Source organism: Coptis chinensis, chromosome 9, assembly GCF_015680905.1.
Source record: "Coptis chinensis isolate HL-2020 chromosome 9, ASM1568090v1, whole genome shotgun sequence".
NCBI classification, from domain to species: domain Eukaryota; kingdom Viridiplantae; phylum Streptophyta; class Magnoliopsida; order Ranunculales; family Ranunculaceae; genus Coptis; species Coptis chinensis.
The window spans coordinates 42,980,312-43,092,107 of NC_141464.1; the positions used below are offsets into that span (position 1 = coordinate 42,980,312).

The 111,796-nt window shown below is 38.7% G+C and overlaps 2 protein-coding genes, 2 long non-coding RNA genes and 1 pseudogene across 21 annotated transcripts; 1 reads left to right on the forward strand and 4 right to left on the reverse strand.

Annotated features, from left to right (window-relative positions):
* Positions 1-40,930: 40,930 nt before the first annotated feature.
* Positions 40,931-45,263, forward strand: LOC147476161 (uncharacterized). 11 transcript variants are annotated; one of them, XR_015208316.1, is made up of 6 exons: positions 40,931-40,967; positions 42,542-42,634; positions 43,020-43,451; positions 43,604-43,686; positions 43,793-43,995; positions 45,078-45,263. XR_015208316.1 is itself a non-coding variant. In XM_086583452.1 (5 exons), exons 1-4 carry the CDS (start codon positions 42,077-42,079, stop codon positions 43,993-43,995), a joined length of 282 nt encoding a protein of 93 aa, XP_086439578.1. In that variant the 5' UTR covers positions 41,991-42,076; the 3' UTR covers positions 45,078-45,263. The 11 variants fall into 11 exon arrangements, 3 of the variants coding, with proteins under 3 accessions (XP_086439578.1, XP_086439577.1, XP_086439579.1); XR_015208314.1 differs by having other exon boundaries at positions 43,020-43,686; XR_015208315.1 differs by having other exon boundaries at positions 43,604-43,995.
* A 1,032-nt stretch (positions 45,264-46,295) lies between these two features.
* Positions 46,296-66,085, reverse strand: LOC147476162 (uncharacterized). Of its 3 annotated transcripts, none has more exons than XR_015208905.1 (4): positions 65,926-66,085; positions 65,746-65,854; positions 63,105-63,492; positions 46,296-46,312 (listed from the first exon to the last, which is right to left on the reverse strand). It is a non-coding gene; the product is annotated as an uncharacterized LOC147476162 (long non-coding RNA). The 3 variants fall into 3 exon arrangements; XR_015208904.1 differs by lacking the exon at positions 46,296-46,312 and adding an exon at positions 62,584-62,604; XR_015208903.1 differs by lacking the exon at positions 46,296-46,312 and having other exon boundaries at positions 62,947-63,492.
* Positions 46,981-62,181, reverse strand: LOC147476163 (glycosyl hydrolase 5 family protein pseudogene; annotated as a pseudogene). The gene is made up of 3 exons (XR_015208249.1): positions 61,843-62,181; positions 61,362-61,578; positions 46,981-47,643 (listed from the first exon to the last, which is right to left on the reverse strand). The product of XR_015208249.1 is annotated as a glycosyl hydrolase 5 family protein pseudogene (transcript).
* A 7,896-nt stretch (positions 66,086-73,981) lies between the features above and the next one.
* Positions 73,982-78,262, reverse strand: LOC147476164 (uncharacterized). Of its 5 annotated transcripts, none has more exons than XR_015209131.1 (7): positions 77,667-78,262; positions 75,242-75,421; positions 74,876-74,956; positions 74,611-74,791; positions 74,413-74,470; positions 74,261-74,320; positions 73,982-74,162 (listed from the first exon to the last, which is right to left on the reverse strand). It is a non-coding gene; the product is annotated as an uncharacterized LOC147476164 (long non-coding RNA). The 5 variants fall into 5 exon arrangements; XR_015209129.1 differs by having other exon boundaries at positions 74,261-74,323; positions 74,611-74,803; positions 77,667-78,252; XR_015209128.1 differs by having other exon boundaries at positions 74,261-74,323; positions 75,242-75,416; positions 77,667-78,249.
* LOC147476165 (polyadenylate-binding protein RBP47B'-like) lies at positions 76,740-82,024 on the reverse strand. The gene is made up of 7 exons (XM_086585645.1): positions 81,554-82,024; positions 81,221-81,252; positions 80,968-81,095; positions 80,529-80,623; positions 79,832-79,854; positions 79,317-79,484; positions 76,740-76,896 (listed from the first exon to the last, which is right to left on the reverse strand). The coding sequence occupies exons 1-7, from the start codon at positions 82,022-82,024 to the stop codon at positions 76,740-76,742; spliced, it is 1,074 nt and encodes a 357-aa protein (XP_086441771.1).
* Between the last annotated feature and the right edge of the window lie 29,772 nt (positions 82,025-111,796).

A 111,796-nucleotide genomic window follows, 5' to 3' on the forward strand; every position in this document is an offset into this window, starting at 1 on the left:
GTATGCCAGACGAGGAATCGACGGAAACCACGGCTGACGTCCTTCCAACTCCTACTTTGCAACCTATAACAGATGAAGTTGTACCTTTCAATTCTACACCCACGTCCCTAGGGAAAGACGCCACTGATCCTTATGCGCGATTCCGCCCAAAAGCTCCATTCCCTGCCCGTTTGGTAAAGAACAAACGTGACGAATATTTCGATGAGATCCGTGAAACCTTCAAAAATTTGACCATAAACTTACCTTCCCTAGATGCGCTTAAGCATTTACCCAAGCATGCCAAGTTTTTGAAGGACATGAATGTTCCTCAACAAGCGTTCCTCACTGAGCAATTTCCCTCGATTACCACTACCAATGTGCCAGTGTTAACCTACTTCCCTACTACTTATTTAAGCAGTTAGGTCTTCATGAATTAAAACCTACCAATATGACTCTGCAACTCGCGGATCGCTCCATCAAGTACCCAAAGGGCATAGTAGAGAACGTCATAGTCAAGGTCCAAGATTTTTACTACCCAGTTGATTTTGTAATTTTAGATACTGAAGTGGCCTGTGACTCCATTCCTATCATCTTGGGACGTCCTTTTTCTTGCAACAGCTAACGCTCTCATCAATTGTCGGGACGGTTCAATGACATTGTCTTTCGGGAACCTTTCTGTCGAACTCAACGTATTCAAATTAATGAAACAATTTCCCGATCCTATAATGGAGGGCGAGATTAGTTTAGTTGATAATCTAGAATATGATTATTTCACAAACTCTTTTCCCCCAGATGAGATACACCAATTTCTTTCTTTTGATAATCTTGAGTTTGATGATGACTTCATTACATAAAGGATGTCCACACATTATTAGAGTCGGTACCACTATTTGATCCTACTCTTTGCGTTAAACCCGATTCGAAGAACCGAATTAAGCTCTTTTCCATTGAAGAGATGATCCCTCACGAATCCTTGATCCCCAATCTTCCAACTCCGGATTTAAAACCTCTACCCTCTTATTTGAAGTACGTGCATCTCGATCTCGATGGTAGTCGCCCTATAATAATTTCTGCTCACTTGACTACCCATTTAAGAGGAACGCGTTTGATTCATGTCATTTCGTGAACACCGCTCCGCTATCGGATGGTCCTTAGATGATATCAAGGGAATAGACCCTAGCATATGCACGCATCACATACATCTCGATGACGACACAAAGACATCGCGAGAACCACAACGCCACCTTAATCCCGCCATGAAAGAGGTGGTGAGAGAGGAAGTTTTACATTTACTTGATGCGGGTATCATATACCCTATCTCTGATAGTGATTGGGTTAGTCATGTCCACGTTGTTCCCAAAAGGTCCGGCATTCAAGTTGTACAAAATGAAAATGGTGAGTGCATCTCCACTCGCATTCCATTAAAATGGAGAATTTGCATTGACTATCGCAAACTTAATGCCAGAACACGTAAAGATCAATTCCCTCTCCCATTCATTGACCAGATGCTAGAACGTTTAGCCGGTCATGCTTACTACTGTTTTCTTGATGGCTATTCGGATACTTCCAAATTGTCATCGATCCCGCCCGATCAAGAAAAGACAACTTTCACATGTCCCTTTGGAACCTTTGCATATAGGCGAATGCCTTTTGGTCATTGTAATGCCCGTGCACCTTCAATTTGCATGCTTCACATTTTCGATTGATATGGTGGAGCGTTATATGGAAGTCTTCATGGACGATTTTTCCATCTACGGAAATTCCTTTGGCTGGTGCCCTATCCAACCTTTCTAAAGTATTAACGTTGCAAAAGAAAAATCTGGTACTCAATTGGGAGAAGTGTCATTTCATGGTTACCAAAGGACTTGTTCTAGGTCATATTGTTTGAAAAGACGGCATAGAGGTTGATAAAGCTGAAATTGTTAAAATTGCATTTTCGCCTTTCCCGCGTCTGGGTTAAGTGATATCCGTGCCTTTTTAGGCCACGCTGGGTTTTACAGGAGATTCATTCAAGATTTTTCTAAAGTTACTCGACCTTTAACCAATCTCCTGCTTAAGGATGTAGTATTCGACTTCAATTTCAATTGCAAACAAGCTTTTGATACTCTAAAAACCGCTTTGACTACCTCTCCTATCATTCAACCCCCTGATTGGTCTCAACCATTCGAACTAATGTGTGACGCTAGCGATTTTGCTATTGGCGCCATACTAGGCCAACGACGTGATGACAAACCCGTTGTCATTTACTACGCTAGTAAAACTCTTAATGACGCTCAACGTAATTACATAACAACCGAGAAAGAGTTCTAAGCTGTTGTCTATGCCTTGGATAAGTTTAAGCCCTTACCTAGTTAGAACATCCACTATCGTATATACCGACCATCATGCCGCGCTTCGGTACTTACTCTCGAAAAAGGACGCAAAACAACGATTGTTAATTTGGATCCTTCTCTTGCAAGAATTCACCACGGAAATCAAAGACAAGAAAGGAACCGAAAATGTCATGGCCGACCATTTATCAAGGTTGGTTGGTGACATTGATAGTGATTCTGAAGTCGTGCGTGATTCTTTCCCGCACGAATATTTGTACTCTATTTTCTCATCTCCTTGCACGCATGATATCGTTAACTACCTAGTCTTGAGGAAGTTCCTTCCTCTTGGTCACGCGTCGATCATAAAAAGTTCTTATCCATCTGTAAAATATTATTTTTGGGATGACCCTACCTCTTTAAGTATTGTTCCGACCAACTCATTCGTCATTTGCATTCTCGGGAAGAACCTGGCGGCGTATTATCCTTTGCCATGAACAATCTTGCGGAGGTCATTTTAGTGGAAAGAAAACTGCGGCCAAGTATTACAATGTGGTTTTCTTTGCCTACCCTTTTAGGTGTTGCAAAGCGAACATTGCTTAGCTTGCATTCGTTATCAAGACCTAGGTCGAATTACCAAGCGAAATATGATGCCCCTAAATCCTATCTTGATTGTGGAAATTTTTTGATGTTTGGGGCATTGATTTTATGGGACCTTTCCTATTTCTCAAGGTTTTCTATACATTTTAGTGGCTGTAGACTATGTGTCCAAATGGATTGAGGCACTCGATGTTGCTCAAATGACCATAAAGCGTAAGTAAAATTTGTTAAAGAAAACATTTTTCTCGTTTTGGTGTCCCCAAAGCTATCATCAGGGGTACACATTTTTGTAATAAATTTTTTGGGTTTTTAATGAAGAAATATGGAGTTACTCACAAGGTTGCTACTCCATATCACCCACAAACAAGTGGCCAAGTGGAAGTCTCCAACAGAGAGATAAAGTCTATTCTGGAGAAAATTGTCAACCCATCACTTAAAATTTGGTCTCTCCGCTTATTGGATGCCTTGTGGGCATACCGAATAGCATTTAAGACACCTATAGGGATGTCTCCTTACCGCATTGTTTTTGGAAAACCTTGTCATCTGCCAGTTGAACTTGAGCATCGTGCCCTTTGGGCCATCAAAAGCCTCAATTACAATATCATCAGGTAGGCGGCGAAAACTACAATTAAATAAGCTTGAGGAGATTCGAGTGATGCTTATGATCTCTAAATCCTACAAAGCTAACATGAAAAGAAGAACGACAAAGGCATTTTTGCGTAAGAATTTTAAAATTGGCCAAAAGTTTTTTGTATAACTCAAATTACACATTTTTCACGGTAAATTAAAAACCACGATGGTGTGGTCCTTTCATTGTGTCAGCTGTGAAACATTATGGGGCAATCTCTTTGCTTAATCCACAAGATAATAGCGAATTTCAAGTCAATGGACAACGCCTAAAACATTACCACGAATTACGCTCACTAGATGTTGAACAGACTCTTCTTTAGGATCCAGTCTACACAGACTAGATGTTTCGTTTGGCGTACTCAATCTTGTTTCTATAGAGGGTACGCCATTTTGGTAGTCGGGCCATCTTTTATCTTATGATCTCTATAGTTCTTTGAAGTGTGTGGTTGCAAGCACCGGAACCTTAGTTCACAAAAACTCTATTTCAAAACTGAGTATAAATGTCTTCTGCAACACAAGCAAACCTGCTTTTCGGTAAACGATGGGTACCTAAAATTTCACCTCCTTCCTTCTCTTCCTTTCTACTTTCTACCTTCTGAACTTCAGCTAATCATTTGGTGTAAGTCTCACTCATCCGCGAATAGGGAATAGTGCGTAGTACTTTTGCTAAATAAGCGGCGATGCAAAAATGGGCTGGTGTATGCATTGTCAAACACCCTTCTATCTAGGCCCGACTTCTATCCGATACTAGCCGGTTTAAGGTATACTTTTGTTTGACACCAACTCTTGGCGGGATAATCTTTTGTCGCTCCGTTTCTCCCACAAGTTGGGATTAGATCTTGAGAATCTGACATTAAAGACCGACTTGTCTTGAGGATCGACATTAAAAGACCGACTTCGTCTTGAGGATCGGCGTTAAAAGACTCACCTTGTAGATATGTTTATATTGTTGCCTTTTCCCTTTGCATTAAGTTTTGCACAGATATACTCATGTAATATATTTATAGATAGATGCAAAGATTATTACCACGATTAAGCCACGCTTTCTAACAATTATTCCGATGCAACAACCTATGTAGACTTCTAGATTGTTAAAAGCAATGGAGAAATAAACAATACCAATATTCCTAAGTGTATAGCATAACTTATTTATTTATATTTTTAAATTTTTGAAAATTTTCACTAGAAAACAAAATGCATATTATATATTTATATCCTAGCAGACGGATGTTTTAATTACACGGTTTCTATGCCCCCAAAAAGCACGCTTTGTCCTCAAAGCATTTAAATAAAAGGGTAGGAAAATACCATGGAAACGCCGAATAAATCAGGAACATCTGCAAAACAAGGTTAGAACATACTAATATAAAGAAATACAAAAAAACCCAATTTGAATTCTATGAGAGTTCCACCCATTATGGGGTTAACAGTGAATGAAATTGCTTCGGGACAAAGGAGACACTAACAGAAACTAAAACTTACCTCCACTCCAGCGCACTTCGCCATCCTCTTCTATAAAGAAGTGAGGTTCCTTCGCTGCCATGCCATGATAATTTGCCATGCTTCACGCCATTTATCATATATGATTGCTAACCTATTAAAGCCACTTGGTCGGATGGGGTGTAAGGTGCAACCCGATGAGGTTGTATCCTCCACCCTGCCAAGTCATTGCACGGAAAGATCGAATAATAGAATTGGTGGGTCTCACAATGTCGAAATTCCTAACCCAACCGCGGAAAGGGGCACAAAAAAAAAGGGGAAGAAACATAGTATAATACGGGTAAACTAATATAGGCATAAGAAGATACTTATGCCTCATGCTATGGGCTCGTGCTAAACTAGACATTAAGGTCTTAGGAAGGTCATATAGCAGCGCTCCTCAAAAGCAAGGAAAACATCGCAAAGTGGCATTATTCGCAGATAAGAAAAATGTCACTCCCCAATATGTTTAGCATGATAAAGAACTTTACCTGTCCCTATCACATTAAATGGACAAGTTACCAAGTCATACATTATAGTCCCTTTGGTCCTCTACCGAAATTGTCCAACCCATAAGCCTCATGGGTTTGTAAGTGTAGACATGAATATTATCTACCCATAGCATCATGGGTTTTGTATTTCAGCGGGCATGGCAAGTCCAAGAACAAATGCTTGCAAAACCATAAGCAGTCCCGAATAGTGTGTGTGATCACCTCATGAAACCAAGCACCATAAGTAGTGCTTTGAAACAAATCTTCGAAAGATTGTTCCGTATCAATGTAGGAGATGTCATCTCAAAATTACGCCTGGAATAGCTGTGAATGATCCGAAACTACTTGTAGAAAAACTGGAATTTTTCTGGTCCACGGAGTCGGCGCGCTCGTATAGAGGCGCCGAGTCGCTCTGAAATTTTAGAATTCCGAATTTTGGCGCTGGTCTCATTGGCCTCGCTTCAGGGTCCAGATAGATGAGGGATGAGGTCGTCACCGCTCGGTGATGAAGGCGGCAGCGCTAAATTTTCAAAAATGTGAAGAGCGCGCAGCGCCTCTGATGAAATGTAGGCCTAAAGGGCTGAAACCGAGTTTAGATGTAAAAGAAAGTAAAACTTGGAGTGGATGGTGCGATGATGGTGGAATGTATTGTGGTTTGTTAGTGTAGAAGAAGGAAGTTTATATAGGTTTTGAATTGTTAAAACGAATCGGTAGGTTGCCAAAAAAAAAAAAAAAAAAAAAACTTTAAGGCAATTTCCGAAACAATAAAATTTCCTCGGCAACCAAAACGGAAACAACTTATATTCTTGATTCTATAACAACCCTAATATCTTTCATACTGGATTTAGACTAGTAACTTCTAAACTCTCTTAGATTTCATCCTACCACCACATCTAATCATAGGTATGCCAATTCACGACAATATTCTCAACCTCACTCCAAAACAAACTCTAAAATGGAGGATCTTCTACAAATCATGATATAATAAATAATACCACCCCAAATAATTCGAAGGTGGGATTAACACTAAAATCCATGCACAATTTGAAAAGAACCACATTATATTAAAATTGAAATTCAAACAACATTTAACTACCAAATTCAAAGTTAACTCACGGAATTTAACAACGTAATATCCCATCTACTAAAAAATAATAAAAGACAACATCACAACAACAAAAACAAGTAGAAATCTAGCTACTCTTCAAGGAGGCGGTGGGGTAAGAATAGGAATTTAAGTGAGCAAGAATGGAAAAACCAAACACCCACCCCAAACAAATTTTTGAAAACAGGTTTTGTAAAAATTTGTTTTAAAACGGGTCTTTTAAAGTTCAGATTCGAGGACTTGCTAGATTACTATTTTTATATATCTTTACACTTTTTTACTTTTTATGAATTAGGTTTAATATAAAGGAAAACAATAAGCGAGTAAAGACATAATTCACACCATAGAGAAACATGACTTCAAAACCCAAAACATGCAAGAGTGGAAAACGTGAATTATGTGAAACGTGGACTTAGGATCCGGTACTTACAGCCACACACCTCCATAGGGAGGGCCGGTTACCTGAATGGTGCACTCAATAATATATTGAAATGAAGGGAAGTGCACCAAACACAAAATTGAGTCGTTTATAGTCGATACTTTCGAGACTTTATCTAAATATATGTATGAATATGCAGTTTATCATATATCAACAACCGAAATAGTTGTGGATCGTTCCATAAATAAATATCACGTAAAACATATCCAAACACAATCAAGCACCAAGATTTCCTCTCGACGCCTTGAAATGAATGGCGAAGTCGAATAGACCTATAACATAACCGCATGCACCTTATGTTTCATCTTTGAACGAGAGGGGGTCCTAGTGAATAAGTGTGGAACAGTGAATGGTTGTGGAAGATATAATTGGATTGGGATAAGTTTTAGAGGGAGAGCATGGAAAAATGAGGATGTGGGTTTTAGCACAAAACTCATTCATGGTGTAGTTAGGGACCTGTCTCAAGTCCGAAAATGAAAGTGTCAAGTGGTTTATCCTTGGGGAAGTATTTGTTTACTAGGTGGATTTAAAAATCATGAAGCCGCGGGAGAAACTAAAAGGATCGAGTGTGCAAACTTCGAGGTTCCTTTGAAAAGGTGGAGGTGGGGGAATATTGGTGATGGAAGGTGAATGATTCTCAGCCTAAGCGCTCAAGTCCATATCATCGAAAATCTTGATATATGCAAGACATTCCCTCAATAGGTGGGTCAAAAGGATCACTGGGATAAAGATTGAAAATTCATCTTCCGTCATAGGATCAAGGGATGAATGGTTGTTGGCAAGGGGACTCGCGAAGTGGTAAAGAAGTGGTGCAAAAGAGTTGCGAGAATTCTTCTTCGATTTAAAATCTACTACCGTGGAGTCATTGTTAAAGTCGGAATTTCCAAGGAAAGGAATTTGTTAAAGCTGTTTCTCGAGCACATGTTTTTTGAAGTAATCTTGAGCTAAGCTCTCGATCATGCTAACCTCTCCATGTGTAGATGAATCGATATCGCGGTCCTAGTTTTAAAACATTTACCTCAACGAAAAAGATGGCCAAAGGACAAGGACATCGAACCATCAGCGGCAGTTTATGAGCGTTGTTGGCGATGTAAGAAGGGCCTTAAAATGATAGGGTGCAGTCGTTAGTGACTTCGTGTCTAGGACAACGAAGTCGGCCAAGTAGTAAAAATTTTGGACTTTAACTAGCACGTTTTCAACCACCCCCTAGGATACTTAATAGACTCGATGACTAATTGCAATATCATTTTAGTAGGTTGCATCTCCTCTAGCTCTATTTGTTTATACAAATAAAACGGAGTAAGTTAACACTAGCCCCCGTGTCTAGTAAAATTGCCGTCGCCGTGGAGTGAGAATCTCCTAAGTGCATTGTACAAGAGGGCTTACCCGTGGGTCCTTGTACTTAACAATTCCATTATTTTTCAGATAAGCGTTGAATTGTTCTTAAAAAAGTCCTTTTTGTATATTGGTCTTACGCCTAGTAGTACACAACCCTTAAGAAACTTAGCATGGTGTGGTAGCTTTTAATAGCTTCAAGAAAGGGAAGGTTTATAGTTAGATTTTTGAAAACGTTCTAATCTCCTCATAATTTGTATCCCTAGTTAACATGGCTAATTTTTGGGGAAACGGTGTTTTCTCTCTATAATTAGCATATGGATCAACGGGATGTTTAACCTTGGCTTTTTGTTTCTTAGGTTGTGGTTTAACTGGTACCTCTACAGTTGTAGGCTCTTCAGGTTCTATTTCGCATCTAGTTCGATATCCGTTGTAGGGAATCTTGATGGGGTAACTATAGGCATAGTTACTTTGTTATCAACCACTCTTCCGAATCCGAGTGGTGATGGCATTTAGCTTCACCTACGTTTGTAGTTTCATTACTAGTATTACCGTTTACCTCAAAGGCTGTGTTTGCTGTTTTAGGATTAGGTATCGCTTGACCTGGAAACACACCTTTGGGTTGGGCTTTCTCTTGGGCTAACTGTTGGTTTAAATTATTAACGGATTGTAGAATGTGTTGGTTAGATTGAGCCATGGTTTGGAAAAGTTGTTGGCTCACTTGTATGAAGGTGTCAAGACGATCCGGTTGTGTGGGTGTAATAGTCACGGGTGGTGTGACTGGAACTATGTCGCGTTGATTATTTATAGGCGGATTGTGATAGTTATTATTTACCGGAACGATACCTCTATTAGCATTATAATTATTATAACTATATTGACCTTGTGCTTGACCTTGTCGAGGTTGTGCTTGGTTGTTATAATTATTATAATTACCCTGACCCTGTCCTTGTCCTGGTGTAGCTTGGTTGTAACTGTGTGGTGGCCTAACATATTGATTATTGTACCCTGGAGGTGTGACTTGTTGGTTATTTCTCCAACCGAAGTTGGGATTTTGTCTCCAAGGGGCGTTAGGTTCACTATTAATTGAACAAGAATGTTCATAGGCTATAGGACACAGTGAGAGTCGGGATGCTCGGGACTCAACAAAACTACATGGATTTGAATTTACATTCATGACGGGGATAGGCTTTTGTTGTCTGAGAAATGGCCTCAACCTTTTAGTTAGAGATTCGATTAAATTTTTTAAGTTCTAGATCGGGTTTAACCTCAAACATACTTGGTAGCCTTAATCGTGGAAGAAGAACTAGCGAGCGGGAGTAATCGTCACTACCCCCAGTTGTTATTTAAACTTTTAGTTTGATCCTCTAAAATTTGTAAGCCTCATTGGCTCCTTTACTTAGGAAACTACCCCCATTCATTATGTCAGGACTTCTTTATGGTGGTGTAGAAGTCCTTTGAAAAGGCCTGAACTAACGTGTCTTTAGCTAAGTTGGTGTGGGACACTCTATAAGCGGATCGGTGAAAGCGATTCCAAGCCTCGAAAAATGATTCATGAGGATTTTGTCGGAAAAATGAATCTTGGAAAGCATCTCATCCGTCTTTAGGGGTGGGTAAAAATGTTCCATAAACAATTTGAACAAGTTTGGCCCACGAGTCCATTGAATTAAGGCTTTAAGCGGTTAACCAAGACGCCTTATCGGTAAGGTGAAGGGAAATACCCTCGGTTTAATCTGTTCATTACAACCGTAGGATGGTGGAATGTTGTAAGGACTTGTTCAATCCTACGATGTGTTGGTAAGGTTTTCATGGTCTAGACCATGGAAAACGGGTAACAAATTAAATATGTTTGGGGAATTCGAAAATCCCCGTTGGATCTGCTAGAGCGATGCAAGATTTAGGGCTATCGCTCAAAGCTTTATAAAAGTCGAGAGAGGAGTCTCTCTTTCTTCACCCATAATATCGGGGTGTAGTGTGTGAAATTCTAGATAGGCGTGTTGTATTTATTTCTCACGAAAAACAAGCCCGATTATACTAGAATTAAAACTCCTCGGCCAGAAGATCACGAGGAGTGGAAGAAGGAGTACCTGAATGCCTCCTTGCTACAGCGTTTGAATAAGCGTCTGTGGAAATCCGAAATTTCAGCAAAGCTGGCGCCTCTCTATTGAAGGCCGGTATTCGGTTATAAATTCGAGTTCCAAGAACTTAGCGGGTCAGCGCTCTCCTTGAAGCGGGGCGCTAGGTGTATTTTTTCGGAATTTTTCGACGGCTGAAACGAATAACCACGGTATGAATCAAACAAGGGTGGGTGGGTTTAATGGGACTTAAAAATGACTACTTCTACAAAGAAAACAATGCTAAAGTACAACTAAGATGGCAGCGGCGCCATTTGATAAATGTAAAATGAATAGTTTACCTACGAAATGAACGATGAATCCACAACGTAAGTAAACTAAACTTGAACTTTTACGGTTCTATTATCAAAGCTTCAACTCTCAATGCGAATTGCACTAAATGGAGTATGAAGTTCGTTCCACTCCTAGTTCCCTAGCATGGATTGTTTTCTAAGTCTAACTAGTCGCTCTTAAGTCAATGAGAGCTTTACGAAGGGTGTTATACTAACAAGACGCGCTAATATAAATAACAAGATATAACATAAACTAAAATTAAACTACGTTGAATTTAACTACGAATACTATGGAAATATGCTTGTTTTTGAATCTAGATAAAGGATTAGAGGGGAATTGAATCCACCTCGAATCCAACTTAATAACCTAGTATAGATTCTTGTATCTCGATTCTCACGTTCTCACGGCAAGAAATTCGAGTTCTAATCCCTAGTATTCATGGCATTTCTACCGAGTACTAACTAGCATGTGAAGTCGTCTACCCATTCTCATGGCGTGGTACGACTTTCTAGAGTGGAATAGAATCTACAAACAATTCTACACTAACAACTAAGTTTTCATCAAGGCTTCATCAACCCCTCTAATGGAGGTTTTAGCCTTGATTCATTAAACTAACATTTCCCATTGAATCTAAACTAAACATAATATAAAGATTCTAACTTTATGAAATTTAACTAATCTAAATTAAACAATAACGAAAATCTAATTAACAACTAAGCATTGAATAACAAGTAGTAAATGAAATTAGATCTAACAATTGTAATTGACAAATCGAAATTGAATCAAGAACAACTATTTTATTATCTAATTCAAGGGAGAACAATCATTCAATACTAAATTTAAAACAAGAATAAAACTAATTACTTTAATATAAAAACTAGATCTAGAACTAAGGTTTAATGGAGGCTAACTAATCTAATTTATTTTCTAACCTAACTATCTACCATTAACAATGAACTAAGCTTTTGTTCTTATACATTCAGATCCAAAAATCGTGCATGGGCTTGGAGCCATGGGTTGGGCCAGAGAATCAGGCCCAAAACCCAATTCTTTCAGTCCAAAAAGGCCTCTTCAGCTGCAGTTGGCTTCCACAAACTTTTCGTCAACTTCTGCTCCTCTGATTGGGTCAAGGCTTGGACCATTGCAAAGCTCTTTCCGAGCCGGTCGTTTTGACATAAGGTAGGCCTCAATCCGAGGTCTGAGTCCAAAGATATGGCATTCGAAGTTCTCACGACTTTTGCTCCTTTATCTCGCTAAAGTGGCACATTTCTGCATTATAATGGACTTTGAAGCCCGAAATGCATAAAACACGTAATCGGTATTAACTCTTACTTATTATTCACATAATTGGTCTAACAAAGATGATTATTAAGGGGTTAAAACTACAGTTTTTGGCTCTTATCAACGGGTCCACATATAAAAGAAGCAAAACTTCGGGTAAAATCGGATAAATCGGGTGCCGCGTTGGCTCGTGAAACTGCCGGAGCGTCGAGGCGACAAACTTTCACGCAAAGACAAAAATTGTAAAACGCCAAAATCGAGCCTCCATCGACATACTAAGTGGACCCATTTCTGCGGGCCCGTAAGGCATGGCGAAATGAAGCCGTAGGTAGGTGGCAAGTGATGGTTTTAATTTGGTGACATCTCGCCAATATAGAAGACGCGCACCAATTCAAACCAGGTGGTTTGAATTGAAATTAACTAAAGGACAAAACCTTAATAAGGTAAAAGACAAAATTAAAGCGGATAAAAACAAAACTTTGATTCTCAAAGTTTTGAATGTTCAATTAGCATAAGGCCAAAACTTCAATTAAATCATTCCGCGGGACATCGACTATATATATGAGGGGTAGCCTTCATATATTTTCCTTCAAACATTTTATGCTCTAGCTTCCAACTTAGCGGTAGTTAGTTTTAATTCAAGACTTACATTACGTCATTTTACTTTCCGGCAGAAATTAAATCTTGTAAGTCATTTTACCATTAATAAATGATCATTTCTTTTCTAGTGTAATTCCCGTCCTGCATTTATTTACTTAATGTATACAACAAGTTTTATTATTCCTTCAATGACCATGAGCTAATCCCCTACCGGGGAGGTTATCTTTACTTCGTGTGAGAATCGGATTGACTCGTTAATATTCTAGAATCGCTACTTAGGAATTAGGCATAGATTAGACATCCGGTCCTAAAATGACTGAGACTGTACAAATTTGGAGTGCTGATGCTCTAGAACAGTCTCGGGCGCGACTCTATGGTGTCAGACAGCTCTCCAATTTGTCCAGCTGATATGGAATCAAGCCAAGAGCTTAAATGATATTCCAGAGATGAAATATTAGTTCAACTCCTTATGCTAGTGTGATGCAGCTCAGAGATGTGGGAATGCGCTAGGGATCAATACTCGACGTCGTCTCCGAACACGAGACGAATTAGAGATGTAGTGATGTGGCAATATAAACTGTTAAAAATGATTCTTGCATGAGTATGATTAACTCTCTCCCTATTTCTCTATTTTTGTTTATCTACATATAATCACCGTAGTAATTTACATTATTTGCATTACCGTTAATTTAATTAAAACCAACTAAAAAACTAAAATCCTACTCACCAAAAGTTGTAATTCCGGTTGTGAACCTTTTTCCGAGCCACTAAGGTTTGGGCGATCCCTTTACTCGACCTATCCTACCAAACCCACGTGAGTAAGGTAACTTGACTAAAACGTACAACTATACGGGCGTTGGACTTTGGACTTGGGTCTTTGGACTTCGGATTTTGGACTGTGGACCTCGGACTTAAGAAAATAAGTAACTGAAAACAATAAACGTTCGAATAAATGTGTGTTTTTATCAAATGCGCCATTGCTTTGCAGAAAAGGACTCGGACTTAACGTAATAACTGGAATACATCAAACATAAACCCCTCCCCTACCTCTTCATTTTTTTTAAATTTCTATTTCTTTTACGATACTAACGTGTTATTAACTGTTTGCCTTAACTTTTTCTACTAACAAATATCTGTGAACCAAGTTTTGGTTATTTTTTATTAACGCTTTAAGTATTCCGTAGGAACTTGAAATCTTGAATCGACAAAAGAGTCTCGGACGAGACTAAATTAATAGCCTGAGAGACTAACCTAGAGTATCAACACTCGGTTTTCAGTGCATGAGGCCACTTTCCTTTTTTCGATTACTCTTTTGGACTCTCTTGTCGGTTTAGCAAGTAAGTTCACAAGCTTCGGGGAGTTAGTTCGATCGTGTACGAGGAATCGCAGGACACCAGGTTTCAAATCCTTAAACTCCTCAAACTTTGTCGAGGATATTATTTGGTTGTTACTATAACCTGTTTTACCTTGCATGTTTGTGTGTGGCATAAGAACTCTTTGCATATAAATGTGGTTCGTCATTACATATTCACGTTAACACGATCAATATGATTCGAATATATTTGGATGTATGTGCAGTTTCAAACCACCTGCTTAGAATATTTTTGTATGTGTATGTTACATCAATTCACGTACGCGGTATTCATCTATATGAGTTTGTTCTCGACATTCTCCTAGCTCACATATAACTTATATATAGTTGCATGTATAAGTAATATAGATTTGCATGTGTAGACTTTCTGGGTAAACTAGCATATGTTAATTAGTTTCTATTTTGGTATCTATCGTTTCTAATTGCATATTTCGTAATCACGTCTCCATAATACATTAATTACGTAAACTAAAAAAATATATAAAAAAATCATAGTAATTAAAAATTTCATCTAAATCATCTTAATAACACCCCGCATAATACACCATCATAAATCATCATCCTATTCCATCAGTGCCTAGGAAACTTGAAAAAAATTGAGGTTGCCTAATTAAGGAACGTGCTAGCACGAACAACTTCCCTCAATTCTCTCGGGGTGACTGGCTTTGGAATATTCACACGCTATCCTAGCTTACCTTCCAGAGTTAGCGGCAAAATTTCGGGAAGGCGTGTTTCACCTCCCTCTTTCCTTAATTCTAAAACCTCCAGTCATAACTTCGTTCCTTATGAACCTTAAATTAAAATTTATATTTGTATGAGACTATGCCGTAAACATAATAAATTAGAACTTACATATCGGCGTCGAATACAATAAACAACTGCTTATGCTATCTCCTAGACATAGTTCCTCCTCCGTAAACCAACCTCGTTAAACATCTCCGTTGCCGTCATCTCCCGTAATTATGGCCCAGGAAAATCCCACAGTCGATAAAACGGCTGAAACTTTCTGACATACATGAATCAACAGAATCAAATCCTAGCTTCTATCCAACAGTCTCTTCAGCTGTTAGCTCAAGATAAAAGTCAAAAGGGCGTGTTTCACGGCCAAGCGGTTCCAAACCCTAAGCCTACAAACACGCCTTTGAACTCAACAATGCACGGGATCTAGTAATCCAAGCCAGGTGAGGTAAATGCCATTACCACTCTTCATTCGGCGAACCATCGACAATAAAATACGTATGCCAGACGAGGAATCGACGGAAACCACGGCTGACGTCCTTCCAACTCCTACTTTGCAACCTATAACGGATGAAGTTGTACCTTCCAATTCTACACCCACGTCCCTAGGGAAAAGAAATACCACTAATCCTTATCGGCGATTCCCCAAAAGCTCCGTTCCTGCCCGTTTGGTAAAGAACAAACGTGACGAACATTTCGATGAGATCCGTGAAACCTTCAAAAATTTGACCATAAACTTACCTTTCCTAGATGCGCTTAAGCATTTACCCAAGCATGCCAAGTTTTTGAAGGACATGAATGTTCCTCAACAAGCGTTCCTCACTGAGCAATTTCCCTCGATTACCACTACCAATGTGCCAGTGTTAACCTACTTCCCTACTACTTATTTAAGCAGTTAGGTCTTCATGAATTAAAACCTACCAATATGACTCTGCAACTCGCGGATCGCTCCATCAAGTACCCAAAGGGCATAGTAGAGAACGTCATAGTCAAGGTCCAAGATTTTTACTACCCAGTTGATTTTGTAATTTTAGATACTGAAGTGGCCTGTGACTCCATTCCTATCATCTTGGGACGTCCTTTTTCTTGCAACAGCTAACGCTCTCATCAATTGTCGGGACGATTCAATGCCATTGTCTTTCGGGAACCTTTCTGTCGAACTCAACGTATTCAAATTAATGAAACAATTTCCCGATCCTATAATGGAGGGCGAGATTAGTTTAGTTGATAATCTGGAATATGATTATTTCACAAACTCTTTTCCCCCAGATGAGATACACCAATTTCTTTCTTTTGATAATCTTGAGTTTGATGATGACTCGTACATAAAGGATGTCCACACATTATTAGAGTCGGTACCACTATTTGATCCTACTACTGCGTTGCAAACTGATTCAGAAGAACCGAATTCGCTCTTTTCCATTGAAGAGATGATCCCTCATGAATCCTTGATCCCCAATCTTCCAACTCCGGATTTAAAACCTCTACCCTCTTATTTGAAGTACGTGCATCTCGATCTCGATGGTAGTCGCCCTATAATAATTTCTGCTCACTTGACTACCGACGAAGAGGAACGTTTGATTCATGTCATTCGTGAACACCGCTCCGCTATCGGATGGTCCTTAGATGATATCAAGGGAATAGACCCTAGCATATGCACGCATCACATACATCTCGATGGCGACACAAAGACATCTCGAGAACCACAACGCCACCTTAAATCCCGCCATGAAAGAGGTGGTGAGAGAGGAAGTTTTACATTTACTTGATGCGGGTATCATATACCCTATCTCTGATAGTGATTGGGTTAGTCATGTCCACGTTGTTCCCAAAAGGTCCGGCATTCAAGTTGTACAAAATGAAAATGGTGAGTGCATCTCCACTCGCATTCCATTAAAATGGAGAATTTGCATTGACTATCGCAAACTTAATGCCAGAACACGTAAAGATCAATTCCCTCTCCCATTCATTGACCAAATGCTAGAACGTTTAGCCGGTCATGCTTACTACTGTTTTCTTGATGGCTATTCCGGATACTTCCAAATTGTCATCGATCCCGCCGATCAAGAAAAGACAACTTTCACATGTCCCTTTGGAACCTTTGCATATAGACGAATGCCTTTTGGTCATTGTAATGCCCCAGGCACCTTCCAACGCTGCATGCTTCACATTTTCAGTGATATGGTGGAACGTTATATGGAAGTCTTCATGGACGATTTTTCCATCTACGGAAATTCCTTTGACGACTGCCTATCCAACCTTTCTAAAGTATTAACGCGTTGCAAAGAGAAAAATCTGGTACTCAATTGGGAGAAGTGTCATTTCATGGTTACCAAAGGACTTGTTCTAGGTCATATTGTTTCGAAAGACGGCATAGAGGTTGATAAAGCTAAAATTGTTAAAATTGCTTCGCTACCTTTCCCACGTCACATTCAGTGATATCCGTGCCTTTTTTAGGCCCGCGGGGTTTCACAGGGAGATTCATTCAAGATTTTTCTAAAGTTACTTTCGACCTTTAACCAATCTCCTGCTTAAGGATGTAGTATTCGACTTCAATTTCAATTGCAAACAAGCTTTTGATACTCTAAAAACCGCTTTGACTACCGCTCCTATCATTCAACCCCCTGATTGGTCTCAACCATTCGAACTAATGTGTGGCGCTAGCGATTTTGCTATTGGCACGTGACTAGGGCCAACGACGCGTGATGACAAACCCGTTGTCATTTTACTACGCTAGTAAAACTCTTAATGACGCTCAACGTAATTACATAACAACTGAGAAAGAGTTCCTAGCTGTTGTCTATGCCTTGGATAAGTTTCGCCCTTACCTAGTTAGAACATCCACTATCGTGATATCTTACGACCATTATGCCGCCGGTACTTACTTATCGCGAAAAGGGCGAAAAACAACGATTGTTCCGCTGGATCCTTCTCTTGCAAGAATTCACCCTGGAAATCAAAGACAAGAAAGGAACCGAAAATGTCATGGCCGACCATTTATCAAGGTTAGTTGGTGACATTGATATTGATTCTGAAGTCATCTGTGATTCTTTCCCAGACGAATATTTGTACTCTATTTTCTCATCTCCTTGCGTACGCGGATATCGTTAACTACCTGGTTCTTGAGGAAGTTCCTTCCTCTTGGTCACGCCCTGATCATAAAAGTTCTTATCCATCATAAAATATTATTTTTTTTGGATGACCCTACCTCTTTAAGTATTGTTCCGACCAACTCATTCGTCATTTGCATTCCGGTGGGACCACAAATGACGTATTATCCTTTTGCCATGAACAATCTTGCGGAGGTCATTTTAGTGGAAAGAAAACTGCGGCCAAGGTATTACAATGTGGTTTTTACTGGTCTACCCTTTTTCGTGTTGCACACGAACATTGCTTAGCTTGCATTCGTTGTCAGCACCTAGGTCGAATTACCAAACGAAATATGATGCCCCTAAATCCTATCTTGATTGTGGAAATTTTTGATGTTTGGGGCATTGATTTTATGGGACCTTTCCCTATTTCTCAAGGTTTTCTATACATTTTAGTGGCTGTAGACTATGTGTCCAAATGGATTGAGGCACTCGCATGTTGCTCAAATGACCATAAGACTGTCGTAAAATTTGTTAAAGAAAACATTTTCTCTCGTTTTGGTGTCCCCAAAGCTATCATCAGGGGTACACATTTTTGTAATAAATTTTTTGGGTTTTTAATGAAGAAATATGGAGTTACTCACAAGGTTGCTACTCCATATCACCCACAAACAAGTGGCCAAGTGGAAGTCTCCAACAGAGAGATAAAGTCTATTCTGGAGAAAATTGTCAACCCATCACGAAAGGATCGGTCTCTCGGCATCGGATGCCTTGTGGGCATACCGAATAGCATTTAAGACACCTATAGGGATGTCTCCTTACGCGTTGTTTTGGAAAACCTTGTCATCGCCCGGTTGAACTTGAGCATCGTGCCCTTTGGGCCATCAAAAGCCCCAATTACAATATCATCGAGGTAGGCGAGAAGCGAAAACTACAATTAAATAAGCTTGAGGAGATTCGGAGTGATGCTTATGATCTCTCGAAATCCTACAAAGCTAACATGAAAAGAGTCACGACAAAGCGTTTTTAGTAAGAATTTTAAAATTGGCCAAAAGTTTTCTTGTATAACTCCGTTATTACACATTTTTCCGGTAAATTGAAAACCGATGGTGCGGTCCTTTCATTGTGTCAGCTGTGAAACATTATGGGGCAATCTCTTTGCTTAATCCACAAGATAATAGCGAATTTCAAGTCAATGGACAACGCCTAAAACATTACCACAAATTACGCTCACTAGATGTTGAACAGACTCTTCTTTAGGATCCAGTCTACACAGACTAGATGTTTCGTTTGCCGTACTCAATCTTGTTTCTATAGAGGGTACGCCATTTTGGTAGTCGGGCCATCTTTTATCTTATGATCTCTATAGTTCTTTGAAGTGTGTGGTTGCAAGCACTGGAACCTTAGTCCACAAAAACTCTATTTCAGAACCGAGTATAAATGTCTTCTGCAACACAAGCAAACCTGCTTTTCGGTAAACGATGGGTACCTAAAATTTCACCTCCTTCCTTCTCTTCCCTTTTCTACTTTCTACCTTGCGAACTTCAGCTAATCATTTGGTGTAAGTCTCACTCATCACGAATAGGGAATGGTCGTAGTACTTTTGCTCGTAAACGACGTGCGCGAAAAATGGGCTGGTGTATGCATTGTCAAACACCCTTCTATCTAAGCCCTGACTTCCTATCCGATACTAGCCAGTTTGAGGTATACTTTTGTTTGACACCAGCTGCGCAGGATAATCTTTGTCGCCGCTCCGTTTCTCCCACAAGTTGGGATTCGTCTTGAGAATCTGACATTAAAATACCCGACTTGTCTTGAGGATCTGACATTAAAAGACCCGACTCGTCTTGAGGATCTGACGTTAAAAGACTCACCTTGTAGATATGTTTATATTGTTGCCTTTTCCCTTTGCATTAAGTTTTGTACATGAGATTCGTGTCCAACCTCAGATGTTGCATACTTAATTGGAACACAAACGGGCAATGGATTCCACCAGACCAACCCTAGAATTGGTTACTTTGAGTTCCCTTGGGGCGGTTTGAGGATAGTCGTATGTAATAAGGGCAATTTTATTAGACCGTAGTGCGCACGGTCTAGGATGGTATCGTCCTGCCCCTAACCCCATAATACATAGAGGTAAAGCCACAAAGGTCACGTTTGGATTGGGTTAAACTCTAGAGCCGACATGATAGTTGTCTATGATTTAAGATGGTGACTCTTCTGAACATCCAGTGTTTTTCACGTATATCTCCCTTGTATATAAATAAAACACTCTCCTTCTTTTCAAAAACTCTTGTGACCTTCAAGAATGACTTATACAATTGGATAGCATTTTTTGTGCCGATCGTTTCGATATCTCATTCGTCCAATTCGGAGTCCGAACGAGTCGTGGGTAAGCATTTGAATTTTTTAGGCTTAATCGGGCTTTAGGCTTGATTTGGGCTTGGGAAATTTTTTTGGCCCAACCAAAATATCGAATTCTCGGTCCATTTAAACACAAAAAACCTGAAAACACGCGTCACCCTTACATTCTTCTTCTTCCCAAAAAATCGGATCTTGCCCCCTCTCGTTTAAGTCTCGCACGAGATAGGCCCACACTAAATCCGTGTCTCGCGAAAGACCTGTTACAACTCGACCACAATTCCCTTCCGTCAATAAGTCCCATTTCTTCCCTCATAATTAATCCATATCCAGCCTCTCCTAAGACCAAGAATGGCGGGTAATGGCGATTTGTGTGGAGAAAAATTTTGGAAATTTATTTGAAAACGGGATGTTTGCTCCATTCTTTGATAATGAAATTCACTCTAGAGGATGGGAGTACTTGTTATATGCTAATGGAGGGCTTTATTCCAAGGATTTGGTGATGAAATTCTATGATAATGGGAGCTTTAATGGGGTCCATTTTTGGGTAAACATCGAGGATGTGCACCACGAAGTCACACCTGTTTTGCTCTCCGGGATCACGGGCATTCCTCTGGTCGACCACGTGCTGAAACAGCAGCAGTCCGTGTACCCACGGACTTATGACCTAATGCTCGACACACTAATCGAGAGAGAGTACAACATAGACGGGAAATGCACGTTTCAGTCATTTCGGTCTGTACGGAACCGGTAGGGTTGTGACTTAATGGTCGGGTAATTGAACGTCATTGGCACCTTGAAGCCCTCAGACATCAACAAGACCTTCCTCCACCTTCTCTGGATCCTCTAGGAGTGAAAGGGTAACTTCTGCATCGTTACCTTTCTTTTTGATATTATTACACATGCCACTCTTAGATCAGCCCCTCTTGCTGTTCTGGTAACACAAGTTATGATTACCTTGGGTTTTCTGTCCGCCACCCCACTACTCCCTATACCACAATATGAGAATATGCTTGTCTTCAAGAAATGCATACAGGACCCTTAGGAACCCACAACACCTAGGGCTGCCGAGCACGCTAGCGTAGGCTCCTCTCACCCACCCTACTTTGATGAGACTGCCATGAGTAAGATCACCCACCCCATAGAGGCCTTACGTCTTTGTGAGCGATTGGTCCGAGAGACATGTATACTTTCGCCGGGTATCGATGAGGCGCACCTTGGGCGAAGTTAAGGACAGATATGACCACTTTTCGCCCGAGTCGATGATGACAAACATGGGCGAATTCCAGCAGAAATGAGAGCTTCTATGACTGCATTTCGGGACAATATGCTTTTCGCCCGAACCCGTTCAAATAATGTTCATGGCGAGCCAACATCGATTTCGTGCTCGAGTGATGGATACACTGGGTGATATCCAGGAGCAGTTAGCCTCCACGGGAGCTTGTACTGCACGACGTCGCAGGACTCCTGGTTCTTCTTCTGCAGCCCCCGAGGATTCTTCTGCATCCAATGAGGATCATCAGTAGCTAGTTTATTTTTTTCAGTCTTGTATTATATCAGATATTTGATTTACGTGTTTGCATTTCCAGCTTAACAGTAGGTTATTTCCTAAAAATTTCTGCCTGGATATATTAGTTATGTCTAATATTCGATTTTATAGGTAGGAACATATATAATAATATTAGTAATAATAATAATAATAATAATAATAATATATATATATATATATATATATATATATATATATATATATATATATATATATATATATATAGGGAGGATAGAGCCACAGGTACTGTAGCCACATTATAACCACAGCCAATCCCAGCCCTCTATTCACTTAAGATCTGACGGATCCAGTTTTAACTCAGAAATAAGGGATGGCACTGTAGCTACAGTAATTTCTGAAACTTTTTTCACGGCAACCAAAACAGAAATTGAACAAAATTTAGATCAGAAACACCTTCTTCTCCACTGAAACACTCCTCTCTCCTCTCTCAAAATACACCACCACCACTCCAAAAACCTTCAAAACTAACACTTGTTTTTTTAATCTTGGTAGTGCTGTTCTAGCACACGTTTTGCTGAAGGAACGATTGCAGAAAATGGGTATTCTTGGATGTGTGGCTTGCATTGTGGGCTCAATTGTGATTGTAATTCATGCACCTCAAGAGCACACACCAAACTCCATAGAAGAAATTTGGACTTTGGCAACTCAACCTGGTATGGTGCTTACCTTCTTATAATTGTCAAAACATTGTTCTTCTGCGGCATAGTACTAATTATTTTTAAATTGTCTATAGCATTCCTATTTTATGCAGTAGCTAATTTATCTGTAGTATTAGCTCTTGTGCTGCACTTTGAACCACGCTATGGGCAGACTAACATACTGGTTTACTTGGGCATCTGTTCTTTAATGGGTTCGCTAACGGTAAATTGTCTTTCCTTAGCAAGCTTAGTATGAAACTTGAATAACATTATAGGGTCATATTGTCGTTAGGTCGTTACACCTGTTATTATTTTTGATTTGTCAAACTTCCTTGTGTTTGCATGTAGGTTGTAAGTATAAAAGCCATTGGGATTTCCATAAAGCTGACACTGGAGGGAATAATTCTACATGGGTTTTTGTTGCAGTTGCAGTTGTACTTGTCATCACACAATTGAATTACCTAAACAAGGTTGGTTGCTTGTTACTGTTTAGAAGTGTTAATCCTTGTTATACTCTATTTAAAGTCAAATTATATGGAGAAAGGAGACAATTGCAACTCCTTTTGTTCTTTTTGTGGTATAATATGTGTAGTTTGTTGTGTATATTTCCTAATTCCTTAAATCAACTAACAACGTATCACCAAATGCATTTGAAGATTAAGCTTTAAATGACTTGTATGAGACTCAAGCCTCTTCAAAGATGGATACACATTACTACCTGAGTAGCCTGAGGTGTTTTGCGGTGTGTCTTTGCCCTTCATTAGACCTGTAGACTGTTGTCCCTTTGGTGTATATGGTGTGCATTTTCTCATCATTTCTGCAAAATCAATATGAATCCACACATCCTACTTGTTCACATCCTTAAATCCCGACCGAACTCAACAAAACACAAAATAGAAATTACGAAGGGTTTCCTCTCTCTCCTCCTCTCCTATTTCTCTCTCCAGCACCGAAATCGAATTCTCCAAAATCGAATTCTCCATTGTAGCTCCTCCAAAATCGAAGGCTATGTCTCAGTTATAGCTTCTGTTGCCAAACCAGAATCCCTAAGAGACTGGGGGGCTCCTGAATTTTACCGTGTCAAGTGACATCCATTTCTATTTACGTATACAGGTCAGTGAATGGCGCATGTGAATTTATTGTGTTAAGTAGTCTAAATTACTATGTTGTTCAATAAAACTGTTAATATTTGCGCCATACAAGAAAAGAAAGAAAAAATTATACTCAATAAATTCTACAATATAATTGATATGGAAGAATTTAAGAGTAACAGAGAAGAAGGGCGGGGCAGTGGTGGAATGGGCATCAAAGAATACTAATTTGAACTTCAGTGGTTTAGCCATTAGGCGATAGCGGAATGTGTTGATTATCAAGAAACAGCTTGTTGTTTCTCACTGTGCCATAAAAATTATCAATTAGTAGTGAGCATTGTTTATTGTGTCAAGCTTATTATTATAACAGTATGAAAAGTGTCAAAATGAGATTTTTCTGATTATTAGTAGTGGGCTACTATGACTTGATAGTTATCTTTGCCATGAACTATCTTATATTTTTCTATACTGGGCCGTTTTCTATATACAATATACTTTTCTATGTTATCCCATTGTTCTTTACCCCAGTAGCTTTGTCCACATCCTGTATATATACACTATTAACACTCATTTTGTTTGTTTGTCAAGATGGAAATGAAGCAAAGACACTATAATGTCAATTTTGTCGCCGTTATGCGTGATACGTGTTTTTAACTTCAAGATTGCCGTGTCTAATATTTGAAGAAGCTATTTCTGTGGTGATTCTGGTTCCTTTTTGTATAATGAGTTGTGATTAAAACTAAGTTACATTGATTCTGGTTCCTTTTTGTATAATGAGTTGTGATTAAAACTAAGTTACATTGACACAGATAGGTGCGTCCGTATTCAACACGGATATGAAGTGTCTGACATGGCGAAATTCCAAAAATTGAGTTATATCACATACAATATGACACATAAATATGTATCCGGCACGGATTATTTTTGAAATATGGTGTGTCCATGTTATATAGGATTAAAATAGTGAGTTACTTTCATACAGCCATTCAAATAACAAAATTTAGAAAAGATCAACAGTTTTTATAGGAGACCTGTGGCTCACCCGTTGTTTTTTCTTATTCTACTTATTTGGTACAAGTGCTGATTTGTGAGAGCTTCCTTACTTCCTACTAATATATTTCTATATCTTATATTGCTTGTCTAAGTCAAACGTATGGAAAGAAAGAAGAAGGATACCATGTCCACATTGTGTGATCTGTGGAGGTAGCGGGAGAGTGGACTGCCGATATTGTCAAGGCAAAGGTCAGCTCTGTTTTTTCTGCACAATCAACAAGGCACAAAGCAGCGGCGCATCGAGGCGGCTTTGAAGATTTTAGTTTTGAAGATTGCAATTACGACGAGTTAGGCTTTGAAGATTGTAGTTTGAGACTTTGAGTTATTTGTTTACGTGTTGATGTCACCTCAGTCTTTGCAAGAGCTTTTGTACACTAAAATAGATGGTATAATATCAGCTCTTCTTGAATGTTATAGAGGCTTTTCCTTTTTGCCTTTTTTTGTGACAATAATTATGTAACGAAACTCAATGACATGTTTCTCTGTAGACTTAAACAACAATGAAAGCCGGGTAGTGTATGAGATTTTGATCAGTTTTGTGGTTAGGATGTTATTTTAAAGTTCTTTTTTTCAAGTTATTTCTTGGCGGGTTCTTACTTTAAAATTTTGGTTCTGCTGCAGTTAGGTAAAATATGCTTGGGGTATTCATTAGTGCTTTTCTGGTGCTTCATTGACATTAAGCAGCAACATCCTTTTGTTTTTTAAGCTGATGGTGAAAAAATAGTAGTTCTAACTCTACAGTGGTTCTAACTTCTGAGTAGGTAGCCAGCTCGAGACTTTGTGTAAACATAGTTGACGAGGAGATTCAATAAAAACTCTCCTTTTTCCATGGATTTGGTTAGACTGAACGAAACAGAACGCATGCTTGATGAGAGGGCTCTAGCCTCCAGTGATCCACAGCGTGCATGAACCATAAGATCAATAGAATGACATCGTTTTGTCTCCTTTTCTTGATCTTCTGCAGCACTTTTTTCTGTTTTATCCTAGAATTACATTTTCTCCTATAAAATATAATTAAGTTTTACTTATTATTATGTAATGCGTAGTGATGGCCAAGGATAATCTCGGGCGCCCGCGGAAGACCCGACTTGTCAAAGAAATATAATCATTAAATCCACGAAGTCCGGTTCATCCCCATTCTTCGACAAGTTCATTCAAAGTTGTTTTGGGTCATCACAAAATAATACATAAACTTTCAGAGACATGCTGAAATTGCAAAAACTATATTCCTTCAGTGATTACAGTCCAGTATCAAATATGCAGGCCTAGAGGTAACAAACTCTCCCCATAAATCTGAGTATATTACATTAGTCCAAAACCCTATTTGATAACTGGATTTCATCCAACTTTTTAAGCTACGAAGATGCAGACTTAATAGTATACCACACCTCCTAGAACTCAGGTTAGAACCCAACCATCGACCATATGTCTTCACCTGCGAGTCATAAATATGAAAACTATTGTGTGCTTCAGACGTGTGACGCCAAAATAGATCCCATGGTCACGAACACTAGACATAATCCCAAAGTGGAAGATGCTTTTGTTTCAGTCCAGTGAGATATGATATCAAACTAGACGAGCTCTTGACACAATCTGCAGACTTGATGATTCACTCAGATTGTCACAGGTTCCAAGTTGACCATCACTTTCAATCCAAATATGACTTTCAATCCAAAACAAGCTAGCAGAGTCTGTGCTATCGTTCATAGGACAGCTCAAGCACCTACATTTCTCATTCCATTAGAATCTTGTAGTAAAAACACATGCCACCAGATCAACAGACATCAGTGGCACGGAATTAAACCAGCAAGTGACCACAATGAAGTTTGACTGGAAATATGAAGTTATCAGTTTTCTTTGTTCCTACTCATGAGTCAGGACTATAATAACCAGATTGTTTATTTGTACCTCTTACAAAGAGCAAGTCCAAGTTATTTATTTGTACCTCTTACAAAGAGCAAGTCCAAGTCCTGCACCATCATTAATCCGATTTGGTCCACTACCAGATTGTGCAAATTTAGTAAAAAGATGTGGAATATCCTGTGGACTGATTCCGCAGCCAGAATCTTTAACCTGCAAATAAAAAACATGTGACAATGTAAATTAACGTGCAACATAAAAAGAAACGAAACGTCTCAGCAATTGCCCGTTTCACCATGTTTATGAACATTAACTCCTGTAACATGTCTATCAGAAACACTTCATAGTATATTTGAAGTTCAAATTAGTATTCTTTGATGCCCATTCCACCACCCCCTTCTTCTTCTTCTTACTCTTAAATTCTTCCATATCAATTATATTGTAGAATTTATTGAGTAGAATTTTTTCTTTCTTTTCTTGTATGACACAAGTATTAACAGTTTTATTGAACAACATAGTAATTTAGACTACTTAACACACAATAAATTCACATGCGCCATTCACTGACCTGTATACGTAAATAGAAATGGATGTCACTTGACATGGTAAAATTCAGGAGCCCCCCAGTCTCTTAGGGATTCTGGTTTGGCAACAGAAACTATAACTGAGACATAGCCTTCGATTTTGGAGGAGCTGCAATGGAGAATTCGATTTCGGTGCTGGAGAGAGAAATAGGAGAGGAGGAGAGAGAGGAAACCCTTCATAATTTCTATTTTGTGTTAGTTTTGAAGGTTTTTGGAGTGGTGGTGGTGTATTTTGAGAGAGGAGAGAGGAGTGTTTCAGTGGAGAAGAAGGTGTTTCTGATCTAAATTTTGTTCAATTTCTGTTTTGGTTGCCGTGAAAAAAGTTTCAGAAATTACTGTAGCTACAGTGCCATCCCTTATTTCTGAGTTAAAACTGGATCCGTCAGATCTTAAGTGAATAGAGGGCTGGGATTGGCTGTGTTTATAAATGTGGCTACAAAGATGCACGTGTGGCTCTATCCCTCCCATATATATATATATATATATATATATATATATATATATATATATATATATATATATATATATTTTTTTTTTTTTTTTTTTTTAATGTCACATTTAACAGCAAACTTTACCGTAAACTAACGTTTTATTAAACACTTAGAAAACAGTCATGAAAACGCACAAAAAATGGTCAGAAAACGGCAAAGTTCTTTCTAAAAATAAGTTCAACACTTCCTCCACATTCACTCATTTCATATTCTTCCCCCTACACTTCTTATTCTAAAAAATCGTTTTAGTCCGCTCAAAATTTCAAGCTTCATGGATGCACTAGAAAAGTTTGAGCAGTGGCAAATTGAATATGCTAATCAAGTCTTCATGCTTGTTTGTTTTATTATATTAATGTTGTTAATGTGGCATATAGTTTTATCTAATATTTAGGTTTGTATTTCATTTCCCGTATCATTATGTTGTGTTTCCATACCGTTGTACGTTCTTACATCTTATTGTGATAGTATATTTACATTTTCCTTGTCCTTCTTCTTACGCTAAAAAAAAAAAAAGGGCACTCCATGTCACATGCCCCATTCTTCTCATCCATACTAAATCCACTTTTGCACATATCTTAGAAGATACCGTGGTCTAACTACCACCTGTGACACCTTGATCCATTATCTTTTACAATTTGGGATTGGTGCCTATTTATAACAAGGATAGACACCTCAAAAATAACTTCCCTTTTCCAAAAATTTTTTCTTCACCACTCCATCTTTAATGGCCCTCACTTTCGAAGTTTAGGTTGCCGAGCAAAATTTTATGAAAAATTTCCAAAATGGTCTTTTTCATCCCTTTTTGGCGTAAAATATCCGTTGAGGATGGCACCCTCTTTACATCATAAGCAAGCTTTTTATTCCGGAGAATTGGTCTTGTTGTTCTATAAAAGCGGTTATTTCCAAAACGGGCAATTCTTTGTCCGTGCTAATGGATCTGGCGTGAATTGACTATGGAAATCATCTCTCGAGGTACTTCAAATTCCTATTACAAACCAAAGAGTACACCTTCCGGGATTCACCTTTTGACAATATCGGGCATCCGATGTTTGCAACTATCCTTCACGGCCCGAATACAACCGAAAAACCGTATTGTTTATCGGCGATCTTTGCAAAAGAACCAATTATCTGTGATCCAATGGGTAGCTCATAATGTGCTCGCACGCGTCTAAGACTTCGAAATAACCAAACCCTTACTCCATCTACTCACGGGTCTTCTTGAGTAACTACTGCAATGATTTTGCATTATTAAATTTCTCGAACGCTGATCGCGCGTGCGGGGAAAAAGGCAGCTCCTTTACCAACCATTGTGACATTTATCATGATACGTTGGGGTTTTTCTAGTACTTCTCCTCATACACCTCTTCGAATAGCTAACATTCTTACCATTCACTCAGTATGTAGGAACGGATTCTGGAACCCCGACGTTGCAAATAACCATGTCGGTACAGAAACCGACAAAGATTGTTCCGCTGACAACATCTTCACTGAAAATGCATTATGCAACGTATTTAATCCCATGGAAGGGATTCATTTAATGCAACAAGGACTGATGACATTATTCAAACGTCAGAACATTATCATCAACAGTTTTCTTGAATTTCAGGACCTGTGGACAATAAACGAAGAGGAACAAGCACAATTCTTGCACAGCCACAACCAGTTCTTGGCAAATCATACTCTCATAATGAAGAACCACGAGAGATTTACCGCATGACGAGAAGCGAAATGTTGCAACGGGCTGTTGCACGGATTGACGGCATAGAAAATCTTATAAATGGATCCCTCCCACAAAAGGATCCTCGCCGTTACTTGGGCCAATGAAACCATTTAAATTTTGAAATTTTATATTATTTGTCATTTTCTTTTTAGTTTTTAATTTTCCTATGGTAATTTGTTTTTACTTAATTATTCTCATCATACTCTAATATTTGTTTATCCTTGTCTAAACAGGTCACATTTTTTTTCACAATGGAAGCTCCAAAGATGATTCCAGAACAATCTTTCCATTCGTTGCTAAATTCTCCGGCATATGGACATCTTTTCAGAAACTACATCACTCAAGTTGGTTGGAACTTTCTTATTCTACACCCGAAGCAGACATACTCCCCAGGTTTGGCAACTTATTTTTATGATCACATGGAAGATCTACCAGCTGTCCAGGGTTTCCCTTTGAATGGTTTTACACTCCGTATTGGTAACACCCGACACTCTTTTTCGAGCCAACCACTGTTTGCTATGGCCCTAGACCTTCCTCCTCTTCACCCGGACCTCCCCATTCAATACATGATGATAGAATGACTTTAATGACTATTCTAGGGAAGATTTTGCTGCTAGGTATGGCGATGGCATCATACGTCGAGAACGTGTCGAAGGCGGCCGATGGCCGGACTTCACTATTCCACTAACGGTATGACCATGAATGTTGGAACCGCCATGTTATTTATTCTTCAAACATCATGGGGATTGGCATTTTTCCACCGCATCAAAGTCGGCGTGTAAGACATTCCATGCATTGGCCCGAAGAACATACCGCTTTGACATTACAAACCTAGTAATTGAGAATCTTAAGAAGGCTCGGTCTTTTTTTTGCAACACTATATCACCACGCCGATTCACGACATGCGAGGATAGTGAGGATGTACTTTCCACAGTTTGCGGCCACCTTTCAGGACTGGGTAAAGGTTGACTATATGTGTCCAACAAACAAGATAATTCGTTCTTTGCGATTTAGGACATGGCGGCATACCGCAAGGTATCTAAAAAAGTTCGTTCTTTCCCTCGATGATAATAAAATGATAGCTCATCTAGACAATGCAAAAAAGAGGAAGTGGAGTGAAGTCTGGAAAGCTATGATAGATTGGCGGGATGCAAGGGAATGACATTTCTACAGGGACTAGGAAAGGATGGACTATCCCCCTTCAAGGTTGGGGCAATGTGAGTTGATGCATGTACATATTTGTTTTACGCTTTGATGTGAAATAAATAAATAACCTTCTGATGTGCTACTCTAACGATTATGCTTCTACTTTTATGATGTATAATATATCTTTGTGTTACAATAAATTTACGTGGAAGATGTCGGCTAGATTTTTGCTCAAAGCCTCTCGGGTATACTCTTTCTTCCTCTTAACACTTTGAGGACCACAATTGTCCAATGTTTGGGGTGGTGAGAACCTTTTGCAAAAATTAGGCATGCATAGTTGTATATAATTTACTTAATGTCTAAATAAACATTTTTAGTGACAAATTCTCGTTTCCCTTCTATGATGAAAAATATTTAGAAATCTCACCCTAGCATCAGAATTAGGACTTGTTCTTAGAAACTTAATTTAATACGTATGCAATAGTTTTTACATCTTTTCATGAGCATTCATGCACTGACTATCATTAAATGTACACAACAGTAAGTTTCTGGGACCCACGGTTAGACAACTTAGTTTCCATATCCTGTAAGAATCTAACCAAAAGCCTCAAAATGTGTGATATATGAGTAATGACACAAATGAGTAGTTCTTCCGAATAGAGAAGTTCACACGTCTACTTACTTGATCACTACCCAAATCCTAGGCGAGAATTTAGGCCTTCTTTGGATCGATATAAGCAAAAAATTCACAACTGTAAAAAAAAAAAATTTACCGCTAATCGCTCCACTGAACCTTTCATTAATCCTTTCTACTTCACCAAAAAATCATTACCCATCTATTAACCACAAATAAATAAGCCTACCTAGATGATGAGTATGAAAAATAGGATGAAGTGCAGAAAAATGAAGAGAAAAACGTTGTCACAGATCAAAATCAGTTACCTGTTTCAGAAGGGAAAAAAAAAGAAAAAAAAAGAAATATGTTTCCAAAAATCAAAAGAAATATCAAGGTTAGAATTCCCCCCAAAAAATCAAATCAAAAGGGAATACAAAAGCTTGAAAAATCCAAGTATGGAAACCTATGTTAAAAGCAGGAAAGAAAATAAGGATTCTCTAGTATAAATATCTCGAAGACCTTATTCTCTCATACTTATCATTTTTGAATTTTCCATTCCATTTTCTTCTACACTACCACCTAAGCCCCATAACACCTAATAAAGACATCTAGCTCAATTAGGAATAGGATAGTGTGATAATAAGTAGTAGTTGTGACTTCTCGACCTCGGCTCCTCTGACTGTCAGTGAGTATGTGAGGAAACGTGTGCCCACTGCACACTAGAGATAGCAAAGCTTGAAGAGAGAAATTATGTTTCGACACATACCTGTGAGAACCTACTTAAGGACGCTATCCAAAGGATTCAGAAACGGCCCTGCTCGTACATTTCATTATTAGATCACTGCATGCATACTCATACGTAGATGTTTCGATTATTGTATGTATATTAACTTGAATTTCGAAAGAATAAAATCCTTGTTTCCCCACTAGTGAGATGTCTAGATACACGAGATTAATTAAGGAAACAAGCCTTTGTTCTTGAGTCGTTGTAGTATAAATGAAGTTTGTGAGTATCTTCTCGGAAAACTCTCACGAGGCTATAACTCGTCCACTAGGGAATTCCTAGTGGTTCAAGGCCTTGTTGCATATGGTCAATGCAACCGCACTCTGCAAAATGAGATTTAGCTTAGGACAACACATTTTTGACCACTTATCATTTTGATGTCTCTTCTTTGCTTGAGGACAAGCAAAATGCTGTTTGGGGGTGGTGTGATAAGCACCCAAAACTGTAATATTAAACCCCGAGAGACATAGCATTTTGATCGATTATATGTTTAATAATCATGTAATAATTATATTTTCGTACTTTTGCAGGTTTCCACATTTAAAATAAATATAATGATAAAACATGCATGAAGTACGGGAATACTAGAATATTTGAAGTTTCCCACTCAACCCCAGTGAAGCCCAACAGAGCCTGACTAGAGCCGAAGTTTCCAAAAGAACAAAACCAGTGCAGAACGGGTCCATATATAAAGAAACAACAAACTTCCGAAGCTCAAATCGGATAAATCAGGGTGGCGACGTTGGCTAGTGAATTGCCAGAGCGACCATGGCGACAAACTCTACGCAAAGACAGAAAGTTGTAAAAATGCCAAAATTGGCGCCGCCACTGGACATACTAAGTGGACCCACTCTGCGGGCCTAGAAGGCATGACGAGTCAGCATAGGCAGGTGGCAAGTGATGGTTTTAATTTGGTGCCACCTCGCAATATAGAAGACACGTACCAATTCAAACCAGGTGGTTTGAATTGAAATTAGCTAAAGGACGAAACCTTAATAAGGTAAAAGACAAAATTAAAACGGATAAAAACAAAACTTTGATTCTCAAAGTTTTGAATGTTTCAATTAGCATAAGGCCAAAACTCAATTAAATCATTCACGGGACATCAGCCTATATATATGAGGGGGTAGCCTTCATATATTTTCCTTCAGCATTTTATGCTCTAGCTTCCGCTTAGCAGTAGTTAGTTTTAATTCAGCACTTACATTCCGTCATTTACTTTCCAGCAGCTTAAATATTGTAAGTCATTTTACCCTAATAACAGTCATTTCTTTTCTAGTGTAATTCCTGTCCTGCATTTATTTACTTAATGTATACAGCAAGTTTTATTATTCCTTCAATGACCATGAGCTAATCCCCTCGTGGGAGGGTTATCTTTGCTTCGTGTGAGAATCCAGATTGACTCGTTAATATTCTAGAATCGCTACTTAGGAATTAAGCATAGATTAGACATCCGGTCCCAAAATGACTGAGACTGTACAAATTTGGAGTGCTGATGCTCGAAACGAGCCTCTAGCGACTATGGTGTCGAACAACTCTCAATTTGTCCAGCTGATGTGGAATCAAGCTAGGAGCTTAAATGATATTCCAGAGATGAAATATTAGTTCCACTCCTTATGCTAGTGTGATACGGCTCAGAGATGTGGGCATGCGCTAGGGATCAATACTCGACGTCGTCTCCGAACACGAGACGAATTAGAGATGTAGTGATGTGGTAATATAAACTGTTAAAAATGATTCTTGCATGAGTATGATTAACTCTCTCCCTGTTTCTCTATTTTTGTTTATCTACATATAATCACCGTAGTAATTTACATTATTTGCATTACCGTTAATTTAATTAAAACCAACTAAAAAACCTAAAATCCTACTCACTAAAAGTTGTAATTCCAGTTGTAAACCTTTTTCGAGCCCTAAGGTTTGGACGATCCCTTACTCGACCTATCCTACCAAACCCACGTGAGTAAGGTAACTTGACTAAAATGTACGACTATACGGACGTTGGACTTTGGACTTTGGACTTGGGTCTTTGGACTTCGGATTTTGGACTGTGGACCTCGGACTTAAGAAAATAAGTAACTGAAAACAATAAACGTTCAAATAAATGCGTGTTTATCAATGGTCGGCGGAAACATCAGAGGGCCCAGTCACCGGGACAGTAGGTTTGTCAGGGAGAAGGTGGCCCTCTTGAGTGAGCCGGTCGAGTTCCTCCTGGACCTTCTAGGCCACCCTCTTCTCAGCCAAAGCTTTGAAACGGTCGTGAAGAGCCGTCATATCCTATTGGTGCTGCTCCAGAATCTTGGCGGTTTCATCTTGGTCTGCTTGGTTAATGGCGTCCACGGCCTTTTGATGCTGTTGGGTGAGGGCATTCGAGTCAAGCAGGTGGTGTTGAAGAAGTTCTTCTCTTTGACAGTGCAGACGTTCATTGACTGAGTCCATGTACCACTGGTGGGAGGCTTCGGCCGCAGCCAGTTCATCTTGAGCTTGGACTTTGGCCAAATTGGCGGCGGCAAGGTCTAATCGAAGACTATCATAGGATGCCTGCAAGCCCGCGGGGCCGTTGAGCTCTTGCTCCAGGGTGGTCACCTTATTCGGGCATAGAGAAGGCCGCGAATCATAAAAGAAATGTCTAGACTCACCTGAGTCAGAAAGATAGAGGGGTTAAAAAAATTAAAAAAAAAAAAAAAAAAAAAAAAAAAGGGAGGAGGGGTACCCGTTCCCAGTTGGTGTATAATGAAGTGCGATGTGAATCAAAGGAAGCCCCGTCCGCATAGGCAATGTCCTTGGGCAGATGGGCATTGTAAAACAAGGAGGAGGCCACAGCAGCGTTGTCCAAGGCGGAGTCCGCGGTGTTCACCTTCCGGTTTTGCACGTTGAAAATGGGACAGAAGTCCTCAACGGGTGCAAGACTAGAGGCCGGGGCGGCGGGCTGAGCGGGCTCCTTGCCAAGTCGGCGAGTGTATGGAGAGGAGGCAGCGGGATGAGAGGGTGGAGAAGGAGGGGCTGGGCCTTCGGGCATGGGGGTCTGGTGGGTTGTAGAGATAGGCTCGTCAGAGGTGGATGGTCGCGGCCTCTTGGCTGCGGCTGATCAGCAGGCGCTTGCATGTCGGCCGGGGGAATCTCCATCACGTCGTCATCAGAGTCGTTGTCGAATAATTTCTACTTGTGGACGTCCATATCTGCAGTAGGGGAAGGGTGAGAGGTGAACTGGTCGTCCCAGTGGGAGATAGAGCGGTATGAAGGGATGTCACTAGGAGTAGAGGAAGGTTGGAATTCTTGAGGATCATGGGAAGTGGATGTATGGGAGGATGTTCGAGGATAGGGGCAGTGCGTAGTATGGGTACGAGACCTTTTCTTGGAGGAGGGAGATGCTCGGGGATTTCGTTCTTTGGGAGGGGGAGGACGGAAAAAGGGACCTGTTAAGCCACGGAAGGTGTTGAGAGCGGAAAAAGTCAGCTTGAGCATAGCCAAGGGCGCAGAGCTGGGCGAATATAGGACATATAATGTTGTCATAAATTCTGGATTTGGAATCATGTTGCCAACCTGTAAATAAGAACAGAATTGAGTTAGCAGATCAGAGGGAAAACATTTCAAAGAAAAGAAACAAAGGGAAAAACGGAGAAAGAACTACGATGCTCACCACGGAGTCAGAAGGCGAGGTGGTTAAGAGTCAGGGTAGAGGAATGTTCGCAGACAGAAAGTTGCCTGAGACGTAGAGCAGATAATGGTGCCAAACTTTGTCGAAGGTGGTAAGCTTAAGGAGGAAAGATTGCTTTTTAGGACGGACGCAGAAGGACTGATAGCCAATGCTGACATCCTTAGTATTGGTTTTGAGGTAATATTGGGAGTAGATATCGCGACTGGTGATCTTGGGTACACGGGGCTTGTTGTAGGAATTCGCGGTACATTATCCACCAGAAATTACCTATACCTTGACAAGGGGGAATGCTGAAATGATTGCAAACTTCAACATCCAGAAGAGTAAGGGGAAGCCGCAGACCGGCAACTATTTGACCTATGGTGATAACAAGAGAGCCTGGTCGGCGGGGAACCAAATGGGGGTAGTGGGTGATAGAGGTCACGTGTTCCAATACCACGTCGGCTAGAACACCGTAGGCTGCTCTAATGGCATCCAAATTAGGTTACGAGATCTAGGGGGAGGCGGCAATAAAGTAGTGGGTCGACCGGAGGTGGAGGGTATGGCAGGGGAAGCAGGAGGAGAGGGAGAGGAGGCACCTACTGAACGGGAAGAAGACGAGTCACCAGAGTCGCGGCCCGACATCGAAAAGAAGATGAACAGATTCTAGGAATCGAATTATATCAAAATGAGAAAGGAAAAGACAGTTCAATTAAAGAGAGAAAGGACCAAGAGTACTTACCGATCAATGGTGAAAAAGAGTTGGTGAAGTCGTGAGGGATAGCCGGAGGGACGAAAAGTGCAGGGGAGACTACCACTGAGAAACACGAGCGTACTGGTGAAGATTTGGGGAAGAAGAAAAATGGAGAGCTTGAGCAAAGGGAGAGAAGGAAAGTAGACAGTGGAAAAGAAAGTGAGGGAAGAAGAAGAAGTGTGAGGGGTTTAAATAGGCTGAGGGCAAAACGGTAATTTTGGGCGGTGGGGAAAACGAAGCAACAGCTGATGCGCCAGCCGAAGGATGACACGTGGTCGCACGGGTAACCAGGGGCCGCCAGAAAGAACGCGCGTGATGAGTGTCTTTCACATCACACGCTTCCCAAAACGGACATATATTAATTGAAGGGGAGACAAAACGGTGGAAGTTCTCGATCTCGACCCAATAACATGACCGCGCAGTCGAGAAGGGGCATTTGTAGTGTCCCATTTTATAACAGAGGACCGGGTCAAAGAGGGAGGGAGGCAAGATAAACGGGTAGGCTGAGGAGCAGGGGAATCGGTCCGCGGAACCCTAGGGCGGACGTGGCCAGGGTACGACTGACAGGAGGCCGTTAGATGAAGGGATAGCTGGATGGCCCAGATTGAGGGGGAAGGGGTATAAAAAGGAAAGAAGAAGAGAGAGAAAAAGGGAGGCCGCTCCGAAGAGAGAAAGAGAAAAGAAAAAGAGAAAGAGAGGGAGAGAGAGAGAAAAAAAAAATAGATGGTGTTGTAGTGTAGTGTTTTTGTTGCTTTATTCTATTAGAGTTTTTTGGTTCTTACATATTCCATAATATTTTATTCTTTTTTCTCCTGATTGTTTCATAAGCTGACTGTACCGAGAAGAGCCCATCAGACTCTGGCTTCGAAATTCTAAGATCTTATTCCCCACTAGGTTGTGGGATGTCAGTCAAATCAATTCCCAAACGACCAAACATTTTGGAGACAGCAGCAGGAAAATTCCATTTGTTATCTTCTATCACGTCAACTATTGTCGCCTTGTACCCAGACTAGTTTACTTGTGGCAAGAGTTCCATGACTGATTTTCCAGCCCAGTTGTCTTTCTAGAGGTCCACTTTGTGTCCTTGACCTATGATCCATCCTGTGTACGGTTTTATATCATGAAGAGCACCTCTAAGGGCAGGCCAAACAGATGAGGGCTTGTGATACGTAAGAACACTTCCATCTCTTTTTCAAAATTTCCTGTTCATAAATCTACTCCAGTCATCATTCCTACTTAGGATACCCCATGCAAGCTTCAGAAGGAGTGCTTTGTTTAGCTCTTCCAGCTTGTGAATGCCTAGACCCCCTTCGTCTTTAGGCTTACATACATTCTCCCACTTAAGAGTAACAAATTTTCTCTTGGTGGGATCTCTTGACCAAATGAAGTTGCAGATAGCAACCTCTCCTTCTTTGATACTTTTCTTGGATCATTTGTACACCGCCATATCATGGATTGGAATGCTTGATAAGATCGCTTGAGCCATGATTACTCTCCCCTGAAAGGACAACATTCTGCCTGCCCACCCAGAAGCTTTCCTTTTGATTCTATCCACTAGTGATTGCGTGCATCTACTGGTAACTCTTCCCTTGAAATGTGGCACCCCCAGATATTGCTCAGGTAGTTCTCCTTCTTTATATCAAATAACTCCTCCACTTTCCTTTTCTTCACAGAAGTCATGTTACCTAGAAAAATCTTACTTTTTTCTATGTTAAAAAATTGTCCTGTTGCCTTATGATAGAAGTTAAGGGCTAACTTCAGCTTTCGGAGGCCTCTGATGTTACCATTTGCAAATAGAAAGAGGTCATCTGCAATTAAAAGATGCGTAGGGCCAAGAGTACGTATCACCGAGAGTCACCATGTGTTTCACACTACCTGCTTAGAATAGGTGGTTTATTCCTCTACTTAAAATATCTTCTGCTAAATCGGAAAGAAACGCTGACAAGGGATCCCCTTGTCTTAACCCCCTTCCTGCCAAAAAGAAACCACACGGTCCTCTATTTATCATAACCGAGATTTTTGCACTGCGAAGAATTGTCTCAATCCAATCATACCATGTTTTGAAAAAGCCAAATCTCTACATCACCTGTATAAGGAACTCCCAGCTGAGAGTATCAAAAGCTTGTGCAATATCCAGCTTAAGCCCTATGTTGCCATCCTTTCTTTTGTGATCAAGTTCATTCATCATTTCTGATGCTAGATAGATGCATGTGGAGCTATTCCTGCCTTTGATGAATCCTAGCTATTCACTACTAATCAACTTGTTTGCCATTAGTTTAATCCTTACACTACAACAGAAGGGGTATTTTGCCACGCACTCTTTTGCAGCACCTAAAAGTTGTTGCTAAAAAGTGTCTTTTGCAACGCCTATAAGGTTGCAAAAACGTTTGCCGTTTTATGTGATCCAAGTCATTTGGACTTAATTATTTAGACGTCTATGGCGTGACAAATGTTCCCAATTTAATATTTTTAAAAATAAAAAATTATCAATTATGACGCCATAGTTGTTGCTACTGTTTACGTAATTTGTTGCCACGCCTTTGCCGTTGTAACAACATTTTATGAAAATAAAATTTTATTTGGCATGACCCCTGCTACAACGCTATTAGCGTGGCCTATGGGCTTTTTATAACGGGGCGGTATTTAACTATTTATTTTCACTGGAAAAGTTTTTCGCGGGCTAGTTTCAAGTTAGGTTTACGAAAATACTTTAAATTGGAAACCTAAATATTCTCCCCAAATACTTCGTCTGCCAAACCGCCGATATATTTTCCATATACTGCCATCTATCTTCCATATACTGCCATCGAAGGATTCAAAGCTTTAACCATCTATCTTCCAGTGCCATCGAAGTTAAGGTAAGCTATCGACTTCTTCTCTTTTCTCTTTTATCAAAAATCATATTAAATAGTTTAAAGCTTTGATTTTTTGATTTTTTTTTTATTCTTTGATTATTTTTTTTGGTGTTTAGGTTTATTAGTAATCCTCTAAATAGCTTCGGATTTTGGTTAGTCTCTTATTCGATCTCCTTTGGGATTTATATATTCATTCAATCAGTTTTTTTTTGTTCGCAATTGAGAAAATAGAAATCACTAAAGCTTCAAAGCGCCCTTTCTGATTAGCCTCGCCTTTACTGCTTAGCCCACTTATCACTATTGCCTGCCCATCAGCCATCGGGGTATTGCTTCAATTCGAAATTCCTTGTTTAAGATGGGAAGATCAGCAATACAGAGTTTGTTGCTTTTGTTAAGTCGATTTCAAACATATCTAAGCTGTTGGGGGGAAGTTTGTTTTAACACTTATTGATTCAGGAGTTCCATAAAGCATTGTAAATAGTTACCTTATGGCTACTAGAAAACAGGAGCACTTAGTCCACTCTCATTAAAACGATTGGGGTTTCCTTAGATGCATTTACAGGAAGCAAGGAGTGTACTGGTTAATTCAATGAATATGATCCGACATTTTGTGTGAACCAGATTAGATGCACATTCTTTTTTATTGGTAACTAAGGTTGTACCAATCTAAAACAAGGTATTTGGTATATCCTTACTGTGACGAGAATGGGTGCTTCTCTTGGGAATCTTATGGGGGGTATTTTCATTTTTTGGCGCTCGAACCAAAAACTAAAAATTTGGAAACCCTAAACACTTTCTTTTCTCCAACCACTAAAGCAACAAAATTGACCATGCCTGATTTCTCTCTCTCTTTTTGGGGTGAGTAAGTGTTTTTTCTTTTCTTTTCTTTTTTTCGCTTGAAAGCTTGAAAATGCCTGATAGGGTTGGACTTGAGGCAGTCGAGCTTTTCTATATTCAAGCTCGGATTGTTTTAAAACAAGCCGTAAAATATTTTCTCGGGCAAGCATATATTGCGAAATATTGTATAGGTAGAACTTCTACCATATAAGGTGGGCAAGGCCGACACCTAAGCTGCTAGGTTCTAGGTGCTCAAATTTTCTTTCTTCTTATATAAGTTAATCTATAGGAAATGCAGAAAGAAAGAAAAAAATGATGAGAAAAGAAATCAAGTTTTACTTCATAAAAATGTAGAAGACTTCTCCAACCAAACACTTCAAATTTTGTATCCAAGTAACATTGACTTTGGCTACCTATTTGAAGCGAGAAATGGGGACACAACTTCAATAAAAAGAAATCTGTTACTATTTTATACTTACACGCTAAGTAAGAAGAAACTATTACTATTTTTATACTTACACAACTATTGCTTGGGTTAAGACCTTACAAAGCTCATCCTTACAAATAAGTTACTATGCTAGTGGCATATCATGGAGCAATACTATGTTAATAGGTTATGCTTTTAGTTTTTATGGGTTAAAAGAAACCCTAGTTTAAGTATTGTATGCATAATAATGTCCTTGTGTCCGACGTGGATATCGTCATACATAGAACTTTTTGTGAACATGAAGTATCCATGTTACACACTTTTGTAATCTTGATCATTCTCTTTTGAAACAGTTTCTTATGTCGCTTTTTGGAAAATCCAATGAAGAGGAAAAGAACTTGACGAGGTTAGTCAAAATGATTTAATCTTTTATCAGCACCTCTTTCTTCTCTGTAGATATACCTCCTTGAAGATCTTCTTTTCTGATTAAAAGTAGCCCACTTGTCCGAAGAGTTACGTTTAGCGGTGATATGTATTCGGATCGGATGCCAAAAAGGAAAATTTATAGTTGATGATGATGAAGACTTGGGATATATGGGGCTTGATGTTGGAGATGAATCGATGAAGAAGCCGAGCTATTTGATTCCTCGTTTTGTTCTATTTGTGACAATGGTGGTGAACTACTATGGTATACTCGTGATTTTTCATTCTTTTTACTTCAACATTTTGGTCTACTTATTTTCCTTTTCGTGATTTTCTGTCTTCTTGTTTTTGTTATTACACATGTGAGTATGTGACTTGTTATGTTTGAGCCATTCATTTAATGTGAACAAATCCTGTTTTAAGAATTTCAAGTACTATATCGAGTCTTCATTGATACTGCGCATATTCGTGAGACAAAGTCTAGCCTTCTATATATATATTGCTTTTCAGATATCGGATTCGTAAGGTTCTTTTATTAACACACTACTCGATCGATATACTGTTTCATGTGTATTTCTTAACAACTTATAATTTTGAAAATGTGGTATGATTGTTGCCATATATTTTTTGATCAAATTGTCTTGGTAAAGATCTTTGAGGTTAAGTAAATGTGGCTAGTGGTTCCAAGTCTCAACATCTTTTTATTTCATGTTTAACTTATTGTGATGCATCATTAGAATCATCTCGCTTTATCGAATACAAGATGCATCCTTAAGGATGTTTTGGAATCTGAGTAAGATAAAAATGTAGACAATTCTTTTGCTTTGTAAGTAACAAAGTAACATCTCAGACGGCTGTTTGTAGAACAAATATGTGTCGATAAATTAGAACACATTTGTGTGTGTTGGGCACTTTCAAAATGGAAAAAAAAAAAAAAAGAAAATCCGTATTGTAGGGCTGTAAAATGGGTTGGCCAAGCCGTAAGCCCCATTGACTCGGATTCTATAACTTGAGAAAAAGATCTTATTTTGGAGTCCAATTAAAATCCTGATTTGTTTTAGCCAAATAGTTTGTTGGGTTAAAATCTTATTCGATCCGACAAGGGCTTGACCCAAATGTTATATGCAATAATAGTAGATCCGTAGAAAGATTAGGTGTTATATTATTTTACCAGCATATATAGACATAAATCGTTGGTGGCTTGGTGTTGACATCTCGATCGTGCTCTAGCTGATTCGGTTTCGTTTTGGTGCAAATTTACACCCCTAAAGTCCGAACAGACCTAGGTTGTTATGTGTTCTCAGATTCTACCCAGGACTGAATTCACATACTTGACGGTCAGACTGGGCCTGCATTTTTGTAGGTCTAGCTCAAATGCGGCCAATTGACGGCCTGCTAATTTTGGTTTTGGGTTTCCTTCAAAGCTCGACTTTTGGGTTGAGCTTCACAATTTTTCAGGTTGGCTTAATTATCTTTGGATCTTAATTAATTTATCAGGTTAAAAGATGAAATTAATTACTACTAGAGCAATAAAGTTTGAAGCTTTAATTTTTCAGGTTTGTATTCTTCTCATTTGTAATCATTTGATTGTAGATGGTTTTCCTTCTTTCCCAAATGGTGTTGTTTTGATGTTCCTTTGTTTCCCCCCTTTAGTAAATCATGGAAAATTTGAAGTTATTTACTTTAGTCAATTTATGTTTGAGCTGTTATGTATTATTCATCATCACTCATTGCTATGACTGTTACAAACTTGTGCTTAATTTAGAAGGAGATTGATATATTCACTTGATGTACTTCTGTACTTTGTTAAATTGAAAGTTGAATTGAAATATTTTTCAGGGAATATCCACGAACAGGATTATAGATGTTCGACGAATTTTGTCTGTTAACACAGTCACTTGCAACATAACAAACTTCTTGTTGTCTCACGAGGTAAGCAACAATCAAGCACTTGTAATAGTTCTTTTATCGTTGTTGTATAGTTCTTAATTGGTACTATTTTTTCCTTTTCCTTCATGGGTCTTTCCTCAAATTTTTTTTTTTTTTTTTAATGTTTTTGGGTATGCAGGAGAGACACTTGACCTCATTCTTACTATAAAAATAGTAATCCTTCAATCAAAATGTAGTTCTTGCTACTGCCATATAGGAGTGAAAATAACTCCCAAATGGTGTTGTCCCCCCCCCCCCCCCTGTTAGTTAGTGATAAAACACGAGTTCTTATCGAGTTATATAGACTCAAGTTAGAAGAATTTATTAGTTCATTAATTTTCTATGAATTATGATAATGAGCTTACGTGTATATATGTGGGATCTATAGGAGTTGACGTTGGTTATAGTTCTTTGGGACCGCGTGACTATAAGGAAGCATGTGAAGGTAGGAACTTACACCACTAGTCTATAGCCTACTTATTTCATGCATGTTGTATTTATTTGAATGGTTAAATGTTAGTTGATCGTTTGGTGTGCCGTGAGCCACATTGTTTGGTGTGTCGTGAGCCACCAACGTGTCTAGAAAATGCAGACTTACTAAGACTCACAACATATAAGTTTTTTGTGTGGTAATAATGTTTTTGGCGAACAGTGTATTTTTTTTTCCTGACAAGTTTCTATACGTTTCTTTTTGTTCTTTTTAGTGAGATCTGAGGCACCAGTGAATATGCTGAGGCTTTATTTGGGTTTAGCTACATTATCATTGATCATCTTTTTTATAGGCTTTCAACATTTACCTGTGATTGTAGAGCTTACTGAGGTATTATTGGCTTCCTAAGATACACTTTGTACAAATATCTCGTTTAGTTAAAATATGAGAGGCCTTATCTATTAGTTTTTTGTTTCGTACATTGAGCATTTATAGAAGAGTACTTGTAAGTTGTCAGTCAAGCTCGTGTTGCATCCATTTAGGTTTCAGTTGTTGCAGCAGTTCTATTCAGAACTTGTTAAAGAGCTCTCCCCATATATAAACTCTTGCCTTGGAAGTAAATCAGGTTCTAAAAAAAGCTTTCATTCCTTTTATTAATAGTTATTTTTCTTCTTCATGTGTTTAGCCTAACTTGGCTTCTAATTCTTATACATCACCCTTCCAATGTTTAGGTAATGAAGGAAAAATATTGGGGAGAGGTGTTCCAAAGCATTCATTACCTAAAATCCATTGAGAACAGTCTGTCACTATTTTGGTAGTTGCAGAAGTATGTAGGACCTGGTCATAGTTAATTATTGATGAGGTTTTTACTGTGTTGATTGGGCAGAAATTTCCAGCAATATTCTTGAAATATCTATCATCAATTGGTGAGTAGGTAAAAACTCTTGACTTTAGTTCTTCTTTGTGTCATTGAAAATTCAATATATACTTGGTTCTTTTTACTCTTTTGCTTAGTTTCAATGAAATCAGTTGGGATATTTGAACTTCCCAATCAAAGAATTTCTGACATGTTCCTTTATGACATTGAGTTGAAGTGAATTAGGAATCTTTATATGAGATAAGGGTTGTGGTGGTTTGTGAGTACTTGTATACACTTGATTGATGTGTAGGTAGAAATAGAGGATAATTGTGTGGATTGTGTGGTGCTGATTTTTGGTTTCTGAAAGAAGTAATATGCATACTTAGTGAACGGCGGCATGTCAAAGAAGTCAAAAATGAATGGCCCACAGTGTTTGGAAATGGCCTGTAGTGGCTAGAAATATGGCCTGCAGTGACCTGTTAGAGCCTAGAATTGGCCTAGGGCGGCCTGTAGCAACCCAACAGATGGCCTATAGCAGCCTAGAACTTGAAATTGTATGAAGTATGAAGCTTGGGTATTTTGTACCATTCTACAATTATTGTTTGGAACCATAGGAACTTTAATAGCTAGTTTCTTAGTTAGTAATCAATGCACAAGTTTATTAGCGGGATATTAGTTGGATTTGGATATGAGTAAGTCCTCGAGATACGTCTCCATGTCCTTGAGATATGAGTTGGATTTGGAGGAGTTACATTTTTCCTGCCTATTCTTTTTTGTTTGGCATGGTAATCACCGTCGTTATTTTATTTTCTTATTATATAGTCTTGGAGTTTGTGTTCTTTTAAATGTTGTTTCCACCAAGTGATAGTTATGAAATGTGACGATGAAACAAGAGATCCTGGGATTTGGAACTAAATATCAATCTAGAGGATCTTTACCTTTTTTTTTAGCCTTCCCTTCCCTATTGAGTTGGTTTGTTCCAGGAATAATCTGACTTCCTCTACGTGACACATCTTTATGTTGTTGATGGGACCATAGTTTGACCACGTAAAAATATTTCACATGCATTGCTTACTTGCATTTTTGCTTTAATCTTCTTTTAATTTGGATAAGTATACTAATGTCTCTTTTCTTTTCCAATTTGTTGTTTGTACCAGATTGGCTAATTGGTTGGCGGTATATTGAAAAGGAAAACTTGGGTGGATGTTGTCCAAATCGGCAGATTATAGGAATTTGGCAAAAATCTTATTTTTTGAAGAACTAATCTTATTTAGTTGATGGCTTTGAAGATTATGTAATTCAGTATATTGATAGAGACTAATTGTATGGATGCCCAGATAATGTTTTTGGATGATTTTAATTAATGAAATATATTTTGTTATAATTTATTGTGAATGAATACATCTGATTGGGGTTTTTAGTTTAATCATAAATTGTATTGGGCAGGTTTATGTAAATTGAAATGATTCAAAATAATCCCATTTGCCAAACTCATTGTAAAAGAATAACAATTACCAACACATTTGGAGCGGCTAAAACCACCAAGAGTGAGGCAGCTAAAGATACACATTTGGCAACGCCCTTGGTGCAGCTAATGGTTTAACCTTTTTGCGACAAAGGTGCTGCAGCTAATGCTTTGCTTCTTTTGTGACGCCAGAGGGTGTAAATAAAAGTAACCCTTTTGCAACGCTAGTAGGTGCAGCTAAAAAGAACCTTTTGCAACGCCAATTGCTGCAAATAGTTTAAATATTTTAAAAATCATTTTAGTTTGGGGAAATACTTTAGCAACGCTAATAAAGTAATAGCAACGGCACAAGGCGTTGCAATAATCTTCAAGCTTTTGCAACGCCAATTGTTGCGTCTCATTTTAGTTTTTGTGACCCAATTTTTTGCAACGCCTTTGCGACGCCCACATTGGCGTTGCCACTGATCATTGGCAGCGCTTTTTCGTACTTGTAGTGACACCAGATGGCGTTGCAATTGAGCCTTTATGTTGTAGTGTTAGAGATAGGATTTTTGTTATAATTTTGAACAAGAAATTACTAAGAGAAACAAGTCTATAGTGATTTACAACTTTAGCTTGTGTTATCTTTGGTAGGAGCACCAGTAAGTTAGAGTTCAAACCCTGCGGCAATTTATTATCCTTGAAGAAGGAGATAATAGCTCTACTAACCTCCAATCCCACAATATCCCAATATGTTTGGAAAAATATTCCTTGGAACCTATCTGGGCCTGGTGAGTTGCTGAGAGCCATATTAAACACTGCATCTTTGACCTCTTCGAAGGAAGGAATAGCTGAGATTTGGTCATTGTCTTCAGCTATCACAAGCTTGGGGATCAACTCCATTAGGTCAGCATTGGGGACGATCGACTACTTGTGGCATGTACTTAGCTTCGAAAGTAGAAACAATTGTTAGGAAATTAAATCAAGTTAGAAACGAAAACTGGAATCACGATTTGTTAGAAAATTTCTATATGTATAATTACAATTGTTAAATAAGTTTTTAAAAGAGTCGGTGCGTATGCACGGGTCTACTTTCTAGTACAACTTTATTTGTTGTCCGCTTAGTTTTGGGTGTACACTGTTACTTATTTTATGATTAGTTGACTTTTTCCCTTTTTTTGAGTCACATGTGTGGTTAACAAATGTAGAAAGTAAATATTCAAGCAACTCAATTCATTTTTTCCTTTGTTCTTTCATTGTGTTTTTCTACAAAGAAATTTTGTTATATTAAACTTCACATGAGATTAGTATGGAAACTATTCTTTGTGGCATAAGAGTTTTACGAGAATCGTTTTCGGTGGAAACTATCGTTTTTAGCAATATAGTTTTTTGTCTCCTACTTTTTCATAATTAACTATAGTGTTTATCAAAAGTTGGAGACTTCATGAAACTCTAGATGGGATTGTTTCTTTATTTATATCCTAATTTTTCGTAATTAGTAATAGAGTTTAGAAAAAATTGGAGTCTCTGTGCGTGATCCAAAAAATAAATTGGCGAGGGTATAGCTATAATATATATCTAAGGACTATGTTGCATAGAAAATCTAAGTAGTCGCATTCGAGAAAATCATAAACTAAACCAAGACGTGCAACATACAGATTCAAGATCAATACATGTATATATACATAGATCGGTCAGGCTACGTTAACATTGTACCCCTACCAAAAAATGTATTTCCATAATAACTCTATGTCTGATTTTTGGTAGATATGATCTCCCCACTATAAAATATATGATCTCCACAAAAAAGCATCTCGTTTCGACATGTAGAACCTTATTCGGACATGTAGTATGGCAGACTTTCTCTAAAACGGACATGTAGTATGGCAGGCTTTCTCTAAAACGGACATGTTCGTGGGCACATTATATATAGGCATCATCATCCATGTGTACCTATTGTCATTCACATTATGGTACCTCTCTTATCTGCACCAAATTCACTGAGGTAAACTGGATAGCCTTGTTTCAATAGAAACAAAAATTTATTCTCCACGATATTCATGAAGTGCCAGCAATAATCATTTGGGTTATTTTCCACCCATCTAGTATTATCCGAGAATCCATACCAATGCCCCTCGAATACTAGTTTTCTCATAAATGATACTTTCACTGGATGTGTTCATACGAAACTGAGGTCTTTGTCAAACTCTAATCCAGAAAGTATAACAAGAACCTTTGGGTTTGCTGCATGCACCGTTTCAGCTCCTTGTTGCATATACCTAGAGTCAGCAAAAATCATCAATGATAAGAAGCCTCAACTTGGTAGCACGTTTGTTTTGGGTACACAATGGTAGTCAGTACAGTTTAAGATATACGAGTGATGCAAAAGTTTTTCAATAATTTGTTATTAACGTGAAAATCATTCAGCTACATAAATTAATTCAAAGATAACAACATAGGCACGGTGGACTATCTACATAGGTGTTGTAAAGGGGTGTTTTGGTTTTCCTTTAGAAGTAGTGAAGAGAGAGGGGAATGGATTGAGGTTTTTGGAGAGACCAAGTTCACTGATGAGCGAGCTACCTACGTATCCTTTCTTAGTTTTTCAGGGAGAGAGGAATCAGGTCTCACGTAGTTCAAGTAGGTGGTATTTATAGGCTTGTGGAAGTGTCAATCTTAGAGACACGTGTGTCTCTTGCACACGTGTAAGGTGGAGATCGTGAATGAGTGTTGGGCTGGTTTTAGTATAAGTCGTGTGCTGATTGGGAGTTGGCGCAGTAGTCCCTATTTCCCGGTGGTGGGAAGTACAAGTAAGATTTTGGTAATTATTACCCCTGGTGGTGACTTTATCTGAGGCGTTCTGTCTCTGGCTGTTTGTCCGTACTGAGACATCTTTGTTCGTACCACCTACATGAAAGGAGCTGCTCACAGATCGGTCTTGGAGGTCGGTGTCTTGGGTTCGCCTATGCTTATCGCCGCGATGTCTTCGCAGGGAGCCGCCACGATCGGTCTTGGAGGTCGATGTTCGAAGTTCGCTTATCTTTGCTGCGCATATGCCTTCACAAGGGAGCTGCTCACAGATCGGTCTTGGAGGTCGATGTCCTAAGTTCGCTTATGCTTCACGCGTGCGTGATATTCCTTAATGAGGATATTACTCTCTACTATTACCCTCTCGAGATTGTTTATGTCCGTGGAAACGATCTGCTGAGAGAAAAACGAAAGAACGTGTGGAGCATGAGTGAGCTGTGGTGGACGATCCGACTGGGATGCCGTAAATTTTGAATCATGTGGCATGTTGATTTGGCGGAAAGGGAAGGTAGTCCGTGAATGGCACGTGATTTAATCGTGAGCGCCTGGTAAAGAGACGCGTCGCCACGCTATTCGAACTCTTGAAAAGACAGTCCTTGGAACACGCAGCGGCTAGGGCATAGGTCAGTAATCATAACTTCTTGGTAACTGAACGGGCGGTTTATACAAAATCAAATTTGGGACAATCAAAAAGGTATTTCATGTTTCCTTCTCCGCAAAAACGCAAGCTAGGGTTTCTCAGGTGAGTGCTTCTGGCCGCATTACTTTTTTCATTTTCAATTTGCTTTCCTCTCGCTCAAGTCGCGATTTGTTAAGTAGGGCAGCCGCTGTTAGGTTGTAGGGTTTAAGCTTGAATAATTGATAAAAAAGGAAACGCGTTATAATGTCCGATTCTGATGACACTCGATCGGAAGAGGTTCGTGAGGTTTCATTAAATTGTGGAGAGTATGAGGATGATAACGAAGAATCGGTGAGTGTTGGCATTCAGACTGAGTTGGATGAGGAAGTTAGGGTAGATGAGGTAACACTTTCGATCCGGGTCGGCTGTGCCGTGGCCGATACATCAGTCGAGGGAGATGTCGCCATCAAGTGAGTTGCCCCTGAAGCGGTAGATCGTCGTCTTCGCGAGCTCGTTCCCCGAACCGAGGGCGCCTTATGAGATCAACATTCCGACACGGAGATATAATGAGCCACGGTTGAGTGAAAATGTACGTACTGAAGAGTACAACCCGCCGAATGGGGGGGGGGGGGGGTAATCATCTGTGAGGGCCAACTGAGAGCGCATATGCAACTACCATTCTCGAAACTGGTGTGTGACTTCTTGGCTCATTGTTGGAAGTCTCCTTGTCAGTTCGTTGGTAACACCTGGCGATTGTTTAAGGTGTTTGACCTGTTGAATGCGAGTGGGGAATACGACATAGGGGTATCCGACATAGTTGAGTATTATGTTGTGAGGCGATCTGGTAATTTGAACTTTAGTTTACAAACGATGACGACACGTTCTGCTGTGATCGACGGTGTAAGCAACGAGGCCTGGACGAAGAGGCCGTTACTGCTAGTTGGCAACTATTGTGCTAACGGATGTAGGTTGCAAACTAGGATTTGTAACATATCCGGTGGGTAGGAATATTTTTCTTTTGTCGCTTTACTTAACGATTGATAGTTATTCTAACAGGCCCATGTTTTTTGCTTTGTCTGTAGATTTTTCTGTGAAGACGCAAACTGATCGTGGGGAGATAGAGAGGTTCGCACGGCTGACTCGAGCAGAAAAACAAACGAAGTTGCCCGAGGTTGCTCATTTCTTTGTGGAAAGGGGTGGGCCTGCGATCCGGGAAACAAGAAAAGCTCAAAAAGACCGAGCTAGAGGTCAGACAAGGCGAGAGGTGATGGAGACGCGTACGAGTGACTTGGTAACGCGGGAAGATAGGAATCGGGCTCATGGCGGCGCGAGGCGCGAGGCGACCTGCTAGAGGTGGTGCCTTAGGGGCTGGTGGGTCGAGCTCCCGACCTGAAGGGGGTTCGATCGATGCTCCTGTAGAGTTGGAGACGGTGGTCTTCAACCCTCGTGCAAGGAGCAGGTCGGCGAAGAGACGACGCGGACGCCTTTCGAGCAAGACGTTGTCCGAAGTCACAAAATGCGCCGCACGCTTGGGAAAGCTCCAACGCAGGGGGCGGTTCTGATGGTGGTCCAGCTGGGGCTACGGTTGCTCGCCGGAGTCGGGCGCGACCGGAGCAGGTCATGGACTTGGCCACTTTTGGGGCGGGACCTAGTCCATCTCGACGGGGGCGTGAACCCAGTCCGCTGGAGAAAGCGAAGGCTCCCCGCAAGGCGAGTGGAAAAGATGTTGTGGTTGCTGAAGACCTAGAGGCACAGTTTGTGTATCTGGACGACCATGGGGCGCAGCGAAGTGATTGTAGCTTCAGGTCAAATAAGGTATCGGTCTGTCTGTTAGAACAGATAGCTCTGGACGGCAACCGTAGGGAGCTGGATGAGAAAGGGCTAGCTGATAACCTGAAGCGAATGGAAATTGTGCAATGTTTGGTACGTGGGTTTGTCTTCTTTTGATGTAACTGTTCACCTATACACGCTGCTATGATTTGGCTATTAATTATATGTGTGTAATTGCAGCTGGTAAGTGGGTTTCAGAAGTTGAAGGAGATTGCTCAGTTCGCGGAGGTAGATAGAGAAGCTGTGGTGAAGCTGATCTGACGAGCTAAAAAATGTTCAGGAGGCCGCGAAGATGGAACGCGAGGAACTGGAAGACCTGAAGAAAGCATATCAAGCTCTGAGTCTGGCCAAGATGCTGAAAGATACCGAAGAAGAAGAGCTGAGGCAAAAACTACAGGGAGCTGAAGAGAATGTTCTGGCAGCGACGGTGGAAATTGGAAGGCTGAACGATTATGTCTTACACTGCAAGAAGGTTGCTCAGGATGCCACAAAGGCCTATGATGACTTGGATGCTGATTTTGTGGAGCTGGAAGTGGACTATAAGGCTATGAAGGAGGAGCAAGCACGCTGGATGTCTCATACCTCAGTGGAACAAGTGGAAAGAGATGTTGGTGGCGTTCTTGCTTCTTCAGTGATAATTCCAAAAGTCGTGGTACCGCGAGCTGAAGTTGCTGCGTCTGATGTGCTAATGAGTTTGAACTTTGATGGAGTATCGGTTTTGGTGGATGGGAGGGATGCTGAAATTGATGAATCGCTCATGCCTGGAGAATTAACTATTGTGCCTAGAGAGGACGAGTTGTAAATTTGTTTTGTTATGCTGTCAGCTTATAAGCTGTGATACAATAGAGCTGGTTTCCTGGGGTAACCTGGGTAGTTCGTCTTCTTGTGTTTATGTGATATTATTGTGAACGATCTGGTACCCCGTTCTGGTTTGGGGTAACCATGTGATGACGAAGATTATTTAGCCGGGTTGGATTTCCTGAGTAGTCTCAGCAACTCGGCTAAAGAACGAATGGTAGTTCAGGTCTGTTAGAACAGGTCTGTTAGAACAGGTCGTTGTATGCTTATATGTCATGTTTATTGTTTGTTTCTCAACTGTGCGTGTGTGCCGCTTTGCTTTGATTGTGGTTTACTTAATGATGATACCGCTATAACTAGGCACGCCGCCATTTCATGCTGTTGATAATCTTCGTTACCAATAACCGGTAAGCTTGTATGAGCGCCCCGTTGTTAACTTGTCTTCATCCGCTTGGTGACGCCGGAATGATGCCACGAGATCGCCGGGCTCTCGCATAGAGCGTGAAATTGTGGTTGCGGTTCTCTTCTCGCCTCTAGCGCCGCAGACGCGATTCCCCTCATGTATGCGTGACACGGTAAGAAAACGAAAATCAAAGGACATAATGATGGCGGGCAGATGGCGTTTAGCGTCTCAAGGTAATTATGAGGCACTTAGGGAAAATACGTTTTATATTAAATAAACTGTTCGCAGAACACCAAAAGGCATTTGCTTGGCTTCTCGTCTTAGCTCTTCTCTGCCCTATCGCTGTGCACTACCCTCGTCGCTGCTTCTACAGGTACGTTTATTTTCCATTGTGAGTGCTACTCCGTTGAGAAGGGTTTGGTGTATAAATGTAACTCATTCAGTAGTATCTTTGTTCCTAGGTCTGACAATGGCAAGGTGTCGCCCATATGTGAGAGGAGAAGGGAGTATGAGGGAGATGTCGCCTCTGATAATGGAGGAGATGGAATTTGATCCTCATGTGCATGGTGATCATGGTAAGAGGAAGGTTACTGCTGTAGGAGCCAAGGCTCACAAACGACCTAGGAGAGAGGTCGCCCAAATTTAAAGCGGCATTGTGTGTTTAGGTCGCCACGCCCGGTAAAGATAAAACCCCTTTGTCATTGTCAAAATGCGGAGCCAAAACCCTCAAAAAATTGGCCCCTCACAATGGGCAAGGTAAGGTCGCCAAGCTCGCCGGTGAGAGTTCGTCCCGTTAAAGGTGATGATGGGGAGCCCTTCCAATTCTACTACATGGGGAGATTTTTTTTTCGATAAGAAGCATATGGTGAAATGCTCGATCCAAGCTTCCACTCGAACACCCATATTTTCACTAAAATGCGTTTAATAAAGCGGATCGTGTTGGATGGTGACAAAAAGAGGTGAAAGATGAGGACATGGAGACACCGATTGGGGACGATGGACATGGCCGCTTGTTTGGTGAGTTTCTAAAAGAAAACCACGCTAAGTTGTTTATGTCCGTTTCTAAATTGTATAAAAAAAATTATTTAACTTCATTAAATTATAACGGTTTCTTGCGTTTTGTATGATAAATTGAAAGATATTGTGCAAAACAACGAGATCGATGATAACCCTCCGCGCCGAAAAAGGGTGTATCTAACCGCGTGGGGTGACAAGAGGAAGCTAGAAGTGATTACCACCAAGTACCGTTGTTCTTTGCTAAAGAATGAATCAGATTTAGTGACCGATATGATATAGCTAGAAAGGAATTAGATGAAGTGACTACTTATGCTAAAAAATGCCAAAAGGTGGCCAATTAGATAGCGATACCGAGCCCCCTGGTCGCATATGCGCTTAAGGACGAAGTATGATGCATTGAAGAAAGCCCGCAATATCAAAGGGGGAATAGGGGCAAGGTATGCCCGCCCGTGATCGATCCCCATGGCACAATGCTTCTTCTACTAGCGGCACCGTAAGATAAGCATATCTTAACTGATATTTGATGATGTGATCTACCTTTGTCTCTGTCAACAAAAATTTGTAAGTGTTGTTTACGTTCTCCTCTATTATATGAGAGTTAACAATAGAGTTGTATCTTTAGGCTTGCCCGAGCGATTCGCCCTTTTTGGTACGTTAAACTGGTTTCCACGGCGGCGATTCGATACTTTGTGAAATTTGTAATAGACACCGACCGGATTTCCGGGTAATCCCAAAGAGATCGGTGGATGTAATTGTTGTGGTGGTTGGTCACATATTGCTACTGGTTGTGCTCAGAATGTATGTTTCTGCTTACTTGTTTATAGCTAGCGTCCTACTTATTATACATGTGGCTTGAAAGAACTGAGGAGCTTGAGATTTAGTTTAGAAACATGATTTGCTTGTGATTAGCGCTGTCTTTCTTGTTTATCACGTTATAAGAGAAAAGACGTTAGGAGTATGCTAGATAATCTAAGTCTAGAACTAAGAGTTCTTCCCTAAGTGTATTGCGCTGAGTCTTAGAAGTAAGACTCAAAGGAATGCTCGGTCAATCCCAGCGCAGTGTGGGCTTGTATAAGCGTGGACGCCATGGAGAACGCCATGGTCGATGGTAGGGTCATGTGGCTTGGAGAATAGGGTCTAGATTTAGTTTAGAAAACGAGGCTCATGGAAAAGGGTTCAATCCTAGAAATATAGGTCCTTCCCTAAGTGAGCTCGGAGAGACTCATGGAATGCACGTGAAGCTCCGAGAGTTGTCTACTGGAGGCGTTCTCTTCATTTAGTCGATCCTAGAAATATAGGTCCTTGGCGTGACAAGAATTGAGAGGCTATGGAGCCCGTGAAGCTCCGAGAGGCTCAGCCGCTCATGGAGAGAGAGCATTCTCGCTTAGTCGATCCTAGAAAGATAGGTCCTCGACGTGACAAGAATTGGAGAGGCTATGGAGTCTACTCCGCGGAGAGCGTTCACTCGGAGAGTCGTTCCTTTTAGTCGATCCTAGAAAGATAGGTCCTCGGCGTGACAAGAATTGGAGAGGTTATGGAGCCCGTAAGCTCCAGAGAGTCGCCCGCTCCGCGAAGAGCATTCTCGTTTAGTCGATCCTAGAAAGATAGGTCCTCGACGTGACAAGAATCGGAGAGGCTATGGAGTCAGTAAGCTCCGTAGAGCCCGCTTCACGCGGAGAGCGTTCTCGCTTAGTCGATCCTAGAAAGATAGGTCCTCAACATGACAAGAATTGGAGAGGTTATAGAGCATGTAAGCTCCAGAGAGCTGTCTGCTCACGGAGAGCGTTCTCATTTAGTCGATCCTAGAAAGATAGGTCCTCGACGTGACAAGAATTGGAGAGGCTATGGAGCCTGTAAGCTCCAGAGAGAAAGCCCGCTTCACCAGAGAGCGTTCATGTTTATGAGAGCATATGGTTCGCTGAGCGTGTTGGATCAGGTAAGTATACTGGTCGTGCTTCTGATGCGAACTGTATGACTTTTTGATGCAAGTAAATGGAATACCTTGTACTAGGTAACATAAGAAATTTAACCTTGAACTTACAGTGCTTGAAAAACGGAATATACAACAACAATGGTTTTATTGATAAAATATTTTCAGCAGATAAGTATTCCAAGGGCGAGGTAACAATTTCCCCTCTTGAGTTTTTATCCAGTATGCTCCGTTGCCTACAATGCGTTCTACGATGTATGGGCCTTCCCATGTAGGGGCTAATTTGGAGCCGTCTTGCGTCTTTTTTAGCACTAGATCGCCAGGCTAGAAAGATCGAGGATGCACCCGTTTATTGTAGGAGTTCTTCAGAGTTTGCTGATAAGATGCGACTTTGATGGCGGCTAAGTCACGCCATTCTTCTAGCAAATCGACCTCTCGTGCTAAAATAGAATCATTGTGTCCCGTCTCGACGAGCTCGGACCGAGTCATCGTAGTTGGATCGGCCAACTCACTGAATGACAACTTCGCGCCCATAACACAAGGAGAATGGAGATTCGCCTGTACTGGACCGAGCTGTGGTGCGATGAGCCCATAAGATGTTCTCCAACTGATTCGGCCATTGGCTCTTGTTCTTTTCAATCTTTTTCTTCAAATTTTCTAAGATGGCATTGTTGCTGACTTCTGCTTGACCATTACTCTGAGCGTATTGTGGAGTAGAAAATGCATGAATTATCTTCCACTTGGCTAGAAAGTCTTTGACCGTTTCGCTTTGAATTAAGGGTCCATTGTCCATCACTAGTGTATGTGGCAAACCAAATCTGGTGATGATGTGAGTCCAGATGAAGTTTCTGACATGTGATTCTTTGACATGTGCTAAAGGAATGGCCTCGACCCACTTAGTAAAATAGTCTGTTGCAGCTAAGACGAATAAAAAACCAGTGCTCTTCTGTGGGACGAATGGTCCCATGATGTCCATACCCCACATGTGAAATGGCCATGGGCTTGCTATATTGATCATTTCGCCGAAATTTGAAATGATGTTAATGGCGAATGTTTGACATTTTAAGCACTTGAGGACGTATGCTTTGGCATCGATCTGCATACGGGGCCAAAAGTAGCCTTAGGAAATTGCCTTGTGGGCTAAAAAGCGACCTCCGACATGGTTTCCGCATTCTCCTTCATGGATTTCCGCAAATATCATTTGGCCCTGCTCTGGAGTAATGCATCGCAAGTATGGTCCACTAGCAGATTTCCTGAATAACTTATTATGCAATAAGCAATAACAACGTGCTTGATATGGGACTTGTCTAGCTTTGGCACGTTCTGCAGGGAGCGCTTGTATGGTGGATGTAGTCCATGATGGGTCGCGATCCGTGTCCGCTCAACCGGTCTTCGAGGGGAACAGATCGGTTATAACTAGGGCATGCTCGACCTGGTACGCAGGTCGGTCGACCACTTCAATGAGGAGTTATCTTGGAACGCAACTCGGTGTTTGAGTGGCTAAATAAGCTAAACTGTCTGCATGGCGGTTCTCATCACGCAAAAAATGATGTATGGTAGCTTTCTTAAAAGAAGGCAATAAATGATGAACGACCTGAAGATATTTCGAAAGGTTACCTTCATGGGTAGTGTACTCTTTTGAAATCTGGCGAACGACCAGTTGCAAGTCACTAAAGACTTGAAGTTCTGGCACCCCTAGCTGTAGCGCCATCCGAAGTCCCATGATCAACACTTCGTACTCCGCTTCGTTGTTGGAAGATGCGAAGTCGAGTCGAACGGACTTTTCGATCATAGTTCCATCGGGTGACACTAAGACGACCCCGATGCCACTCCCTCCAGGGTTGCTAGAGCCATCCACAAAGAGAGACCAGATTGATTTGACACGGTCCTTTGCGTCGGCGAGCTCCATTTCTGGTTCCCAATAGCGGGTTTTCAATAGGGAAATCTGCTAGGAAATCGGCGACGATTTGACCTTTCTCGAGAAGTGCGAGGCACAAACTCCATGTGGTGTTCGCCGAGCTCTTCGGGCCATACTGCCATACGAGTAGTCTTGTTTTCTTTGTAGAAGATCTTCTTCAAGGGGAGGTCGGTCAGTACTTTGATCGGATGTGCTTGAAAGTACGACCTGAATTTTCTGGCCGAATATAACAAAGCAAGTACGGCTCTTTCAAGGAAAGAATAATTTCTTTCAGCTGGCGTGAGCGTCTTACTTGTAAAGTAGATCGGTTTTCTAAGTTGGGCTCCTCTTTGAAGAGAACTGAGCTGATGGCGAAGTCTGATATTGCCAGATATAGCCCCAGTGTCTCTCCATCTATTGGTTTGGCTAAGACGGGAGGCGTGGTGAGGGATTCTTTGAGAGTGGTGAATGCTTGGTGACATTGAACATTCCATGAGAACGGTTCGCCTTTTTTAAGGAGTTGTAGGAACGGGCGACACTTGTCTGACGCCCTGGATATAAATTGGTTGAGTGCAATAACCATGCCTGACAATTTCTGTATCTGTTTCTTTGTCTGTGGATCAGGCATGTCTAAGAACGCTCGGATTTGGTCTTGATTTGCTTCGATCCTTCGCTGTGACACCTGATATCCGAGAAACTTACCAGAGGACGCTCCAAAGAGGCATTTCTCTGGGTTCAACTTCATTCGAGTGCAGCGCAACCTGGAGAACGCTTGCTCAAGGTAAGTGATGTGGTCGCCTGCTTTCTTGCTTTTGACGACCATGTCGTCGATGTAAACCTCCATGGTCTCACCTAATATGTCCTGGAACATGTCAATTACTAGACACTGATATGTCACTCCAGCGTTCTTAAGGCCAAACGGGAGGACGTTGTAACAATAAATTCCTTGCTCGGTAATGAACGAGGTCTTCTCTTGATCTTCCTCAGCGAGTGGGATTTGGTTGTATCCGCTGTACACGTCCATGAAGGAGAGAAGTTCATGCCCACAGGTCTAGTCGACAAATCGGTCAATACGGTAGGGAAAACTATCTTTTTTGGGGTTTCGATTGACATTCGTGAAATCGACACATACATGCTTAACCATTCCATTTTTTTTGGGACCGCGACAATGTTCGCGATCCAATCTGGATAGTCGACCTTTCGATGATGAAACCGACCCGCTTGAGTTTGTCGACCTCGCCGTTAATGGCTTTTGAAACCGCGCAGGATAAGCGGCGCAGGTCGCCGGCTGGCCCGGTTTAGCATTAGGTTTACATTTAATCTATGGCATGCTACGTTGGGATCTATTCTGGGTACATCGATATACGACCAAGCAAAAACATCTTTATTCATGTCCAAAAAGTTAACAAGTTGGGCCTTGAGTGTAGGGTCAAGGTTAGCCCCTACATATACAAACTTGGGATCATCTTCAGTTCCTAAGTTCACTCGCTCTCTGTCGACCTGTTGAGGTGTTGGCTTGGCGGCGCTTCTTCATATATGGTGATACTTTAGCGATCCGAGGGAGAGTGAAAGTAGTCGCCGAAATGGATCGGTTAATGCGTGGTGGCGAAACAAAGGGCTGGAATGGCCTCTGTGATCATGAAAAGGCCGGAGTATTTGGAGGAATTGAGATTTGTTGTGCGACACATGGCGGTGAGGCGGTTGGGATGCTAACTGGAGGGGCAACAACAGTGGAGGTGACCTCTGGGGTCGTGATTGCTGTGTTGACAACAGCTAACGCGACGTCTAGGATTTGTCCTGATGGATCAACAATGGTTGGGCTGACTTCTAGAGTGGAAACAGACGATTGCATCTTCTGACTAGAGCCCCCAGCGTGCTATTTTGATGCGTGGGCTCTGACCTCGGCAATCAGGTCTTTGGCCATGGTATAACTGGTGGGCTCGTTGCTTGTGTGGATTGGTCCACTGTCGATCCTTCCTACTGACAAGATTTGGTTACAATGATATGCTTCCAGTTGATTGCTTCTCAGCTCCATTATTCCTCTGGGGCCTGGAAACGGAGAACTTGATGCAATGTTGACGGTACAACTTGCATTTGGTGGATCCATCGTCTTCCTAGTATGGCATTATAGGATGACTTGATGTCCAGGACGCTGAAGCGTGTATTGCAGTTGACTTTGTCCTCTTTAGACCCTACTGATACTGGAAGGATGATGTCACCGACAGGGTCGGCCCTGGAGCCATTGAACCCATAAAGGGGAGCAATCGGATCTATAAGAACTGACTTGTGTAAACTCATTTCTTGGACGGTGTGATAGAATAAAATGTCGCACGAACTCTCCGGGTCGATTAGGACGCGCTTTACTGTCCAGTCGCTAATCTTGACGTGGACGACCAGTGCGTCGTTGTGAGGAAGGCAGACCTTATTGAGGTCGGCCTCTGTGAAAATGATATCTCCGAAATTGCGACTGAGCTGCGCGGAGCGTGTGCTGCCTGGGAAGTAAAATGATACACTTCCTGAAGAGCGCCGACACGACGTCTTTTCTCTCTGGATGAGGTGACAGAATCATCAGGGAAGGTAATCATGTGAATGGTTCTAGCATTGTCACGATCTGAGGAGTGTTGTCTTCGCTCGTGGCGAGAATGGTCTCTGGGACATCCTTTGCTATCGGGGAGAGCTTGAAACTCTTGGTGGTGACGGCGAGGTGGAGATCGACTGCGTACTCGGCGAGCCATGAGTTTATGGCGCAAATCACCGTAAGGAATGTTGGTGTACTGTTTAATATGACCAGCTTCGACGAGGTCCTGGAGATAGTGCTTAAGCCCCCAGCACGTATTGGTTTCATGGCATTTTGCTTTGTGGAATCTTGTGCATGGGGCTTGTCGAGTCAATTTATTGGGTCGCCTCACATCCGGGTGAAGTATGAGGCTCACCGGATCTTGTCCAATTATGTAACTAGGGGAGCGTGTCAAGACAAATAACTCTCTTTGTTATCCCGGCCGAAAGTACCGCGCTTTTGGTGCCGGCCGAACTGGATCGCTTTTTGGCACGCGGGGTATGATCAGAGACCGGTGCCACCTCCTAGACCTCGGCTAAACCACTGGACTTCAAACTTTCTTGCAACTTGATATACTTGTCGACCCGGGCATACAGTTCGGACAACGTTTCTAAAGCTCTTTCATCGATGATCCGGAGAGGTCGGTATTACGCTCGATAGAGGCGTTAGAAAATGCCGGTGTGGCAAAAGACTCTTTTCGATCCACTTTCCATACACAATGATTTGAACCGAACCGTCCCAGAGAATTGGCGAATGGTTTCATCTTCCCTTAATGAGAGCCGAACAACGAATCAAGATCCGCCTTCTTCGATCGCATTGCGGCACGATTGGCTAGCAAACGATCGATAAACCGCTTCAAAAGTTTTAATAGAATCAGGTTCAAGAGAGAAGAACCAATCAAGTGCGCCATCCTTGAGACTTACCGAAAATAGTCGACAGTGAAGATGATCAAACTCAGGAGAACTGTAGAGGGTCAGACTTTGAATGTACCGAGCCACATGCTGACCGGGACATGTGTTGCCATCATACATTGGGAAACGTGGCTGGATAAAATCTTGAGGAGAGAGTTTATTGAGAACCTCAGCACTGAACGGAGACGTGCGGTATGTCTTGAGCATCTTTTGAACAATTTGGGTCGCATCCTTTCTGACTGCACTCTGACCTATCTTATGTGATAATTCGTTAATCTGTTGATTAACCTCGTTGATGCCGTTCTCCAACGCGTTACGAATCGGTTCTTTGTTGGTAAGCGTCTACTTGTGCTCGTAAAGCAGTATTTTCTTGCCTGAGCAAGGAAATGCTCTCGTTTGTTAAACCCAACTGGTCTGTGAGGTTTTGAACTTGAGCTTCGAAGCTAACCATGCTTCGTGGGCTTGAGAATTGTAGGTTTTTGAATTGGGTTAAGGTGATTTCTCAATGAATCGAAACCACAGACGGCGCCAATGTAAATAGGTGTTTTGGTTTTCCTTTAGAAGTAGTGAAGAGAGAGGGGAATGGATTGAGGTTTTTGGAGAGACCGAGTTCGCTGATGAGCGAGCTGCCTACGTATCCTTTCTTAGTTTTTCAGGGAGAGAGGAATCAGGTCTCACGTAGTTCAAGTAGGTGGTATTTATAGGCTTGTGGAAGTGTCAATCTTAGAGACACGTGTGTCTCTTGCACACGTGTAAGGTGGAGATCGTGAATGAGTGTTGGGCTGGTTTTAGTATAAGTCGTGTGCTGATTGGGAGTTGGCGCGGTAGCCCCTATTTTCCGGTGGTGGGAAGTACAAGTAAGATTTTGATAATGATTATCCTTGGTGGTGACTTTATCCGGCGTTAAATTTTTGCGTTTGTTCAGATCTTGAGACATCTTTGTTCGCACCACCTACATGAAAGGGAGCCGCTCACGATCGGTCTTGGAGGTCGATGTCTTGGGTTCGCCTATGCTGCGCACGTATGTCTTCGCAAGAGAGCTGCTCACAGATCGGTCTTGGAGGTCGATGTTCTGAGTTCACTTATGCTGCGCGCGTATGCCTTCACAAGAGAGCTGCTCACAGATCGGTCTTAGAGGTCGATGTCCTGAGTTCACTTATGCTTTACGCGTGCGTGATATTCCTTAATGAGGATATTACTCCCCTACAGGTATTATATGTTATGTACCTGTACCAAACGCTCACACTCTGCCTTGGTCCTCTTAGCTCATTTCTAAGACTCATCCCTATCACATATTTCGTGTCTTTGAAGATTGTGGCCATCCAAAGTCTTCATCACCAAAAAAGCCGCTTCCATCAGTGGCATTGCAACACCAACCTGGCGTGGTGATGTGGTTATCCAGTATGACCATAACATTGTTTTCACCGATGGTTGAAACGACATTCTGGAGAAAAATGAAGAAAGTACTAATTAAATGGGGAATTTTATGAGGTGTCGTCGGTAGCATCTCTATAATCAACTTACTTCTTGCACAGAAAGGGATACATCAAAGTCCAAATTCATATAATCACTCAAACCTCACTTAATATAGGCCAATTTTCTATAGTTCGAAAAAATACAAAATAATTCTTTTGCATGTAAAGGAGGAACTATACTCTGTACCCTGTCCTACTAGAATAGATAGAAAAATATATATTAAAATGTTTACCTTATATGCTTGAATGAGGGTCATACTAAGGAGTTTTGGATTTTTTATTTTGATCCCAGAAATCGACTCATACAGTCCTAAACTCTCAAATGAGTGTCGAACAGTCATCGATGCTAATGTTCTGTTCGTAGGCAAAGCCAAAGGCCATGTAAATCGAATGCAATTGAATCCTAGTGATCATATTTTCTTAGCAATTACGTCTACTGGTTTCCTATGTAACCCCTCAGCAAGAACAGGTTGCAGGTGAGATGGCCAGTTCACACAAGCTAGTTTGACCCTATTTCCATCCTCGTTTACAATCTATCTTGAGTTGGTGTATAATGAAGTTAGCCACCACATGCTGGTGTAATGCAACATTCACTCAAATAAAAAGAACTTAAAGAAAACTGTTTAAATAGATGACGACGACCACAACAACAACAACAACAATACAAACAGCAGCAATGACGACGATGATGACAACAACGACGACAACAACAACAACAACACTGATGGTTTTGAGTATGATCAGGCTTTAGCTGGTTCAAATTTACAGACAGCTTACTATATATGAGCTGCTCTTCTGATGCTACTTCTACCCTTAACAGAGGCCTAAAGAAAATAAACAACACCATTGTCCCCTCAACCAAAGTTGATGAGCAAAAGACACATCAATCCTAGCTCCGAAGTCTGTTGTAGTCTTGTAGAATCACAATAAACTTAGCGGCATAAGAATGGAAGCATGCGGTCTCTACTTACAAGTTACAACATACATGCTATTGCCTAGAAGAAGACAAGAAGAATGCCCAATGAGTGTTGTGAAGAGTTAAGAGGAGGTGAATCTGGAGTGCAGGTGCAAGGCTATCAAACACCACGCCAAGTATGAGAGACTGCCACAGTGGCAAACAAATGCAGGAACACTACTTCCAAATTAGTTAACATGGGGGATAAACAGAGGGATGAAACTCTTTCTAAGTTTAATTTGCATGTAATAAAGGTCAACCTAACACATGATCGTGAGTTTTGTGACTTTAGCAAGTATATAACAAAATAAATGACGGGTAACTTCTTCTATAACAAGCATTCTCAGTTGTATTATGATTTGAAACAACTTCTCAATCTTGATTTAGCAAAAATTGAACCTCTCTAATCATATTAACTAACAAGGTTACAAGGATCTTTCAGACGCATTTTAGTACATTAACAGCAAACATTGAGCTATAATACTGGTATAAATGGTATAATATATGATGGTATGTATAATACAGTTAAAAAAAACTGACCGACATCAGTTGTATACTTGCATTTCCAAGGAGAGAATCAGATAAATAATCTTTTGAGCTGATGAATATATTCCAAAAATGATTCCAGCGGCTGGCTGATCGAAGGGCATGCTCACACGGCACACACATGCACAAAATACAAATTTCACACTCTTTTGATATCGTTATTTCCTCTGACTTCTATCAGAATATCAAAATATATCTAGTGAAATGTGAGTGCTGATGAGCTGATCTCCTGGACCTGGAACTAATGTGAAGCATGGGAGTATTGTTAACGCAAAACAAGAGATCCTGAAAACCACGGTCTCTGCAACCAGATCTTGTGGTGAATGGAACATCAACGGGTAAACTTCCACAATTTGATGCGCAGTTATTAACACGCCCATGGCTAGAATCATGGAAAGAGACAAACATAGCAGTATGGTCAAGGGATTTTAATTTAACTAAAAAGATGTATCCAAGATACTGAACATTGAAATTCTACAACTTATTGAAATGAAAACTGCCTAGTCTATGTGATGAATTTGAATCATATATGTAGTTACATTCATACTCTGGAAATGCACTCCTAGGAAGCGGGAACTATCAATAAAATGTGTTGAGAGATGTTTAGTCCCACATGGGATGTGTTAAGTCTTGCATTGAAATATATAAGTTCATAGGCCTCTACACTTGTAACCAATTGGTTTTAAGTTGGATGTTCATCTTCTTCATGGTATCAGAGCGGGCTATTGTAAAAAAAGACAGAAACAACATATATTTCCTGAACTAAAGTCGAATATAAAGTGCTCAAACACTTATGATTTGATATATGAAAACAAAAGTGCTAGCCGCAAACACTTTATGATTTGATATATGAAAACAAAAGGTTTCTCAACGACAAAACAAAACGCTTTTGAGACAAATAATTTACTGAAGGTTGATATGTAAGTATTTTAATTTATCAAGGAAAAACTACCTTCACTTTTCTCAACGACAAAACAAAACGCTTTTGAGACAAATAATTTACTGAAGGTTGATATGTACAAGGTTTAGTTGAGTATTCTTAATCAACAAAAGATTTCTCAAAGACCTTGACTGTGTGACCTGGATAATGGTTTAAAGTTCCAGTATGACAGACCAAAATAGGATGGCATGCCTTTGAATTCTCAAGGGGGTGCAAAAGGCGAGTGGAGGAGCCTCTGCCTGTGAGAGAAATCAATGATGACAAATATCTTAAGTTGCATGAAACAATATACAAGTTTACCACCTGGTGGTTGGGATAATTCGTACTTTGATATATGGTAGGATAAGTGTTATTCTGACAGAGGTCAATAGCTGCTTTTCTCAAGCCTTCATCTACTAACTGTCCTCTACTAATTGTCATCTCTTTCAGAGTTTTAGTGATCTAAATGGCTCTAATGGTTCGGATCCAAGTTGCACGATTAAGCCAGTTGCCTCTAATTAAAGGACAATGATAATTTGTCATTAGGTTATTAGGAATTAGGTTAGCAAGTGGATCACTCGCCCATGTGATTGCAGCTCTAAATATGTATCACATAAGTATATAAGAGCCCAAGAACTGTACCATATTTGTTGTCGTAGAGACGTAGACAATAAATAAGTAATCTTTTTGGAAGACCAGTGGGTTGTTTTTTTTTCTTACTGAACTTAGTAGGTGTTTATGCAATCCATTTATGTGAGCTTCTGAAAAGAGCCGGTGCCCTTTCCACAAAAGCAAATGACAATGATCAGCTGATCTAAACCTCAAGAAGAATGGTAAATTCTTTGATACATCTCTCCACTTTTAGTTAATTTTTCCTTCGACAAACCAACACCCATGTTAGTATGTTACAACTTGCCCTGATTAAGGCAAGTAAGGTTGCCCTGATTAACACACTTTTATTTCTTCATTTGACATCTTAGGACAAAGAGAAAAAGGTAAATGGCTGCAAAGATCATTATTGATATTAAGAACTATGATTGGTTATTTTGTTCAACATGATATTTGGGTTTTCATAAATGGCAGTCAGACCAAACAAACTTAGTTTTACCCGGTGCTAGTTCCCACACAGCCTCACCCTTAGCCTTTCCATTGCCCAGAACTCAAGATTGTTTCAGGAATTGAAGAGATCGTCCCAAAAGTGTTTCCAAAAAACTTCAATCGTGTATCATAAGTAGTATTTTTGTTTTTCAGAGTAGGATTCCTGGATCTACTGCCTTATTTTGTTTCATTTCTAAATATTCACCCAGTTAAAAACAATGAAATGGAATCAAACAGTCAACAATAAAATGTGGCTAGAAGATAGTGATTCCTACTGATTAACATTATTAACATTGATTGTATTCACAAATTTGAAGTATGCTGAAAACATTTCACAAATCAACGGGAATGTAAAATACAAATTCCCAATTCTGAGTAACAGGTTATGTATACATTGTTATTTATGATAGGAAAAATGTACGTACAATCAAATCAACTACGATTTAATTCTAAACAAGTATGTAATTTTTACTTACAAATTTTTTAAAAAACAAGATCTTATTTTTGAGGCGCATATTTAAACGAGCCTTATTTAGCCGTAGTTGCTCTCTTGCAGTCTAAAAGATTGGCACTTAAAATTAAGATTGACATAGATATATAAAGAATCTATTATGTTACCTTCAAAGAAAAGATATAGAGTAGACGATTCATGCACCCTTCTTCATCCATTATTGTACGAATTGAAAGGTAGAAATCTCGTTCCCTTTTGATAGCAGATATGTCCAAGCTGCATTTGCAGTGAAGAATGAAAAAAAAAGGGTTTTTAACATATGGGACAGATGTAGATGAGTTCCATACCAATTTCCTCGGTAAGATAATCCCGCTTGAGCTTATATAGATATTTGATGTTCCAAAAGATCATAATAGAACGATGACCTTTTCCTCCCACCTAAACATTGATAAAGCTAGCGGGTTATGAAATCATAGATATAAAACAAAACAACTACATGTAGAGTTTAGCAAAAGAATCGTTTGAAATATTAAGTGGGCCCTTGAATAACAATTAAAAATCATTGAGGGTTAAAATAACTCTATAAGAGCATTTGCAATGCAGGTGATAGTTCCCCTTCTATCACCGCCACCTCATCACTTTTCACCCCCATTTTCACCAATCCGGTGAAAAACAAGGTGAAGTTGTGCAATGCAGAAGTGATAAAAAATATTTCGGACGGGATGTTGGATTCCGTCTGGAGGTTTTGATACGAGACCGAATGTAACATCCCGCGATATTTTATAACGATGGGATGTAACATCCCGCCTAATGGCTCAATATCAACAAACGCGAACAGGCTCCATTTTCACTTCATTTCCAGCCAAAATTCCGATTTTGTAGCCTCCATTAACAACCTTTTAACACAAATTTCCATTCATAATGACTTCTCCACCCCCCAACCCATCCCCACCAACCTCACCACATGAAAAGCATTCCCGATGGTTTGGAATAAAATTTCCAAAAAAAAGGGGCAAAAAGGATCGTCGTCGAGAACGCGTAATGTGGGCGAGGAGGACGAAATTGAACTTGGGTTTAATTTTCCACCGCGTTGTGAAATCGAGGAACACCCACCATTAGCGTCAACATCGGTCCGACACGTAGCAAATCGAGTGGCGGAGTCTCAAGTAAGTTTTTTTTTTTTTTTTTATGTTAATTATTATTATTTATGTTAGTTTATATCAAGTTTGTTGTTGTGTAATTAGTTTGAATTTGTCGCATTATTTAAAAAAAAATAGTTGTAATTATATCGTATTGCGTGTTTGTTGAATGTAGGAAGTACACTTATGGAAAGTGCGTTGTGCACTTTCAAATGTTGTGTCGTGGTGGCGTTGTATGAAATCAAAAACGGATCCTAATTTTGTCACGGTTACCGATATTATATCCGCCACACCATTTGGGAGTTTTTTGAATTCTAATTTGGGACAAAATGATCAGGCGTTGTTGTTTGGGATAGTTGAGCGGTGGTGGCAAACTACCCACACATTCCATTTCCCATGGGATGAGCTTGGGATTACCCCTCTTGATTTCACAATGCTCACGGGTATCCCAATTGGTTATGGAGATGCCGTTCCTTTTGATGAAACTTTAGAGGTTTTTACTATGACGATGAGTTTCTTTGAAGGTTTTGATTTGGTTGAAGATGATGAGCAAGACGAAGTTTTTGAGATTATCGGTGAAAGCGGTTTAAGGGGAGGAGCTATAAATATGAGTTGGTTTACTTCGAGATATTTGAATAGACTCAAGGAGAAGCCGAAAGACTATCATATTGGTGAGGAGTCGATCCACGAGTATGTACGTGCCTTCCTCTTCTACTTTGTTGGTGCGGTATTATTTGGATATGCTGATAGTTATTTACGTGATCGGGTGGATGGATGGCCCTCGACGTAGAGGATGTGGGATTATGACTGGGGTCAATCCATCTTGGCATACCTTTACCGCTGGCTAGACCTCGCAGTTGAGACGAAAGCCGCTAAAGGCAATTTATATGGCTTTGTTTGGATTATACCGGTAAGTCTTATTTATTAAGTTATTGTTTCATTTCATTTATTTATCTAATTATTAATGTTGACATGTTTATATATATATATTGATATTGTATTTTATCTATTGATGACAGTATTGGTGGTATGAACATTTTCGTGTGATGCATCCTGTGTTGAAGAGGTTGGAAGAGGATGAGACTCATGACCTGATTCCACGTATTCAAGCATGGGGGCTTCATCGTGAAGGCGAGGGGGTATGGGGACCTATCGATAATATTCATAACACTCGTCGCCAGATTGAGCTTTTAGGAGCTAGTCGAATTGAGTGGCAACCCCGGGCGAGTCCTTCATCTTCGGACCCTTTATGTGGATATTCCGGATGTTCCGAGAACACCGAAAATACCGTAGACTATCATATATGTGTCATAGAGCAAGGTTTCTTTCTCAAATGGCGAATGATACTTATAGAGGTCGATCAACGATGGTACCTTGGGGACGGATGTTGGCGGCAAGTATCCGGAGAGATTGTTATACCTTACCCACCACCTATAGATATGATGACCTCGATATTCTTCCTCTTGTTCTTTCACACTATAGAGCAAACCCAAATGAGTGGCCGACGCGCATCGCCTTTCAGTTTTACGGGCGCTATGACTTATATTGGAAGAGGGTTGGTCGAGGTCTCTTGCTAGGTGCGTTATACCGGGGCACCAATTTTGAAGGGGTTATACGGAGCATTGAGGCCGACATTCATTTCCCGGGAGGAGTGGAGTTGCCCGATCCACGACCCCGGGTGTTTCATGATATTCGGATGCCGCAAAGAACTCCACGATATTTGATGATGATGACCTTTGGCATTGGAGCATGATTACTTCTCGGGGGCAAGATATGAGAATACCTATTCCACCAATAGATGCCACGGTGGTAGCAGATTTGTCGATCTGATTCCGAAAGCGATTAGCGAGAGTTAGTATGATTTGAATTTATTTATGATTTGTTCTTATTAGTATTCACTATAACCCCTAACTTGCATTTGTTTTGTTAAACGGGATGAAGTAAGGTCGAGCTCCTTAACTACACTCTCCGGTTATGCCATCGTGAGTCCTTCATGGAGTCCTCTCGTCGCGGTTTTGAGTACTTACAAGAAGAACGTGTCGAACTTTGCACTTGAGGCGGACGCAGCAAGAGTTGGAGAATGCCGGAAGTGGAGTACCTCAAGCTCAAGCTCAACCGTAGAGGCAACAACGACGTAGGGGAGAGCTCTTCGACCGAGCCTTCGTAGGGGAGGAGGTCTCGATAGATATTTTTTGTAGTTTGTAATAACCGTATTGCCATTACTTGTCTTATGGCGTTTGGGATTGTTGTTTGTAATGAATTTTTGATTAGCGTGTTTTTCTTTGATGAGTTTTGGATATGAATATGTCATTAAACAAATGAGGTTATGTCCAATTTTTTTAGAAATTATAAGTTAGTTTTTTTACCGAAGCTACGTGTTAGACTTGAGTGTTGTTCATGATTGTTGTTTGTCTTATTTATTATTTTCAAAGTATATTAGCAGGTTTTTATATGAATATGTCAATAAAACAAATGAGGTTATGGCCAAAAAAAAAATTAAAAATTTATAAGTTCAGTATGTTTCCAAAAATGGAACATTCGTTTAAGTTTGTTTCACTTCGTTTCACATTCACATTTTGCACTCATTTCCCTCGCCTTTGTTGAAAACAGAAATTTTTTAGTTTGGAATATCACTCATTTTGCAGTGGTTTGGTTACGACCAGTTACGACAGAATAGTGTATGGGGATACCGAGACGGAATGTAACATCCCGTCTGGTTTTTATAGACCGAGACGGAATGTAATATCCCGTCTGGTTTTTAAGCACTTCTCACTGCACATTTTACTATTCCAAACAATGGAATTATGGATGGGGATGGTGGCCCATTTGGAATTATTGAGGATACATTTGGATAGACATTTGGATACAATGTGTTGTCACTTGGAGAGTGAACAAAAATCTAATAAAATGTGTTGTCAATTGGTAAGTGGACCAAAATCGAAGTATCACATGTGACCTTACCTTTAATATTTCGTTTTACTCTTCTTTCTTTTAGATCAAACAAACAACACAGCCATCTTCTTCCCCACAACCAAGCTAAAAATAGGAAAAATGTCTAGAGAAGAAAGAATTGCATATAACCAAAGGTTATGGGGGAGGATCTAGTAGTAATAGTTCGATCTTACGGTTTCACCGTGTCGCCTCTCCTCGTATTCAACTGAAGATGACTACATGGAAAGAGTAAAGAGATGAGCATAATGATATGATGAGGGAAGGAGGAGGAGGAGGTTGCAGTTATTATCCATCTTTGGGGCATTAATGACTCAAGAAGCCATTGAAATTGAAGATGTGGATCTGAGACAAACGCGGTGGATCCGTGAAGGGATATAGTACACGTTTAGAGATGGTGGTGATTTCAAGAAACAAAAGATAATGAGGGATTACTTCACAACACCTTGTAGGTGGCCTCCTCATAAGTTTAGACGAAGGTACGGGATGACAAGAGAGCTTTTATGTATATGTTGCATCGCTGCATCATCATTCGACGATTACTTTAAAGACAAGGTGGATGGATTGGGTCGGCAAGCAATTTCTGGGTTATAAAAGGGACTAGCTGCAATTGCACAATTAGCAACTGGTTGTTCTTCTGATTCAACGGATGAGTATTTACAAATTGGAGATTCCACAGCAAATGTATCTATGAAGCGTTGGTGCAAGGCAATTATCACGCCGTTTGAGGAAGAGTACTTGAGACGACCAACTGAGGCAGACACTGCTAGGATATTAGCTGAAAATGCGGCAAGGGGTTTTCCAGGAATGCTTGGATCAATCGACTGTATGCATTGGGTGTGGAAGAATTGTCCAAGTGGATGGGCTGGAACACATGTAGGGTACAAGAAGGAACCAACTTTGATACTTGAAGCCGTTGCAGACAAACATTGTTGGATCTGGCATTGCTTCTTCGGCCTACCAGGTTCGCATAATGACATTAACGTGCTTCATCGTTCTCATGTTTTTGAATCATTAGAGCAAGGTGAGGCTCCTGCTGTTGCATTTAATGTGAATGGTAATGGCTATGATATGGGATATTATCTTGCTGATGGTATTTACCCAAAATGGGGCACATTTGTTCAAGCCATTCGTTATTCAAGAAATAAGCATGAAAAGATCTTTACTCAACGTCAAGAAGCTACAAGAAAGGATGTTGAAAGGACGTTTGGAGTTTTGCAGGCACGATGGCATATTGTTAAGGCTTCTGCACGTTGTCATAGTGTTGTTGTTCTTGGAGATATAATGAAGGCATGCATTATAATGCATAATATGATTGTTGAGAATGAACGTGAAAGTGGAGTTTGGAATTGGAAAGGTCAGAGGAAAGAATCAATACCTGCGCTCTTTCAGGAAGATGATGGTTTTCATTTTGTCTATCAGATGATTGAAGCAAGAAATAAAATCAGAAATGAAGTTACACATACTAATCTTCAAAAGGACTTAGTTGAACATGTTTTTAATTGGGCTGGCATTGAAGAAACAGCAGATCCGGTACCAATTTATGATCCAAATTGGTCGGATTCAGATGAGGGAGAAGGAGGCGAAAATTAAAATGGAAATGAAAGTGTATTTTCTATGTATTTCCTAACGTGAACTATTAAGTTCCAACGTATTTCCTATGTATTTCCTAATGTATTTCCTATGTAATTCCTATAAGTTCTTATGTGTTTAATGAGTTGTGTTTTAATGAACTATATTACAATGTATTTTAATTTTATTGGTAATTGTATTTCTATGAAAATAATTATATTGGACAGAACATACATAGTGCATTAATTTAAAAAAAAAGTTAGATAAAAATACATAGTTCATTAATTAAAAATACAATGAAATTAAAATACATAGTGCATTAATTAAAAAGACAATAAAATTAAAATACATAGTGCATTAATTAAAATATATAGTGCTTTAATTAAAATAAAATACTAGATATTACATAAGCTTAGTTGGAGCTAGAACCACCTCTAGCCCTTGCCCATTCAGCACGTATTTCAGCTTGTTGTTGCTCGATTATAAAAGCGGTATCGGGATGGAGGACACTTGTATCGGTCGCTAAAATCTTAGCTTCATATTGCATCTTTTGAAGCCGATTTTTTTCCAATTGAACCTGATTTTTTTCTGCTTGAATCCGATTTTTTTCTTCTATTGCCATCACAGTTCTTTGACCATATGCAAGTTCCCTTTCCCTAAGTTCTAAGCATTTTTGTGTTTCATTTGCATCCTGTGAAAATGTATCCTCTAAACGTGTAAAGTAACCCTCCAACATACCAAATGATTTTTCTTGGTTCCTTTTGGACTTGGCTTTCTTCGATCCAAGAGGACGCTCCATTTCTTTTGGACGCTCTATTTCTTGAGAACCCTCCAATTCAACTCCACCAACACTTGGTGAATTAGAAGTTGAATCTTCACCATCATTTTTGCGGACCTTTTCCCTTTGTGGGAGGCTTGACCTTGCCTCAAAAACGTTACTCCACTTTGGATTATCCTTGAGTAAAACGTAACAATGATCAAGTGAAAAAGCCGATTTTTCTTGTAGTTAGTACGTCATCCTTGCCTCGGACAATTAAAAAATAAAATGGTGGTAATTAGACTAAAATAATCACTAAGACTAAGATAATTAAACTAAAATAATAATTAGACTAAGATAATAATTAAACTAAGACTAAAATGGAAATAATAAATACACTAAGATAATTAGACTAAGACGGAAATAATTAGACTAAGACTAAGATAATCAATAAATTCCAAATTGACAACGTTATAATTACCCGGCTTTGTATTGTTGTACCACTTGCATGTCGAGCCTCCACCGCATTCACAATTGCAACAAATTTGTTCATCATTTTTGAAATATATTTCCACCTACCGCTAATTGAATCGGAGACCTATCCGACCCGTGCTTGATTGAACTTCGTTTGTTATCACGATTCCAAAATCTTTTTGCATTTTGGAAAGCACCAACAATAGAGTCTTCACTAATTTTTATCCAAGCAAGACATAGAGCTTGATCATCGGACATGCTAAAGTGAGCTCTCTTTTTTGCTTGAGTGCTACCACTTGCTTGAGATGCTTGAGTTGATGCCATTTGATATTTGGTTTTTAAGAACTGATTTTAAAGAAGAAGAAATATGATATATGATTGTTGGAAGTGTGAGTTGAAATGAAACAAATGTTGTATATATACCAAAGTTTTTATTTTGACCGTTTTGACCGTTTTGACCGCTTTTGACCGACTTTTGGTACCGTTGGTAAACTAGCCGTTAAGACTCGGATGGGATGTTGGATTTAAATGGGTTTTTGTAATCACAGCACGGAATCCAACATCCCGTCCACCTGCATTTAAAAGAATAGTTGTTAACAAGTTTTGCCGCAAATGTTGGCAAAACTCCGTGGAAGGTTTTTACACCTTGTTTTGAACTGGGAAAAATTAGTTTATCACCCTGCATTTCAAGTAGCAATGAACACACTGAAACTGAAGTGACCCAAGTAAGTGATAGTTTTCACTTCCCCCCTCTATCACCTGCATTTCAAATGCTCTAAAAAATAGTTGTTAACTCGTTGGACAAAAGGGTTTACTTTCTCTCCTTATGTGTGATGAAAATAGAGTTTTGCCGCAAATGTTGGCAAATCTCATTCTCTCTCTCTATCAAACATGGAAACGGTAATCAACTTCACTTTCTCTCGTATTAATCACTTTGAAATGTTGTTTTACTTCGATTTCTGTCTTTTGAACAAATTTACGCAGGAACGATGATGTTTGAATCAAATCACTGCAGAAGAAGTTTATATCCGAAATTCATGTCAGTTTCGAGTAAAGATCTGATTTTTCTTCAACTGATAACGATCTTGATGCGATTAAAGCTGAGAACCGTTTAATTGAGACTTGGTTTAATTCATGTCAGACTTGGTTTGTCAGAGTGTAAAACTAGTACAGACTTGGTTTCAGAAGATACATTGATTTACCAATGGCCACTCGTGATTTATGCATCCCAAGTTTCAGGCGCTGGTTGGATTTGATTGGAGCCATCTTAAGCAGGTTACATGTGGTAGTTCAAATGCGAGTTCTATGCTCTAGTCTGACGAGAACACACGCGCTGGTTTAAGGGGATGTAGGTTGGTAAGATCAACTTTTAATTTGAGGGGATGTAGGCCGTTGGGGAAGGTCTAAGTAAACGGCCTCTTTAATACAATTACCAAAAAACAAAGGCATGCACGCACATACAGAATGAAAAAAACCTTTTTCTAAGATAAACAATTGCAATTAGCTGGATAGAATAAAGTATAACACCGAATCATTTTCCATAGGATGGTCCCTTCTTTGGTACAAAATCATCATTCGTTTTACATGTTTCTAGAACTCTGAACCGTCCAGGCACAACAAAATCAACCAGTAAGCATTTCTCCTCAGGCAGACGGGATTGGCCTCCGGAAAGAGTAACAAATGCTAGTAAGATCTGCAGCATTGAAGATAAATTAAAATTAAGACAAAAATAAAAAGGTCAGAATAGGTAATGTGTAAGAGTGAGAATTGCTATATTGAAAACAATCTTACTGCAAAATCAGGTCACTGCGTCAGTCAGGCCCCTCCACTGGCCTCAGCAACAACAGTCGTCTTCTGAATTTGGATCGGCCATAGAGTTAGTATGAGAAAGTAATTGTATAATGCTCTTCACTCTCTTGTCATACTAAAATTACGGATCATACCTGCTCTGAGGTGCCATTCCCATTTAGTGATGGAGCACCAGATGCAGTTTTCGAGAACCTGGATTGGAAAAATGGCACAAAGATTCAGTACCATTTTCATTGAGCTAAGAATGCAGGGTTTGCATGCAAAGTACAGCAGAGAGCCTCATAGACGAAACAGAATGAAAAGGGGAAACTCAATGTAAATCCAAGGCTGACCTGAGTGCCCTGGCCTTCTTTTTCTCTTCCTCTGTAGGATCTGTTTTGGTAACTGGTGCAAATCTTGCCGAACGAGCTTTCTTCTTAGCTTCCTCATCATCTGTGGACTTTGATGGAAGTCCAAACATGAGAAAAACAGTAAACAAATGCATCAAGCCTGTCCATATGCGTTAGGAACGATCTGCGGATAGGCCTACAGATGTATTAGTAGTTTGCAAGTAAATACATACACATCAATATACAATGGTGAAACAGAAATCTCTACCTCTCTGCCCTGGCCTTTCTCTTCAGTTCCTCTGCTTTCTTCAGCTCATCTGATCCATGTGAAGTAGACCCAGTGCCGAACCTGTAAATGAGATCAGGCCATACATCACGAGTGGCCATTGGTAAATTGAAAGACTATCAATCCTCGGTGAATCGATTGATCAAATGCTAAATCTGAATAGATTGATCAAATATTCAAATAGACTAGAGAGGATTTATGCAGGACACCAAAACAGAGAACACAAGTAAGCAGCTACAAAACCAATAACCAAAAGACAAAGTGAACAGATACTAGTCTACCTTTTTGAGGTGTAACAACGAACACTGGGGCAGAAAATGATGCATAAAACTAATTTTAGTTACTTGCCTTGAATACAAGAGTTTCTAGATAAGGCGCAATTCGGGGCAAATGTTAATAACCAAGAAAGCAATGTAGCACATATTGTGTGCTCTTCTTCCTGACATGCTTTCTGACTCATCTTCAACTTCAAAGTCACATCGGTCTCCTTTTTGAATATAGCCATTTGCATCTATTCCCTCCACTACACTGCACAACATGAACACTTTAACTTCAAGCATCATGACTGACTGGAACTATGAAAGAGACATTTGTGAAGATGGACATTTGTGAGAATATGAAAGAGAAAAACAAGATAACAGACATTACCGTGCACCAAGCAAAATGTCTATTTTTTTCCTGCCCCAAGAGGCAAGAGACATCCCTAAATTTAAGTCAATAACTCTTCTGGTAACAGCTTGTCTACCCAATAGAATATCACTTTTCATATTGATTTAATCCTAAACTCCTACCAATAGTATTAAAGGTAACAGACTTCTACAATTTCACAAATATCAAAACTCCAAAAGAGATGTCCTACCAGCGGGAAAATGGGTTATCAAGTAGGCCCTAATGTCTTCTTATGTACCATCATAACTAGCTGAACTTCTAGTGAGTGAAACATCAACGTTTAGCACAACTTCATCAAGATCAGGAGGGGTGAAAAACATACTACGTTTTTAGTAGAAAAGTAACCAGGGGAGCGTACTACCAATAGAGGAAAAATGATGGTGTATTATACAGCAAGACACATAGTAAAAATCTTTAAATTAGCACTAGCAGCCACACCTTAGTGAAATCAAAACCGTAATGCCACAAGTGTAATATTGGTTAGGACTATCTTCTAAACCTAAATGCTTAAGTATAGTTATCTGTTTTGACTCTTCAAGAAGAAAAAAGTCGAATTGATTGTCCCTGACCACATCATGAACTACAAATCTCTGTGACCTGACTTTGCTAAGCCTAGAATACATACTAACAAGCTCCAAGCAAGCATCTCCACAAACTTTGTATCCTCTCCCCTCTACTGATTAGCATCGAGCAAATTTCTCCAAATGCTAACTCGAGCAAATGTCTACTTATTTATCTGTTGACACTCGAACAAGAACCATGTCAAACTGATTGACCCTGACCCCATCAAGAAGCTACAATCTTCTCTAACCTGACTTTGTTAAGCCTAGAATAATACATATTAACAAGCTCCGAGTATATTTTTTCCAATGTTTTGTGTCCTCTCCTCTGTATCGAGGGCTAATTTGAGCAGTAAACCAATTTGCAGTGGGCCAACTTAACAGTAGTTGAAACATATGGATGGGATTTGATCCCCAATCAACATGGAGGCCACCTTACAGATGGGGAGCGCATCAAAGAGTTCAGCATTGCTGCCCCCTAACTTGGGCCAAGAGTCATCACCAATCTTTCTTTTCAGAGCTAATGGAACCTCTTTTGCTCGTTTCTTTCTAGAAGCTATCACCAAATTGTGAGGGGACTATTCCATTTGATACGTGTGTCGGGCGCATGTCACTAACTATAATCTATACTTACTAGTATGCTCAACAGGATTGAAGGCACTAGTTAGTTGACGTACTGCCTCCGTCAACTCCTTGAAATCTGGAGGTGGAGGCATGGCCTCAAGACCAAGACGAGACCTCTTGCGCTTTATTAAAGGAGGGGTAGTAATGCGCCTATGGCATGATAATAATAACAATTAAAAGATATTATACACAATGATAATATACACACAATTTTATTTACTAGATATAAGCAACACATTTCTTTGTTATGATAACAGTATTCACTATTATAAGTAAAGTCTATAATCCTTTCTCTTTCAACAAAAGCACAAGTGTAAAACGGTCTGCGACTAGAATACATTCAACTTGACAACCCACAATGAAACTTTAAAAGACAATCATTTTTCTCGATTTCAGTCTTCTGTACATACACGACCAGCAAAACCCAAAAATGTAAAAACAGCACATGCAAATCAAGTCAATTTTCAGATAGTGTTCTACATTGTGCTGAACTGCTCGCCTTTTTCGTTCATCTTGTACACACTATAACTATCTTATGCTAAATATTGACTGTGGATCATGCTTGTAGACTTCTAGTAAGCACAAAACACTTAAAGTTCGTAAACAATAACACATAACATGCATTCACATAGACAAGCTAATAACAGTGGTGAGTCCAAAGTTATATATTCATGTGCTTTGTTTGTGCGTAACTTGACGGTGAGAGTCCCAGAATTCTTATACTGAAACATATTATTATACATGAGAAACCATTTCACCTCAACAAAGAACAAGTAAGCTACCATTTCTTGCCATCTAGAAACCAAATAAAAACCATTCCACAAACTAAACCACCACTTAATATGCTCCTAAAAACATATTCTAAATACCATTATAGTAAACCAAACAAACAAATCAACATAATAGGCTTCAAATCTCACCGATGCACGAATATGCTCTTGGAAAGCCTCTTTATACTTGTCTCAAGAATAAAACCAACTGTTTACACTCAAAAGGAAAAAGGACGGAACATGATGTCGATTAAAACCATGGAGTGGCAGATTAAAATGAAAACAAAATTCAAGAGAGAGAGTGTTGGCGCTTCAGAGAGAGAGATATCGATTGTGATTTGCCAGGAAGTAGGGTTGAGCGAGAAAATTTTGGTCGATATTTATCCATCCCCGACTTGGACATATTTTTCCCGTTTGAAGTTTGCCGGCAAATGAGAAAAGAATTTGCCTAGTCCTAAAATGGTACCAACTACCAAGCAGTGGAAAATAGCCTGTTAAGTGGGAAAAGACCAATTTGCCAGTGGGAAAATTGGTTATCAAGCACGCCCTTAGGTTTGATATGATGTCAACAACAACAAGGGAAATTTTCATCTCTCTCATTTTGTCTCTCATTTGAGGTAATTTGAAGTAAACTCTCTTGGTTTGATAAGGCTGGCAAAACGCCATGGTGGTTATGATCACCCAATATAGTCGGATTCGCAGCTGTTTGTTTCGTTTTTCCAAGTTTTATCACACTTCACTCACTATGACTTATGAGTTATGTGAGCTGCTTTTGTAAATTTTAAACACATTTGTTTGTTATAAATACTAGCAAGATGCACTTGCTATGCACGGCGATGTCAAACAAAAATTAAGGAAGAGTGTAAACATAATTTGCTTAGGGGGAGGGAGGGAGGGAGGAAATTGATGTACTGTTCGTAAATTGTGTTTATAGTTGCTAAATTTTCTTGTTGAGGGAATGAACTTAATATTTAAAGAAGGATATAGGTAAGCGTCTTGCTCTTCAATATTGTATACCTGAATTTTGTAAGTTAACTAACACCATTTATTCAAATTGTAAGAAACATAAAGCTTCATCGAAGATGTATAATTTGAACTCCATAAAGATGTATATTCATCTTACTCGCGAGAGAGTTCGGGTAAAGGGAAACACAATCCTATAAAGAAAGCAGACGAGCTAGGCTTGTCTTGTGAGGGTGTCAAGGTTTTCAACTATAATGGTTGCCCCACCATTGCACTTCCGGGGACCTCAAAGTAAGCAAAGATTTTGACCTATCAAAATTAGAAGTTCCCAATAATTTGAGACAAACCCGATAAGAATTTCCTTGTAAAGACACCAAAGTTGCCTTCAAAATAAGAAAGACCACCGTAAGGATTTAACCGTAATACAAACCGCACAACGGTTAAGGTTGTTGTGACTTGTGAGACAATGAGAGTGTTTTCTATAATAAAGGTTGCCCCACCATGGCATTTTCATGGACAACCAAGTAATAAAGCAGCGTTTATTCTATCAAAATAAGAAGTTCTCAATTAATAGAGAAACCAGATCAAGATTTCCTAGCAACCATGCCAATAAGAAAAACCACCAGAATCAGTAGGCTAAGCTTGTTGATAGAGTGCTGAAGTTTTCAACCACAAAAGTCGCCCAACCATAGCACTTCCATGGACGGCCAAATATGCATAATTTAACATGGCATATAAGGAGTTAACAATGAGTGTAGATTTAGACACAAACCATGAAGTAAATAGTAGACCTGATTGAATAAAGTTATGAAAGCTGACAAAGGGGAAAAAACTGACTTGTCAACGTTAGGTGTAGCCAACGGATCATATAGTTCTTCTTTCTGCTCCACAGATGGGACAACACCTGCCATAGCTACCATCTCTTGGGGAATTGTGTGCCTTCCGCCTGAAAATGTCTTGAGAACAGTTAGGTTACCAATGGAATTATATTCATGTATATTATACCTTCATGACTTACATAATTTAAATTTAAAAGGATGAAACAGAGCTCATCTTAAAGAAAATTAAAATGTACAGATGCAAAAAATAATATATAGAGTCCAAATATCAATAGATAATTTCTTCCATTTAGTCCTCCTTTGTTTGAATCTAGTATCACGCACCTAATTTAAATTGACACGAGTACACATACCCATCCGACACCGATACAAAGTGTCCGATATGGTGAAGAACCAAAAATTAGGTATATCACATACAATACGTGTGTGTCATGTTTAACACAAACACATGGATACATATCTGACATGGATTATTTTTAAAATATGGAGTGTCCATAATACATAGACGCACACCAATTCTCGAGTGTTTCATAAACCTATAAATAAGAAGTAACACTAATAATCAAATTTTTAGGCCAATCAAACACATGCCAAAAAAATTCTCTAAAGAACCGTTGAACATAAGGATTATTTGACAAATTAAGTGTTTGCAATATCTTGCCTGTTGAGGATACCGCCCATATCTCGCGTATGCACCGTATGAATATAAAGAAGGGCCTGGAGCAGCCCCATAACCATATGCATCATAGCCTTGTCCATAACCATAATAAGCACCATTCCACTGATGGGGATCTGATGGTCGAGCCCGTGGGCACGCCGGTGATCATGTAATTTGGACAGTAAAACATCGGTCAGTGGCCATGTAAAAATGGAACTCCAACATTTTAGAACAGTATTTGGCAAGTTAAAAATCAAGAAAAGAACTTTGAAGGAAGTCGGGTAATTGTGTTCCAAATATGATTAATATGTGAGGAATGTGACAATAAAACATCATGCACTTGTTGCTTTGAAACTTCGCCAGGGGAATAAATCGTTCAAATCCTCAATCTCCTCAAAATGTTCATAAGTATGGAAATAGTTATAGTAAACAAAATTCACTGGTTTCTAAGAATAAAACGTTATAGAGTTCATCCTCACACCATATATGCACAAATAGAAATCTAATTCAAGGCCCTCCCTATTCAATAGCAAGCATATATCATAAATTTACCTGTTTAGTCATCATACTTCTACCCCATGAAAGGCGACGGTTTGTCGGGCAATCATAGTTCCATTCAATCTCAGTATTGCTACTTCCATGATTGCCTAGACAGAAAAAAACATAGATTTAAAACCTTAAATACTAACAAATAGATAAAAGAAATTGAATATCAATGAATGTAAATGACCATCCCGACCGATCACCAATGCAAATACAATATTATACCCTTAAATTGCTAATAGCAAAAAGAAAAGAATAATGTGCTAAAAGTAGCATGCTTCTAATGTTTAGAATTTGGAAGTCACAAGCAAGCAATTGACAATAGCTAAAGTCTAAAACGAAACAAAACAAGGTACTACATAAATTAATCAATAAACAAATATAAGAAAATATAAATTAAAGAAAAATAAAACCGGGTAATACAATGAAAAGGGGGATTCAAATATACCTAGTTCCAAACCGCACAAAGCCGCATCCTTTACCCGGTATTGTTTTGCATAGACAAGATCACTAAACTGCGTAAATATTTGCCTCGGTTCCTCCTCGGACATTCGGGTCCGGACCACCAACGAATATCTACAAGAGAAATAAGACAATCATTAACTTTTAAAGATGGGAATGAAATTCATTCAGAATATATTTACCTTGACTAACATTTGTGTTGGTAATATCATTGTCTATAGTCGAAATGGTCGCACTACCGCAGTGTTGAAAGCAGGTGTTGGATATACTGCTGCCACAAACAAATTGAGAAATTAGAGAATAAATTTTACTTGTAAGTCTGTCCATAACCATAAACCATCCACTAACAATCTCTAAGGCACAAACGCGGTAAATGGACAACCCGGTATGCACAATGCTTATCTTTTTTTTTTTATCGGTGCACAAATGGACGGGTTGAGTACTATGCATATCTGCAAACTATGTAGGACCATTTTCAAGCAGAACTTAGCACCAATAACTCTAATGTTCAATACAACATAAACACCAATATAGCACTAGTAGCGTTTCTTTCTTAGGAAAAAGATTCTTACCTTTCGGTGTAGTATACGGTTGCTTTGGAAACCAGTAGCCTTCTTTGGAGTATGCATTGGCCTGCTTGAGCAATACACCCCATTCATTTCACTCATAGCACAGTTCCTTTCCATTTCATTAGAAAATTTAACAAATCCATAACCCTTAGAACGACCAGTATTAGGATCAGTCACCACCTTAGCACCTCTAACAGACCGATGCTGAGCTTGAAAAGTCTTTTGTAATAAATAATCCGTAACGTCCGATGCTAAATCCCCAACAAAAATAGAATGCTCGGGTCCTACATCAGGACATCTTTCTCCAATCCCAAAAGACGCCCAATTCAATCTAAATGGTTGGTCAGTCCCAGGCATTAGTGTATCATTATATGTTTGCAAAACTTGTTCCGCAGCCCCATGAGAAGCAAACTCCACAAAACAGTAACCCTCAGGCTGTTGCGTAATCTTGTTACGTATGATTTTTATTGACATCACCTACCAACATACTAAATATTAATTAAAACACAAAAAGATGAAATAAAAGAAGATGGGCATTGAGTTCTTTTTACCTCTCCAGTGTGAGCAAAGCTAGTATATATTGAGGTAATTTTCTTCGACCCAGTATTGAAGATCACCAATCCAAAGAGTTCTTATTTCTTCAAGAGTAGTTGGTTGGTAGTTATGATGATTGTAATTACTTGTTGGAGGTAATCGACCATGTTGCCGCTTGTTATGCTCCTCCTCCACTCATCGTCCATTCTTTAGCTTCTTTCTTTGTGAATCAAAGATTGATAAAATGTAAGGAAGAGAATATGCAACTTGACAAAGTAGAAAATAGTGCATTCCTTTCAATGCGCATGTGCTCTGCTGATTTAACTCAATGCTTCTAATCCATTCGGATCACCAAATGATAGATGGTTACTTTTTTTTTTCCTTTGGTCTTACGGGGATTTTGGACAAAATTTGCAACCTCTTCATCGAGCTTTGTTGAAAGCAGTCGGTTGCTTCATTTTTTCTTTATCGGGTACTCTTAGAATATCCGCCTTTTAGTCAAGCCCTTCTTTTTCTCTTCATTTCATTTTATTTTTTTAGGTGGGAGAGGACTTCTAAGAGATTCTATGTGAGACAAAGAAGGGGTAAGCATCGATTTTAGGCTTCTGTTCTAGTTCCAGGATGTGGGAGAGAATGGAAAAGAATCGGTTCCTATTCTCTGATTAGACTTTTCCTTTTCTGAACCTCTTATTAAATAATCCAATTATTGCTAATTAAATGACATTAATAGTAAGGCGTACAATTGAAAATGGCGTGGATTTGGTTTTCTAATATACTACCACATGAAAAGACTGATTGGTCCTATTTAAAAGTGTTAAGCAATTTTTTTATTTAAGGACAATATCGGTACTTAAAATTTATAAAGGCATAAAAAGACAAAGTAGTCCTCATTAATAAATATCTAGGCATCTGATTTTATTATTCATCAAGGGCATTATGCGTCAGAAAAAGTCCCGGATGAATTTAAGAGGCCACGATCATTATAGGCTATACTAGTAGTAGAGATGTTCAAATTTATGAAAGATGAAGTAGCCGGCAGATTCTAGGCTATTCACGAATTTAAAAAATATATATCTCTATACTTAGTATATAAAAGCTGTCTTTCAAAGCATACTATAATAGCCATTTGTTCACCATTTGTTCACCATTTAATACATTGGAAACTCTCTTTGCAACATTTCTCTTCATGACACTGACAATGACATGGACACCACACGACAACACGATTATGTACTAAAAATGTAGGATGCGGACACGGATATCTATATAATAAGCTAGGGATTTTTTCCGCACTACAGGACAAAATTACATTTAGCATAAGACAAACAACAGTCCAGATCGATTTTTGGCACAATTGGATGGCTGAAATGTGATGATCAATCTCGAGATACGTGTTTCAACTGTTTTTAATTAGGTAAGTCAGTTTTATATCGCATTAGCAGTGTTCGCAACCCGGTTACATCAGCGGTGTTCTGTCAGTGTATGGTCACGGGTTCGATACTTGCTGCAAGCATTTTCTTTTATTTATTTATTTTTCATTTCGTTCTCATCATTATTATCAAGTTTAATTTATTTATTTTTCGTTCTCATCATTATTATCAAGTTTAATAAGTTAAAAACAACTAAAGAATATGGTTCACGTTGTGAGTCGGATCCAGGAGAACACACACTGCGCTTGCTTGGTATGGTAGTACTATCTACTGACCCATAACCATCATGCTAAGTGAATTTTATCTCAATTAATTCTTAGACATTTTAAATACTATCTATTGTGGGCAAATCACTAAACCAAAGAGATGAGTGCACTACTAAAAAAAAGGGTTTTTATCTCGGTTCTAAAATTAGCCTTATCTCGGTTCTGCTGATAAGAGAGATAATATGTCCTGTAAATGAGATAATATGTCCTGTAATTTAGGTACTAACTTTGAGTATAAATCTGTTATCTTGCCTCTTACTTAATCGAGATAAAATATATGGATTTTACCACTGGTGGATAGGAACTGATATAATAGGAAATTTAATTTATCTCACCATTGTGGAACAGATATAATAGGAAATTTCATTTATCTCACCATTCTAAAACTGATATAATAGGAAATTTAATTTATCTCTCATTGAACTGATATAATTGATATTAAACCAAATATCTCGGCACTCAAATGATATAATAGCTATTATACCAAATATCTCGGCACTAAAATGATATAATAGCTATTATACCAAATATCTCGAATAAATTAAAGAAAAACAAAATCCCAAAAAATAGAAGTCCAAACAAAATTGAACTCCCGCTTTACAAGATTTCTATCTTGATCGTGAATATCATTCACGAACTCACGATAATGGCAACTGCCATTCTAATCCCAAGTATCTCGCTCTTTGCTATCTGTTCGTTTATTTTTAATCCCAACTATCTTGTTAAAGATCTCGCTCGATCTCCACTATATATCTCTTCGTGTATTTTAAATCCAGCTATCTCGCTCTCCACTATCCGTGTATTTTGCCCTCTTCACCTCTCGCACGACTCAGAAATAATTCAAGTTGGCCACTACCCATTTCAACTCAGCAGTTTAACAACTCTTCTGAGTTTTCAGGTACTAAAATGATCTTAGATTAAGCTAGGAGATTATATAGTGTTCAAAACTAGTGAGATTTTTGAAAATTCATGTATAAATAAGTTAGTGCCTAACCTTTATAAACTGATTTGCAGTTTTTCCATCAGCTATTCATTCCTTGTTAAAACAAATTGGATCCGAGGAGGTTCCGTCGTCTCCGCCTCAACTTGATTTGCTTTTGAGCGGTATTACTCTTATCTTTTTTTCAGATAAGGCCTTCTTTTTTATAGCGAGCTTTTTCTTGTATCTATGACTATATCAAGCTAGTGTTATTATTTAAGGTAACGGATTGCACACAAATAGCTGATGAGAGTATGAGACCAAACAGATTCTTCCGATTAACTGCATTGAACTTATTCCACGGTTGGATTGTCTTCATTATTTAAAATAAGAATCATTCATTCTATTTCCAGCCGTGCATGCCTTTTCCTTGGTATTTGAACTCGCAGTTTCTCGTAAATACCCAATCGGAGTTAAGAATAGATCCAGGCCTGTAGTATTAGAACAAATAGCGCTATTGATAAGCTTGTTAACGAGTTGCCCTCCATAAGACGAAACGAACATTGTGTCTAATAACATGATTAACATAAACATTGGCTGCTAGTGGAAGCAATGAGGCATTGATGTACAAATGGTCGGTCACCTGAGAATTTAGAGTTCTGGCCACCCAAAGTCAAATACTACTTTTAAATGTCGAAAGCTACCTTTTGCACAACCCCCTAGTCTTCTTATGTGGTCTTGGATTTCAGACCACACAATGAGGCTATGGTTCTTTTTTGGCAAGTATCAGACCCCCTTCATTTGATATTCAGTACAACTCTAATGTCTCTGATTATACTTTTATATATAGGCTCAGACAAAGTGGGGAAGCAGATCCTGGAACTTGACTCTAAACTACTTGTAGGACTTGTCATTTCGGGTAACAGTTTTACATTTGATTTTTTTTTCAGAATAGTTTTATTGTAGCATCAATGATGAATTTCGAAACATAAAAATCTTCATTATATGGGAGTAATCAGTGTAAGTACTTCCAAGAAATTAATGTTTGAATCTGTAAATTGAAAACTTATATTTGAGATGGAAATTGGACTTATGAGATCATCCCCAATGGTAAATCTTAAGCATAATTCCAGTGGTTCATACTTGTTAGTCCTTCTGTTTCCTACATCTTATTTGGGAGCAAAGAAGATTACCCTTTCTGTAATATGTTTGCTTTCATTAATCTTCTCATTGGAATATCAGTAGTTTACCTCATTTTGCTTGGTAATTCATAGCTTTGCAATCTATGTTACTTTATTGCAATCTGTTAAAATTGCAACCCTCATAAGTTTAGCTTTCAGGGTAAACTTCTGCCCTTGCAACTTGGTTTTACGTAAGTTGAGAATGCAAGGTTTTCATCATGAAATTTTGTATTTGGGTAGTAGAACCATTTGATATGCTTTCAATTGTAAATAGGTTCACTCTTGTTTTTTCAACTTGTTTATTGCCATTGTTATATCCTGAGTAGTGAATTAGCGGCTAAACATTTTATTTATTTATTTGCAGATCTTTTATCACTTCCCAGTCCTTGTTAGAATCGAATTGGACAAGAGAAGGTCCTGATTGCTTTGCTCCAACTTGGGTTGCTTTTAGAGTTGGTACACTTCTATCTTCTTTATCTGATTAAGTTTAATCTTTTTGGGTTAACCTTTGTTCATGTGTATATGACTTTATCAATTTTGTTTTGTATACATGAGTGTGAGGAAACATGTTTTCTGTTATGCACCTTTGTTTTTGGATAGTACAACCATTTTTTTATTGGTCAATAGTCCATACATTTATAGTTTTAGTTGTTACTCGCTTAAAATGTTGCACTATTGAATTCAAGTATTGTTACTTTACTGTGTATATGCATGAATATCTATTAATTCAGTAAGTTAACTTTGATTCTCATAGCATAGGTTTTACTTTCAATGATGTTGATATATAGTTTTACCTTAAAAAGAGGAAAACCTGTTTTTTGTACGTCTAGTTAAGCTATAAAATGAAGAAGTAACATGGTTACGCATGAATTCTAGTTTGTTCACCTCGTTATTTGTCTGTATGTATTAAATAGCTAGTATCGAGCAACCCCTGACCATATAATACGTAGCATTATTAATGTTTTATTAGAAATAAAGACTGGTCATGTAGTGTTCTTGTTAGATTTCATATCTGGCATATTCGTGGGGGATTAAAAAATGCCTTTTGATTACTTTGTTAACTGAACAATACTGTTTACATTCAGATTACTCTTTGACACATTCAAAATGGATAAGGGTTGGATGTCCAAGGATAAGTTATCTATTGAATTCCAAGTAGGGGTTCAGAATTTTCTACAGTTTGCACGGGCCATCTTTGGTGAGGGAAATCCTATAATGATGTCCATGCAAACTATGCGGAATGTCAAGAAATTGATGGAACTCGACGTTAAAAATCATTTGTATTTCAATGGCATGTGCCAAAGTTATACTACATGGACATGGCATGGGGAAAGAACAACAAGTGCAGCTCCCTCGTATATGGATACAGATGAGCCTTCCCATCATCATTTTGAGTGGGAGCCTCAGAGAGGATGCAAATTTGAAAACAAGAAATTGGTTCAGGCCGCGACGAGATCGAAGATGCGGGTAACCCCGAAATGATTAAGAAGTTGCTTGAAGATGCCGAGGAACCTTTGTATAGAGGATGTTCAAAGTATAATGGAAGTTATCGCCAATCGTTAACTTGTTCAATCTGAAAGCGAAGAGTGGGTGGTCCGACAAAAGCTTCACAAAGATGTTACAAATGATGAGAGACATGCAACCAAGCGAAGAGAATATACTGCCCAAAAATATGCGTGAGGTTAAAAAGACATTGGCAGTGTATGGAATGAAATATGAGAAGATAGATGCGTGTCCCAATGATTGCATACTATATCGGAAGGGGTTTAGTGGCAGAAAAACATGCCCTACATGTGGACTTTCAAGATATAAGTTGAAGGATAATATGATTGAGCAAAGTAATGGTTCGCCTGCAAAAGTTTTGTGGTATTTTCCACCGATCCCTAGATTCGAAAAGATGTTCCAATCAGCAGAGACAGCGAAAAATTTAACATGGCATGCCAATGAGAGAGAAGTTGATGGGCAACTACGTCACCCAGCAGACTCACCCGCATGGAAGCTAGTGGATGATAAGTGGCCGAGTTCGGAGCGTAACCAAGAAACCTTCGCTTAGCACTTTCGCAGATGGAATCAACCCACATAGCTCTCTTTAGTAGTAAATATAGTTGTTGGCCTGTTGTGTTGGTCACTTATAATCTTCCTCCGTGGTTGTGCATGAAAAGGAAGTTTATGATGTTGACAATGTTGATTTCGGTCCACATCAACCTGGAAATGACATTGACATATACTTAGCACCTTTGATCGAGGACTTGAAAAATTGTGGAAGAAAGGGGTTAAGATTTATGATGCTTTCCAACGACAAAAATTTACACTAAAGGCTATTCTCTTATGGACAATTAACGATTTTCCTGCATTTAGTAATTTGTCCGGTGCTTGTGTTAAAGGCTATTACGCTTTGTCCGATATGTGGTGAACACACAGATTCTTGCAGATTGAAGCATTGCATGAAGAATGTGTACATGGCTCACGAAGATATCTTCCGGAAGAGCATCCGTGATCGAAAAGCAAAAAAAAAAGCGTTAATGGTAAATGTGAGTTTCGATCCGCACCAACACCACTCACCGGTGTCGATATCACGGAAGAAGGTTAAAACACTTGTAACTTTTGGGGCAAAAGTGACGAGTCAAAAAGGTTAAGAGCAAAAATATTGTTCATGATGATGTTACACGTTGTTGGAGGAAGAGGTCGATTTTTTTCAGGCTTGTGTATTGGAGACATTTACTTCTCCGACACAACTTGGATGTCATGCATATTGAGAAAAATGTTTGTGATAGCATTATTGGGACCTTGCTTAACATTAAGGGGAAAACGAAGGATGGGGTTGCTTCTCGTCGTGATCTTAAGGAGATGGGTTTGAGAAAGGAATTGGCACCAGAAAGAAAAGGATTGAGAACATACCTGCCACCAGCTTGTTACACATTATCCAAAGCGGAGAAATTACGAGTTTGCAAAACCTTGCATGAGCTAAAAGTTCCTGAAGGTTACTCATCTAATTTCAGGCCACTTGTTTCAATGGAAGATTTAAAATTAGGTGGTCTGAAATCCCACGATTGTCATGTGCTGATGCAACAATTGCTTCCAGTGGCAATAAGATCTGTGTTGCCAAAGCATGTGAGATATGTAATTATTAGATTCTACTTCTTCTTCAATGCCATTTGTGCGAAAGTAGTCGATTTGCAGAAATTACGTGAAACTCAGAAAGAATTAGTAATCACATTATGTCTTCTGGAGAAATACTTTCCACCATCTTTCTTCGACATTATGGTTCATTTAACCGTACATCTTGTGAGAGAAGTCCAACTTTGTGGTCCAGTTTTCTTTCGATGGATGTACCCATTTGAGAGGTAAGTTTGTGAATATCATTTATAGTTCAAATTATACCAAGTTAAATATAGGAAATTCCATCAATATTCCTTTTCTTTTGTTAAGGTACATGAAGGTTTTAAAAGGCTATGTAAGAAATTGAAATCGTCCCGTAAGGTTGCATTGTTTGAATGTTATATTGCGAAGAAGCGGTTGAGTTTTGTAGTGAGTTTTTATCTGATTTGGGTGTTTGTTGGTACTCCACATGTTGAAAGCAACACAGCCAAAGGAGATTATTTCTCGAAAAGCCTCCATCGGTGGTGATTTGGTAGTTGTCGAATCGGAAGTCCTTAGAGGAAGCACATGGTTATGTGTTGCACAATACAAATGTTGTTGAACCTTATATCGAGTAATGACATTTCAAATACATTTGAGGAGTTCAATTTTTTTTCTAATTTTTCTGTCATATCTAACCAGAGTTGGTGTTCATAATTTGTAGGGAGCATATGAACTACTTAAGGCAAAACCATCCCCGCCAATCAAAAAGCCAAAAGTGGTTACATGATGCACATATTAGCACTTTTAGTGATTGGTTAAGAAAAAGGGTGAGTTACTAAACAACTTGAATTTTTTATTTACTACTCTAATAAGCGTAACTAATTTTATAAAGAACACAGGTTTCAGATGAAAGGAGCATCCCTGGTAACAATGTCTCGAAAACCTTACGTTGGATAGCTCAAGGTCCTCATATACATGTATTGAAATATCACAATTATGTGATTAATGGTTGCCGTTTCTCCACAAAGGATCGGGATGCGTCACGAGTCAATCAGAATAGTGGAGTGAGTTTAGTTGCTAGTGGAATGCAGATAACAAGTGCAAGAGATAAAAATCCACTATTTTAGAAAGTTGCTACTATGGTGTTATTACCGAAATATGGTTGCTTGATTACACTAAGTTCAAACTCCCAGTATTCAAGTGTGATTGGGTTGAGAATCGGAATGGCATCAAGGTAGATGACTTGGGTTTTATACTGGTTGATCTTGGTAGAATTGGGTACAAATCTGATTCTTTTTCGCCTTTGCCTCTCAAGTGAAGCAAGTTTTCTATGTACCGGATCCGATCGATCCTAAATGGTCAGTTGCCCTAGCAACTCCTCAGAGATATTATGATCATGATAATGAGAATGAAGATGATGACTTCATTGATGATGGTATTGGAGACAACATTCGCAATGAAGTATTTCCAGATATGGAATCTCTGGATGTGAATGACGATGAACAATCAATGTATGGACGTGAAGATTGTGAGGGGATCTGGATTGCTCACAAGCCTTCAAAGAAAAGAAAAGCCCATAAATGAAACATTTCAGCTCTATTTATTTGATTATTGTATCTTTTATTTTCTTTTTCTTTTCTGTTAGTTCTAATAGTGTAGCTTGAATTTTCGTGATTTAGGAGAATCTTGAGATGATCCTAATAAAACTAATAAAGCTTTCGTGCCTTTGTTTATATTCAATTGTCTTGTTTATCTTGTTATTTTCATGTCATTGCTTGGTCATAATTCTTACAAGCGTGTTTTTATTTTTAATTTTGCACTTATCTGCCTTTTGCTTTTTTTTTTTTGGTAAAGATAGTCTCTGCCTTTGCTTTGTTGGAAATGCTTATGGGATGCATTAGTTTCCTATATTTTTGTTTAGATTGTTGATTCATCATCCATTATCTTCCTAAATTAGAAAATTGACCGTTAATTTGTCATACCCTAAAATTTCTACATAGATTTAACATGTGTTGTGCATTTTTATTTTTGCCATGTAGGTTATCATGGGTACAGAAGAAGATGGCCAATCAAATGACAACCGAAAAAGGAACGATGCAACCGAAAAATCGAAAAAGGGAAACACAAAAATAGGAACAACAATAATGATTGAGCTTAACAAGAAATGTGATGGAAATAAAATTAGAGTTGTCTATGATGAAAAAGGAAGGCCAAATAATCGGGTAGTACGGAGAAAACTTGTTGGTATGGAAGGTGCATTGGCAAGGTCCAAGGTACCATTGAGTGAATTTGAAACTTGGCATGATTTACCGTAACCTTTGAGAGATGATTTATGGGAAGCAATGCAGGTACGTAATCATTATAATTCTATGTACTTTTATATATTATGAACAATTTGTTTTTGCTCTTCTTCCTAAAGTGATGTCTTACATGCTTTTTATGTCTAGCAAATATTTGATATTGATCCAAATTGTATGGATAAAGTCATATCATCCATTGGGGAAAGATGGAGGACTTTCAAGACCAATTTGACTAGGAAATATATTACTCCTTACATAAATGACCGCAACCTACTAGAGAAACCACCAAAAATTTATGATTTTATTAAAATCAAAATGACTGGGAACAGTTTGTGAAGTCAAGATTGACGGATGAGTTTCAGGTATGTATAGTAATTGTTTAAACTTGGGATGAATGAAATTCAAATTGCATAGTGATAGCTAGTTATGTATGTTCATCCCCTACTATACTTAGTTATTGTTGTCTTTTTGAATTCAAAGGAGTATAGCAAGCTGCAATTTGAGAGGAGAAAGAAGAATGTGTATAACCACCGACTCAGTAGATCAGGCTATGTTGGTCTCGAAGAAGAGATGGTAATCATTTAGTTTTCTAAATTTTCTGTTATTAATTTGGTTTTTTTTTGGTCGGTAAGCGAGGTTTTTACTTTCTCTATATACATGGTTGATGCTGAATTGCTCCATCTCTTCTTTCATATTTTGAATTTTTCGGATCATCTTCTCTGCTGCCCATGGGTACTTGGTTTTCTTTTTCAGCCACGCTATAACATTTGTTGAGTCTGTTTGTACCGCTCTCTTACTTACTCCTTGTGTTAATGCCATCCTCATTCCTTGCTCTACGACCTGTAGCTCTATCAAAGCAATATTCTGCATGTTTGACTTGCCTTGGCTTGCTGCAAGTACTTCTCCTCTATCATTACGTAGTACTGCTGCCCATTCTCCCTCTGTTCCTTGTAGAGTCCCGTCAGTATTCAGATTGTGTATCTCCTTCTCTGCTCTCATCCACTTACAGTACTCATACTTTTTCTGTTTTACTCCAACCTCTATCTCCCACATTTCCATGAAGTTCTGTGCTTCCGGTCCTTGCTCCATTCTTATGTTAAGAGTCAGTAGTCGTCTTCTTACATCTCCGATCACCGAAGTTTACTAACCGGTCTCAAGGCCAACTTGCTTATTCTGAAAAATCTTGTCATTTCGCGTTTTCCATATCCCGTATACAAAAGCATTCCATGTAAACCTGTGACTATCTTGTATACAGCCTTTACCTCGTGTAATTTTTTCATCCCATTGTACCTCTTCTTGCCACATATATGGCCATGGGCTCTCTGAATCCTATCTTCCTCAAGCAAGTATACTACATAATGTTTGTGAATCGTACATGTATGAAAGAGATGATCTACGATTTCAGTTTCCCGCCAACACAAAGACACAAACATCGGTTGCTACTTTCTTCCACTCTTTTAGTTTTTGCAACGCCTCTTGAGCCCTCCTTTTCAATGCCATCCAAATTGATGAAGGAATTTTCATTTATTAATTGACTTCACGAGTTTAGGTGGTCATGTAGTCCGCTATCGGTTATGTCCGATTAGGTGGCCGGAGGTCCAAGGTTTATCACCTCACCTCTTGTCCAATACTCTAGGTCCTATTATATGTTACTGTTTGTAGCAATGAATATAATCTAGTCTAATACAATTTTTTGTTTATGTTTAATAGAAAGAAGAGTTTGGTTCCTCAGTAGAACATGATGATCGGAGTGTCAAATGGCTAAGGGCTCATCAAAAGAAGAATGGTGAATTTGTGAATGATGCTACTATGGAAATTGCAGAAAGAATTGTGAGTTTTCTTGAAGTTTTTGTTAATTTCTTTTTTACTTTTATATATAAAATATTGAAATGTATTAACATAATTCTGTCATGTAGGCTCAATTGAAACTGAAGGAGAAGGAGGGGAATTTAGTAACTAAGGGAAAGAATGATATACTTACTCAGGCTTTAGGAACCCCAGAGCATAGTGGTAGAGTTAGGGGGGAGGGGAGGTTTGTAACTCCAACAACATACTTTAAACTTCCTAGACGTACTTGGAAGAGAAATAGAGAGGAGCTTGAGACCCAACTACATGAAGAAAAAGCAAGAAGGATGGAAGCAGAAGAAAGGGTGAGGTTTCTAGAAAAGGAAAGTGCATTAAGGAAGAAAGAGATGCATAAGTCGCCACCACCTGAGAATGTTGGATCTAATAGTGCTAGAAGTGATAATAGAGTAAACCAACAGGTATCAACTTAGTTATACATCTGATTATGACTTGTTTGTGTTATACATTTCTTTCTTTTTTTTTCTTTGTGGGACTTAATTAGATCCTGCAAACATACAGTAGAAGATGGGGATACACTTAGCAAGATGTTGCCCAATCTTGAAATCAAGATACACCTAAGGTACTTATCCTTTAAATTGATATGATTCTTATCACGATATATGCATAAGCTCTAACTCATATCCATGTTTCTTATAGGCTATTAAGTGTTCTCTGGCTTTGAGATCCAAAGGCAACATTGTTGCTAAAGGTTTACTTTTCAAGAAGACTGGACCAGAAGAAAAAGTCCACAACATTCCTTTGGGAGAACACAATGTACGAGTACAGATTGACTTAATAATGAAACCTGATCTCCCCCTCCCAATACCAGTACCAAGTGGTGACTTGAGCGTTATTAGCGATGCATGGCACAACTTTGTGGCATGGCCAAAAGAATTTGTCATAGTCGGCGATGTGGTAAAGAATCATAGAAAGATTAATGACGTATTTGGTTGATTTACACTTGTTCATTCATTTGATTCATTATGTTGTTTTCCCTACTCATTTATGTAGGAAGGAGATGGTGATTTTGATGCATCCGAGAAGGCTAGAAACTATAAAAAATCAAGGAAACAGGTCAACATTTTATGTTTTTCACCGATATCTTCTTAACACTTAGCACTTAGTACTTTTAGTGTACATATATTGATTTATTTTTATTAAACAAGGTGAAAGATGCTGGTATCCCAAAAATGAAGAAGACTCCGACCAATCATGAATTCAGTACACCCAAGGTACTTATCCTTTAAATTGATATAATTCTTATCACAATATATGCATAAGCTCTAACTCATATCCATGTTTCTTATAGGCTATTAAGTGTTCTCTGGCTTTGAGATCCAGAGGCAGCATTGTTGCTAAAGGTTTACTTTTCAAGAAGACTGGACCAGAAGAAAAAGTCCACAACATTCCTTTGGGAGAACACAATGTACGAGTACAGATTGACTTAATAATGAAACCTGATCTCCCCCTCCCAATACCAGTACCAAGTGGTGACTTGAGCGTTATTAGCGATGCATGGCACAACTTTGTGGCATGGCCAAAAGAATTTGTCATAGTCGGCGATGTGGTAAAGAATCATAGAAAGATTAATGACGTATTTGGTTGATTTACACTTGTTCATTCATTTGATTCATTATGTTGTTTTCCCTACTTATTTATGTAGGAAGGAGATGGTGATTTTGATGCACCCGAGAAGGCTAGCAATGATAAAAAAATCAAATAAACAGTCAACATTTTTATCTTCTTAACACTTTACTTTTTTAGTGTACATATATTGATATATTGATTTACTATTTTTTTTTTTGTAGGGTGTGAAGTGTAGTTTGGCTTTGACTTTGAAAAGCAACATCGTTGCAAAAGGTTCAGTTTTCAAAAATACTCGACCTCAAGAAAATATTAATAATATTCCCTTAGGAGAAGCCAATTTTCGAGTACAAATTGACACTGTAATCAAACCTGACCTCCCTCTCCCAGTACCGGTTGGTGACTTGAGATTTGTTAAGGATGCATGGCATAGTTTTGTGGCATGGCCAAAAGAATTTGTGATAATCGGCAATGTGGTAAACTATTAGACAAAAAGTAATGATTATTGGTGTTGACATGCATACACTAATTTTTTTTTTTCTCCTTATTCATGTAGGAAGAAAAACATGATTTACTTGGATCGAGAAGGCTAGAAAGGATAACAAAGGCAAACAGGTCAAAGTTTACATTATTGTATTTTTATATGCATTTTGTACTTTTAATATATGACTTAGATTTATTACTATACTCATGCAGATAAAAGATTTTGGTGTTGTGGCTAAAAGTAAGAAGGCATTGCCTAACTTTGAAATTAGTACTCCACAATGTATTTAGCTTATTTCATATGATCATAATCCCATATATTTGCTAATTGTTATTTATAGACTTTTGCATAAAGAAGAATTGGTTTTTCTAGGAACAATCTCATTTCTAGCATTCCCCAAAGACAAAGAGTAAATTTACATAGAGGAAGGTACCAATGAAAGGCGGGAAATGTTCACACTCGCACTCATAGCATTAGATAGGTTAATCTAGTAAATAAGTAAAACTAGTACATTGGTAATCAAACACTATGTGTTAATTATTATTAGAGTTTGGTGAACAATCTAAATTGGTTCTAGGACTAACTAGGAGGAAAAGTTATTTCATTTTGTATAAACTCGGGTTGTTGTGCCTCCTGGGTAGTAAATGATAGCATGTTGTTATTTAGGTCTTGCTCTAAGTGCAATATTCTAGTTTTCCACAAATCCTGTTGTGACTCCCATACTGTTTATAAGTTGAATGATACTTGACAAGTTTTCAACCACTTTTAACATTTTCATTTGTGTCAATTGTATTAGTGTTTTGCATTGTAAACTTCTTTTTTTGAAGATCTTAACTTAACTTAAGTTTCATCCTCATAACCTAATGGTTTCGCAGATGCAACTAGTTTTGGCAGGACTTTAGATTATTTAAACTTCAATAGATTTGAAAGTATGAGTTGATTTTTTTCTTTCTAGATTTAGCGATGATGTTTATAATAATTGTGAAGTTCTATCCATGTGAAGTAGCTTATTCAAGTTAAATTTGTGCCCTTGTCCTTTTATTCTCTTCAATTTCTTTGGGTTTTCAATTTCAATTTCTTTTGTATAGTTTAGTGCTTTTTATTATTTTTTCTAGTAGCGTCAGTGATATAAGTCCATATCTATGTTATGCCCGTCAATATTTTGATTATTTCACATAGGAAAAGGAGGAAACACTTGATGAGATGGAACGTAGTATCAGAGAATATGGCGATATGCTTGACAACACGATGGAATCGTCTGATAATATTGTCATCCCTATAGAAAGGGAGCTTTTCGGGGAAGAGATTGAGCTAGGCCATTTTTCCATTGAAAAATCTGATTTGTTGGATATTTGCAGCATGGATTGGCTAAGTGTCAGCTGCATGACTACATACATGAAGTGAGCTAAAGTTGCATGCTGCTTTAAACATTTGTATTTGATTAGTAGATGCAATTATCGTAACATTTTTTATTTTTTAATTTTTTTAGATATCTTTATGGGAGTTTCATGAGTTCTCAAGAAAGATACACATTTGCTAATCCTTCTAACTTCACAAACTATGGGAATGATGATGGGGAGAAAGTTCAGCATTTGCAACATAGTTAGGTTATGTAAGGCGGAATCAAATTCTATTGATTCCTTACAATTTGGGGTAAGTGTTTTGTTTGTCTCTTAATCATATTTATTACTTAAATGACTATACCCTATACATTACGGATTAATTATTATCTATTTATTTTATTGTAGTAGGCATTGGGTATTGATTGTTATTGATATATCATCACAACAAGTTTACTGGTTGGATTCTTCTGGAAATCCGACTCCAATATTCAGAATAAAAGTTCTTGTTGACAAGTAAGTTATGTGTTTCATGTATTTTCTTGTATGATTATAATCTTTTTCCTTTAAAATACCAACCCTTTAAGTTCTCGACTTTATTAGAAACATATTCAAACTCGTATTGTCTTACATGATGCTTCTCGCTAGCATCCTCCTTTAGTATATGTTGTGTTAATGCGTGTGCCCCTCACCGAAGTGAATGCAATGTGAGCTTGGATCTCAAAATGTTTGCAGCAAGGTCTTATATGAATATGTGTATACCCAATTTAATTTCTTTTTATGTAGTGCTATTAGAGCTTTCACTTATGCTGGAGGGAAAAGAATGATGACAGGACCAAATTGGCAAGTGGTCAAGGTAAACAAAGCCAAATTCATATATTTTTATTACTTTTTCCTTCCAAGTAAGTATGACTAATCTTATTATTTGTCTTGTGTAGTGCCCAAAACAACTAGGAGGTGTAGAATGTGCCTACTACGTTATGATGTTTATGAGACACTTTCTTAGGGATCCTTCTCAATCTTTAACAAATAAGGTAAACACATCTATACTTCTTTGTCATATAATTAAATTAGAATATTAATGCCTTATAATATATTAGTTACGTTTTCTTTCCTTCTCTAATTTAGATCCAAGAGTTGGGGAAGATAGCAAAGATATATACAAAGATGAAATAAGAGACCTTCGCTCGGTTCTACTTGACTTTATTCAACAATTCTCATTGAGTACAACTTGAAGTGGTTAAAGGCATTTGGGAGCCAGACTTTTGTGCATGGTGAGTATTTTCTTACATTGTTTTTCTTTTTAGAAATTATTTGCTAAATAGTATGCATTTGTTTTCTATTTACAATCAAACCTATTATGGAAAAATGATAAAGTCAAACTCTTTAAGGTGTTCATTTTGGCTTTGTAGGTTTTGGATCATCACTTTCAGTTAGAAGATTTTGGAGATAGCTAGCTTTCAAGGATTTGGAGATTCTATTAGTTTTCTTAGGTTAAATGTTATTGAAATCACCTTTTGGCTAGTGATTACTTTTATTACTTGACATAGTTATTACTTTTATTCGTATTCGACATATAAGACTTTTTTCTTAGTAAATAAATTCTTGTAAGGAATTTATGTATGCCGTATTGCTTGTATTAATTGTTTTGATGATCAATGTGATGCTGGTAAGGGAAATCCTATACTATGTCCATGCAAACTATGCGGGAATGTCAAGAAATTGTTGGACGTTATACTACATGGACATGGCATGTTGATACAGCTCAGTTTCTTCTCTCTTTTGTTTCCTTGGAGGAAGACTGCAAAAAAGCACAAGAAAGCTATGCCAGGCGTGAAGGAAGAAAAAAAAAAAGCTTTGCCGCACCCCATATGGCTTCTACTCCCTTCACTTCATGGAGCCCTACACGAACTATACTACCAAAAAAAGTGCAGAGGTCTCAAATTCTTAGGTATGTTGTTGTAGTCCTAGCATCCTCTTAATCTAATAATTTACTCTTTGCTTCACAAAGACTAGTATTAGAAGCAGTATACTAATGCATAACTTTTCAGGTGTTGCCTATACTGCATGGTTCAAGCTGATACTGGAGCCTGGAAGTCTGTCAATTTAACCTCTGATCTCGCCTTGCATGAGATGTGGCCTGTATATTGATAGCATTTGAAGTGCGTGTGCTGGGTCCATGAGAATTTTTGGCTTAGGTACATCAGGTATTTCTGTTCTCAGATTACCTATTGTTGGAAAATGACGGTTTAAAAAAGAAGAGTCACTGAGTCAAAGACTTCTTATATTTTCAATAATCTTCCAGGCCACGTACACCATTGCAATGTGGGAGGTACCTACTTTTTGTGCTTTGGAAGCTTCCGGACTAGCTCATTAGTTGATCCTATTATCATCATCCGAAAGTATGAAAGTTCTCTTCAATCAAAGCATTTTTTCATTAAACACTTTGTCCGGGCGCTGAAGGTGAAGTGATGTTTAAAGGGGTAAGAGAGACGATGACGGATAGAAAACCTAACTGACCAAGCTTTACGGTTAGGCAACACGTAAAACTTCTTGTACAATACATTGAGCGTTTCTAGTAGAATGATTCTTCGTTTAAAAAGAGAAGTATCGAAGTTCTCTTTGAAGTTGTTCACAACCATTTCGGTTGAGGGATTCTTCGTTCCAAAGACAAAATATAGTTTTGTAGCACTCTGAACTAACCATCTACATGACTAACGGACTCGGATTAAATGAGAAATCACTTGTACAGAAAGTAACGATATCGAAACCTCATCTTCTTTTCATCCACCACACATACATTGTGAACTTGACTTGGATATATGCATTTTATAGCATTCTCAAGGAGTTCCTCAAGCCTGAGCATTTTAAGAGGGACAGACTTCAAGATTCTTGTCCGAATTAAGAAAGCTGCCTGCAAGAAGTCAAAGAAAGAGAGAGTAAAAGATAAGTTGTGGTGTGCATAGAACTAACGATACTTTCGCCGAGAGGTCGATGGTATCGGTAGGGTTTTGTAGACTCAGTTTCTTTGTTCAAACTTCTAATTTCAATTTATTCAATACATATGCTTCAAAAGGACAGGTTTACTTATACATAAAAAAATTCAGGTGTGGCCTATACTACATGGTTCAAGCTCACACTGGAACCTCAAAGCTCCTTTGATTTAACCTCTGATCTTAGTCTTACATGAGGTGTGCACCTGCACACAATAATACTTGGAGCATTCTGAAGTTGATAACAATGAGCATCTCTTCATTCAGTAAACCAATACTTAATCGCAATAAAGTGCAATGCGGTAGACCCGGGACCATCATACAATAAGTTACACAACATTTAGTATTTCGTTGTCGAATATCCTGAAGTTGGAAATGATCAAGGTTTAGGCAATAGAAGTTGAAGGCCTTTTATTTCTTCAATGACCTTCCGGTCGGCACACCCCTGCAACCGGAGTCATGCTAGTTTGATTTCATTCTGGCGGCAAAAGCTTCTTGACAAAGCTCATTAGTCGATGTTGGTACCCTCGTCACGAGATTAAGTAATAGTTCATTTGATCACTTCAAACTGTATTTTATTTGTTAGACAGAGAAGTGAATAAGCGGCATAATCTGTATTTACGAGGCAACTAGTCATGGCTGATTAAACATCAACCCACATGCATGGACAAATAAAGGTTCTGACCAGACTCAATTTCCTGCCCAAGTACAGCCGCATACTTCTTTTCCCTAATTCTTTAGTGATATCTCTATATATACTATATTCTGATCACATGATGTTTGATTTTCCCAGGTCCGTGTTCGTATCAGGAAGCAATGCAAGTCCTTGTCAGAGGACCAGTACAAGAAGGTCCTAGAGAAAAACTACATGGATGAGCTGTGCTTTCCAGTGGACTACTAAAGTTTTTATAATTTATGGTGTGGTTGGAACAATTAGACTACTGGCTGGTAAGTTTGGATGGATTCCTTATATTAGTTAATTTTTTATCTTGTAGTCCACTGGAAAAATTGCAATAGTATAATGGGAGACTACTAGGCTAGTGTGCTATTATAGTTCTTATCGTCTTACATTAATGCAATCTCTCTGCCATATTGTTACTTTAGATTCTTTATGCTATTATGCTAGTAAGATGGATGGGGTGATATGTGCCTGGTCATATTGGTGAAGTCAGTTGAAAAAAGAACTTTTAATAATATTTTTTTGTACAGAACATATTTACTTGTAATAACTTCTACAAGGAGGAGGTTGGCACTTATCTTGGTTTCCCCGTTTTCCGAGTAATGTCTATGAAGTTTATGGCCTGCAATGGGATTTTGAGGCTTTCATCTTGTCAAGAAGTAAGAACTTTTGTATTTGTGGAAAAAGGCCTCCTTACTTCCACTTCATACTTCATGGTTTAATTCCCTTTTCGGAAGAGGGAGACAAAAGTCTAGGTTTATATCTCAGTATTCTCAGGTGTGCATTTAAATTCAATCGTTCTGTAGTTTGATTGGACAATTATTTGAATAAGAAGCGAAACCTTTGCTTTTCTGCGAGAAAAGAGATGAGGCTTACTTTATGAGCACATTAAGGACAGATGGAATCAACACTGGGGTTGTATTATTCGTATGAAACATACCTTACATTAAAGTGAGTCCTTTAAGCAGTATTTTAAAGTAGACTGCAACTGGTATGAGAATATATTTTCACTTATTAGGTTCAGATTCGTCGCGGCGTATATATTGTGTCAAACCTGCGATCGATGGTGTGCGGCCGATGTCTACCCGACTGCGTGACGAAACGGGGAAGTTAGCAGAAGGAAGGGCAAGGAAACCACTTTTGTCACACCCCAAATTTCCAGACAATATTTAAAACAATTATATTTAATTATCTGGAAACCCGGGGTGAAACAAAACCCAAAACCCTGTTATCAAACACGATATATACAAAAACTGAAATCAAAAGAAACGAAAAGGAAAAAAATCCTTAAATTACATTATTAAACTATAAAGAAACTAACCCACTCTTCAGAAAAATCTTAAACCGTAAGACTCCTCAGCAACTCCAAATCACGTCTCCTTATCCACTGCACTCCACCATCTATGTTCCCAAGAACACACCCACGTTGCAAAACAAAGCAAACATGGGTCAGCAAATTGAATTTGCTGGTATGAGTAGACTAACAACAAAATATATAATAATCTTTTAAATGAATAAATGTAACATTTCAAACAATTTCAACTTGGAAGACAATATAGTTCCGTTTTCCAAAAACGGCGTGTAGTTTCTTCCCAAGTAAGATTTCACCCCCAACATACAAATTCCAAGAATCTCATATAACAGTACTCGTCATTCCAACTTTCCAAAATAACTCACAATACAATACCACTTACATTCCATTTATTAAATGCACATATGACAACCTAATTAAATATGTGTTTGGTATACCTTACCTTTAAGCCAACACGTCGTCTTAGGGTAGGATATTTACGTCCCTGCAGAAAAGATTAATAGATCCTACCCTCCCCAAAAACGAGTTAGACATCACAATAAAATGATTTATCTCAGCCAGTCAAAATTCCATTCATAACCAAACCTCATTTAAGACAATTAAGTCTAATTGATATTACCTGGTTCGTCCCGCATATTCGGGGAATACCACTTATCATAATACCTTCATCAAGGGTAGTCATTCATATGACATCATTACGTCATAAAGTTTCTGCGTGCATAACCATAGATCTCAGACTATCACAAGTCATTAATAGTTTCGTAATAACATATCAAGTTATAGTCACATAGAAATCACAATCATTTACTAATATTATTTACCGTTACACTTCATATCCATAACATTACACAATTCATATACTTTTACTTTAGTATCACTCGTCTACTTATGAGAACGAGGAAAAGTCACAACCAAGGAGTATATTCATCCCTTGTGAGTATCAACTCATACAAACCATGTAAACATTTATCATAAGAAATCATATACATCATATGCAATAACTCCATCACACGTAAAATCAATATTTTACTTTGCTTATTAATTATCTCGTTGACTCATTTATTCAAAGACACAGCCCAACCTTTAGTTCCTACTCCACGATTTGCACTACACACATTTGCCAAATCACACATATCCGTGTGCCTCACTCACACCGAGTACCACTACAAGACATATGTCCCAAGCGGGATATCGCCTCCAGAAAACATATTTTTATCTTGTAAACTCGTAACTTGTGAGTCACAGCCATCTCTGGGCTTTGCATACACATAATCATAAAGCCTCCTTTGGGCATAACAAAATATTAGGTCATTCATGGCACATTCAATGAATACCTTGGGTCATTCCATACATTCAAGGAATACCCATCATAACACTAACGGGCCATTCATGGCACATTCAATGAATGCCCTGAGTCATTCCCGCCACATTCAAGGAATACCCAAACCTACATTCCCGTACATTCAAGGAATACGACCAACCCGCAAGGCGAATACCTTAGTTCCTCTCTAGGGGCATCAAACTATTGGGTCATTCATGGCACATTCAATGAATACCCATCTATCACATGACATCACAAGTCATAATATCTCATTACCAAATCCTGAGGCATGGAGAGTTCTAAAGATGTGGGCGACACTTTAAAACATTATTATCACTTATAATTATACTAGCATTACTCATGTCAAAACAGACCACACATGTAGAGAGTCATTTAAAAGTCAAGGCAAATCAAGCACTTAAGCATCATTTAATGTAAACAGACTTATAATCAAACAAATACAATTTACATAACCACACTCATATATACAATATTGTAAACAAATAGTTCATTAACCCAAATTCAAGTCCACACACACTAATGTCCAAAACAGATCTACATATACTAAAGTCTATATTCATATACAACTTCTATCTCACACATATATATTTATGTAGTATCAAAACAACAGTACTTTCTAACACAATCACATAGTTATCACACAAACTAATATATATATTATAGATATAGTGACTGCACCTGTACATAAGGCTGCCTACGTATCCAATCTTTTAAGATTAGAATCAAGCCTTACGTAGCTCTTAACCAATTCTCCAAATATTTTAATAATCACGATAAAATAAAACATATAGATATATTTTCATTCCACACCAATATTTTCACGATAGTAAGAATATATCAAAAGTATAATAACCACTGACCATCTAATGCCATCATGTAACCACCCAACTATATCTATTTTAAACTTGAGCTAATTCTAACAACCTTGTTAATCCGTGCCTTGACAGACAACCCACCATTGGATCTGCCTAAAATTTGTATATGTCATTTAACTAGATATCAAGAATCTATGGATTACATTTGAGGTCAATCCGATAATAGGTTGACCTCCATCTAAACAGAAACAAAGGACTGCACCCATCAGTTTTCTGGTGTAGTTTCTACTACGACTAGTCCCACTAATGGAAGCGTCGACAGATATCAAGCCATTGGATAAATCTAAAAATCTAATATGGAAGACTAAAATGTGTCAGGAAACTATAGATTAAATTTCATACAAATCCGAGTACGCAAAGGTCACCATCTAAGAAGAAACAAAAGACTGCACACTGCAGTTTTTCTGGTGTAGAAACACTAGGACCTGTCATGCTTATGCGCACGTCGACAGAAATCCAACCGTTGGATCTGTCTAAAATTTTAATATGTCAGACTACAATGTGTCAGGAAACTATGGATTAAATTTCATACAAATCCGAGTATGGAAACGACGCCATCTAAGCAGAAACAAAAGACTGCACACTGCAGTTTTTCTGGTGTAGAAACACTACGACGTGTCACGCTTATGCGCGCCTCGACAGAAATCCAACCGTTGGATCTGTCTAAAATTTTAATATGTCAGACTACAATGTGTCAGGAAACTATGGATTAAATTTGAGAGACATCCGTGTGCAGAAAGATCTCCATCTGAACAGAATTAAAATACTGCGCAGACAACTTTTCTAGAATGGTGTTTACTGTTAACTGTTCATCTTCTTCACAAAACTCTATACAATTTATTAATGGCTTTATCCTCCCAATATACAATCCATATGATCACACATAACAAACAACATATCCTATTTCTATGGAAACAATAAAAGAAATAAATATAACTCACCTTATTAAGTCTACAAGATGTAAACAACTATGAATATCAATAGTGCGGTGAGCCCAATACTTTAAGTCCCCTTTTTCTTTTTCTTCCTCTTCCCCTTCTTTTTATTGGAGGCTAGGGTTTTGATTTTGAATAATCATCTTTTTACAGAGAAAATTCGCAGACTCTTCTTTATTCCATGTTTTAAGTCTGTTTTAAGGTAACCTATGGGCCTCCAATGGGTCTAAAACACCCAAGGTCCATACCTATATGAATGGGTACATTTTAACAATGTTTTCAAGCCCAAAATGATTATAAAATACCCACATAAGTTCTAACAAACAATTCAAGTAAAAACATTAACTTTTTTTTTTTTTTTTGAAAATCAATAATAGCTAAACAAATTCTAGAATAAGCTAGACTTCATAATATAATAGTTATTTTCAATCAAATAATTTAATTTATGTTGTTTAAAAATTGGGGTTGTTATAACTTTGGAAACAGGTCTGTTGGTATAGTCTATTGCAAATAGTCTCATAGTCGGGTCACAATTTCTTTCATTCAACCCGACAATCCGTGCTCACTTCTGACATGATAAATTCACCATTTATTGATTTGCTTGAGGAGCTAACGTTTGGTATCATACCAGGCTGATCCTCGATTTGTTTGGAACAGGAGTTTGTTGGAAGAGCTAATCGAGTGTAAGGTTATACATATTTTTAGTATAAAGTTATAAATTATTCTCATATGGGTGAGCTAAGAATGCAATTATTCTTATATAGGACTAAAAAAGTACTTTTCTTTTTTTGTTTTTGCAGCTTGATGCATTCATCATTCCTCTAGTACAAGGAAGTATCCTAAAGAGTATTACTGGTTATGATTCCAAGTATTTTGTTTTCCACTTTTGTACTTCTGTAGTTGCTATAAATGTTGGTCTTTAAGATTGCATCAAAACCAAATGGAGCTATCGCCACACGAGAAAGAGTTGTTTCACTTAACCGAGTCTTAGGTTTTCGTGTCTGGATAAATCTTAAAGAACTCCTGCTAAAATTACTTTAATCTCGAGGAGGTGCACAAGGCGTTTAGGTACAAGGAGTGAAACCTGTTGATATACATTAAAGTCTTATGGCTATATAGAAGCACTCCTAAACTTAGTTAATCTTGACATAGTTAAGCGGAATTTTAGGAACAAGAATGTGGAGATGAGGAGCTAACCTTGAAGGGGACAACGCTAACTTTATTGAGACAGAGCAATTGTTGGAGATTGAAGGTTTTAGGTATTCATTTTTTGCGTACTTTTTTGTACCTCTTGCAAACTCTATTGTTATTTGCACACGTGTAAATTCTTGCAATCTTTATATTTTAATGAAGTATAAGCTTTACATTAGCTCCCTAGGTTAGGGAAATACGTTTCCTAACTATTTGCGATATGAGATCTTCGGGAAACCCGGAGGGGGTTCCTAGGAAACCGCTAGTTGATTGGGAAATGGTTCCCGTAACTACATGTATACTATCTAACAGTTCCACCTTAAGCATTGGTGACTTCAAATTTTTTGGGATAAAGTCATCATGCCTCACACATGAGAAATTGCTCCAAACTTTCTTTACATATGGGGTCATTTGCAAATGTAAGATATACTAGATTTCCATTGTCTTTTTCCCCGATAGATTAGTTCCTCTCTTCATAACGGATGCTGAGAATATGTGTTTTGTGTTCGAGGATCAATTCCACTTCTTTGGGAGCAAATCGTGGATTTGAGCTACAAACCACGGATCAAAATCGTCAATCATGAATAAATAGTATGTGACTATTTTTTTTTGTTATATGAATGTTGTAGTATTTCCAACACAGTGCTTCTATAATGATATGCAGTAATCTTTTCTTTCTAGCCTAAAATCGTTCAACGCCATTTTAATGATCTCATTCAAAGATACGGAGAGGCCATGGCTGTTGATTTGACTGACAAAGTAAGGTTTTGTGTTCATGTATTTTCTTTTTTTATTGTGTCATTTACCTCTTCTTTCAAACTTTATCAATTTAAATGATTGAAGGTGAAGTTTTATCAGCCTTCAATGAACATCATAATTGAACTGGATACAGTGTCTAACAATTGATTATTTTGCTTGCTACTGTTGTCCCTTTTCTGAAATACCCACTCGCAGACTTTTATTTTACCTTTCCACTCAGACATTGAAATCCATTTGGGGATATTTAGATGTGAAACCTCAAATAATATCCCAAGCTTGGGAAACCTCAAATATCCCAAGATGTCAATGATTAATTAATTATTCTTGAATATCGAGCGTTCAATGTCTAATACCACCTCCGATGTCTGTATTGCACAATCTTCCCATCCATTGATGGTTTCATCGGCCAAATCCTTTTTAAGCACACCACGATGACTTCGGACAAGTCTTACGCCAAAGATGGCTCTCGTATTCTTGAGAACTCGACCATATTTGCGAAACGAAAGCTTTCTGTTGTTGTGGGATTTATGCAAGAAACTGCCTTCCAAGGTGGTAATTGCTTCTTTCTGTCTAGAATTTCTGTAATTGTATCAAAGATTAGCTTCCTATGCACTTTGGATAAATAAAAGGAATTAGTCTTGTAGCATTGTCTTTCAAGCAAGGAATACAAATCAGAATCATAGATCAAATCAGAAGCTTTGAGTATTTCCGAAACATAGACCAAATTAGAATCATCAGATTTTAATCGAACTGGTGATATCACTGGACCCCAATTATCTTCTTCTAGCTCTACTGATTGATCTGATAAAAATCAAGAAACGTATACTATGTTGATCAGGACCATATCTTATGAAGGTACTTATGTGTATTGCAGCAGCGATTGTACTGGATAAAATTATCAGGTTTGGTGATGACCAGCCTAAAAAACCACCTAGCTCATTCAACTCTAGATATGCTGCTCTTATCAAGGTACACTACTTTTCTTTTGGCTTATCATATCTGTATTGTGTATGCTACTCATGAAAGTACATTGCAAGTCTTGATTTGGGTCCAGTAATATTGTTGGGAATTGGGACTTATTTTGTTGTCATATCTTTGTCACCCGACTTACTACTAGAATCTTGCAATGCGATGGGGAGTGAGCGAACTGCTGGAGAGAGAGAGTTATTTGTATATGTTTGTTCTCAATTTTGTCCATTTCTTTCTCCATCTTTTCTTTGAGATGCCTTGGTTGACATAGATTTGACCTTATCAGGAATTTGAAAGATCAGGATGTCAACCAATCAAGTCGCCGAACCTGGCTGAGAAATTTAGATTACAAGGTATTTTACATCAACTTGTTCGTTGTATATTATTTTGTAATGTGTCTGTTTGGACCTTGTATTTACCCTGTGTGATATACTTAACATAGCAGGAGCAATTTAAGAAAACCTTCATATCCCCCAAGGGCAAGGTTCAAGTTGTGGATAAAAAAACAACACAATTCATCTCTGATTCATGACATTCTAATTTTAATGCCTTAAATTCTTGATACTGTTGTCATTCCTTGGACATTATATTTTATTGCCAATTAATTTTTAATGTAGTATTGTCATTTGTTTTTTTAGTTGGTTGGTTTGGATAAGAGAGGGAACACTAAAATAGAAATTATGGGGAATGATTTGGTAGAAATTTTGGAAAGAGTTGAATGGGTAGAAGTGATATTCCTTTTAAGGTGACCACCGTTGAATGGTGGTATTGGGATCATTTGGGGATAGTTAGATGGTGAAGGTTTTGAACATTATTCATAGCTGTGTCGGATATCGGTGGTTCTCATTGGAAATTTAGAATTGTTCACTTTTGGATGTGAAATGGTTCCTTTGAAGGATGAGGGGGTGGTGGACGTTTTTCATATCAGCAGCAACAATTTGGTTTGAAATTTTTACAAAGTGTTTTGAGCTCTTGAAAGTTCGAAAAGCTTCCTACGCGGAGTTGTGCTACATTGAGTCACGATTATCCGCACTTTTGACATGTTACGATTAACCGCTTCAACTTTCAAGTTCAAACCTACTTGAATTTTCATGGGCTTATATTGAGTATTGGATTTCAACTTTAACACCGGTTGGGGCAAAATTCAAAAGTTTTGGCTAGCCCAATGGGTCATCTTACATTTTGAATGTCGGGAGGTAATGAGGTATTGAGGTAACATTCCTTACCATTCTTATGATCTTCACAAAACGTCGGACCACTCTCAAAATAGTAGTTCACTAATTTTGGATGTGCTAGAAAAGCTTATGGTTGTCGAGAGTTTTGTTGGACTTGATCTGCAAACTTCGATGATATTTTGGCTCTAAATAATCATTGGTTATTGATGGCTAATGTCATTAACTGATATAATAATGCAATTCATATATAAATGAAGTGAGTGTGATATAGCCAGTCCAGCCTATCTTGTCTATATATGGGATCCCACATTCCTACCTGATTAGGACTATGAATGTCGTCTATTTATTATTATTACTATTATTATTATAGTTGATGTTATTGAGTGTGGAAATACTAGTAATCAGTTGTATTTTTGTTCCCAGTGGGAAAAAGGATGAAGTTCTGTAAGTCTAATATATAGACTCCATAATTTATATTCCAAGGGACTTCCATTTGCGGGACCAATCTCCACATTGAGAACAAATGAAGTTGAACTGGTACACTATTTGAATTATGATTGCTTGTTGATACTCAAGACTCTCTCTTAAATAAGGTTTTTTTTTTCAACTTGTTAGGTTCAAGCTGTCCTTCAAATGCTGCAAAGGTTTTCGAGCTCTCTCTTTTATTGGGATGATGACAGTTTTTGTCCCAAAACTAGGATTTATCTGGAACATGTTTCTCAGGCAAGTCTCACTTGTATGCACTGTTATTAACTAATTGTATCCAGTATAGAGCCTGTAGGTGTTTTAAAAAGGTCATCTCATCCTGTAGTCATCAAGTGATTGGTTTATTTCCGTATATTTCTCAGTTTTTAACTTATAGTAATTGTTATGTATTGTTTTAGCATGGTGATGAAGGTCAACTAAGCATGGCATTTGCGACTGATACTTGGAGAAGGTTCCCCAGATTAGGTGATTTTCTTGTTTACAAAGAGAGAGAAGGAAAATAAAATGAAACTGACAAAATGGTTACAAAGCTGTTTTTCTTCATCATTTTATGATCTTCACTCAATTATCGGTTTTGTGATGATTCTTTTATGTTTGTTTGCCAGTTGAGGGTGAATCGTGGAAATCAGTGGAGTGGAACATATTATGGAAGTCAGATTTCTGAAGGATATGGGTATGCTGCAACCCACTTCCAGACTCCAACACGTCTGGCAGAGCATATGGGACTTATCTAGTGTATGGCAACCACCAACAAGTAAGCTGAATGTCTGATCAGCTCTCATCTTTTTCTCCAAATACGATCAGGCTCTTATATAAAGTGTTGACAATTAAATCATCATGAATTGCAATTAGTGAACTATATTGTTGACTTTGAACTATGACTTAAAGTCAAGCTGAGAGTCAATGGTGCCTCATCGTCTACGTGAAGACAAATGTTATTTATGCAATTCCTATCTCTATTATATTATTTTAAATGCACAAAAGCGTCTATTTATTAACAACGTTTTTCGCTCTTAGGTCGATTGGTTTAAGAAAGATGGAGATTCTGTAAGTAACGGGACACAGTTTGCCAAAGTTTCTGGCAAGGTCACTATTGCAACATTTTTATACTTGTTCAACCCTTCATTTTTTTTGCCATTCTTCTTTTGTTTATATTCTCTCTTATTGTGTGGTTCTATTGCTTAGAAGTAACTTCTAAGCAATGTGAGGACCCTACATCTATCCTACCAGAGCTTCATTGGGGTGAGATATATAGCTTCCAGTGACACACATATAGTAATGATTCTTGAGCAATCAAATAATTCTGTTCAGGCAGGGGCCTCCACTAAAGATGCACCTCAAGTTGAGTCCTCGGTTGCCAAGGCGTGGAGATATTCTTATTGACATCAATGACCGTTCCCTCGGGATTTCCTGTCAGATATATTTTCAAAGGAAAGATTGACTGAAGACTCCTCTAGCATAAGTCCATTTGTACAATGATGGAACCGGATTGAGCATAAACATTGGTCATTCTTTGAAGAAGTTAGTACAGGATGAGTTTGTTAGAAATGATGTTTCTCTTATGGATCAGGACCATTTTGGATATTCGTCTCCACTTACTAAAGTTGATGAAGAGAGTCTTGGAGCCTATAACTTTTCACAGCTGATGACCGACGTGAATATATACCTTGGGAGTTGTGGATTCTCAAATTTTTTTTGAGTAGGAAATTCAGCAGGAACCATATGTCTCCTTTCCTGCATATATAGAGAAAGGTTAAAAAATGTCTTATTATAGTTCGAAGAATAGTAATTGATATAATATTTGAGTTTCTATAAATAATTGGTGATCACTAGTACTTTTTGAAAGTTACGTTCATGTTCGACATTGTTCTTTCTTATCTTAATGAAATAAGTTCTTCAAAGAATTTATTTATGTTGGGTTGCTTTTGTTAATTGGTGTTGATGTTTATGAATATGAAAGGGAATGTGGTGGTTTGGGACAGGTTTTTATTTTCTGGTTAATTGTTATAAGCAATACCAACAAAAAATGACAAAGGGTGAGATAAAAGGTTGTCCAACAATCTCCTTTTCCAAAAGAATTTATCACGGTTATTTTTTGATATTATCTCGGTTTCAATAAAAAAAACATCTCAGTTTTCTTCTATACTAATTGGTTCAATCAACAATTTATCTCGGTTTTATTCTATATAATATCGGTTTTATTTAGAAAACCGAGATAATATATTTAGATAAGATGTCAGACTTCTGAGATAATTTAGTAGCTTATTATCTCGGTTTTGTAGAACTCTATTACCTTAGTGGATTTTACCTCGGTTGTTTTTTCCTAGAAAACCGAGATAAAAACTCTAACATCTCACCTTTTAGCTGAGCTTATAAGCCCTTTTTTTAGTAGTGGTGCCTTTTAGGCACAAGGCATATACTAGTTAAAAAGTATTTTAAAAAATATTTTATATTGATGTAACAATAGATTTTAAGTCATCGTAATAATTAAAGGTTCATAAACATATTTACAACAAAAAGAGTCATAAAGACATCTCAGATAACTACATAAGTCATCACTACTAAA

Bases quoted from the DNA above. Each gene is read 5' to 3' on its own strand.
- LOC147476161 (XM_086583451.1), top strand. From the start codon at position 42,077: ATGCGGCCAATTGACGGCCTGCTAATTTTGGTTTTGGGTTTCCTTCAA. The intron at 43,077-43,947 runs GTAGGAACTTAC...TTGATTGGGCAG, and splicing joins CTATAAGGAAGCATGTGAAG to AAATTTCCAGCAATATTCTT. The intron at 43,988-45,077 runs GTGAGTAGGTAA...TGTTTGTACCAG, and splicing joins GAAATATCTATCATCAATTG to ATTGGCTAATTGGTTGGCGG.
- LOC147476165 (XM_086585645.1), bottom strand. From the start codon at position 82,024: ATGTCAATAAAAATCATACGTAACAAGATTACGCAACAGCCTGAGGGT. The intron at 81,253-81,553 runs GTAAGAATCTTT...TGTTTGTGGCAG, and splicing joins ACCGTATACTACACCGAAAG to CAGTATATCCAACACCTGCT. The intron at 79,855-80,528 runs GTAAATTTATGA...TCTTATTTATAG, and splicing joins GAAGTATGATGACTAAACAG to GTTTATGAAACACTCGAGAA.